This window comes from Acomys minous (assembly GCF_964271855.1).
Source record: "Acomys minous genome assembly, chromosome: 13".
Lineage (NCBI taxonomy): Eukaryota > Metazoa > Chordata > Mammalia > Rodentia > Muridae > Acomys > Acomys minous.
This window is the reverse complement of record NC_140495.1, coordinates 104041319-104154255: the sequence shown is the minus strand read 5'-3', so window position 1 is coordinate 104154255 and position 112937 is coordinate 104041319. Positions and strand designations below refer to the sequence as shown.

At 50.3% G+C, this 112937-nt stretch overlaps 4 protein-coding genes and 1 pseudogene across 6 annotated transcripts; 1 reads left to right on the top strand and 4 right to left on the bottom strand.

Annotated features, from left to right (window-relative positions):
• Positions 1–640: 640 nt before the first annotated feature.
• On the bottom strand, positions 641–25607 carry UBE2G2 (ubiquitin conjugating enzyme E2 G2). Its single transcript, XM_084754311.1, has 6 exons — positions 25454–25607; positions 16184–16219; positions 16048–16093; positions 5285–5403; positions 3140–3280; positions 641–2200 (listed from the first exon to the last, which is right to left on the bottom strand). Exons 1-6 carry the CDS (start codon positions 25494–25496, stop codon positions 2088–2090), a joined length of 498 nt encoding a protein of 165 aa, XP_084610437.1. The 5' UTR covers positions 25497–25607; the 3' UTR covers positions 641–2087.
• Positions 25608–30330: 4723 nt separating this feature from the next.
• Positions 30331–41494, bottom strand: SUMO3 (small ubiquitin like modifier 3). The gene is given in 5 exon segments (XM_084752457.1): positions 30331–31472; positions 31475–31550; positions 33861–33932; positions 38109–38237; positions 41320–41494. Coding segments are annotated over 5 exon segments (330 nt in total). The 5' UTR covers positions 41341–41494; the 3' UTR covers positions 30331–31440.
• Positions 41495–52250: 10756 nt separating this feature from the next.
• On the bottom strand, positions 52251–69193 carry PTTG1IP (PTTG1 interacting protein). Its single transcript, XM_084754310.1, has 6 exons — positions 68959–69193; positions 63959–64011; positions 60603–60711; positions 57243–57414; positions 56260–56306; positions 52251–53958 (listed from the first exon to the last, which is right to left on the bottom strand). Exons 1-6 carry the CDS (start codon positions 69062–69064, stop codon positions 53921–53923), a joined length of 525 nt encoding a protein of 174 aa, XP_084610436.1. The 5' UTR covers positions 69065–69193; the 3' UTR covers positions 52251–53920.
• Positions 69194–69337: 144 nt separating this feature from the next.
• On the top strand, positions 69338–73745 carry LOC311581765 (high mobility group protein B1-like; annotated as a pseudogene). Its single transcript has one exon. The product of its transcript is annotated as a high mobility group protein B1-like (transcript).
• A 6712-nt stretch (positions 73746–80457) lies between these two features.
• Positions 80458–112662, bottom strand: ITGB2 (integrin subunit beta 2). 2 transcript variants are annotated; one of them, XM_084754303.1, is made up of 16 exons: positions 112510–112662; positions 103148–103208; positions 102726–102814; positions 100090–100270; positions 97707–97877; positions 96363–96604; positions 95362–95517; positions 94401–94496; positions 89437–89526; positions 88076–88216; positions 87239–87426; positions 85906–86150; positions 85231–85450; positions 84369–84571; positions 81320–81486; positions 80458–80955 (listed from the first exon to the last, which is right to left on the bottom strand). In XM_084754303.1, exons 2-16 carry the CDS (start codon positions 103203–103205, stop codon positions 80893–80895), a joined length of 2310 nt encoding a protein of 769 aa, XP_084610429.1. In that variant the 5' UTR covers positions 103206–103208; positions 112510–112662; the 3' UTR covers positions 80458–80892. The 2 variants fall into 2 exon arrangements, with proteins under 2 accessions (XP_084610429.1, XP_084610430.1); XM_084754304.1 differs by lacking the exon at positions 112510–112662 and adding an exon at positions 112458–112481.
• Positions 112663–112937: the final 275 nt, after the last annotated feature.

The following is a 112937-nucleotide window of genomic DNA, read 5'->3' as shown; positions in this document are numbered from 1 at the left end:
GGGATACCCCAAACACCTAGGGCAGGAACAGGAGCACCACCTGGAGCCAAAGCCAGGCTCAATCAGTGGCTGGGAGCTACATACCCCAGGTAGAACAGGTGCCAGCATCTACCCACAGCAGCGCTGTCCCAGGAACCAGAGCGACAGAGAAGCTAAAGGCTGACCCTCACCAGTGTCTAACGGAGAGCCAGGGCTCATTAGTAGTTCGATTCTGAGGCAGTTTCAGTGGCGACCGCACTTCTGCAGTAGCGCTTCAAGAATAAGTCGCCTTCAACCCCTCAGTTCAAGAGGCAGAGGCAGCCAGGGTTCAAGTCCAGCCTGGTCTACATAGTGACCACAGTGAGAGCAAGAAGCAGCTATGTGAACTCGAAGCAAAGTACCTTCTGGTGCCTGCTGGGGACTACCTTGGACCCCTTGCTCACAAAACTGCCCCACACAGTTAAGAGGTTAGCAAACACAACAAATGCTTCTCATCCGAGTTTGCAGGCTCCCGAGTCCTGCCACAGGCCAGGAAGGACGTCCAGTCCTGGACACATGTTTCCTTCAACATAAGCCTGAAGAGAGCACTTGGCACCCTCCACGCCAGCTCTGGAAGGTGACCCAGGCTCAGGTTCCCAAAGATGAGAGAACACAGGAGAACTGTGAGGATGGGATATACAATTTTATTTAACAGCAATTAAAGTCCACCACAGAAGAGGGACACCAGAGACTTTTTCCCGTTTAATAAATACAAATGAATAAAAATACTTTGTTTTGTAAAGAAACTGCCTCTCTTCCTCCCCCACTTGCCAGGGAGGCCTGAAGGTGGCAGCATGCCCTGTGGACACCGCACAGGCTCATCTCCCAGCACAGACCACTTCTTTACAGAGAGGGCTTCATCTCAGTGGCCTACAAATACTATTTTGGTACAATTCCCTTCCCCTGCACCTCCCAACACCAGACTCTGCTGCATTTCAAATAGAAACAGACACCCCTCAGAGAAGGAAAGCAGAAAGGCCCCTCCAGGTGCCCAGCTGTAGCCCCAGAGCTGGGAACTGTTAACACCACGAAGCATGCACAGCGCTGGCCACTGACATGTGGGCAAGGGAAAAGCAGATACTGTGCAGTGAGATGGGCTGCACACCCCACGGATGAGCGGCTTTTAAAAATAGAAACTCATGTTTAAGTGTAACCTGTTTAGAAAAGGCCAAGCATCCACTTCCACTGGAGATCGGTTATTGCTTGTGGGGTCTGCTCGGGCACTGTCGCTCAGCAGCTCCTGCTGTGATAGGCCCTCTGCCCCTGGCCAGCACCACAGGCGCTTTCCAGCCGTCCAGGTCAGAAGGCGCACCTCTGCTGAGCACCTGGTGGCAGAGTCCCTTCCAACCCAGACAGTGAAGAACACTGTGACCCTAGAGCTAAGCCTGGTGCAACCACAACGTATCCACACAAGCCCCAGGTCAGACCCACACTACAGCTCCCAAGTCCCGGCCTGCGCCAGTGCGCCAGTAACTCAGATACGGGGGCCACCAGGAAAAGCAGCAGTCTTGGTGACCCACATCCTCTCTTCCCATAAACCCATTTACACAGCATCCCCTGGAGGGGGCTACAGTGACATCTGTGATGCACACAGCAAGCCTCTGTCACCACGCCAAAGGCAACCTAGGCTTGTAAGTGCAAAGTGTCAAAAGAAGCTCGAATGCTTCCTGTGACACCTGGGAACTGAGAGGCAGGGACAGCAGGCCCACACTGCTTTTTCCAAGGCCGCATGCCCTCAGAAGGAGCAGCATCGGTACCCGCCGTCCCTGGCAGATGACAGAGGCAGGCCCCCAGCACTGCCGGAAGGAGCAGAGCTGAGGACCCCACGGCTAGGAGAGGTAGTGAGGACAGCCTGGAGCCCTCCCTGAGGCGCGGCAGGAGTCTTGCGCAGCGCAGCAGCTGTCAATATTCCAGTCGTGATTTCAGAGGAGCTGCCTGTCTGGGGTGGAAAGAAAGGACCAATAGGTGCCGTGCTCTGCAGTTGCCGGTGTTGGTGTCGGCATGGCAGCACTGTTGCCAAGTGTTCGGAGGGCAGCACTGGGCTGCACAGTGTGCACACGTGTGTGGCCTCAGAGCCCTAGTGACTTCTGTACGATCTGCTTGGCTATCTTGTAGAACTGCTCCCGGTCATCCCGCCACATCTTGGAAGCATCTACGTTGGCTCCACTCTCATCATTGGGCTCTGAAAAGAAACGGAACCGTGAATAAAGGGGAAGCAGCTCCACTCACCTCCAGAATACCACGGCCCTTTCAAGGGTCATTCTGGGTTGCAAAGTGGACTTCCAACAAACCAGGCCTTCTGCCTGAGGAAGGGAGGCTGGAGACTGGCACAAACAGAGCACCGACCCCTCACGTCAGTAGCTCCTCCCCACCAGCAACCTGGGGCGCCTGTCTTAGGGGAGAGGAATCTCCTTTTCCCCCATACCCCAAACTTCTCTTGCCTGAATCCTGCTCCCTCTGTACCTCCCCAGACACTGCGCCCTGTGCTCAGGTCAGCAATACAAGTCCTCACACACCAGCTGAGGGAGTCTAGGGACCTGCATCCTCCAGCCCCTCCAAACTCTTGTGGCCGGGAACATAAAGTGTTGGAGTGCAAGGCTGAGCAGTCATATGCTCTGCTCCTATCCCAATCCCAGTGCCCACCAGCTCCACACAATGGTCTTTCCTAAAGCACAATGCAGGATGTGGCATCAATGTACTGCCCAGGGCTGCCCATAGGCTCAGTGCCAGGACCCCAGCCCTGTCCAGCTGACCCTTAGCCCCAAATGCCTTTCCCTCCCCGCTCCCTTGTCAACTCCAGTGTCCCAAATCATTCCAAAGCAGCCAAGAACAGTGTTTCTGCAGGTCGGGTTCACCACACTGACCAGTAATTGCCGCTGGGTTTGCAAGTTCCTTGAAGGTATGAGGACCTCACACTGGAGTGTCTGTTGCATGGACATTATAGCCTGTACTGTGACACTCAGTGGGGCCCCAACAAAGCAACAGATCAGAGAACAGCAGACGGTGGACAGCAGCCTGCTGGCTGTACTGGCATCTCTCCGTGCTGCATTACACGTGGACGCATGCTCACCCACAGGAAAAGTACAGACCCGGCACAACAGAAAACAACGCATGGGCTCACCTGCCAGCATGCTCACCACCGAAAGCAGGATCTTCTCTACGCTCTGCACAGGGCTCCACCGCTCAGCACTGCTCTCGTAGCCCATGGGATCATCACCTGGGGCATGCAGGATGGAGATGCAGACTCTGCCGTCAGGATAGACTGCAAAAAATGGAGGCGACCATATCAGCCCAGAGACGGTGTCACTGTGCTGGGGAAGCTCTAGTCAGAGGCCTAGCTGTGTGGACAATTCCTGTTGGCACAGATCTCAGAGGCTGGCCAGCAGCAGGCCAGACCTGACAGGGACTGATCAGGTCCTGTAGCCACTGACAAGATGATGAAGAGCCTTCAGAGGGCTCTGCAGAGCAGGTTTTAGCCATCCCTACATCAGTTGGCAGGGCCACCCCCACAACCAAATCCATGTCCACATGGCCAGAGCAGAGGCAAGGCTACTGAACTACTTAAGTGCAGAGACCAGGGGGCATATAGTAGCATACCCAGTTCAAATTTATTTTCACAAAATAAAAAGACATCCATTTGGGCTGGAGAGGTGTCTCAGTGATTAAGTGCTCTTCCAGAGGACCAGAGTTCAATTCCCAGCACCCACATGATGGCTCAGAACCAGCCTTAATCCTATTCCAGGGGGTCTGACTCAGTCTTCTGGCCTCTGTGGGCACTATGAACATGTTGCACAAAAATACATGCCAGCAAAACACCTGTACACATACGATAAAATTGAAGTAAATTTTTAAATAAGTAAATGTTTTATTTTTACAAAATAAATATCCTACTTGAATTTCTGCTCCACGGGCAGTAAGATCAGGATTACCAGTGGCAGTAAAAATAGCTTACAAGAAGGAACACTGTCCTAAATGCCATCATTCAAAATGCAACACACTGTCTCATTTCTCTTATGTTGAGCATGGGCATACATGCATAGACTTGAGCACTTGGGAGACAGAGACAGGAAAATCAGAAGTTCAAGGACATTCTGGATAATATGAACCCTTTATCAAGGGCTTTATCATTCAATTTTCTTTTGGGTATAATACCCACTTGTAAAAAGAAGAAATCATCATCATCATCATCATCATCATCATCATCCCAATGAGGGAACAGTCACTGACAGTATTATTGTGCCACCTTCCAGACACACATGCACAACTGTTCCCCAGAGATTAAACTCAGAGCACTACTGAGTGCTGGCCTACTTCCCAGTCAACACAGCACAAATACCCCATGACCATGCCACCCCTACAGATTCTTTTTTTTAAAAAAGATTTATTTATTTATTGTTATGTATACACTGTTCTGCCTCCATGTACACATGTAGGCCAGAAGAGGGCATCGGATCACATTATAGATGGTTGTGGACCACCATGTGGTTGTTGGGAATTGAACTCAGGACCTTTGGAAGAGCAGGCAGTGCTCTTAACCACTAAGCCATTTCTCCAGCCTCACCCCTATGGATTCTTAACTTGGCTGCAGTGTCTACATCGAGTCTAACTACAGCATTCCCTTAACTTCTTTTCTTTTCTTTTTTTTTTTTTTTTCTTGCTTTTTCGATACAGGTTTCTCTATGTAGCCTTGGCTGTCGTGGACTCACTCTGTAGACCAGGCTGGCCTCGAACTCACGGATCTGCCAGCCTCTGCTTCCCGAGTGCTGGGATTAAAGGCGTGCGCCACCATGCCCAGCTCCAGCTTTTTAATGCACACGAGTGCTTTGCTGTCTGTATGTCTGTGCACCACATGACAGCCTGGTTCCATAGAGGCCAACAGAGAGTATCAGATTCCCTGGAGCCTTGGTTGTGAGCAACCAAGTGCTTTGACCCACTAAACCATCTCTCTAGCCCAATTCCAATTTTCCACCATTGAAAATGATACTGTGACAAAGGCCAATGTAGGGCACAAAGCACTCAGGGCCTGAAAGTTCTAGCAAGCCCAGTAACACAGGATGGCCATTCACACATTCCCCCTACTCTACACTAAGCTGACCTTTCAAATGGAAACCCTGGTGCTCACAGCACAAATCATTTGCCACGTTTAAAGCTAACAGCCACTGCAGAAATGGCAGAGTACTGGCATGCTGCAGGCATCTGCAGGACTGCCCTGCTCCTTCTTTACGAGCAGCACTGTTGCCCGTCAGCCGCATGCACCCGCACTTACTGTTGGGATGGAACATCTCGCAGGTGAACCTCATCTTCGGAGGACTCAAGGGGTAGTCAAGTGGGAAACTCAGGATGGCAGGAAAAACACCAAACTCAAAGCAAGTGTCTTCAGGGCCCCTGCAAATGAGGAAATATAAACATCCACAATGCCGGTCACGATGCAGAGTGGGAGAAGGATGCGATCCCTGCTTAAAAGGCACATGGGAGACCTAAAGGAAGTGCTGCTTCTCTCTCACTGCAGAGGCCGCCCGTCCCTCTCAGCCGTCTTACACCTGAGGTACAGACAAGCACAGGCAGCACAGCTCTGCACAATGTTGCACCTTAGAGAAGCTCAAGCATGTTGCGGGTCCATGAGGTCCAGCTCCTATGAGGATCACGGTGTGAATTTTGGCAGACAATAATCCTAAGTCTCTGTATGCAGAGATGAGAAACCAAGGACTATATTTCAAATGATATTTTGAAATTTCAAGTATGTCAAAGATGTGGCTTTTGTTTTTGATTTTTGTTTTTTTTTAGTTTTTCGAGACAGAGTCTCTCTGTGTAGCCTTGAACTCAGTGATCCTTCTGCCTCTGCCTCCTGAGTGCTGGGATTAAAGGCGTGTGCCACCACGCCTAGCTCCAGATGTGGCTTTTATAACCTTCAAACAGATAGGGCACACATGTGATCCTTAACAAGCAGCCAAGGCCACAGCAACCCCACCTGGCCCTAAGACTGCAAGCTACACTGGCCGTCTCCTAGCATGTACACAGCAGGAGCAGAGCAAGCCGTTGCAGAGAAGTCCTGCTCAAATCCTAGAGCCTTGGTGCCGACTGAGGCTGAAGGAGGGAAGTAAGATAAGGACACAGCCAGAGGCCAACTCCTCCCTTCCATATCTTACTAATATGATGCACATCAGCAGTTCAAATGGACATGATCAGTGCCTGGCGTGGTGGCACAGCACACCTTTAATTCCAGCACTCGAGAGGCAGAGGCAGAAGGATTGTCGTGAGTTCGAGGCCAGCCTGGTCTACGAAGTGAGTCCAAGATTGTCTGAAGGAATCAGGCCCTGCACACACCAAAGCAGGCGTGGTGGCACACACTTGTCATCCCACACTCCATCCACTTTCTAGGCACAGGCAGGAGGATTTAAAGTTGGAAACCAGCCTGAACAGCATAGAAAAGACATCTACAAATTAAAATACATGTTTAAGAAAACAAACAGCCCTGCCTCCCTGTGACAGTAGGTCTCAGGCACAAAGAACACCCCACAGAAATAAGGGCCTAGGTTCCCACAGGCAGGAACCATGGTAGATCCTACAGTTCCACAGAGAGTCCAAGACACTGCACAGGAAAAACAAGAAGAGATTGATTCAAAAGCCATCTTTACTTACCTGAAAAGATTTTCTCAAAGTACAACTTATCTGGGTGTACTGGTGCCTAATGTCTAGGGCAACCGGGTCTACACAAGATCTTGTCTCAAAATAAAACAAAACAACAACAACCAAAGCAGGGCGGGGTGGAGAGGAGGGTGTCAGCTGCTAAGAACACACACTGCTCTTGCAGAGAACCAGAGTTTGATTCTCAGCACCACACATCGGGCAACTTGCAATCACCTGTAACTCCAGTCACAAAGGATCCAAGTCCTCTGGCTTCTGTGGGCCCTTGTGCATATGATGTGGACAAACACACACACACATACACTTAAAAATAATAAAAAATAAATCTGAGGGAAGCAAACATGGGCTGAGGTAAATAGCTCAGTCTACAAAGTGCTTGTTATGCATCATAAGATGCAAGACACAAGCTCCAGATGTCCTGTGAACAGGCCAGGGTGGTGGTACAGGTTTTTGAGCCAGGAACTGGGGAGGTGGAGCCAGGGGACCTCCTCTGCTCCCTGGCCCGTCAACCTCACCCAATCAGCAAGGCCCAGGCCAACGAGACCTTACCCCAAAACAACAAGCCAGACAGCTGTCCTGATGAAGGCCTGAGGTTGATCCTTGGCCTCCCCATGCATGCAGCACAGATCTGCATCTGCACACATATATGTGTGTACATACATGTATACATACACACCTCACACACAAATGAAACACCTCCACAAAAAATGGCAGTACAAATGTGTTTAAAGTTTTGATAAAGTGTATTTTAGATTAGTGATACATAGATCTGTAAACTACTACCTGCACTATTTAACTCTACAATTAAGAGAGCAAGACAGAAAAAAAGCTTTAATTTCGTTTGCAGTCACACCCAGAGCTTCGAAAGAACAATGCAGTGTCTTGTTAAGCCAAATTTTTTCAGTGACAAGCCCTGACTCTGGAAAGCGATCCTGTGCTACTTCAAAAACAACAGTGAATCGTTCTTGTGCTTGGAGGGATGACACGCTGCCTGACAGTCCCCTGAGGTCCTGGCAGAAGGCCAGGGCAGAGGATGCCCTGGGAAACAGCAGCATAGCCAGCCTCCTTCACAGGGTGTGGCCCAGCTGAGTATTCCTCTGTCATGCTGCAGAGGCCTGGATGAACCCTGAGCTTTCCCTCCTAAGTCAGATCCATCTAGCACTAAGGCTGGGTAGCTGCCACCTATCAGAGCTCCCTAGCCTTCTGAACTAAGGCGGTCAAGAGGATTGCTGCTATTTTACTATGGGGCAAAGCTTGGGGGTGGTACACAATGTAGTCCCTAAAACTACAATCAGAAGGTTGAATAAACAAAGACACCATCGTGGAAGTAACCCTGGCAGCCAGGCACGGTGCTGCACACTATTAGTCCCAGCACTTAGGCAGGGGCAGAGAGGCAGAGGCAGGGAGGCAGGGAGGCAGAGGCAGGGAGGCAGGGAGGCAGAGGCAGGCAGACCTCTGTGAGTTTGAGTCCAGCCTGGTCTATATGTAGAGTTCCAAGCCAACCAGGAGTACATAACAGAGAAACCCTGTCTCAAAAGGAGAGAGCGAGACAGACGGAGACACGGTCTGACTGACTAAGACAAAGATAGCCTGTCGGGCATCGCTATGGCTGGCACCTCTGAGTCTAGAGTGAGAAAAAATGGGTAGTGTCCTTGGAATGACTACATGGCATTTGCTCAATGCTCTGATAACAGGTCTTTGTTTCTCATAATAGGGCTTTCTTTAAAATTTTAAAAAAAAGTCTACTGGATTGTTCATAGCGTCAGAAGCATGACCCAACATTTCCTCAAGTGCGCCCACATCTTAAATAGCAAAGCTGTTTGTGAATACTCAGGCTTACTACTGGTTTAAACTGGGGTTTCCTTCTCTTTTCCAGCACGACTGCCACTTGAACAGGTATGCAGGTGGCAGACCGTGTGCAGGGACATGCCTGCCAGGGGTGGGAAATGCCACAGAGAAGCTCCCCACCCCAGGACAGGGAAACAGAACCAACAGAGCTTTTGGACAAGTGTCATTCCATGCTTCTGGAGGCAAAGATCTCACTCCAAAGAGCAAGAAAGAAAATGAAACACCCAAAGCATGCGGCAACTCTGGTGTCTACCAACAGCTTCCCCTACTCACTGCAAGCATAGCTTATACTTCCCAGCACACCATCAGAGGATTGTGTTATAACCTGCTGCCCCTGGGATGCCTAGCGGCTTCACTGCTTCTTTGTCTGTGAGAGAAACAGATGTGGAAGGCGATGATCAGTGACAGTCATTCCGGCCCCAGCGGCCTGCCTAACCCAGCCTGCTCTCCAGAGCTGCCTCAGACCACATCAGCAACACACCAGTAAACATGGAAGTGCAGCCAGAGCATGCCTTTCATTTTTTCATGCTGCAAGGTGAAGTCTGCGCTGAGAAGGCAGAGGGCCAGAGCGGCCTCCTGATGCTGTTGGAAATGTCAGAGACACTGCTTTGCTGTTCTCGTCATGACGAGACATCACCACAGACAGCAGACTGTCCAACGCCACCACAGCTGATGAGGGCCCTCTTTTTGGAACTCAGAAACAGAACCAAATTACTAAAAATTCCTAATCTGCACAGAAAGGCTGGCTGGATACACAACATATAAAAAGTGGGCAAACACAAACACCCTCCCCTACAGCCTGTGTGTCCCTCAGCAAACCCCAGCACTGTGTGTTCCACTCCACAGTTCAACAAAGGCTTCTCCCAGCTGCTTCTACCTCACCGGGGCCCAGAACATGTGATGAAGGGGCTGCACCCACCACACACATGGCCACACGCTGGGCTGATGGGAGTGGCTGGCAGGGCAGCAGGGATCATCAGAAACTTGTCTGCTCCCATAATTTAACACCTTGCTAACAACAGGACAGCACAGTAGGAGGCTGTGATTAGGAAAAGGGGCCACATGCACCTCTGCTGTCCTAGCATCTTGGACAGACAGGTACCCCCCATCCTTCCATAGTGTCTAAGACTCTTCCACTGTTAGAACCGGGGTGGTAACAAACAGAGTTTGTTCCCTATTACAATTTCAGGTCAACTCTATCCAAAGGAGTCAAAGCCACATCCTAATGCCTTTGCAATAGAGACATTGCTAAAAAACTTAAACCCACTCGCACTCTACTGAAAGGCACCGAGGCCGGGCATGGCGGTGCACTCCTGTAATCCCAGGACCTGGGGAGGCAGAGGCAGAGGCAGGCGGATCTCTGTGAATTCGAGGCCAGTCTGGTCTACAAAGTGAGTCCAGGACAGGCAAGGTTACACAGAGAAACCCTGCCTTGAAAAACAAACCAAAAAAGGCACTAAGCAAGTCTGCCAATTGTAAGAACTTCACAATGAATTCTAACAGAGGATCACCTGCCTAACATCAATGACAGCCTTACTCGTATTGGAAAAGATACAAAACCAGACAGCAAAAAAGCAAGCACCTCCTTCATCCTGGGTCATTCCCTGAGACAGTGAGCAGTGTGGCTCTGCATCGCTCCTGTGTGCAAGTGCACAGACCCTAACAACAGAAGTGGGTTGCTTCAGAGTTAAAATTGTACCGCGGTATACGAGTGATGTAATGAAGCTCTCAAGGCTGAGAGTCTGAAAAGCCTGAATAAACAAACACCCACACTTACAGACCCGAGCACAATGTTATTCAGGCGGCAACATTCTACAAACTGACTGATGATTCAACAAAGCCCCCGCAGGAGCACTGCAGGAAACGACATGTGTATGGAGACTCGCGGCACCTGGAACAGCCTGCAGTCTAACAGAAAGAACAAGGCTGCAGGGCGCACAGTTGCCAACTGTAAAACTAAAGCTACAACAGCCAGACGCTTGGCACAAGCATGAGCACAGATCAGTGAACTAGGAAGTCTACAAGTGCATTATGGCTGTATTAATTTCTGACAAAGATGCCAGGATTACTCAATGGGAAGATTCAACGAAAGCATCTGAGGCAAGTGGACAGCCACAGGCAGAGTGAAGGCTGCATCTACCCTTCGTTCCATATGTAACACTAAGTGAGCAGGGTCAGACGGAATGAGCAGGGCTCCAAGCACTCCTGTCAACCAGACAAAGCCTAGCTCCCTGGAAGGTCAGCCTGGGTCTGCCTGTGAGGGTTGATCTGGGTCAGGTTAACTGAGATGGGGAGACCTACCCTAACTGCCACATAGATGAAAGAAAGAAAGAAAGAAAGAAAGAAAGAAAGAAAGAAAGAAAGAAAGAAAGAAAGAAAGAAAGAAGGAAGGGAGGGAGGGAGGGAGGGAGGGAGGGAAAGTTAAGGGCTGGAGAGATGGCTCAGTGGTTTAGAGCCCTTGTTACGCTTCCAGGACCCAGGTTCAGTCCCCAGCACCCACACGGTGGCTCACCTTCCTAATTCCAGTCCCAAGAGAGCCAATTCCCCTGGCCTCCACTGTATCACATGTGGTACATACACATACATGTAGGCGAAACACTCATACATAAAAATAAAGCTTTAAAGGGGGAGGGAGGTTGAACAGGAGCATTTATCACTCTCTGTTTCCGGACTATGGAGGTGATGTGACCAGCTGCCTCACACTCCTGCTGCCATGACTTGCCACCATAGAGGCTATACCCTCAAACTATGAGCCAAAAATAAACTGTCTCGCTCTCTCCACTGTGGCTGGCCTCTGCCTCCCGAGTACTGGGATTAAAGGGTGTACAACCACCTCCTGGCAAACCTTTCTCTTTTAAGTTGCTTTTATCAGGGTATTTTATAGCAATGGAAAAGTAACTAATACAGTTATCAAACCTATGAAAGAAAAGAGGAAAGAAAGCATCTAACCTTTGGGTATCTGACACTAAGGCACAGTCAACCACAGCGAGAGAAGTGGACAGGTGGCTCCATGATTTAAGCACTTGCTGTTCTTGAAGAGGACTGAGTTCAGTTCCAGGAACCCACGTTGGGCAGCTCACAATCACCTCTAATACCAGCTCCGGGAACCTGAAGTGTCCCCCAAGAGCTCCTGTACTGCAAAGTCCTCAGCTGGTGGTACAAAGAAGCAATCAGGTTACCAGGGTTCTAGGTCATCACTGGGTGACCTGAGTATGGGCTCATGGCTAAACAGGGTGTTAAAGCGCTGGAGGAAACGGGCGTACTGTGAAGGGTGTGTCCTGTCCCTGACTGGCCCTCTCTTCCCTTCCTGCTTCCTGGCCACCATGAGGAAACAGCTTCCTCCTGCAGAGGCTCTCACAAACTGAAGCCTCTGGAACCACGAGCTAAGATAAATCTTTCCTCAGACACTGGTTTTCTCTGGTATTTTGTCACCATGACAAAAAACTGACAACACAACCAATGGCATATCTACATGTACTCACAAGGGCTCAGGTATCAAGGCCCCCAGTGCTTGAACCACGCACAGATATAGAGTGACAGGCCACGCAGGCAGCGTGATGGCGGCCAGCAGTACCAGGCTTCCAGTGTCCAAAACTACCAGGGACAGAGGAGGCCTGGAAAGCAGCAAGAATCTGAGGGTGGAGAGCCCCCCCCCCCAGTCACCTCTAACAAGCTGCAGGGTGAGACAAAGCCGCAGGAGGACAGTTAATTCCCTGGTAATGTTTTAAGAACATCTGTAAACGGCCTCTTGTTTGTGAAGGGTCTGGAACAGGACCAAAACCCACAAAGTCACTACATTTTGAAGCAGGGGAATTCCATACTAATGCAAAAGCCTTATTTAAACACAAACGTGCTCTCCCAAAAATCAGTTCTAATTACTTTTTAAGACAAGTTTTCAAAATATTTGTTTAAACTTATACTGTTTATATAAAATTAGTAATAGTTAACTCAACAGACTTTTCACAATGTACTTTTAAAAATCCATACCAGAGAGCTCAACTGTTCTTTAATGAGCTTCTAAGCCCATCTACTCTGGACACATCAGCCAACACCTTCCAAGTATTATAGCTCGTGGGTGCCCTGACCTCTGCAGGCCTCCTACAGCACGCGTGCTGCTGTGATGGCATGTGAGCAAGTGCAGGTGTGTCTGTGTTGACACAGGACATGGCAGATGAAACAAACAGGTCACACATCAGTTCACACACATGATCACCCGCTTCTTTAAAAGCAAACAAGGCCTGGGGGTATGGCTAGAAGCCCAAAGTCTGATCCCAGCACTGTAAAGCAAGTGAAAGAGAAGTAAACAGAACTCCACCTGACATGCCCGCAGCAGTGACTGGCCTGGGGCAGCGCTGGCCACAGCCCCGCATCATCCCACAGGAAAGCAACAGAACCATCCCCCTTGTCTGGCTTCACCAACGTCCGATCTAGTGACCAACAAGTCCAGAAATGATGCCTAAGTTTAAGTAACTCACATTATACAATACTGTCGAATTTTCTGGATATTTTGTTGTTTGTTTGAGACAGGGTCTCTCATATAGGCCTGGCTGTCCTGGAACCTACTTTGTAGTCCAGGCTGGCCTCAAACTCAGAGATCCTCCTGCCTCTGCCTCCTGAGTGCTGAGATCACAGGCCTACACTCATCCAATTTTCTATTTTACTAGCTCTTGTTATTACTGTTACAGCCCAATGTTCCCAGCATCCAGCAGAAACATGGAACAGATCCCTCAAGGACACAAGGCACAACTACACACAGACTCCAGAAAACTTAGAAAAAACATGACATAGCTCAAGAAATTAAGCTCTGCCGGGCAGTGGTGGTACACATCTTTAATCCCAGCACTTGGGAGGCAGAGGTAGGCGGATTGCTGTGAGTTCAAGGCCAGCCTGGTCTACAAAGTAAGTCCAGGATAGCCAAGGCTACACAGAGAAACTCTGTCTCGAAAAAACAAAACAAAACAAAACAAAACAAAACAAAAAAAAAAGAACTTAAGGTCTGACAAACATTAGGCCTGCTGTGCTTTCTCTAGGGAGTGGAGAAATGATTTAAAACAAAATTCCTCGCTTTCATGCATGGTCTAACCTTCACAGGGAAAAATTAGCAGTATTTTTCCTAGGCCAACCTGTAATCTTTAGGAACTAAAGTGCCAGGTCTGTATACCAGCACCTCAGGGAAATAAGGATAAACTTCAAAACCTTCCTGGGCCCCAAGAATGAGTTCAAGACCAGGCTGGTGAACTTAGCAAAACCCTGTCTCAAAATTAAAAATAAAAAAGGCTTGGGCATAAGTGATGTAGTCAGTGTTCTGACAGCACGCACATGGCTCTGGGGATGCAGGGGCAGGGGTGGGACAGCACCAATGTGCTGTAAGCACAGACATATACACAAATTCTGCCTTACTCAGCGCTCATACCTGGCTCACCAGCCAAACCTCTTTCCCTACCCAGTCCTCCAGAGAACTTCTCAAGCAACAAAATCCAACTGAATCTAACTGAAATTTTCACTCACTAATGAGAAGCTGATTACAGAGTGCAGGTCCCTCACTTTAACCTTACTTCACTTTCTTGTACATCTAAGGTAGAAAGAAGAAAGTTAAACAGGCTGAGTCTGGACCAGAGAACACTCTAGACTCAGGGTCCCTCTGTTTCTCTTTCCCAGCCACATGGCTGTAAGTTAAATATCATGGATCTAGACTGGGGCTAGGAGCCACATGCTTGCTTTGGAGTAAGCCCCACTGCACTCAGGACCGAGAGCAATGGAAGGCCTGCAACCAGAGAAATGAAACCCAGCGGAGGTGTGGGGAGGAGAGGAGGACAACAACAGAAGGCCTGGCTTTTCAAGTCTAATGCGGCTCCGTCACTACTGCTCTGAGGACCCTTCTCCTACTAGAAAAGCCACCTATACCATTTGAAGCTATCCATCGTGACCAGTGCATATTATGGGATATACTTATACACTGATAAATATGCACATATACTGTTTTGTTTAGATTCTGAGCATGGTTCCCGGTTTCTAACCCCTTCCTCAGTGTTTAGACAGACCGCCCAAGCCGGGCCATAAAGAAACACTCTGACTTAACTTTCCCCGTGACAGGTGCCAAGAGCCTGGGCTCATGACCTTGAAGAAGTAATATACAAAGAGAGGCCAAGAGAGTTGACCAGACAGGCCAGCTGGGCTTCCACACCGGCTACGAGAGTAACATACGCTGTGAATGGGCACCAGGGAACGGAGGTGGCGGCACTGAGGGCGGGGCCTCTGGAGGCAGCTCACGGGAGGGTCAGCAAGAACCCAGCACGTGCCACAATGCACCACAGGGACCCCTGCAGACCCTGCTAGGCTCTCTTCACTGACTGATGTTTGTGTGCTTCTAAAATCCCTTTATAAGGGGCTGGAGAGATGGCCAAGAGCACTCGCTACTCTTGTAGAGGAGCCAGGTTCAGTTCCCAGCACCCACATCAGGCAGCCCCAACTGTCTAAAACTCCAGCACCAGAGAATCTGCTACCCTTCACAGGCACCAGGCACACATGGTGCCTGGATACACATGCAGCACTCTCTAGAGACTGTAAACGTGAGTGGACTGTTTCAGGGAGCTGCTTCACTAACAGAGTTATAATGAACTCCAACTTCCGGGTAGTGAGGAGTTCCAGACACCCAGACTTAAGACTAGGCCTGAAGAGAGGTGTCTTGGGGACAGAAACCTCAGCCTGCGGGACCCGCCCCTCTCCAGGTAGACAGTGTCGTGACTGCACTCAATCAAAGCACACCAAAGCTGCTCTGGTGGAGAGAAACCCCACAGCTCAGGGACACACAAGCTTTCTGTGTTGTCTATGGTGTGAAAGCCAAGAGGTAAGTAAGGTACTGTTTCTTCTTAAGGGCATCGTGCATTAAGAGCCACCATCATGGCTGGGTGGTGGTGGCCCACGCCTTTAATCCCAGCACTTGGGAGACAGCGGCAGGTGGATCTGAGTTCAAGGCCAGCCTGGTCTACAGAGTGAGTTCCAGAATAGCCAGGGATACCCAGAGAAAGCCTGTCTTGGAGGAGAAAAAAACAAAACAAAACAAAAACAAAAACAATGGACTGTAGAGATGGCTCAGAGGTTAAGAGCACTGGCTGCTTTTCCAAAGGTCAATTCTCAGCAATCACATGGCAGCTTACAACCATCTATAATGAGATCTGGTGCCCTCCTTTGGCATTCAGGCATACTTGCAGAAAGAACACTGTATATATAATAAATAAATAAATCTTTAAAAACAAAAAACAAAACAAATTAAAAAGTTAAAAAGAAAAAAAAAATCTCACAATCTTGAAACTACCCAGAGCTAATATTCCCACTAAATCCTTTATTGGTTCTAAGGGAACAGTAGCATTGCCTTCAGGTCCATGTTCACCTGGCTTCTGCCCAGAGAACAGATGAAAGCTACAAGGCCCAGTTTGGCCCAGTCAACATTTCAGAGTAGACTCTCTTAGGTCTAGTTTCCAATACAGCATGAAAAAAGGGGGGGGGGGGGAAGAGTAATTCACACAAATAACTTACATGATCAATGCCTCCCATTCAAAAAAATTCTCTTCATTCATGGGGCCTGCAGGGAAAGAAAAAAATAGCACGTCTTAATTAGAAGGCAGCTTTGGCAATTGAAAGAAAGTCATAGTGAAGCCCCCAAGCCCCTTACCTGCCACGATTCCTTCTGGAGGGTTCAGGGTTAATTCTATAAAGTTAAAGAACAGAGCCATTACCAAACAGAATGTATATTACATTGTCACTTAGCAAAGCACTTCCGTGAACCGTATCAACTCTAGAAGACCGAGTACACGTCTTCCTAAAGGTGGCTCTCGGTCTGCAAGTGAGCACCCAGGCCTAAAAGCAGCATGACTCTGTCTGCTCTTCATACCAGTAAAACATGAAACCAAAGCGGGGTAGACTCCTCCCCAAAGTGCTCCCACCAGTTCCTCTGACAAATGCTCACAAGTCTAAAATGGGATGTTTTCTAACTAAATGCATTTGCTAACATTTTAAGAGTTGGCACAGACCTTTCTGAAACTGACAGAGCAGAAAGTTGAGGCCAAGCTCACGTTGCAGGAAGACTGACAACCAAGTCTACCACTCTCTAGGTCAGCTTCTGATTCTGCCACCACCCTGCCAAAGCTCAGCCACCCACCCATGCTGAGGACAACAATGGCAGGTGAGCCCACTACGGAGTCAAGCTACTGTGGCCAGAAGCTGCTGAAGACCACGTGTCCAGCACTGCTACCAGCTGACATGTCAACTCTTGGCACCGTGGTTTTTATGTGTGTCATGTTCTGGTATAGGGTCTGTTGCTGAGAGTCAAGGGTTGAAAGCAGGGTAGTAGTACTGGGGCGGGGACATGAGGTAGGTAGTGTGTGACACTGGGTGTATGACACCAGAGCAGCTGTTACAGAAGCAGCTAGCTGCTCTCTAGCTTCCTGCTTCAGGTGTGACCACAGCCTCATGTACGATGCTGCCCGGTGACTCCACACTGTGGGGCACCTATCACCCTCCCACAGGCCCTGATCGTATACTTTAAAATCCAAAAATGTGAGCTAAAAAATAAAAACTAAAACGAATTTTAAAGGCAGAGTGTCCCTGTATAAAACCTGGAAGGGCCTGGAATTCACTATGTCCAGGCTGGCTTCAAACCTGCAGCTACCCTCTGGCTGCTGCCTCACAAGTGAGAGATTTATGTGTGCACCGCTGTGTCCAAGTGAATACTTAATAAAGTCCCTCGCATTAGATGTAGCTGAGGTAATGACCAACGGATGAATACAACATGTGGGAGCAAAGGTCAAACCTGTGGACACATTTGGGAAAATGGCGAAAGAAAGAAGGCAGCACCCACAGTAGGAAAAGCCATAACACAGTAAGAAAGAAAACAGGACAGAAAGCACTCTGCCATGAGCCAGGGGAATCAAGAAGCCAGACAGCAAGTACATAAAAGACCTGCCAGAGCCAAATGGTGGTCTCTGAAAAAACAAGTTAATAAACTCTGCCAAGTAAGATGAAGGCAAAGGGCAGAGCCGGACACAAAGAAGCAGGTCATCCAAGGAATCATAAGAAGTGGGAACCGGTCCAAGTCGCTATGAGGTCAACATCCATATGGGAACTAGTTTCCATACATGCGCAGTTAAGAATGTGAGTCTTGCCCAGTGGAAACTCTGAAGAGGAAAACACGGACACAGCCGTGGACGCTCTAACAGGAGCACAGCTAGATGAGTGGAGTTGTCTTTGTTTTCATAAAACAAACCTTAATTTTACTTTGAAAGGCTTCATGGCAGGGCGCACCTCCGTTAGCTTATTCATGTCCACTGGTGTTTTGCCTGCATGTGTGAGAGAGTCAGAGTCCCTGGAACAGGAGCTGCGGACAGTTGTTCTGGAAGAGTAAGCAGTGCTCTGAACCTCTGAGCCATCCCTCCAGCGCCAGGGAGCACTTCTTACTGTGTACCCTCTGCCCCTTGCAGTATACTGGGCCTAAGAAGGTGTGGAAAGAGGATGTGGAAGGAAAAGAAAGGGGGAGAAGAGGGGAAGGAAGGGAGGGAGGAATACACAGTTTTGCAAGCACATCCTGTCATGGACACACTCAGCACACAGGGAACCATAGCTAAGCCTGCCAAACTTTCTTTTTTGGGGTTTTACACACTCCCAAAGGAGACTCAGGTCCCACAGCACGAATCGCTCAGTCCATGCGTACTTTGGTACGTCCTCAATTTTGTTCACATGAAGGCAAGCACACCATTTCCAAGGGTTGGGATGCCTCGCTTCCCAGACGCTCGCTCTACTGTAGGAAAACCTGCAAAGGTAAAACTCAATGCCAGACCATCTCGGGGGCCTCTAGCTATCACCCCAGAAAAGGAAAAGAAGGATAAGTTGAAAGACATTCAACAGAGAGCATCATTATGGAAAGGGCCATCAGGTGACAGTTCTAGGTGCCAAGCCTGAGGCCCTGAGTGTGATGCCCAGGACACACGTGATGGAAAGAAAGAACTGAGTCCCACAAGTTGTCCTCTGACCTCCACATTAATGTCATAGTATGTGCACATCCACACCCAACACACACAGTAAGTAAACATAATTAAAAATACTGATGGGGGCCGGGCGTGGGGGCACACGCCTTTAATCCCATCACTCGGGAGGCAGAGGCAGGCAGATCACTGTGAGTTCGAGGACAGACTGGTCTACAAAGCAAGTCTAGGACAGCCAGGGCTACAGAGAAATCCTGTCTCAAAAAAACAAAAACAAAAACAAAATACTGGTGGGGGAAGGTGAGTGAGGGGCTGGAGAGATGGCTCAGTGATTAAGGAGAATTCACTGCTCTCACAGGGACCCAAGTTTGGTTCCCAACGGCTAACAACTGTCTGTAACTCCAGTTTCGGGGCATTCAATACCATCTTCTAGCCTCTGTGGGCACTGTGTTCACGTGGTGCACTTTTTAATACATGTGGGCAAACACTCATAAACATAAAGTAACAATAAGATTTTTTTAAGTCTACGAAAGAGAAGGCAATATGGAGAACGCCAGGCAAGGAGAAGGAGCGCGAGTGCGGGACAGACAGACGTGTACATACTCCAGGAGGGAAGGGGGCCAACATGAAGGACCAGGAAGCTGGGAGCACACCCCGCAACACACCTCTACCATCTCCCTCTGCAGCTCTTCACAGGAATAGACTGGGATAAATGACAGAACCAGCTTGCCAAGCCTTTTCTACACTCAGCCATCTGAAATCTAGCCCAGTCACCCCTGATCATAAGAAAACACTTGACAGAGGAGGGAGGCCGATTCTGAGCTGCTAAGATGTGGGGGTGAGGAAGAGGCACAATGTTGTGGAACAAAGGGTACCTAGATCACAATGTAGGAGAGCTGTATTCTGTGTAGGAGTCGCCTCTGGAACGTCGTGTGACACTTTTCCCTTAAAGGAGGTCAAGCCTAGATCTGGAGACCAACAATTTTAGAGACCTAAGCTCTGCGAAGCCAGCGCTATCTCACCCACTTCGCTATCCAGCAGTGCCACCTGCTGGTCAGTGGTGAACTGCAGGCAACGGCAGACAGGCTTCAAAACAGTGTGTATAGGTAATCCACATACAAAACCACAGTTCCACATTTATTAATAAACACAAATTACAGAAGGGAAACAACTACCAACCATATCAGAAATTTCCAAAAGCCATTTCTTGAAAATGATAACTTGTTTTAAAAAAAAAACTATTTTTCTTAAAAGCAGCTTAAGAAATAGCCAGTGCACAAACAAAACATAAATTTGTTCTTAAATTTGGTGATTACATTTATAGAAGCCTATCACACTGATGCACTGTAAAAGCAAGAAAAGGTGGTTGCAGGTTACTCCTTCAAGAAACTGAGAAAATGCAAACACCACAAGGTCTACAATGGGAGTCCAGGGGCCACACCGCCATGTCCCGCACACGGCACAGGAAGCTCCAGGACACGCTGAATGGGGACAATCAGATGGAGAAGCAACTACAGTCCAAGTGAGGTCACTGGGCCAGGTCCTGAGCCAGCCTGCCTGTGTCCTCACCGAGGCCGCGGGAAAACAGGTCCGTGCCACACTTGGTCTACAGAGAGAGCTCAGGTAAGTCAGGGCTACAGAGAGAAACCATGTTTTGAAAAACAAAAACAAGGGGGGAGGGCAGTGCTTTACAACCTAAGGAAATAAACAACACGGTTTTAAAAATAAACTCTCTATATGTTTCACCAAAATAGACAGATGGTGAGTAAGTTCAACATGACCCAACGCTGGCAGTCACGAGAGAGCTCCAAGTTAAGGCACAGGGAGACGCAACACAGGCCGGACAGGACAGAGGAAAAGTTACAAACAGCAGAGCAGCAGAGCACTGTGCCAGCGAGAATAGACAGTGACATCACCAAACAACCGGGTGGTTCCTTTAAAAACTAAACAGCATTTATGCAAGAGAAACGAGGGCACATTTCCACAGAAAGGCAAGTACACGATGTTCACAGCAGATCCTGTTGTCACAGCCAGAAGTTGGCAACTTCCCAATGGTCGACAGGAAGCAAATGTTTAAACTGCGCAACCTGGCCGTGCTTTCACTCCACAGTAAAAAGGAACACCGCTGGGCTGGAGGGATGACGCAGCAGTTAAAAGAGAGGACCCATGTTCAGTTCCCAACACTCACATGGCAGCTAACAACTGTAACTCTAGCTCCAGGGACCCAACTCTCTCTGGCTTCTGCAGACACCAAGCACGCACATGGTATACAGTCATACACACAGGCAAAGATCATACACACAGAATCAAAATAAAACCTTTACGCCAGGCGTGGTGGTGCACGCCTTTAATCTCAGCACTCAGGAGGCAGAGGCAGGCGGATCAGTGTGAGTTTGAGGCCAGCCTGGTCTGCAAAGTGAGTCCAGGACAGCCAGGGCTACACAGAGAAACCCTGTCTCGAAAAACCAATAAATAAATAAATAAAAACAAAAAATAAAATAAAAATATATATAATAAAATAAAAATAAAACCTTTAAAAAAGAGAGGGTGTCACTGCTCCTTTATCTGTGGATATTCAGTGTCTACAGAGGTCTGAAAATATTAAAATATCAGTGGAAATTCCCAGAAATAAACAATCCATCCATTTTAAATGGCTGTTCAGAGAACTAGAGTGTAGTCTCACTCCATGCTGCCCAGCCCAGCCAGGACTTTCAGACAACAGTTGTAAGGACCTGTTCTACGTCATCACTCGATGCTATGAAGGTAAGGGAGCACTGACCAACACCGGCAGCATCAAGGACAAATCTCCACACAACGATGCTGAGTGCAGAGGAGCCTGATACAGAAGTACCAAGACTACAGCGAGTGCCAGCAGACCAGTACTGCCTGGGAGGGGGCAGCGAGAAAGGGGAGAGACAGATGGATGCCGGGGCAGGGAACTCTGAGGATGTAACACACTCGAACATTTAGAATCCTACAGTCAAGGCAGAAAAAAAAGCCAACCTGTATAAAGCCTGCTGGAGACAGACACTTCACAAAAAAGGCAGAGATGGCCTGTGAACATGACGTGGTGCTGTCACCTCCCTCACAGGCATCAATAGACCCACAGGACACTGTCTAACACCTACCACACAAGATGAAGACAAAAAGCTAACGTCTAAGTGAAAAGCCTAAGCAGCGGGTCCCTTAGCTATGGCGGGCCATGACACACAGTGAGAAATCCCCAATGGAAAACAGTAGCCTGTCTGGTACAGCTGGCTGCTCCTTCAGCTGCTCCATGGGTCTGAATTATGGTCCAAAGGCAAACCTGCACATGTCCACCAGGAGACTGTCAATAATGCGCACAGCCACAGTACTTGCAAAAAATCAAACTGCAAATAACTTCAGGGTCTACAGTAGCAGGTCAGATGGATTCTAGTTTATTTATAAAAAGAAGTCCACTCAGCAAGGAGAGTGAGCTGCGGTCACAAGCTTCCAAAGAAAGGAAATGGACACAATGCTGGGCAACAGGTTCCAGGGCAAAAACACAAAACACATACGGGTGTATCCGGGTGGCACGAGCCTTTAATCCCAGCGCTCAGGAGGCAGAGTGGGTCTTTGAGTTTGAGGTCAGCCTCGTCTAGAGGGTGAGTTTCAGGAAAGCCAGGGAAACTCTGTCTTGAAAACCCAAAATAACAACAATAATAATTTCTATTAAGTTCACAGACAGACAACAGAACACCATACACTGTGTAGCGATAAAGTGACAAATATAAAGAAAAGGACAAGAATGCTAACTTGGGGTGTTGGTCGTTCCTGGTGGTGTTGGGCAGCAGATGAAGAATCTAAGTCACCGGTCATGCTCTATTTTGTAAGGAAGTGATCATGGACAGCACACTACTCAGCTGGCCATTACTGTACCAAACCCCTGAGATAGTCACCTTACAGGGAGGAAAGTTTTGGGAATTCCAGTGTATGTCTGAATGCCTACTTATGATAAGGCAGCACATCATAGCAAGGAGGGCCAGGGATGGCCAGGAAACAGAGGGGAATAGAGGGACCTGCAGCCTTCCCGTGTGTGTGTGTGTGTGTGTGTGTGTGTGTATGTGTGTGTCCGTGTCCTCTGGGGAAACAGCTTTGCTCTGCTTCATGCACCACTATGATGCACCGCATCCCATTCAAGCCCAAGGATGACTCAGTGGTGGAGACACTTGCTGCCACGCCTGCCACCCTGAGCTCACGATTCCCAGGTTCCACACTGTAGAAGGGACAGCGACTCCTGCTGGCTGTTCTCACTTCTGCGCATGCACAGTGGCACTCGCCAGCCCCCACGCGTAACTACACAAACATAGCTGCAATTGTAAAACAATCTCCAATCTACCCTGAATTGGAAAGTGTGACACTGTCCGGAAATGGGGTCTCAGCAGACATGCGAGGTTTAAATAACGAACATACTAAGCTGAGCCCTCAACCAGTGACTGCTGAGTTTTCAAGCAGAAAAACTGAATACCAACACACCCAGGGTAAGAGGGCCACAGGAAGTGCAGGAGAAGTAGGAGTTACACTAATGCGGCTAAGGAACCCAAGGCAGCAACCAGCACTCTGGAAGCTGAGGAGCAGGAAGGACCTTCCCCAAGAGCCCACCCTGCCAAGGACCACAGCCCAGGCCACAGGTGGATCTGTGACTCTACCTCCACACTGTGAGACGGTCGCTGTTATATAAGCTATTCAGGTGGTGGCAATGTTCCAGCAGCCCTGGGCCACAGCTCCCTGTGTCTGCCAGTCAGAAGCTAGGCTGTGAGAATATATAAGACCATGAGAGCACATACTGCTCTAGCAGGGGAACCAAGCTTCATTTCCAGCACTCATATGGGGGGGAGGGAGAGAAGGTAGGCTTAGCAGGGTGCTGGTGGCGCACACCTTTACTGCCAGCACTTGGTAGGCAGAGGCAGGCAGATCTCTATGAGTTTGAGGCCAGCCTGGTCTACAGAGTGAGTTCCAGGACAGCCATAGCTATATAGAAAAACCCTTTCTTGGAAAAAAAAAAAAGGGAAAAGAGGAAGAAGAAGGAGGAGGAGGAGGAGGAGGAGGGGGAGGAGGAGGAAAGAAAGTAAGAAAGAAAGAAAAAGAGACAGGCGTGCCAGTAACCCCAGAGTTGGAGGCAAGGGTGGAAACAGGAAGCTTTCTGGGGCTAAGTGGACAGCCATCCTAGTTGAATTGATGAGCTCTGGTGTCAATGACAGACCCTGTCTCAAGGGAAGAGGGTGGGAGGTGACAGAGCAGGGCATCCACTGTCCTCCTCTGCACGCTCAGGAAAGGGACTTGGGCAAGAGTGAGTGTGAGAGCAGTCAGAGTTCTTTGCTTGAGCGCAGGCAAATGGCTTTGTGTCAGTGATTCAACTGCCTGTAAAATCAGGGAGGCTAAACAACCACAGGGCTAAAGAGATGACTCACATTGTTGCTTTGGCCTAAGACCCAGGTTCTAGACCAGCACCCACACAGAGGCTCACAACCAGCTGTTAACTCTAGTCCCAGGGGATCTGATGTCACCTTCTGACATCCGCTGGCACCAGGCACACACGTGGCACGCTTACCAACATACAATCAAAACACTCAAACACATGAAGTAATAAAATGTAAAAGTTTAAACAATAAACCACACCCAGGGTCGTATCACCTCTAAATCTACACTACAATCAGGTATGTACCAAACAACACCCCAAATCTACCCACTCGCTAGTCCCACTATGAACGTGTTGCTGCTGAGTCTGAGGCACAGACTCTGAGTCTGTTAAACACAGAGAGCACAAACCAGATGCTATGCCACGAAAGGGACGCTCAATGGGACTTTATCGAGTTGCAATGACATGGAAAAAACCATCCCTCACTCTTCATGGTTGGTAATTTTCTGTCACTGTTGCCACAGTCTTAAAACAATATCCATTGATGACCTCATAGTTTCCATGTGTCAGTGGCCGGGGCCCAGCCAGGGCAGCTGTGCTGTTTCAGGACTGCATCCCAAGTCCATTCAACTTGCTGGCACAACTCGGTTCCATATGGCTTCGCGACACTGGCTGTCAGCCCGAGGCCACCCTTAGCTCCAGGCCCCTTTTTCTCTTCCAAACAGCCACAGCAGGTGGAGCCCTCTCTTCCGTGACCAACCCCCTGACCTCCTCGGCAGCCCTCTCCTTTTAGGGTCCACTCTTTTCGGCAAGTTCTTTCCCTCTCTCAAACTTAAGATGAGCCATGACCTAAGTGCAAACTAAGTGACACCATGTTTGAAATAATGGTTGAGGCTTTTTGTGAGGGCAGTAGATGGGGAATAAAATTTTCTCTAATGTGAATTCCCTTGGGAAATAAGTTCAAGAAGCAAAGCCGGGCAGAACTTAAGACCCTGTCCCAGAGCTTAACTGCTGTTCCCTTCTTTTTTGGGGGGGGCGGGGGGGAGGTAGGTAAAAGAGATGATGTTTCTCAATCTAGAAACCGGGCTGAAAAAGTAAAACAGAGAAAAACACAGATCCGGATGAAAGGAAATGGTCCTCGCACGTCCCCCCCCCCCGCCCCCCCGAGCCTCTGTCTGAGAAACTTTGGCTTGCTCCAGCAACTCCCATCTGCAGCGCGGCCGGAGGTTTAAGTCGTTGTTTTGCTTACTTTCAACTTTCTCCCCAAACTCTTCCCTACCTCACGACCACCTTACAGTGAGCACCGCCCCACAGCATCAACTGTCGGGTGGGCAGATGCGCGACCCATAGGGGCTCAGGGATCAGGCAGAGCCATGGCCGTGTTGACCGATCCCGCGTCTGCACCCAGGGCCTGCCCCGCTGCAGCCGGCCAGGGAGCGCAGCGGCCAGCGACAGCCTGGCCTTCCGCACGCGGTGAGCCCAGCCCGGCCCCGCACGCCCGCATCGCGCCAGGCCGTCCCGGGCCGGTGGACGCCGAGGGCAGCCACGGGGAAGAGGACGGGACCGCGGACGCCGCCTGACTCACGCTTATACTCGGCCATCAGCCTCTTCAACGCCGTCCCCGCCATACCGCGGAACCTGCGTTCAGCAGCCTGGCCACATCCGCGTCGGTCCCGCCCGCCTGCTCCGACGCCCACGGCTGCTTCCGGGTCGCCGCCTCGGGCCAGAAGTGCGTCCGGGGCGCGCGCGAGTGACGTGGCGTGCCGACGTGTGCAGGCAGAAGCCGGATGAGGTTTTCCTGGCGCTCGCGGTTTCAGGACTTGGGCTGACGGAGCTCGGGTTCCAGAAGCTTCATGGCTGGCCCCCAACCCTCAGCGCCGCAGACCGGGCTGGTCCTTGGAGCCTTCCTAGGCACGGTGGCTGCGCTCAACGGCTTGCAGCTCGTCCTGTGGTCTTTCTTTAGCCTTAAAAAAAATCCTGCAAGGGCTAGGACGCGCCCCACAAATTGTTCCCGAAATGAGACTCAGTATCTTTTTTTGGTTTTTTGTTTGTTTGTTTGTTTGTTTTTCAAGACAGGGCCTCTCTGTGTAGCCTTAACTGTCCTAGACTCGCATTGTAAACCAGGCTGGCCTCGGACTCACAGGGATCCACTGGCCTCTGCCTCCCGAGTGCTGGGATTAAAGGCGTGTGCCACCACCGCCTGGAGAGACTCAGCATCTTGCACTTGGCCTGCCCCCCCCCCCAATACGTGGCTGTACAAGTTGTGAAACTTGAGGCCACCACGATCTTTTTCTCCCCCATTATGTAGCTCTGGCTGCCCTAGAACTCACTCTGTAGACCAGGCTGACCTCGAACTCAGAGGTCCCGCCTTCCTCCGCCTCCCAAGTGCTGAGATTAAAAGCCTGTGCCTCTACATCCAGTTTTTGAGACCACTGTGACTTGAGAAGATGACACTTTTAGCAAAAGAAAGAGAACCTTGGATTCACAAAGTCAGGATGAAAGCCTGATGTCACCATCCCGGGTCATATCGCGACCTCTGATTGGCCAAAAACCAGTCAGACTTCCTGTTTTTCCTCATCAGATAGATGCTCCTCATCTTGGTTGTACAACTGCTTTCTCCTGCGTGGACATGAGTGGGGTACAGCTCATGATATGGCAGAAATCCAGAACAAAGGGGCTTCCCAGGACTAGATACTTGGGGACAAAGAGAAAGTTCCTGGGGGACCCAGAGTACAAATGGATAAGCAGCTGTATCTCTTCACCCATCCAATGAACTCAAGATTTGAAGCATTGGGCTTATGTCCGTTAACATTTTAAAATACTGAAGGATTGGTATTCCACATAGCAGAAACAATTACACAACCCTTGCCAAATAACCCCCTTGCCAAACAAGCCAGCGTCCAGGACACACTGTGCCTCCTGCAGCCGGATGTGGGAAATGCACAAGCTATTCTAACACATCCAAATGACATGGCAGCCATAAGTTCCCTGGGACAGTTTGATGTGCCCTAACCAGCCCATATGTTTGAACACTGGTCACAGGTTTGGAAGTCCATGGAACCTTTAACAGATGAAGCCTAGCAGGAGCAAGTGGGTCATTTAGGGGTGGGGGTGGATCTTGAGATTTAGAACTGTTTTGTTTCTGCTTCCTATTCAGCTAAGGTGTGAGCCTTGGAGCCACCTGTCACCATGACCCCCCTCCCCATGATAAGACTGTGTCCCCTCAAACCCTGAGACAAAATAAATTTCCCTTAAGTTGCTTCTTGTCAGGTATTGATCACAGCAGCAAGAAAACAAAGGCTCTTGCTTGCACAAAACATTCTCCTGTCACTGCTGAGATTACCCAAATGGGTTTTTGTTGTTTTGGTCTTTAAAAACACCTGTGTGGCCAAGTGTGGTGGCACACACCTTTAATCCCAGCACTTGGAAGGCAGAGGCAGATGGATCACACTGAATTCGAGATCAGCCTGGTCTACAAAGTGAGTCCAGGACAGCCAAGACTACACAGAGAAACCCTGTCTTGAAAAACCAAAAAATTTTTAAAAAAAACCATCTTGCACTAAACCAGTGTTTTTTTTTTAAAAAAAAAACTTATTTTTTATGTATGCAGTGCTCTGCCTCCATGTACGCCTGCACACCAGAAGAGGGCATTAGATCACATTATAGATGGCTGTGAGCCACCATGTGGTTGCTGGGAATTGAACTCAGGACCTCTGGAAGAGCAGACAGTGCTCTTAACCTCTGAGCCATCTCTCCAGTCCAAACCAATGGTTCTTAACCTTCCGAATACTACAGTCCTTTTATACAGTTCCTCATGTTGTGGCCACCAACCATAAACTTATTTTCATTGCTCCCTCAAAACTAATTTTGCTACTAACATGCAACCCTTGGGGGTCAGGGGGGTCGAAGGACCCACAGATAGAGAACCAGTGCTCTAAATACTTGGTACTATACCTGAGCCCCAAATGCCTAAATGTAATACCAACTGGCTGGAATAAAGACTTTCTATTGGCTATAGACTGCCTGAGTGGTCTTCTCTGGTGGATAACCCATAACAATTCTGTGTGTTTTGTTTAAGATTTATTATTTATACAGTATTCTGCCTGCAGGCCAGAAGAAGGCACCAGATCTCATTATAGATGGTTGTGAGCCACCATGTGGTTGCTGGGAATTGAACTTAGGACCTTTGGAAGAACAGCCAGTGTTCTTAACCTTTGAGCCATCTCTTCACCCCTGTAGCTGCATTTTATCTGCATCCTAAGAACTTGACTGTGGCTCACAACCATCTGATGCCCTCTTCTGGCGTGCAGATGTACATGCAGACAGAACACTATACATAATAAATAAATAAATCTTAACAAAAAAACTTGGCTGTGGCTGGATTTCAAAAGGACATTTCAAGGCGGCCTAACATCCAGGCTGTGACATTCAGGCTATGGCATCCAGGCTTTGGCATCCAGGCTGTGACATGGTTTTGCACAGCACTTATCCAGATATACAGTGAGAACAGGTAGAAAGTGGGCAGAGCAATGTGGAAAATGTCGTTTAGTGAGTTGAGACTGGACCAAGTTGGGGGCAGGGCAGATTTGGGACAAACTGGCTATGGTTGTGAAAAGAGTTTAGTGCCATCAAAGAAGTGTCTGAGGAGTCAGGCGTGGTGGCACATGCCTTTAATCCCAGCACTCAGGAGGCAGAGGCAGGTGGATCGCTGTGAGTTCAAGGCCAGCCTGGTCTGCAAAGTGAGTCCAGGACAGCCAAGACTACACAGAGAAACCCTGTGTCAAAAAAAACAAAAGAAGAAAAAAAAGAAAGAAAAAAAAAGAAAACTCCAGGGTATAAAAATGCAAACTGGAAGGAAGAGTGCCCAAAGAGAGACCCTTGCACGGTTCCCTGCTGAAAAGCAGCACACAGGGAGATGTTCTCCCAGCCACAAGAACACACCGACTGCTGCAGCTGTAGTCTAAGCTTCACCTGGAGCTGGCAGCCAAATCTGGTGGTGGCATCCACATTTGCAAGCTCTAAGAGGGAAGAAATAATAGACACTTGTGCCAAGATTCCAGAGAGCCTCAGAAACAAGGCAAAGAGCGGCAGCATTGGATTTCTCCTGTGGAGGGTCTGAGGAGCCACTTGGAGAAATTGAGACGGTTGAGGTTACAATGTAATGGATCCCTGGGTATTAGAGATGCCAGCAACATAGAATGTTCATTGAGGAATGCTGCAGGCATCCACGTAGAACCACAAGTACCACAGGCAACAGAATCGGGGGTGGGACCACCCAAGGCCACGGGAGCCCAGCTGAGGCCAAGAACCGCTGAGGCCAGACATGGAGCAGCCAGATTTGGTTTCTGTCCTCTTGGGTTTCACTAATCTTGCTTTGGCCTAATCCTTCTTTGCTGTGCGCCACCTCCTCCCCTTTGAAATAGGCATGTTTACTCTGTGCTGTTGTTAGAAGTAACTTATTGTACGAGGGTCTCACTATTCAAGAGCTGTCTTGCGTCCCAGAGCAGACTTCCAACTTAGTCTTTAAACAGTGTGGGAATTAAGATGGGGTGGGGGGTGACCACTCAGAGATGGACTAAATGTGTTTTGTATCATGAGATAAACATGAGTATAAGAGCCACGTAGATTATAAAGTGATGTATTTGGGTATCTAGCTGACAAGGAGTGGATTTGTAATACTTACCTTGTCAACTTGATTCGAAATAACTAGAGCATTAATCACGTTCACCTCTCAGTATGCCGTGCTCCAGTCGCCTGTGTCTCCCCTGCCATGACAGAGCACCCTGAAAACTGTAAGCCGGAATAAGCCTCCCTCCTTTAGGTAACTTCTTGCTAAGTACTTGTGACAGCACTGAGAAAGTGACTAGTATGGCACCTGAGACGTGTCCCTTCTCTTAGAAGTTCATCTTCTGCATTTGAACCACCCTCCCCCCACACCATCCTAGTGACCTAGAAAATGGCTCTGGCTCTGTCCTGTGCTTTACAGGCTCCTGCTGCGGGATGAAGTAAGTGCCTGTCGTTTCTGCTCGGCTGATACCCTAAAACAGCTCGGGCAACGATAACCCCAGTTTTGCCTCACCTAAGTACGGAAATCCCTCACAGCAAAGTCAGCAGCAATTCGTTTCAAAGCAGATTAGTGGGTCATCCACTTCACAAAAGAAGAATCTATTCAAACAGCAAAAAGCCCGAGATACCCCACACTAGCACCCTGCCTCCAAAGGCTATCTTGTCTTCACACGCCTAGGGGAGGAAGCCAGGTGTCCTATAAGCAGATTCAGACCAGCAGGCAGGCAACATGGACCAGCTTGGGCACGTGCTGCAGAGCGAGCTATCTGGACCTATACATTGTCAGCAACTGGCTTCTCTCTCCATGTCCAAGTGGCCTCACTGGACGACAGGCTGCCAATAATGAATTGTGACATAAGACCAGTCTCCGAATACAGTGTTTAACAGAAGCCAAGAGACAGAATACCAAACTATATTTACTGTTTACAGTAGTAAAGGGCAACAAACAATGTACAAACTGGTGAATAAACGCAACAGAGCCAACAGACATCCCACCCAAGCCCACGCAGCGAAACAGGAAACAGGAACACAGTCCTTAGGATTTTAAGCAAGCGAGAGATGGTAGGTCAGTGTCAGGTGACTATAAAAGGCAGAGATGGCATCAAGCAGCAATGGGTCCTTACAGGAGGATGACAGGCAGGAACTGTGAACATTTCACCGGTATAGACCCCACAATGCAGAATTGAAGTCACCCACTGATGCGTCATTTTAATACACGTTGGGAAAGCGGCAGAGAATACTCCATGAGAATGAGGTCACCTTTCCCTGGCTCTTTTGCAGCCACACTTTAAAGCAGGTCTCTTACATAACATCATTGTAAACTTGATACTTAACCAATTACCATCTTATATAAAAACCATAATCAAGTAACTAGAGGAGATCTGAGGCCACATCCAATTTCCAGATGCGACATGACAATCACTTTCTTCTTCATTATAAAAAGGGAAGAGGGTGGGTTTCGCTCTACCAACTTTACCCATGTACTCATCACCAGATACCAAGTGGGGTGGGGAGAGGGCATGCGCAGGAGCACTTGGGACACAGTGCCGCAGGACACCTCACATCTTTAAGAAGCATTTGTCATTTCCCTTTTAACTTTACCATATGCTTGACGAAGCTCAAATTTACAGTATTTCACATTTTAGTACCCTATGCTCCTCTCCCCTTCCCCTCGCATAGGCTAATGTGACCACAAGCACTCTACTGGATTAGGACAAGTCACCAGAGGTGACCACAGTTCTTGGGGCTAGAGTCTACATCCAGCCCTCAGTTTTGGGGAAAAAATATTTTAGGGATGGGAGAAAACAGAAATGAAAACAAAAACAAACCCCAAAACCTCATATGTCATTTCCCCTACACCAAACACTCTCGCTGGCCAAGTTACGTAGGCCTCTCATCCCCGCAGCATGGGCTGTAGTTCACGCCAAGCGCATCGGAAAAGGACAATCGCTCAGTGGCTCCGGCTTCTGTTGACTCTTCTGTGATTGGCATGGCTGCGTTCACCATTCAATAGCAAATGTCAGGACAGTGGTTGGGGTGGGGGCGGTCCCTGGGGAAGCTGCTCCTCCTGTCTGCTGCTGGAATACGTCAATGGTGTCCTCGTCCTCCATCTCCAGCTGTCGACGTTGCCAAGGCGGGCCCAGGGCGAGGGGACAGGAAAGGTCAGAAGTGAGCACACCATGATACCATACTCTACATGGACACAGCCCAGGCTCTTTGGCTGGAGTGCAGCATGTGAGGGAAAAGAGGTCACCGTGCAGTCCAGGGACTACTTATCCTCCTGAGTTCTGACAAGACTCATAGAATAATCACAGCTAACAACTGAGAAAGATGGAGTCCTTCAAACCAGACTCATCAGCCACAGAACTCTATGTGCACTTATAATGTCTACTTTATGTACTGCGGCATCAGCACTTTAAAAGAATTTTAAAGATATTTTAATGAGGGGGTACTCACATGAACTCAGGTCGGCTTGTTTGGTGACAAGCATCTCATTCACTAGGCTAGCTTGCCAGCCTCAGCATTTTTAGATAAACATTTTACACACACGCGCAGTTGTGTAAGCTTATGTGCCTCACATGCAGAGCAGAAGAGCACATTGGATCCCCTGGCACTGGAGTTACAAACAGCTGTGAGCTGCCATGTGGGTGCTGGGAATTGAACCCAGGTCCTCTGGAAGAACAGCCAGTGCTCTTAACCCCTAAGCTATCTTTCCAACCCCACATGAAAAAAAGGTTTTTTTTTTTCTTCTGAGACGGGATTTCTCTGTCCTAGAACTCGCTCAGTAAGACAGCTAGCCCCGAACTCAGAGATCTGTCCGACTCTGATTCCTGAGTGCTGGGATTAAAGGTGTGTGTGTTGGGGAGGGGGGGGAGGGATGGTCTGATGTATTTTGATGCTAATTACTGCTTACTGTCTCTGTAATTTACCTTTTGCTTAATAAAAAGCCATCCCACCTGGGCAGGGCAGGAGAGAGGTGGGGCTAAGAGAGAGAGGAATTCTGGGAAGAAGAAGGATCTCCACCAGGAGAAGGAGAAAGACTTAAAGTAAAGAGAGGAAGGCCGCCCGCCATGGGTTAGCTGGGGGAGAAGCACGTGGCCCGCGGCATGGATGGAGAATCCGGCCCAGATGAAGAACATTAGCAAGTATTTAGGATTATGGGAGTTATTAGAAGCAGATGACATGGGATTGAGGCAGGGATCCCATGCCTGCCCCCACTATGGGAGGTAGTTTAAAGGATTGAGATCTGCCCTGCCCCAGGTTAACTAAGGCTATTTTAAAATATAACAAGTGTCTGTGTCTTGATTGATTGCTAGCCGGGCCTACAGGTAATACAGATAAATTTTAAAAACAATATGTGTGCCATGACCACCTAGCCAAAACCAAAATTTTTTTATTTACTTATTTTTATGTGCACATACATCTGCATCACACCTGTGCCTGATGCCCAGAGGCCAGAAGAGGGCATCAGATTCCCCAGGACTACAGTCACTTAACAGTTGTAAGCAGCCATGTGGGTACTGGGAATTGAACCCAGGTCCTTTGCAAGAATAACAAGTGCTCTTAACCACTAAGCCAACTCTCCAGCCCACACAAATATATTTTCCAGCTTTTTTGTTTTTTGTTTTTGTTTTGAGACAGGGTCTGTGTTAGCACTGGGTGTCCTAGACTCGATTTGTAGACCAGGCTGGTCTTGAGCTCACAGTGATCCGCCTGCCTCTGCCTCTCGAGTGCTAGGATTAAAGGCGTGCGCCACCAAGCCCAGCTTGTTTGTTAATACAGGGTTTCTCTGTGTAGCCTTGGCTACCCTGGACTTGCTTTGTAGACCAGCTGGCCTTGAACTCACAGAGTTCAAGCCTCTGCGTCCCCAAGTGCTGGGATTACAGGTGTGCACCACCAAGCCTGGCCAAAAAAATTTTAATTTAAACATTTTTTAAATACGACAAATATGGGGCTGGAGAGATGGCTGAGAGGTTAAGAGCCACATGGTGGCTCACAACCATCTGTAATGAGATCTCTTCTCATTACAGGGAGGCAAACATGCAGGTAGAACATTGTATACATAATAAATCAATCTTAAAAAAAAAAAAGAAAATATCTAAGGTCTGATTTCAGTTCAAAGTCCAATAAAGAGCAAATGGTTGGCACTAAGCCCTTAAGATCAGAGGAGCTGTGTGTTCTCTAGCAGCCTGCACATCTGGGTTCAGGGACAAACATCAGTGATAGCCCCGGCCCCTCAGAGTGTGGGCCCTAGACTTGGACTCTCTTCCCCAAACAGCAAAGATAGCTCTGCCTACTATTCATTTGAGAAGCTTAATTTCGAAACATCACAGCCTGAAGTCTAATCATTAAGATCATTGTGGAAACAAGTCTTTTTGTTCGCACCAATCAACTACTCTCACACATCAGTGTTCCAAACCTCATACCTGAGCTGGAGTGTCTGTTTCGTTAATTGGCTGTCCATCAAACCGGAATCGAATCTGCCTCATTGACAAGCCCTGGGGAAAGGATGGAAAAGCGTTAGATGGTCCCAGACAACACGGCTTAACCCGAAGATACTGGGAACCAGCAGCAACATTAGCAGTCAGCATACCCACACATTACCAGTGGCACAGAAAGAGCCCTGGTGGCCCACAGTCTACAGCACGTGCTGCCATGCCCCAAGCTAGCACACTCAGAAGTCTCCATCGCATTCCAACAGGGGCCTGCCCTAATTCTGCCCCTCACTTCCTCCCAGGCTCCACCCAGACCTTCTGTACTGCAGTACCATTTCTTCCTCTGGAAAGTTCCCAGAGAGGAACAGGTCAGGTGACCACGAGGGATAATCAAGAAGGCTGTGAAGAGCACAGCAGAACAGAAAGGTATTTTCCATCCGGGAAGGAGGGCCGTCTGCCTCAGCCTGGCTAGAGGGAGCAAGTGAACACCGGGCAGAAACACTCGCTAACCTGGCAGCTCTGCTGCCCCTGAACTGGGACAGATGGGACAAACTGTGATTGTTTACAGGAGCCTGAAGCCGCCCTGAGAAGACATGAGTGAAAAGGCAAGGCCTTGGGGAAGGGGCCAGGAGAGGCTTGGCTTTGCTGGATGGAGTCTGAAGCCACACGCCTAAGAACACTGGAGTCGCATGTGTGCTGGACCTAAAAATCTCAGAGTCCTGGGGATGGTCAACCAGGAACCGCTAGGCTAAGGAAGCTAGCGAACTCTTTCAGAGTTCACGTGTAGGAGCTGAAGAGACGGCTCAGAGGTTAAGAACACGTGTTCTTGCAGAGAACCAGGTTCAACCCCCAGCACGCACACGGCAGCTTACAACCTCCTGCAACTCCAGTCCCTGGGGATCCGACGTCGTCTTCTGGCCTTTGTCAACACCAGCTATGCATATGGTGCACAGATATCCACATAGGCAAAAACACCCGTACACATTCAAAAAATAAATAAACAAAAAATAAAAAGTTCACACGCAAATCTCCATGCAACCCAAAGTCCCCCACAACCCTCAGAGGCCAAGTAAGTGGCGCTCCCACGGCAATAAGCAGGACTTTTTAGAGATGTGGCCTTGGAGCTCTGTCAAGACATGTATAGCAAGTGGGTGTCCAGGAAGGCTAGTCAAAGCCAGCCTCCCCAAAGTGCCTCAGAGACCCCTCAGCTGCACCCCAGATGCATTGTTCCCCCAGGAAACAGTGCTCTCAGATAAGCATCTGAGGGCCTCCAGAGCCCCCAGGTCTAACATCCCAACCCCTGTCAGTGCTTCATTCTTCTATGTTTTATTTTTATTTTTAAAGATTTATTTATTATGTATATAGTGTTATGCCTGCATGTACACCTCCACACCAGAAGAGGGCACCAGATCTCATTATAGATGGTTGTGAGCCACCATGTGGTTGTTGGGAATTGAACTCAGGACCCTTGAGAGAACAGCCAGTGCTCTTAACCTCTGAGTCATCTCTCCAGCTCCCCAGTGCTTCATTCTTAAATACAAGCAGAAACTGGGGGTGGGGGTATTTAAAGAAAGACTCAAGGGGCTGGAGAGATGGCTCCGTAGTTAAGAGCACTGACTGCTCTTCCAGAGGTCCTGAGTTCAATTCCCAGCATCCACATGGTGGCTCACAGCCATATATACTGGGATCTGATGCCCTCTTCGGCCTGCAGGTGAACATGCAGGCAGAGCACTTATATACATAAAATACATAAATCTTAAGAAACAAAAAGCAAGCAAGCAAACAAACAAAAAGGCCCAAATATGTGAGAACAGACCAGGGGAAGAAGAAAGCACCATGTGTGTTACAGACATGGCATGATTCTTCCCAGTGAGAGATTACTCCACACACTTAGATATAAGGGAAAAGTTCTTCAATAAAAGAGCAGCTGTCCGACCCAGTGTGGTTGCCTTTAATCCCAGCACTCGGGAGGCAGAGGCAGGCGGATCACTGTGGGTTCGAGGCCAGCCTGATCTACAAAGCAAGTCCAGGACAGCCAAGGCTACACAGAGAGAGCCTGTCTCAAAAAACAAACAAAATAAAAATAAAAAATAAAATAAAATAAAATAAAACGTGTGTACATATGGGCTGGAGAGATGGCTCAAAGGTTAAGAGCACAGGCTGCCCTTCCAAAGGTCCTGAGTTCAATTCCCAGCAACCACACGGTGGCTCACAGCCATCTATAATGAGATCTGCCGCCCTCTTCTGGAGTACAGGTGTACATACTGCAAAACACTATATACATAATAGATAAATATTTTTAAAAACCCACAAAAACACGTGTACAGACACCCACACAAACACACCAAGCAAACAATATAAAGTATATACTGGCGAAAAAAAAACAAACCACAAAACAGGAAAGGACAAAAAACTTCTGGAAACTAAAAATCATAGCAAGCAAGAATGGTGCCCTCTTCTGGCGGGCAGGGGCATGTGCAGGCAGAACATTGTCTACTAAATAAATAAATGGGCTATAAAGTGGTAAGATGAAGGGAAAACTCAAAAGGGAGAGCAACAGTAAAACCCAACGCAGAGCAGGAAATGGCAGAGGCACGCACGGAGAATGGTTGAGTGCAGGAGACTGAGTCCTCCTGACGGAAGCAGCAGAGACTGTGTCTGTCTACACAGTAGCAAGGACAGTTAGAGTCAAGTCTACAGACGAGAAGGGCCCGAAAGCACCCTGCCAGAGGGAGAAGAGTGGCCTCCTGAGCCCCTGCTGAGATCTCACAGCAGAGAATCAGAGAACCGCAATGTCACTAGTGTCCCAAACCACAGCGGGTTACGGCAACTCCCACAGTAGCCCACCTCAGCCTAGAGTAGTACCACACGCACCCAGACAAGCAAGTAAGTCCCTGTCAGATGTGGGAGATGATGCTCCACACAAAAGGGGGAATTAACACAAAAAAAGATGCAGGAGGCAGACAAAGGAAGTCTCCAGAATGGCTATCATATGACTGTGGGATGGCAGATGTGCAAACAGCTTCGCTTCCAAGGCAATGGATCAGGTGGGGCTAGCGGGAGGTCCCAAAACATTGAGGTAGCAGACCTAGTATGCGCTCCAGCACCCCACCCTACCCCACCCACCCACCCCCCTGAGCATGCACATGCAGAAGACTAGAGAGCATCACAATGCAAGCTAACTGAGCCCAGGAACGGGAGGAGACACACACACACACACACACACACACACACACACACACACACACACAGTCAGTCAGAGTGCAGCTGACTCAGCTGGGAGGGCACAAGGGGACACAGTGTCATCACAAAGCTCTGTCTCACCTTTAACAGGTGAGAAGAGTCTAAGGTTAAAACCTAGAAGACAGGAGGACAAGTCCACTATCTGCAGGACTTGAGAGGCGGGAAGGGAAAAAGTACGGCACACTGCCTTGCAGAGTATTTACAACAAAGCCCAAAGGCAGGAATGTGTAAATCAGGGCAGTCAAAAAAGGACAGCAAATAGCTGTGTTTGCAAGCACTTAGGGCAACCTTGTACTACCATACTGAGATGCCACTGCCCACACAAAAGGGAGAGGCAGGTGGATCTTTGTGAGTTCGAGGCCAGCCTTGTCTACAAAATGAGTGCCAAGACAGTTGAGGCTACACAGCGAAACCCTGTCTCCAAAACAAAATAAAAGAAAGAATGAACTAGATTGAAAGACCCAAACAGCATGTGTGTGGGAGCCATGGGTTCACAATGACTCTGACAACAGCAGAAACGACCAACCCAGCTGCTCACTGTTGGGGACGAAGTTCAGTTAGCTTGCTATTTTGAAATGGGACAGGATCAAGTGTTTCCTCACGTTCCTAAATAAAATTTTAAAAAATCAAATCGCCAGTGAGAACAGCATATACAAGCATAATTGGGTGGAGACCAGAGAGAGGAATTCGAGCTAGCACCAATCCCACAAGTGGGCATACCACCAGACCCATGCGCTGGGAGACAGGAGTGTACGCCACTATGCTGGTGTCTGTCAGGAAGCAAATTGCCACTGTAGTCTGCTCAAGGCCCAAGGTCCCCCTATCCATTTGCAGGAACCCAGGGAGACACGCACTCTGAGGGACACCAGGGATCAAGATCCAAGGTACTGAAGGCAAGCCTGCACTGTGAGCAACCCTTGCAGGATTCCTTCAGGGAGGGAGGCCCAACCCTGCATGGGGTTCTGTCTCTGACTCCTTCCTCCGGCCAGCACACACCTGCCTCTCACAGTAGGCCTTCATCAGCTTGCTCAGTGGGGTGTGCCTCTTGATCTTGAACTGCACCACTGAGCCATCCTGCCCTGCCACTTTCAGGTTGATGTGGTCGTTCTCCGTCTTCACTCCTTCCTGCAAGACACAGAAAATGGGTCTCAAAAGCCAGCTCAGAATCAACAGGGTTTAAAACGTAAGTCCTTAGTTAATAGCTGTTGTCTTAAGTCATTAAAACCAACCTAATTCTTAAAATTCCCCCATCAGCCTAGAGTTGCTCTTGTGACTGCCTTATTTTTACACAGAATTTATTTTTAACCTACATTTGTTAAGCACAGTGATAGAAACTGCAATGCAAAGCCAGTGTCCTCACAGACTACTAATCAAAGACAAAAATCTGCTTATTGTGTCTAGAAAGCCAAAGAAAACCCATCTTGGTTTTAAAATTACTTATGAGGCTAGTAAAAACAAAACAAAACAAACCAACATAAAGCCAAGAATAGAGGACCAGAGGGACATTACTGGGGAACTCTAAGGGGTCCAGTGCAGTCAGCAGGGTAAAGGCTGTGGTCCTCTGGGCACTCTGGAGTCCCCCGGGCACTCCGGAGTCAGCAGGGTAAAGGCTGTGATCCCCCAGGCACTCCGGAGTCGGCGGGGTAAAGGCTGTGGTCCCCTGGGCACTCTGGTCTCAGACTGTGCTCTTTCTTCTGAGCGTGGCTCTGAAGAATACTGTGTGCTCAGCCAGCACAAGGTCCTGGGTTCTATCCCCCACACTAGAGAAAAAACTCCTATTGAACAGCAGTAGGGTTTTTTGTTTGTTTGTTTGTTTGTTTTTGTTGTTGTTGAGACAGGGTTTCTCTATGTAGCCTTGGCTGTCCTGAACTCACTTTATAGACCAGGCTGGCCTCGAAATCACAGTGATCCACCTACCTCTGCCTCCTGAGTGCTGGGATTAAAGGCATGTGTCACCACACCCAGCTGAACAGCAGTAGTTTTTATATAATCATGATATACACACAAACTGCTCAATAAAGGTAAAATGAGCTCTTCTTGTTGCCTGGAAACACATGTTGAACAAACAGTTTTATTATAGGCCACAGAGCCAAGTTTAGGGCTGCTCAGTCTGAAAAGAAACTACTTTTTGTTGTTTTGAGCATGCTCGGCTCACAGGATGTTATCATTTCAGCCACAATGGGATAAAGAAGTCCACGGGAACTTTCTAACCTTTCTTATGTTTTAACATGTATGAGTATTTTATCTGCATGTAAGTCTGCGTACCACATGTAGGTAGTGCCCATGGAGGCCAGAAGAGGGTGCCATGTCCTCTAGGACTGGATCTGGCTAGGAATTGAACCAGGTCCTCTGAAAGAGCAGTCAATGCTCTTAACTGCCGAGCCGCCTTGGGGACCATCTATTTACCTATTTGTTTGTTTGTTTACTTATTTAATATGCATTGGTGTTTTGCCTGCATGTGTGTCAGCATGAAGGTGTCAGATCCTGGGTTACAGACAGTTGTGAGCTACCATGTGGGTGCTGGGGATTGGACCAAGTCCTCTGGAGGAGCAGTCACTGCTGAGCCATCTCTTTAGCCCCCCACCGCCCCCCCTGCACTCTCCCCACTTGTTTGTTAAGGAAACAGATTCCTTACTCTACTGGTTTTTTGAGACAGTTTCTCTGTGTAGCCTTGGCCATCCTGGACTCACTTTGTAGACCAGGCTGGCCTCGAACTCACAGCGATCCGCCTGCCTCTGCCTCCCGAGTGCTGGGATTAAAGGCGTGCACCACCACCCCCGGCTGCAGCTTTTTTTTTTTTTTTTACAGTTCAACCATAAAAGCACCCGACTTCCCTTGGATGTCCCCTGCGACTTTATTCCTGGAGAAAAGGGTACAAGAGTGTCAGGAAACTTGGATGCAGGGTGCAGGACCTGCCCTTACACTGGGTCCTAAGGGCCTTGGGTAGGAAGGAGCATGGCTCTTTCTAACCTGGGAAATGGTTTCCAGGTGAGGGGCTCCTGAAGGGACACCTTGGGGCAGCATTCCCCCATTCCTTCCTGTGTGAGGCTTCCCACCACCCCCTCCCAGGACAGCAGCCCTGCTCAGGGAGCTTGGTGTGTGGGCTCTCCAACAAGACAAAAAAATGAACAAGACAGGTGAGAAATATAACACCAACAGGCCCCAAGATGCACTGACTTCTACCCCTACCCCCCCCCCCCAAAAAAAGGATGGGTGTATTCAAAAACAGGGCAGGAACCAAAACATCAAATAAAAAGAAAAGCCAGCAGCGGTGAAAAGCCTAAGGCACCCCTCCTACGGCGGGATGGCCAGTTCAGGCCAGCTCTCCAGTTAGCAAGTAAACTTAGAAATTAAGAGGGATGAGGTTTTGGCTCAGCAACTCTAAACACCTGTAGTCCCAGCACGCCTGGGTTTAGGTCAAGGCTAGCTTGAGGTACACAGGGAAACCCCGTATCAGAACAAAGCAAAACAAAGGTTGGCCAGGCTTCGTGGCACACTCCTTTAACCCCAGCATTCAGAAGGCAGAGGCGGGCGGATCACCTGTTAGTTCAAGGCCAGCCTGATGTACAAAGTGAGTCGAGGACAGCCAGGGCCTGTTACATAGAGAAACTTTGTCTCGAAAAACCTAAATAAATAAATGGAGGGGGCGGCCAGCCTTGCCCTTTCCACGCACTAACTGCACAGACTACTGCGATGGAGTGGGCAAGCACCCGGCAGGGCGAACAGTGTAAGCTCGGAGCGGCCAGCCTCGCTCCTGCGCCGATGCAGCTCTCAGAGCGCCTGCTGAGCCTCGTGCGAAGCGCCACGCGTGGACCGATGTACACGAAACAAGAAGGATGGCCACGTCGGCGAGCGAAGACGGAGACAAGAGACCAGCTAAACAAGTACCAGCACGCGCGGAACGTCCAAGTTCCGGGTTCTCGGGCCGTGGGGCGTGGCTAGAGTCGGGGCGGGACTATACCAGAGGCGGGGCTACACCGGGGGCGGAGCCCTGGCGTGGCGGGAGGCACGGCTGCGGGGGGTGGGTCTTAGGGGCGGGGCGGGGCTAGGGTGAAGCTCCGGGCGGGGTACGACGCCGGTGGGGGAGGGGCGCGGGCCCAGGTGGGGGAGGGGCGCGGAGGCCCGGGCGCGGTCCCGCGGGCCTCGTTTGCGCGCGGCCCAGCCTGCTTCCTGGCGGAATCGCCTTCGGCTTGTGTACCGGGCTTACCTTGGGCTTCTCTTCCGACATGGTTGCGCGGCGGCGGCGGCGACGGCGGCAAGCGCAGAGGGAACCGATGGCACTGGAGCGGGCGAGTCACGCTCTCTGCCCCGCCGCTCTCCCGCCGCAACAATCTCGGGGCCGCGCTTTATCCCTAAATCCTGGAGCGCCGGTTGGCCGCGCGAAGTCACGTGGTGGCGCGCGTGCACGAGGCGCGTGCCCTGTGCCTCGGGTGCGCGCTGGCCGGCCGCGATTCCGGATGGTTGTGAGTGCGTCACGGGGCGGGTCAGCCACCCGGGCGCGCGCAGATCCCGGGGACGCGCGACTCAAGGTCCTGGGCACATAGACCACCGGATAAGTCCAGGACTGCGGGGACACTCAGCGTGCAGGGCAGGAGGACTGGGAAGCGTGAGAAGACTGGGGGTCGTGTGTGCCAGGGCAGGAGCCAGAGGAACACTTTGGCCCAACCGACCCTGTGTGTCGTCCTCAGGCAGCCACTTTGCCACCCACGTCTGGCTACTTTTCTTGTATGCAAGCAGCATTTGGGGAAGAGAGGGTGAAAAAACTCAGGGCCATCAGGCTAACCCTTTCAGGTGGTCCAGGAAGACCAGTAAGAGGTTACCAGGCGTGCTTTCCGGGCTCCTGGAACAGGCCTGTGGCCTTGCATTTGAATATGACAAAGGAGCTTATGTCTGAAAAAGGCATGCTTCGAGGACACAAAGATGGCTTCTGTTGTCCCATAAAGCCAGCACATACTCTTGCTTCATCTTTTCCCATCTGACTTTCCAGGTGGGGAGGACCAACCTTCAGAAGGGCCCCAAGATGGCTCCAGGAGGCACACGGGCCTCTTCCCCTTCTCTGTATCTACCCTTCTCCCGCCTTACATACTCGCAAAGTAGCCACCAGGTGGCCGGGTAGAGGACAGTGGCAGGCACCAGAGCCATCCCTTTTGACCTACCATTTGCCCAGTTTCTGGAGTGCTATTATGGACACTAATATAACTCATTTTAAAGGGGCTGGAGAGATGGCTCAGAGGTTAAGAGCATTGGCTCACCTTCCAGAGGTCAAGAGTTCAATTCCCAGCAACCACATGGTGGCTCACAACCATATAATGAAATCTGGTGCCCTCTTCTGGCCTGCAGTTGTACCTGCAGGCAGAACACTGTACACATAATAAAGAAATACGATTAAAAAAATATAACTCATTTTACACAGGAGGACACAAAAATACCTAGAAGTTTAATACTCCAGCGAGTCAACGTGGTAAGCAAGCCAAGGGGAGGTTGAGCACCAGCAGGCAGCTTAAGCATGGTAGAACAGTCAAGGAGCACTGGCGTGGGGGGCAGGAGTCCTTTCTTGCGTCTCACTGTGGGTTTTTAGAGTGCAGTCCACCTGCCCTCTGTGTCTATACGCTAACACCCTCGAAACAGACCAGTCAGGACCAACACAGTCACCCACAGTAGTGCCTAGACAGTGTTGGTGGCCATGCTCCAGAACCACACAGCAGCCTCCAGAGAACTGGTAATCTGGATTTGACAGAAGTACGTTTCTGTTCCAAGGAAGGGCCAGCAGACAAGCATTCCCATTTCCTGGTAACACTGCAAAACCACTAAGCCAGGTGTCTGTGAGACCAACCTTTTCATCCCCTTTTCCCTTTATACATGACCTTTCTCAGGAAGTGTGTCAAGGTATTTCCATAAAGACCCATTTGGAACTCGTCCCTCAGGACAACCAGCCCAGCGTTTGGCTCCTCAGTCAAATACAGCTCGGATTGTGTGTCTGGGACCTAGGAACCCCAGAAACCCCGGCCCTGCTGATCAGAACACACCTTCCCTCCATTGATGGCTATAAGTGACTCTGGGTAGGCAGTGTTCAGACCACAGTGTGCCATCAGCTCCAAGAGGCCACGTGTTATGTAGTGTCGCATTACAGTTTGCAGGATACAAGAATTGAACGGTGGTGATGGTCTGCGGCTGAGGGCCTCTGTTGCCAAGGTTTCAGAGTATAACATGTGCACCTCGGGATGGCTGACATCAGCACCTAAGTGGGCTACAGCACGAAGCAGCCATGCACTGAGATCCGTTCACAACTTGTTGGGGGGATTGGTCTAGTGTGCCGTGTACTCAGACGCTGAAGTCTGGCTGCAGTCCAGACATGGGCGTTGTCATTTCTGTGAAGAATCTCCTGTCTCAGTGTGTGTACAAAGTGTGTGCTCGTTATCCCTGATGGGTTAATAAAGATGCTCATCAGCCTGTAGCTAGGCAGGAGAGGACAGGAGGAGGGACTTTAGTTCCCAGCCGAGGGGGGTCTCAGGTAGGGTCCAGAAGAAGGGAAGAAAAGAGGAGGTTACCATGAAGAAGGTAGCCATGAGGATAAAGATGGAGCAGAAACAGCCAAGGTGAGACTAAGATGGCAAGTAACATGGGGCACGTGGCTGGGAAGTAGCCAGGCCCGTATAGATGTGTTAGAATGGATCAACATCTGCCCAGCTGTGGTGCTTTAAAGCTTATTCATAAGTCTAATAGGTCTCTGTGTCATTATTTGGGAGCTAGAACAGGTAATAAAAACATTATTTTCATACACACTGAAAAATCTACCATTGTGAAAAGTGGACAGCCGATTACAGGAAGACTCCTGTGTGTTTTTCAAAGCCCCTTCTCAAGCTATCAAGATATAAAGACCCACTGGGGAAGTGGAGAGGTTCCTCAGCAGTTGACAGAGCACATTGTTGTTGGCTCTGTTTATTAACAATTAAACTTTATTATACAACCCAACTAGCATATACAAGAAGGAAAAAAAAGGTTAAAGGGACAGAAGAGTAAACCTCTTGGAATCCGTCGGCAGGACGGGTCCTTAGGTGTCTCTGTCCCACGAGCTGGTCCGGTCCCTTCCTCTCCCTCTCTCTCCGCGCCTTGCTCGCCTTCCCCTTCTCTACCTCTTGTTTTTCTCCTCACCACCTTCCCAGTCACATACAAAGGGCGTCTCCTTCTCCCTTCGAGGGTCAATTAGGAAAACAATAGCCACGGTGGGGTTCCTAGGTAGGCTTCCTGAATTCCAAGCCCAGGAAGACTCCATACAGTCTCTCACAAGGTATTCATGGTGTGCCCCAAGGGTAAAGCCCGCCAAGACTGCTTCCACCTGTGACAAAGCTTAATCTTTCCCACACATTGTTTTCCCAAAGGAAAAGGAGTTTGGATCTCAGCACCCATGTTAGGCAGCCGGGTATCTGTAACCCAGCTCCAGGAGATCTGGCCCCCTCTTCTGGCCCTCATAGGTATTACAGTCAAACGTGCCTATCCACACACAAGATTTAAAACATTGGCCTAAGGAGGCCCCTTGGGCATGGACAGGGCCTTACCATGACTTTGTTTACCTGAGAATAGTGGCTTGCTTGGCATGGGGCATCCCAGCCTGCCTTGACACAGCAGACTCAGATACCCCATGATACGCTGAGGTCGCAACATACCTGGCCACACCCCTCCAAGGAAACAGCTGAGGGCAAAGAGCACTGAAAAATCAATAGTAGGAGGGCCGTGGCTGAGGGACTTCAAGGGATCACAGAGGAAGGGACACAAGCACGCTGAAGCTCTGCGGATCAGGGTATGTGTTCACCTGACAGGAGTCAGAGAAAGAAAAGGGAACAAGGAGGCGGGACTCAATTGAAGGCACTTGTTTTTTAAGGTTTATTTATTTACTATGAGTGCAATGTTCTGCCTGCCGCCTGCATGTGTGCCTGCCTGCCAGAAGAGGGCGCCAGATCTCATTGTAAATGGTTATGAGCCACCACGTGGTTGCTGGGAATTGAACTTAGGACCTCTGGAAGAGCAGCCAGTGCTCTTAACTTTTGAGCCATCTCTCCAGCCCATATGTAAAGGACGGACTCCCAGGGTCCTTTGCTGTGAAGGACACCCTGCTGCCTCCAACATGGTGGTGCACATCAGTGGTCCTAGCTAGCACTTGGGGTGAAGGCAGGCAGATCACCAGTTTGGAGGCCAGCCTGCACCACAGAGTCCTTATGTAAAACTAAATACTTTTACATTTTTCCTAGAAATACCAGGCAGCCACCAACAAGGAAACTTTTCTCTGAGAGAAGAGAACTCTCAAGAAAGAGCACGCTGCCTTGACGTCCCCACAATGTCAGGCCTGGAACTGAGGACTTAAGGCACCCTCCCTCAAGTTGCTTTCGTTGGGGTATTTTTGCCACAGCAACATGAGAGGACACTAGGACATACCTGAAGGAACAGAGCTACAGGTTAGGAAAGAGGATGTGTGCTCAGCCTCCGCAGCCCCGAGACCAGCAGAGGCAGTCCAGTTACAGTCTGGGGAAAGCTTGTCTGCCCTGCTTCCCACCGGCAACCTAACACAGAAAGATAAGGACAGCAACACTTTGTAGAGATGCTGTGCAGGGACGCCACTCAACTGATGTGTTCTTGTTCACAGAGCCCAGAACTGAAGTTTACAAAGAAAGCCATATGCCCAGTCCAGGAAACATCCACCAGAAATAAGCCCACAGGAGAGGGTGTGGATTTAACCAACCAGACTGGAAAGTTGCTGTGATTAATATGTCCAGGAAATGGATTTGGAGACAGTAACATTGCATAAAGAAGTGCAACATAGCCGGGCGCATGCCTTTCATCCCAGCATTTGGGAGGCAGAGGCAGGCGGATCATTGTGTGTTCAAGGCCAGCCTGGTCTACAAAGCGAGTTCAGGGTAGCCAGGGCTACAGAGAAACCCTGTCTCAAAAAAGCAAACAAACAAACAAACAAAACAAAACAAAGCAACCAAACAAAAAAAAGTGGACTATATTTCAGAATCCAGTTGAAAATTTAAAACAGAAATTAACTAACTTTGATTTCACTAGATGAACTTAAAAACAGACTAGATCTGTGGAAGAGATGATTTGTGAACTGGGAAAGAGAGTAGAAGGAAATCTCCAGACAGCAGCAGGAAGACTGTGGAGCATATATCGAGAGGCCTGTGACGTGGCCCATGACATGGCCGTATGGCACAGGTCTAACTTTGGGGAGATAAGTCCTTGGGGGAGAGGAAGTAATGTGCAAGAAGTAGCATTTGAAGGCATAATAAAAGAGGAGTCTCAAAACCAAGCAAAGAGAAACCATGGGTTGCAGAGAGAGCATCCATCCAGTGGGAAAGCCCCAAACCCACAGCTCTTGTTAGAAGAGTAAAAACAAAGGAATTTCAGTTGACATTGTTCACAAAGCAAGGCAAGACTGCATGCAGAGAACACAAAGAAGTTCCATCTGAGTTTTATTTCTATTTTTTCTTTCTTTCTTTCCTTCTTCTTCTTCTTCTTCTTCTTCTTCTTCTTCTTCTTCTTCTTCTTCCCCCCCCCCCCCGAGACAGGGTTTCTCTGTGTAGCCTGTCCTGGACTCGCTTTGTAGACCAGGCTGGCCTCGAACTCACAGCGATCCACCTGTCTCAGCCTCCTGAGTGCTGAGATTAAAGGCGTGCGCCACCACACCCAGCTTTCCATCTGAGTTTTTAACACAAACAATGGAGGGCAACATTTCAGAATGCTGAGAGTAACTGCCGCCACGTAGAGGCTTCAACCCATGAAAGCGTTGTACGTAGCAGTGGGTGGTGCTGCTCCGTGAAGGACTTACTGCCATAAGCATATGCTAAAGGAAATTTGATGACAGGAGTTCTTCAGCCAGGGAAGCCTAGAAGTACAGAAAAGAAGGAGCCAGAACCACAGAGGGTAACGTAGTAGATAGAAACATATTTTTGTTTTGATCCCAAGTGCGGGAGGGGGAACAGACTATGGGAGAGTAGGTGATGTTTATCCACTTAGAAGTCTAATCACTTCATGGTGGAGGGGCTTGGTTTCTGCCAGCTGAAAAACATCGTAGTACAGACTCTGAGAGGATATCCCAAAACAGAAGGCTGGGCTTTTTGGGTCTTGGTATTGTTTGGCTGTTCATAGCTTCAAGATGCTCCAAGAGAAAATTGCTCCAGTGAAGCCCGGCTGAAATCCTGCCAACTACACCAGGGGAATTGCTGCCAGGAACTGAATTCAACAAGGTCTACTTCTCCTGTTCCCCTAAATCTTTCTTTCTCTCTTATCTAGGGTAGGTGGGTTAGAAAGGGGTATAAGCATTTAAAGAACCCCAAATAAAGTAGGTTTGGAAAAGTTGGAGCCACAGGGTGCTTTTGAAGGAAAGTGACAATGACAAAGACAGGAGCGCCCATGTCAGCAGGAGTCCTAAAGAGAAGCAGAGTTCCAGTCAGTGCAGTGCCTACCGGAAGCAGGGGCAACCAAGGTCTCTGCGGTGGGGGAAGTGGTGCATGGTAGGGCAGGTAAGTTCCTGGTCATTTTCAGAAAGCTGAGTAGTCACAGAGCACACCCACCCACAGACGCTAAGCAAATGGACCATCAAAAGGCCTTGAGATGACCTAGCAGGTAAAGGTGTTTGCCCCACAGCCTGAGTTTGATCTCTGAAGCCCATGATGGGCGGAGAGGACTGCTAAAAGCTGTCTTCTGATCACCATGGCATATGTACACCCATACACAACACCACACACACACACACACACACACACACACACACACCACTGACTCCTAAAAGTTGTTTTCAGATCACCATGGCATATGCATACCCACATCACACACATGCATACACACACACACACACACACACACACACACACACACACATACCATACTGATTCCTAAAAGTTATCTTCTAATCACCATGGCATATGCACACCCATATCACACACACACACACACACACACACACACACACACACACACACTTACTCCTAAAAGTTGTCTTCTGATCACCATGGTATGTGCACATCACACTCTTGTGTGCAGACCCACATCATACACACACACACACACACACACACACACACACACCACTGACTCCTAAAAGTCTTCTGATTACCATGGTATATGCACACACAAACATATCACACACACACACACACACACACACACACACACACACACACACACACATCCCAATAACAATTTACCTCCAAAAGCACAAAAAGCACGAATGGAACAGATGACTGAGAAAACCAGGCAGGACCTGTGCACTGTTGGGCAGGCTGCATACCGCAAATAATCCAAAGTCATCTCTTACCTAGAAGGACAAATTTTGTGATGTATTTCCTGACATAAACCGCAAGCAACAAAGCCAGTAAAACTTGTATTTAATGCTTAACATCTGGTGCACACTGTGGGGGGAAAAAATGCAATCACTGGGATTAACATCCCAAACACTCACAGGCAGCAGGCAGAGGAGCCGGGAGTGGGAGAGACGTAGAGGCAAGCCGCAAGCCACAGCCCTTGCCTGGCTCCAGATGTAAACACGCATCTGGGTATCAGACAGGGATGATAGGAGTTTAAATACATAAAAATGTTCAAGTTGTGAATATGCTTTGCTGTGTCGATATTCAGTTTTGATGAACAAGAGTTGGGCAAAGGAAAAAAAAAAAGATCAGCTGAAGAAAATTAGAAATAGCTTTCAAACCACTAGGGATACAATGTTACAAACAAACCCAACCCATTTAGCTAGTTTGTAGAAAGGATGTGAGGGAGGTCTGGAAGTCACAGCATATGGTGTTTCCAGTGTTGACATGTGCTGCAGGTCCCCCGCCTACACTCGTGTTCACGGTGTGGCTACTACCATTCATGCTGTTTACAGACAGGGCCATGATGCAAACACTGGGTGGTCCTGCCCGTACTGTACAAAGTAGGAGAGCACTGCCTCCCCCCTTTCAAGGAGGAAGAGCTAACGATTTGCAGAGCAGGGGCTTGTCAAACCCATCACTGAGCTGGAGCAGCAGGGTGGTTGGTCAGCTGGAGCCCAGGCACAGGACAGAGAGTGGGCCAAACAAACAAACAAACAAACAAAAAAAAAAAAACCCCAAACACATGGAAAGAAAGGTTTTCCATGAAATTGGGCTAGAAGAGTTGAGATAAAGTACAGGTGTGGACATCAGTCCACACGGAGCCCTGCGTGGGAACTGAGCACGCCATGTAGACACCACCCATATGTTGCACCCCTGCGTACCACACCGTGGGGCACTCACTGGGGAAACTGGGCAGGGCAGTGCCAGGGAAGACCATGGCTGGTAGGGAGGCCCTCCCAAGCTAGAAGGGCACAGCCCCTAGTCCATCATGGCTCCCTGACAAAGGGAGCACCGACAGATCTAGACTTCCACTCTCATGCAGTGTAACCCCAACGTCCAAACCCATGAGCACAGCTGTCGTGACTACACACACACACACACACACACACACACACACAGCTCTTAAACATCAGAGCAGATTCAGCAGTGTCTGGACATGCCCCCAGCCCATGTGGGCCACCACCACCCACACTGGGGAGGGCTATTTGCTCTGCTTAGTGCCCCAATCCCAAACCCAGCCTCGTCCAGAAAGAGGCTGAGAGGTTGGTGTTCTCTGAGGAAGCTTAGGTCTGTTGCTGAAGATCCTCCTGATGGTGGATGGAATACGGAGACAGAACCCAAACTTTCCTGACCTTAGCTTCAGCGCTAGGTCTTGACTTACCATACGTCTGGCTAAGAATGTCGCTGATCACGTTTGAGAGACCCTGGCTATTCACACTACTTCCGAGGTGGAACATGTCCTTCAGGGCAAACCCGGTCCATATTCCTGGGCCATGATCACATGTATTTGGCTCAGAGTAAACTATCCCTTACTCTCCTTGGAACAAACACCGTCCTGTGCTGACAGATGCTCAGCTATCTCTTAACCAGTTGAAGTGCTGGAAAAAAAAATCAGCCGGGCGTGGTGGCGCACGCCTTTAATCCCAGCACTCGGGAGGCAGAGGCAGGCAGATCGCTGTGAGTTCGAGGCCAGCCTGGTCTACAAAGTGAGTCTAGGACAGCCAAGGCTACACAGAGAAACCTTGTTTCGAAAAACCAAAAAAACAAAACAAAACAAAACAAAAACCAATCATCACAACCCCGACCTCATTGCAGTCTGCATAAGTTACATTCCCTAGCTCAGACACCTCCTGGGTCAAGGGGTAACTTTTTGTCGGAGTTCAAAGGAAGCAGATGCTGGGACAAGGCCTCAAAGGTACTCTTTGGGGTGGAGGGTCTCTCAAGGTTGCAGTGTGTGGAGCGGGTAGGGCAAGCAGAGCAGGAAGAAAAGCTAAGAAAGGCTGAGAGCCTGAGCTAGCATGCTCAGAGCTCCAGTGGCTTCTCCTGAGGAAGCCAGGACAGAGTACTGGGTGGGTCATGCTGGCATGGCTGGTCATTCTGGCTGTGGGCCCTACCCAGGGTGCACTGCTGACCAGTGCCAGGCAGCCCATTGCTGAGACTCTCCTCTGGTTGCACGGCTCCCATTATCTCTCCACTTTCATCATGTTCCTTCTGGTTGTGGATGGCACTGGTATCTGTGGGACACCTTTCCCAGAACTCCGAGGCGGAGCAGAAGACGGTGGCAGCCCTGGATCAAGCCTGTCCAAGCCCCAGCTGTGTCCTTGCTGTGGGACTACCCTGCCTCCCTCTGGTTGAACTCCATAGGAGGGACCAGAACTCAAAGCCCAGGCTGACTCTCCTACCAAGTGGAAGACTGCTCGCTCTGTGGGTACCACTTTGTGGGACTGAGGTCCTGACACAGAGCCAGCTGACAGCACCCATGGCTGCTTTGGGTGAGGCATGGCATTTCACCCTTAAAACTGGAGTGTTGGGATTGAAGGGTTGACATACCGGCTCCCACCCCAGCATTCTCCCCTCCGTCTGCAGACACAGGAAACTGCTGAGTAAACCTTTCCTCAACCCAACTGCATTGTGCTATTTTTCCACGAGTGAATATGAAAGCCCAAGATGAGGCTGTCCTTAGGTTTAAAGCAGTTCCCCCGGAATGCTGAGATTCAACATATCTAATATCTCACCAACCAGATCCCCAGAACTTCCCGTGGCCTTCCCACACCCACCCAGAATTCTCTCACTCGTTAACATTTAGGGTGACCACTGCTAAGCATCACTTGCCCAGAGTACCTACAGAGGCCTGTGGTCCCAGGACAAGGCTGGGTGAGTAGGCTCCCACCTGCTTAATGTGGCCTGTCCACACTTCCTGTGGTCTGCGGTCTGGGCAGGGTGCTGTCTGCAGGACCCTTCAGATGTACCTGTCCCAGGGCTTGTTTCCTGGCTGCAAGTCAGTGCAGGCACATGCCTCAAGAGGGCAGACTTTTAAAAATATTTTAAATTTAATTTTTAAATTTATGTGCATTTGTTAGTGTAGGGGTGTCAGGTCTTGGAGTTAGACAATTGTGAGCTGCCATGTGGGTGCTGGGAATTGAACCCGGGTCCTTTGGAAGAGCAGGCAGTGCTCTTAACCACTGAGCCATCACTCCAGCACCCAAGAGGGCAGACTTTTATTACAGGAGAATCACTGTTCTGGCTCCTGGATTTGCAGGCCAGTCCCTATCTAGTGTTAACCTGAAAACCAGGGAGTCAGTTTCCACCCTCAGGTCCCCATGGCTCCTTTTCCTCCACTACAATGGCAACAGGTCCAGGCAGCCAGGGCAAGCTCTGGGACTGAGAACCGTGGGCGCCAACAGCCTGTCACAAGCAGACCCGGTGACACCCACACCCCTTATCTATGCTACATTCACCTGGCTCCCCACTTCAGACACCAGGGCTCATGAAGCCAGGTGCTACATGTCGGGGGGGTGGTGCCCAGATGCCAGTGTCCGCTGGCGGCCATGCAGAGCCACTTCAATACTTCTTGGTACCAAGGCAAAAACAGAATGTTGAGCATGGTGGGGTGGGATTACACTGACAGCAGGGAGTGTTGAGCACTCCGGGGCCGGCCCAGTCAGTTTCTGTGGGGCATGGTACTCAGTTCACAGGGCAAGCCCAGGTGCATGATTTACATGGAGAGCTCACCCCCCCCCCCCTCAGTCCAAAGCACAGAGAAAGAAATCAAAGCCATATTCAACCATTTTATTGGAAAGTGGTTAAAAAGTAAGGCATCGGGCGTGATGGTCTCGGGCTTGGTTCTGTGGCTGCTCCTCATGCTGCTCAGAGGCGGACACAGACCAGTCCAGCGAGCACCTGCTGCATCTCCACGCTGGAGAATTAAAAACTCTGCATCTAGCAGTTGGTCACTCTAACATTAGCTCAGCAACCTAACAGATATGATTTACATGTGCTACATAGTGATACAAAGTCCATCAAGGCCTGTGAGGAGGGCTCCCTTTCAATAGACAGTGAAAAGACGACTCTCATTGGCTGCTACAATACTTAATGTTTGAAGATGCTTTAGATTACATCAGATGCCTAACAAGTCAGAAAAATGGTAAGACTCCAGATTGTGGTAAAGGTCATTCCTTTAGTTTGTGGAAATTGGAAGAGAGACATGTTAATCCCTGGACAGACTGACAGAGTTGAAAAGGTGACCAAGTGCTAGATGACAGTCTCAGGCATGAGGGAGCCTGCATTAAGGCCACTGCATCTGATGGTGGCTGCTTTCCCAGGATGGGTATCTTTCCTCCTTTCCCACCCATCAGACGTGTGATCTGCTTACTAGGGACACATCTGGATTTCAGAGAAATGTACACTGGACGGAATTATGGGGACCTGAATGTCCCCTGACAAGCTTCCGAGGGCCCATGCTGATGTGTCCGATACAGTGAGCTGAGACAGGGCTGGAAGCAGGGTGTGAGGTGAGGTGGGTGTGTTATGTGTGCTCAGGCAGTTTTTCTAGTAGAAGTATGGGGCGGGGTCCTCCTAGCTTCCTACATACTCAGTTTCCACAATGGGATGGCTGGTGGGCAAGCTCTTCATCCTCCATGATACATACAGGACCAGCTGGGGAGATGCCAGATTCCTACACAAAAGCCCCTCGGAGGCCATGTGACTGTGCATCACCATAGCTGGAGAGGCCTGAGGCAGAGGGTCGGCCCTCACAAAAGGATCAAACTGAATTCACATCTCAGATTTCCCATGGGTAAAAAGACTCTCAGTTTAGGACAAATGAAAAACCCTATCCAAGAGGCCTGGACTTTTCATTAAAGGTTTGGTAAGGCTGTTTCCTGAAGGAATAAAGACTTCAGGTAACTTTAGAAGCTCTTGTGCTTATTGGATACAGCTGGGTTAGAAAGCAAATCTTTACCAGACTGTGGAGATGGTGCCTCTTCCAAAAGGCTCCAAACTAAAGCAATGGCATGCCACAGAAACGGGCCTGCAGACAAGGTGCAGCCTTGGAGAAGGGAGAGTGGTGGGTCAATTCTTGCCGTAACAGAGTAAACAGGACTCTGGGTGTTGCAATGTGAATCTTGCAGCAAGGCCACTCAGTGGCTAGTCAGCCCCTAGGCTGCCAGCTTTGTAATCGGCTTGAAGACTGTGGGGACCAAGTACATTTCCTCCCCCAAAAAAGGACATCAACAAGATTAGTGTCTCAGGTGATTACATAGAGAGATAGAGGGAACAAGAGCAGGATTGTCCTCTCAAGGCCACTCCGGTGCCCATGCTAAGGCTTGAGGGGTCACCCAGGCCAAGGATGGCTGTGGTGGTGAGGTCTCCGCAGGCTCTGCTGGAGAGTGCACTCCCAGGAAAATTTGGAATTGCAAGATCTGCCACAAGTATGTGCCGGCTGCTTTAGAACTTCTCATACGGGTTTTGTTCTTTAAACAGACCTGGGGGAGAGGGAAAAAAAAACTTGGTTTACAAATTCACTCACTCAACTGGATACAAACTCACAAAAGTAATGTATGGCCTTGGGTGTTCTGGATTACACCCACAATCCTAGCCCTAGGGAAGCTAAGACAGGGGACTGTTGGGAGTTTGAGCCCAGCTTGGGTTACAGAACAAGAAACTATCTCAAAAGAAAAGCAAAACAATAGCTCAGTGGTTAAGAGTGCCACCTGCTCTTCCAAAGTTCCTGAGTTCAATTCCCAGCAACCACATGGTGGTTCACAACCATCTGTAATGTGATTTGATGCCCTCTTCTGTCCGATAGGTATACATGCAGGCAGAACACTGTATACATAGTAATACATAAATAAATCTTTAAAAACAAACAAACAAACAAAAGGCTAGGCTTGCACTAAGGAGGCAGAGACCAGTGGCTCTCTGTGAGTTAGAGGCTAACCTGGTCTACCAGTGGAGTTCTAGGCCAACCAGAGTTACATAGTGAGACCATGTCTCAAAAAACTAAAATTCCAAACCAAACAAAGAAACACAAAATGAAACAAAACCACCTACTTCACTCCATAAAACACAATACACCTCAGGCACGTTTTACATGAAAGACTTGACCACAGTTCTAAGCAAGCTCCTCCTGGGCCTTCGCTGAAGCTGAGCTACAGATAACTTTAAAACTGAAATAAATTTTGTCAGGAAAGAAATCGCCACAGTTCCCAAGAAACAAGCCACAGCTGAGATCACAGGAAGTCAGGAAAGGTCCCGCACATGCACGTGTTTCCTTCAGCCATGGCAGGATTCACACAGAAAACACACAAGCCGCTTCCCCTCAATGCCCCCAAGTGCTGTGGCTGGGCCTGGAGAACCAGGACTATGAAAGAGCACACGCCACCAAGCTGACAGTCAAGTGTCATAGTAGGCCTGGGACAAAGGAAGAATTTGCCTATAAATCTGTGGCCCGACCCATTCTTCTTTATTTCTACTCCGTCATTTATTTGCATCTCTCTTCTGCTACCCCACCACCTCATTCCTTGTCTCACACCGCCCTCATTGTCCTGACTGCCACAAACCTGTATGACAAGATGGTGTGAGACCAGTGTAGTCATCTACCTACAGGATCCTGTTAGGGCAGAGACACGAGTATCTCTATGTTTACCCACCCAGAAGAACCCATGGGCATGTAAAGATGAAGCAAGGACAAAACAGCGGGACAAAAATCAGTAGAAAGGAGATGAGGTCTAGCCAGGGTCAAGTGCAGCAGCTGACGTCACAGAAGCCCTAATCCAAGCCTAGGCCACAGCACGCAGAGCCTGCAGCAGGAGCTACAGCACTCCTCAGTTCCCCAGGACCCACATGGCAGAAGAGAATTGGCTCCCAGAAGTCATCCTTGACCTCCAGAGGGCATGTTAGCATGTTTGTATGCACACACACAAACACAAATACACACATATATGTTCACACACATACACACACACACACACACACACAGAGTAAATAAATAATTTTAATGCATATTTTGGGAAAAATGTTAGAGTTTTCTTCATCAGATTTCACCTGTTAAGGCAGTAATTCAAGGCCAAAAACTGGGTTCACAGCTGGAGCCTTCCTTCTCGCAGCTGTATGGGCCCGTATCTAGGTGTGTGAGGTGCACCAGGGTGCAGCACCCAACCCCTGGAGTTGCAAGACCAGGCAGAAGCTCGAGCACCTGTTCTGAGCTTTAAGACCAGCTCAGAACCAGCTGAGAGCAGCAGAAACAAGAGCAAAACACAGCATCGTGTGGCACACTGGAGACAGTGAGTCTCCACCATGCTGGGCCTCTTACTCCGACTGAACAAAAGAGGCTTGCACTTGGCACCCGGGATCAGGCTGGCTCCTTCAGTCACTCCCCAGCTTCTCCAAGCAAGATGATGCAGTCAGAAAGCAGGAAGGAGGGAGGGTAGGAGGGCAAGTCTTAGCCTCAGCCAATTCTCGGATAAAGAAGGATAGTCTAACCCCATAAGACAGGAAGAAGAGACACACATGAGGGAAGGACTGCACAGACAGCCCAGAACCTCACAGACACAGGCATATGCTACTTTAAGGCAAATGGACAAGCAGCCATGAACAGCCCTCCTGAAGTATCATTCTTCATGAGAACCAAAGAAGATTAAAGCCACCTGTTCTCTTGAGGCACTCGGTACAGTTAGTCTCCGGTGGTGCCCTGGTAACTGCTGTCCTCAGTGGAGGACGGTTGTCCAGAAAAGCAGTAGCTGCCCAGATCAAAACCAGTCAAGAGAAACACATCCCACTCTTACCATATTTCTTCCTGATTTCATCATGTCTCGACTTCATCTCTGCTCTCCTAAAAAAAAGAAAGAAAGAAAGAAATAGTAAGTCACATCTGTTTATGACAGACAAGCAGGGCCATCTCAAACTCCCAGCCCTTTCACTTCCTCGAGCAGAGCCTATGGCTCCTTCAGCACTTTCCTTGAGCTCCCCAAAAAGAAAGTGATGATGACTGTGGCCACGAGGCCACACCCACCACTTGACCAGCAGGGTGACTGCAAAGCCAGACTGCTGAGGCTGCTCTGATGGCCATTCTGTTCTTCTCCATAAACTAATTCTGAGTGGACATGGTGGTGACCACCTGTTGCTGCAGCACTCAAGAGACCAAGGCAGGAAGATGAAGAGTTCAAGGCCAGAGTGGGCTATGGAGTGGGATCCCTACTTGAAGAAAAAACAGTAATAATAAATTCAAATGTCTAATACCATAATCTTTTTAAAAAAGTTCTCAGAGAGAAAATGCAGACAGGTCAAAACCTTGTATCTGGTGACCAGGAAAAGTAATTACCATCTACTTAGTGGTACCCGCTTCAGAGCTGAAAGCACGCTCACCATCTGCCCCGAGGCTGCATGAGACCCCAGCACACATGAGAATTCAGTGCTCTGGGAACTAGTAAGCACAAGTCAGTGTTCACGACCGCAGTCAGGCTTCTTCATTGTTAGGGGCTGGGGCTGGAACAGCAGTACTCGAGGCCAGGCCAGAGCACCGCAGCACAGGCTCTGCAAGCCTCCTCTCCCAGTGGAAGAGGTAGACCAGCTAGCCTGAACTCTGAGACACGGCCAATGACCCCTTTGAGATTCCTGCCAGCTTCTCAGTACAGCCCAGGAGATGCTGGACAAGACACACGATACATTTTTAGAAATGGAGAAAACGTGTGACTCACAGCCCTTGTTTCCCATGGCCTCCTTGTTATAAATTCAGAGGCAAGCTCCTGAGCAAGGGGCCTAGCCTCACCTCTCCTCCTGCCGCACTCTCCTCTCCTCCTGCTCTCTGATGGCCCTCTCATCGCTCTTGTCTGGCTTCCGGCTCTTCTTCCGGCGGCAACAGCAGCAGCAGCACACAGTGATGCCCAGGAGCACAGAGCCCCCAAGCACCGACATGGTGATGATCAAGGCCTCAAAGTTCACTGGAAGTCCAGGAATAAAGTTTAAACCTCAGCAAGTATGGCCTGCCTCCGCCCCCAAAGCATACTACTTTTTGTCACAGGAGCAGTCCTAAACATGAGGCTTGGGCATGTGGGTCCTTTCAGCCAGTGGCTACAACTTAAGATATATATATATCTTATATATATATAAATAAATTAACCACAACAAACTAATGAGACAAGACAGACTTTTCCCCACTTAAGACTGGAAGAAAGAAAGACGTCAATGTGTCTGTTCCCAAGGCCTCTTAACTCCCTAGTGCTAGCAACAGATGGGGCAGTGCCCTGACCACCAATACATGCACATCCCAGCCCTAGTATCTGAATATGGCTGCCCAGTGTCACTCAGAGGCATGAAGTGCTGGTAGAGCCAACTTTAGGAACTGATACAAACTGAAAATAAATTTTAAGGCTCTTCTAAATTTCTCTTTAAGATGTTTAAATTAAAACCAGCCAGGCAGGGGGTTGGGGGACTGGAGAGATGGCTCAGAGGTTAAGAGCACTGAGTGCTCTTCCAGAGGTCCAGAGTTCAATTCCCAGCAACCACATGGTAGCTCACAAGCATCTATAATGAAATCTGGTGCCCTCTTCTGGTGTGCAGGTATATATGCAGGCAGAGCACTGTATATATAATAAATAGATCTTCAAAAAACAAAAACAAAAGATAAAAATAAACCAAGTCAAGGCTTTTCTACTACTCTATTCAGGCCAGAGCCAGTTCAAGAGCCCTGCACTGCTTTTGCCAACACGTTCCAGTCACCATCCAGCTCAACTCTGCACCCAGGCACACCACAAGCAGCTTCCCTGGCTGCAGGGCTGCAGAAGGAGAGAGGCCGAGGACTGACTCTGGGCTCCCGCAGGCAGCCTCAGCGCAGGGGCCTGTGCCCATCTCCTGGACTCCTTTCAGTCTCTGAGCATGCTAAGGCCAGAAGCAGTCACTGCAACTGCTCAGATGCCTGGGAGCTCCAACCCCCGTGTTCTGTCTAATGGTACCTAGGTGGAAAGTGTGGAGGTGCAAAAAGTAGCAACTTGTGTGGTTAGAAAGTTAGAAGGCATCAGTGGGTGGTACAGTTTTTGACTACAGAACTCTGTAACACTCAACCTAAGCACGAGAACATTAAGACAGCTGGATCTAACTAAATCCAACCTACTCCCACCGCTTCTCTGACAAGCAGTTCAAGTCAGTTACAGCTAAAAGCAGAGCTGTCACGACGGGCTCCTCTGCTAAACTCCTGCGCCTTCACAGGGCTGGAGCCACACAGGAACATCTACCCACGTGCAAACATGGCCTGACAGCAATGATTGACACCACGCTCAGAGCAAAAGGTCAACATGTAAAGACTTCATTTGTCTTCAAATGAATATAACACTTCAAGTCATTACAATTAAGACCCTGAGGTTATAATTTTCCTAGAGGAGAAAACAAATGACTCTAAAGTTAGAACCGACAGTCCACGGTGCTGAACTACAATCAGTATGACGAGCCGCCCAGAGCTATGGTGAAACCAGGAAGCTCAGTGGCCCAACCTCGAGTGCCCCACTCTGCTCAGGGGAGTATGAACCCTGGCCAACAACACCCTATCACAGGGCAGTTGCAACCATGTGTAGTCCCATGTAGTGGGTGCCAGTCCCTCAAGACCCTCAGAGGTAACCAACGGTGTGCTCACTGGGAACCAGAGGCAGACCTGCTCTCAGGCTGCCTCCCACAGGCGCCAGCCTACTCCACGGGCAGCGTGTGGTAACTACTCTTGCTGATAAGCTACAGTGCTGTGTGGCCATGCTGTAACCTGAGTGGGACCTTCATTGCACAGGACGGTTATCAAGGGCACCCAACAACTGACACGGCTCAACACCTTCAGTCGTTACAGTCAGTTCTCTATACACCACCCAATGAGTCAAAGGTAAAACAAGTGACCTCCCTCTAAGCCACTCCCTGGAGGGGTGCAAAGAGGAGAGGTGACATTGCTGTATGCAGGGCAGAACAGTCTTCGTAGAGAGGTGAAGAAATGCTCAAAGCAGGACTTCCTTCTGTGAAGGCCACCTCAGGACCTAGGGGTGGGGTACACTTCCAGACACTCTAGAACTGTCTCCCTGCTGCTCTGAGTAGTGATAACCCAGACCACAAGGTAGTCTAGAATTCACACATTGATGGCAGATGTCTGAGTGCCAGTCAGTGCTCCCAGTGCAGGAAGAAGCACCACCAGGAGGGGACACAGTGGGGGGCAGTGCTGAGGCCTCAGAGGCTTTTCTGTGCCAGGACAGAAGGACAGACACAATGGTGCTTGGACACCAAAGACAAACGAAACAGACGCAGGGTGTCAGCCCTCTTTGCTTTCTGGATTCTCTGAGCTTTAGCAATAGCCAGGTTTGTTTTGCATGAAGTCTGACAGAATTCTGAGCCTGAAGTATTTTTGTAAAGATAGCTAAACTAGATGTAAGAGGACAGAGGATCCATGGTGCAAACACATAAGGAACCATCAAGATCCCCCTGGGGCTGGAGAGGTTAAGAGCACTGTTTGCTCTTCCAGGGGTCCTGAGTTCAATTACCAGCACATGGTGGCTCACAACCATCTGTAATGAGATCTGGTGCCCTCTTCTGGATTGCTGGCATACATGCAGGCAGGATATTGTATAAGCAATAAATAAATAAATCTTAAAAAGTAAAATAAAAGGAGAACCCCCTTGCCCCGGTGCTCTGAGAAACACCTGCACCTTCACAGGGCTGGAGGAGGCCTGTGCAGCCCCAAACCTAACACACCAAAAAAAAAAAAAAAAAAAAAAAAGGGGCAGCAACACACAGCACAAACACACTTAAAATGACCACCCCAGACAGGCACCTGGGCTGACAGGGTCCTTGGTTGGGGGTCACTGGCCCATGGGACCCACACAGGTTCCCAGGCAGCAGCATCCACAGGCACATGAAAACAGGCTTTACAAAGCCCTTTCCCCACCTCCCACAATGGGGGTTGTGTGGTGCTGTGGCTACTGCTGCTCCCGGAGCCCCAGGTCCCTGGCAGCATGCCAACGGCAGCCTGTCACAGGACTGCTTGCTTCCTTCCCTTGGGAGTCACAGTACAGCAGCACTCCTAGTAACTTTCCCCTGACTGAGCACAAGCCCCAGAATCATCAGAAGCCACTGACGTTTTAAGAAGTAAATGAAGACAACTTACCCCAGCAAACGCCCCAGCGAGCAGAACTCAGTTTACAAAGAGAAGCGGGGGGCAAGATTGTCCTCACGGGGTAGTCCAAGCACGCCTTGTTCTCGTTGCACCACAGACACTGAAAGAGACCAGCATCAGGAGGCCTTTCACCAGACCAGAGCAAGACCGCCACCCCGTCTTGGGGCTCTGCACCACCCACTCCCTAGGATGGATGTGTCTAAGGCATTCACCTCTCAAATACCCCTACTCAATTCCCGACACAGTGACTGGCAGCCCTGTCCAGCCTACAGAGCCATTTGGTCCTGAGAGCTGCCCTGCTCCCAGGGCCTTTGCAGCCTGCCTGAGAATGGTTCCCTCACATCCTCAAGGAGGCTTGCGCTGCCACCAACCAGCCACCTTCCCAAGGCCCACATTCCCTGACCAATAACACTGCCTGCCTCCTCACACTATACAGTGCGCTTTCCACACTGCGCAGGAAGCCAGATAACTGTGGCCTTCACTAAGCACCCAGAGACACAGGACACGGGAACCTGAGCATCCAGCAGGTGCTTCCTAAGTGTTTGCTGGACAGATGATGAGGTCCAGGGGAGTCACTACTTTAGGAGGTCCTGTGCCTCAATCTTTACACTGTACTTTAAAGTGTCCAGTTTTGAAGGACAACGCAACCAATGATCAGAGCAGGAGAGAACCTCCAGGGGACTCTGTCTGAGGCCCTCATGTGTTAGGGTGGGAACGGAACAGCGAAGAGATGGTACTGTTGCACCAGCACATGTCAGAACTCAGAGCAGGGCCCACCATACCCACCACATAGTGATAGACAGGGCTGAAGGCAGCATAGCTGACTTAGGTAGGTGTCCCTGAGCAGACTACACACATCATAGGCCAAAGAAATTCTGCTTTCAAGAGCACTGGCCCTGCCAGAGCCAAGAGGACATCCCATCTGCAAGAGTAAGCATGCCACTCAATCTGCAGCAAGATTAAAACCCAAGTCTGGGTCTCAACTTGGAGCAACACCTATTACAAGACCCTGGAACACGTGCTGGGCTACTGTACAGTGTCCACTGTGCACTCACAGTGGTTCCTGGCATTACACGGCCCACAACAGTGGAGTCTTGCAGATTTGCGGCTGAGCACATCGTCTACTCCAGTGGTTCTGTCTGGGTTTGGGTGTTCTCTTTTGGTTTTTTCAAGACAGAGTTTCTCTGTGTAGCCCTGGCTGCCCTGGAACTTAGTTTATATACCAGGCTGGCCTCGAACTCAGAAAGATCCACATGCCTCTGCCTCCCAAGTGCTGGGATTACAAGCATGTGCCACCACACCTGGTTTCTGTCCTGAAGAAATTTTGGTTACTCATTCATTTTTTAAAAAGGCTCATGTTGGGCTAGAGAGATGGCTCAGCTTTAAGAGCACTGACTGCTTTTCCAGAGGTCCTGACTTCAACTCCCAGCAACCACATGATGGCTAATAACCATCTATAATGTGATCAGATGACCTCTTCTGGCCTGCGGTGTATTCTGTATACATAATAATAAATAAATAAAATCTTAAAAAAAAAAAAAAGGCTCAAGTCACAAGGTATCATCTTCCACTTTCATGTGACCAGGAGCTCCAAAGAGAACACAGCACTCTCAATGGCTAGCATTCTGTTCCTTTTTGTTTTCTTGAGACAGGGTTTCTCTGTGTAGCCTTGGCTGCCCTAGAGTCACTTTGTAGACCAGGCTAGCCTCGAACTCACGGAGATCCGCCTGCTTCTGCCTCCCTGAGTGCAGGGATTGAAGGTGCTTTGTCGCCACCACGCCTGGCATGTTCTGCTCTTTTTAACTACAATAAGAGGTCCCTGAACAACTCAGCAGCACCCTTAGGCCTGGAGTGGCCTTCTTCACCTTGCCTTCCTGAAGCCTTGCTGTCTGGGTTCAGAGCAGGGTCAGATGCCTGGACTAACCACTGTGACCTGGGCAGGTCCCTCTCTGGACTCTGCTCTCATCACACATAACCCATAGTAACAGGGCTACAAGGCTAGTACAACAATGAAAAAATTTTTTTTATGGCTGAAATGGTGTGCTAGAGGAAAAAATAGAACCCAGAGTCAAGAAACCCCACTGCTCAACGCTACCAATGTGAGTACTGAGGCAGGACCAGCTGTTGACCTTTAGTCAGTCTCACAAAGTAGCAAGACACGTCTCAGACCTGTACTGTCACTTTAACAATATACTGCTGCTTTTAAAGATGCTCCTAATGTGCTGTGGTGGGAGCCAAGAGGAAACACCGCCCTAACCTGTGTTGTCACTAACCCACTGTCGGGGCGGACAACACAACTATGCAGCCCTGAGATGCCATCCAGGGAGAAGCCTCTGAAGGCTTTCCTGATCATCTGCCGCTCCACTTCTGTGCCTCCCTGAGAGTTCCCAACAGGCTGCACGGCAAGCACTGGCCCATCCAAGCCCAGGCAGAACTCCTCTGTCTCAAGCGGCAGCTCAGAAGTCTCCCGGGCAGCCCAGAGAGCAGGCCACCACACTGGAGGCGCCGAGAGTCCTCACACGACATCTAAAGACATGGGCCATGGAGCTATTTCCCGACTGCTGGTCCGCTTCTCCCAGAAGGGCAAATGAATGTCCGTCCCATCAAAAAGTCCCCTCATGAGTCTTCCCGTTTCACAGAGCGGAAGATGAGGGGACTGTGCTCCAGAATTGGAGCTTCTTTCTGACTCAAGGGCATAGAAGGAAACTAAGAAGGGGACAGGAACATGCTGCCTGAGAATTCCCAGTGCACCACATGGCCCAGAGCTCTCTCACGGGCCTGCAGCTGTCTTGTTTCTGGTTCTTCCCTAATCCTGTGTGAGGAATTGAGAGAAGACCCCACTAGCCCTGGCAGCTTGGGGAAGCGCCAGCACTGGGGCACAACCATGGTGTAAGGTTCATAGAGAGCCATTTCTCTTGGCAAGGACCCTGCTAGAGGAGCTGACACTACAGCACTACACACGTGAAGGAAGAAGAGTGCACTCTTGAGTGTGCATTCAAGGCCCCCACTTGCCTGTCAAGTGCCTGCCATTGTGTAAGTTGTTATCCCAGCCCGCAACAGGTCTTGGAGGTCGAATGACCCGCTAGAGAAGACCTAGTCAGAGGCGAGCAGTTCCTGGTCATCTAATGCCAGCACACCTGCCACATGTCCCAGTCAGCTCCAGGACGGGAGCATCCCCACCCTGCCTGACTGGGTCATGGAGACTGGCTAGACCAGAGAGAACGTGCGCCTTTCATGGAAAGGTGCTGGGGTAATAGTTAACAACCACCTAACAATTTCCAAATGGCAGAGCGCTTCAAACACACACACACCTCCTTGGACTCGGGGTCGTAGGTCACACTACTTACCGAGACATTCCTGAGGCACTCTTCACAGGATTTGTTTGTGTACTGAGAACAGCCTGCCAGGAGAGACAAAGGTATCACTGAGGTGGCAGAGAAGACACTGGTGCTGTGAGCCTCAGCCGCGAATGGTCAAGACTCTGCTGGTACTGGCCTGCTTCAGGGCACCCAACCAAATCCTGCTGCAAGCAAGTCACCAGGAGAGCCGCTCCTGCAAGGGCTCTCCGGTAAAGAAAGACTCCAAACACAACACAGCCATGCTTTACAGCTCCCCTTTACAGGCGAACCATGAAACCACTAACCTGTTGGGACCTACTTCTACTGGCATGCTCTTGCGAGCAAGAGGCCACAGCCATATGGTGAAACGCCTAGAGGCAAAGCCAAGCTTATAAACTTACCTCTAGATCTCAAGATCCCGGGGCAAGCTTCTTCAGCCAGGCCTACACTCCCCAAACCCAAGAAGCCCGGTGCTGTCAGCCCACGCCAGTCATGCAGAGCACCTGGGACACTGCCAAGCACCCACAGCACTGGATCAAAGTCTATTCAGCTATCAGCCTTGGGACTCAGGGAAATCAGCTGTATAGAAGTAGCATAGAAATCAAGACTTTCTCATGCTACCCAACTGGGGCCACCCACTACTACTGCCCCCCATCCCTTAAAACAAGCACACTTGGCTCTCTGTCACTTCCTCAGCTTCCTTCCCTCTCTCTGTCCCCCTGGGGCTCCCCTTCCCCCTTCTTTCTCTCCCCTCCTCCCATCTACAATAAATCTCCTTATACCAGAAAACAAAAAAGAAGCACACTTTGGAAAGAGCACTGCACTCAAGTCATTGGCAGCCACAAAAACGCAAACTAAAACTTTAAGGGATGCATGCATAAGAAAGGCTAAACTTAAAGAGATGACCAGGGACACGCAGCAACAATTTGGAGTTGACTCAGCCATTTTTAGAAATGGCCACTCCTGTGGCTAGCAAGCCCACTAGAGGTATCTTATTCAAAACATCAGGCGACATACCCACAGAAACCCTGTGCAGGCATGCTCACCGCATTTCTATCCACAATGACTGGAAAAGGCCCAGATGTTCACTTCTAGAAGGATGGACAGACAGACTGGAATACCTACACAATGCAGCAACTTCAAGCCACAAAGAAAAGTAAAATCAATGAAACTGAGCAGCATCACACAGCTGAAAGAAGCCTTGTATCAAGGACCACCTTTCAAGTCCAACAGCTCTACACAATGTAAACTCATCCACCTAGGGCGAGAGCAAGTGCTTCTGGGGCCATACTGGAAGCAAGACAGTGACTCACTGGGTTGCTAGGTGCAGTCCGCATCTAAGGTTACACAGAGAAACTTGTCCAAGGGTACATTCAAGCTTTCTAATTTTACAGGAGGAAAAATTTATCTCAAAAGAAAAACTGGTGTGTGGCTGGAGAGATGACTCAGAGGTTAAGAGCACTGGCTGCTCTTCCAAAGGTCCTGAGTTCGATTCCCAGCAACCACACGGTGGCTCACAACCATCTATAATGAGATCTGGTTCCCTCTTCTGGCATGCAGGCAGAACACTGTATACATAATAAATAAATCTTTCTTAAAAAGTTAAAAAACAAAACAAAAAACAGCAGCAACTTTGGTAAAATTGCTGGTCTACTAAAATCCTGCTGACTATGCCAGGAACTGATATCTTTAAGGTTTAATTGTAGTGTTTTTTAATATGCTTTTCTGATTGTTTGGTTTAGTCGGGTTGTTAAGAGAGGTAGGCTCGTTTAATAAGTTCATAATAAAATATAATTGATAAAAAAAATTAAGCCTACAAAAACAATCCAGTGGTGGGGACATACACACACTGCAGAGTGGCTCCTGGGCTCCTGCTCTGCTCCTTGCCTCCCTATTGGGGCAGACCTGAGGGACAGTGAAGTGCAGTGGGGCAGTGGCACACACGCCTTTAGTCCCAGCACTTAGGAGGCAGAGGCAGGTGGATCTCTGTGAGTTCGAAGCCTGCCTAGTTCACATAGTGAGTTCCAGGGCAGCCAGAGCTACATAGTGAGACTATGTCTTAATGGGAAGGAAGAAAGGGAGGGAGGGAGGGAAGGAGGGAGGGAGGAAAGGAGGGCAACACCAAACTGGGGCTCTCTACCAACTGGCTTTCTGAAGACCAAGCTGGACTGAGGACCTTAGAGGAGACCGAGGAGATTAGAAATATAAAAGTTGAAGCAATTTGAAATGGCCCCAGGCTTCAGAGCCTGAGAGGACAGAAGGACCCATTAGGGAACTTGGTTAATCTGTGTGGACTATGTAGTAAGGCAAGCATCCGAGTCCCACTTTAACAACTATGTTCTAACTAAGCAGAGACTATCCTCATTCTTAGGAGAATTCCTGAAGAATTTAGGGGCACAAACCACCTCAACAATTTACTCCATGATTTGGGAAAATTAGGTAACAAGCTATAAGATTATAACTTGTCAATTTGCAATAAGCATTTTTAAATGGCCAGATATTTTGTGGTAAGATAAGAAAGACCCTAGCAAGCACAGAGAGGGGACGGAGTAGTGCAGCAAGCACGGAGTCACTCAGGAGAGCTGCCCCCCCCATCCGTGTGAGCTCACTGTACCGCCCCCCTCAGCTCTCCCACACCCTGCACTGAGAGCTTTCTCATTATGGTGACAGCTGAGGGTGTGCCGAACACACCCACCCACTCTCCAGCTGTTTCAAAGTCATCCACAAGAAAGGATGGTCTTGCTTACTATCAGCGGACTCAGCGGACACAGCGGCCCCAGTGACGATGAGGTCCGGATCTGTTACAGGCTCTGTGGGTGGGTAGCTGCACTTTCGGGAACGGAAAGAGCTGAGTTCCAAGAATCACATCATGAGCTCTGGCTGCCCTGGGCCTGCCCATTAGTAAGCAGTCTGACTCCCCAGGGGCCAGCCCTCCTCCCCCTCCTCCTCCTCTTCCTCCTCCTCCTCTTCCTCCTCCCCCTCCTCTTCCTCCTCCCCCACGGGCCAACTAGAGGGTAGATCTCGTGTGCCAGAGAGGATGAATGGCAGGCACCCTAGCTGAAGGAACTCCTAGACTCACACGGCTAGTAAAGAAATTTGCTGCCTCAAAGCTCACATTTCTGGAAGGCCACACGGAAATCTTTTACCCCATCTCGGGACACAACCGACCACACGCTGCAGATAAAAAAAAAAAACAAAACGTGTCTCCGCAGTTCCTCGGTGCTGACCGCGAACATCCTGACTCTGGGGCATTACGCCTTAAGAGTTCAGTTTGGATGCTATTAATAATTAAATGGGAAGACAATAAATGGTGACTCACTTCTGAGTGGGTCCCTGACGTTTCAGGTGAGTCAAGCGAGGCGCTCAGGACAAAAGGACGCACCTACACGTGGAAAGGGGTTTGACTCTGAAAACTAAGGACACAGAAGGCCTCCTGCTGCCATCTTCTGGGCCCCAAAGCAGAATCCACTTGGAAGGGCTTGGTGCCCTCTGTGGTGTCAGGACTCAGAGAGCACCTGTACTATCGGGGAGTAGAGTACACTTGCTTAGACAAAGCAGTCCTGGCCGCCTCACTGAGGAAGGGAAGGAAGGGGCAGGGCACCCCAAAAGGCATGTATGGAGGAGTATCACTAAGTTCACTAAGGCAGGCTCCTCAGGGAGAGGGGGGGAAGGGGCACTCCAGATACCTCTGCAAACTGGGTTGTTCAGTAAGGACTCACCGCCTGGGTGACCCGCACCAGCCTCCACTGCGCCTGAGTATTCCCGCGGAAGGTGCAGCAACCGCGAGGTTCTTTTAGGACTGCCTCCCCCCACAAGATGAGGCTCTGAGTGATTCCACATGCCATCAGTGAGGAAGCAAAAGCCCTGTCAAAGTGTCCTCAACTTCATGAATTTCACTCTCCGATCTATAATCCATTACTGGTTCAGTGAAGCACACAAAAATATTTCAAAAGGTGATTTTTTTTTGCCAGGCATGGCGGTGCACACCTCTTATTCCCAGCACTTGGGAGGCACAGGCAGGCAGATACCTGTGAGTTCAAGGCCAGCCTGATCTATGTGGTGAAACCCTGACTCAAACAACACCAAAAGGTGAGTTTGGGGATACCGTAATGCATTCTGTAAATGTATGTTGGTATGTTTGTAAACACGAATTGTTTTAAACGTAAGACATCTTCCTGCACAATGTCACGTAGTAGTAAATTTCACACCTAGCACATGTTCTGTGACAAGAGGTGGATGTTTGGTGCCCTCCTCCCTAGGGGCATTCTAGCAACGCAGCAGACACCCCTGAGCCACTGGGAAGGAGTCCTTTGTCTCCACAGGCTCTCCAGTATTCTGCCTATGTAAAGTCCTCACTGGGGAATCTAGCCCCCAAGTCTCCTGGGCCACGACGAGGTGCAGCTCCCTTAGTCACACTCTGCAAGACAGCAGGAGTGTGCAGCAGTCACAGACCCTAGGCACACCTGGGAGCAGATAAGAAACTTAAATACAGAGCTGCGACAGCATGCAAAAGGTCACTGAAAGAAAACACACGGTGCCAGGCTAGAGTGCAAAGACACCTTGAGAGAGCCTGAGTTACTATGGTGGAGAATGAGTTTTCCTTCTAGCTGGATCCCATCAACCCTAGCTAAGGTCAGAAGTTGACCAAGCCGACCCTCTCAGTTGGACCCAACCTGCCAGCTCCCCAATTCCCCCCCCCCCAAAAAGTTAAGAGCTCAGATCCTCAAAGTGGCGGGCCCCGGCACCTGCTAACAGGCAGTTCAGATGCTCGCCGAATGGAACCCGAATCAGCCAGCTGCTAAGCAGGTGCCAAGGCACTGGTTCCGACTAGGCCTGCCTTTCGTGCCTTAGGGCTCGACGTAATTCCCTGGAGTGGCGGCCGCGCCCGCGGCTCCAAGTGCAGAGGACGCAAAGCCTGCGGGCTGGGCTCCGCCCTGGATCAGACCCAGCCGCCCTCTTCCCCGGCCCCTAGCCCCCCCCCCCCCCCGCCCCCGATTTCCCGGACTTACTCACTCCCGGAGTCTCCTGCGCGGAGGCCATGGGCAGAAGCAGCAGCAGCACCGCGCCGAGGAGCATCACCCATCTCTGCGGCAGCCCGAGGGCAGCAGACGCCATGGTGCGTCGGCTGCGTTGACGGCCCGCACCTCGGACAACTCAACTTCGACGACGAGCTCAGTTGTTTCCACTGCTAGCGCCGTGGCTCCAGAAGCGAACCCGAGGGGCGGTGCCTGCGAGTGCGCAACCGCAGGCTCCGGCTCGCTCCGCCCCCTCGCCTTACGCCCGCCTCCGGGCGCCGCTGAGGCTTAGTGCGCCTGCGCGCTGTTGGAACTGCCCCCGAGGGAGGTATAACGGGAGCGTCAGACCAGGGCGCCTGCGCAGTAGACTAGTAGGCGAGGCTGTGGTCTTCACTGCTTTGTCTGCTACTACAACGCTTGCCTAGGAATGAAGCTGTTGGGCTCTGAGGATCAGCTGCTCTGCCACACACAAGACCAATGGGGGACAGTAGGCGACCTGGCACCGCCGAGGGACTCTAAGGATGACTGCAAAGCGGCATGGACCGGGACGGTAGCCTCAAGTGCAACCAAGCTCCTTTGATTAGGGCCGCTGGCAGCCTCGATGGTGGGTTGCGCCAGCAACCTGGCCGACCCCTCAGTAAGGATTCCCCGAGCCCCGTGGGCCTCTGCCAGTCTTCCCCGAGCCGCGTGGGTGTCCACCGGGCAGGTTTTGAGGGTTGGTCCACTTATGTACGTTAAAACAGCATCCAAGCTGTCGCGAACTTGCTATTGAAAGGCATTTAAATCCCTAGGAGCTGCCTTAGATGGTAGAATTGCTTGCCTAGCAACCGATGCACAAGCCCCCCTCCCGCCAGTTCCATCCTGAGAACCTCACAAACCAGTCAGAAGTGATGGCGCACACCTGTCACCCCAGCACTTGGGAGGTGGAGTCAAAAAAGATCAGAAGTTCAGCCAATGAGAGTGGGCTGTTGGAGGCAGGCGTGTAGGGTATTTTCTTAATTAGTGATTGATGGAGGAGTGCCCGATTGTTACAGGAATACCACCCCTGGGCTGATGGCCCTGCATTCTATAAGAAAGCAGGTTAAGTAAGCCGTGACTATGTTAGTAAGCAGCCCGCTTCCACAGCCTCTGCATCAGCTCCTGCTTCCGGGTTCCTGCCCTGCATGAGTTCCAGTCCTGAAGTAAACCCTTTGCTCCCCCAAGTTGCTTATGTTCATGGTGTTTCATCACAGCAATTGAACAGTAACTAAGAAAAAAGTTTATTAAGAGATACTAACGAGGGCTGGAGAGATGGCTCAGAGGTTAAGAGCACTGGCTGCTCTTCCAAAGGTCCTGAGTTCAATCCCCAGCAACCACATGGTGGCTCACAACCATCTATAATGAGATCTGGTGCCCTCCTCTGGAATACAGGCCTACACGCAGACAGAACCTTGTAAACATAATAAATGAATAAATCTTTTTTTAAAACGAGAGAGAGATAGATACTAATGAAGCAGGAGTGTGAGAGGGGCTCCCAAGACAAAAAAAAACAAAAACAAAAACAAAAACAAAAACACCAACAACAACAACACAGCCGGGCTTGGTGACAAACGCCTTCAAACCCAGCATTCGGGAGGCAGAGGCAGGTGGATCATTGTGAGTTCGAGACCAGCCTGGTCTACAGAGTGAGTCCAGGACAGCCAAGGCTACACAGAGAAACCCTGTCTCAAAACAAAAAGGCAAAAGCTCTTGTAAGACCTATGCTCCAGCCCCTAAGAAGGAGCCCTCATCTCCAGCCTGACCCCTCAAGCAATCAAGACTTCTAAGACCTCACCCTGAAGGACCAGAACGGAGTCAGTGAGCGACCAGACCGCAGCGTGGCCAAGATTGTTTAACCATGTGGCTCTCTTGCTGTGCTCCAATGCTCGCCTCTAGTAAACCAAAGCTAACGTCAGTGCTCCAAAGATGGGCTTGAGGGTCATGAGGCCCTTTATGTTTGCCACCGCTGGTCTCATCAGCTGGAGTAAACTGGACGAGCACTCTTATCCACTGAGCCATCTCTGCAGCCCTGTATAGCACACCTTACGGCCATAGTCTGTTTGGAACTCACTCAGTAGGCCAGGCAGGCTTGGAACTCCTAGAGATCCATCTGCCTCTGCCTCCAGAGTGCTGGGATTAAAGGCGTGTGCCGCCACGCCTGGGCTTTGTATGTTCCATTTTTGAGGCAGGGGCATATCACCTGCGCTGAGATTGTTTAGGCAAGGAGTTAGGCATGGGGTAACCAAATACGTTGGTTAGTTTTTGTCAGCCTGACACAGGCTAGAGTTCATCCAGGAGGAGGAAAGTCAAGTAAGGAATTCCCTCCATCAGACCGGTCCGTGAACATATCTGTAGCACATCTTGACTGATGACCGATGTGGGAGGGGCCACTCCGGGCGCAGGTGATGCTGGGTTATGTAAGATCAGCAAGCTGAGCTAGCGATGGGGAGGAAGGCCGCCGTAAGCGGTGTTCCTCAGAGATTTTGTCTCAGTTCCTGCCTTGAGCTCCTGTCCTGGCTTCCCTAAATTGTGATGTGGAGGTGTAAGCCAAGCAAATGTTTTTTCCTTCCTTAGTTGCTTTGGTCAGTGTCTTATCATAGCAACAGAGAAGCTAACTAATCTACCAAGGAAACTGCAGCAACCTTTAAATATGCCCCTTTTTAACAGAAGGATCATAGGGGAAATACCCTAAAAGGAAGATCTGATCTGCCTTTATTTGAGAGAGAGAGAGAGAGAGAGAGAGAGAGAGGAGAACCATCTACCTTATGAAAATGCCACCCTGCATGAATATTCATAAACCTCATGCAATAATAAACCCAAGGTCCTTTACTGCTGCCATTTCTCAGGCTAGCCAGTTCCTGCCATCTTTGAAGTATTCTATTCATCTACTTTGCTAAATAAATCTGACTTTCTATGGTCCCATCTGCATCTGTTGATGAATTCTTCTTCACTGGACCTAGAACATTCTGGACCCCTGAGTACAGTAATAACCTTATCAGAGCAGTAGTGAAAAACAAGACCAGAGGAGTATGAATTGCCTATGGTGGTAAGTGTGGAAAGACCCACAGGAGACTGGTGTGAACTAAAACTTCTCGAAAAGAAATGTATCTGTGCTGAAGAGTCTACAAGGCCACTTGATTGATCAGAACTCACAGACTTGGAGAGTGGGCTACAGATGGAGAGACAAACTACCTTGGCCTATCCTTAGTCTCCCTCACAGCCCATCTCTGACCTAATATCTTTTCTACCATCAGGCACGACTTCTGCAATGCATTCTTAGCAGACCACTACCTTCTGCCAAACCCAAGTCTAAGAATGTCATCAGATAATATCTAAGACCTGCCGCAGAGACTTGCCTGCTTCGTTGTAGCCTGCCTACCTGATGTTTCCTCTAATATGTTTGTAAAGTGCCTCGATTTATGACTCTGTTTTGTTCTGTAGCTATAAGAACTTTCTTAAACTGTTTGCACGTTTGGAGCGTGGTACTCAGGACAACCTGAGTCTGTGTCCTAAGCTGTGGTCCTTCATACTGGCCTCAACAATAGGCTGTCTCCTTCCCTTTTGAGGTCTGCACTCTGGGTCAAAGCAGAAACCATGAGGAGTTCAAGTCCCAGCTCCTCCCTTTCCCACCACCTTGACCTCTACCACAGTTTCAAAGCCCCAGTGACCTTCAGTGGCCACAGCAAAACAAACACCAGAACAGGATCAGGTGCCCGGCCACAGACTAGAGCCCAGGCTCAGTGTCTCAAACCTGAGCTAACTCAGGGCCTTGGTACAACATTCACAGGAAGTCTATGCCTGACACACTTGCACAAGAGCAAGGTCATCGGTGTGTTGTACGCTAGGGAACGTTTTTAACAAGCCAGCCCCTTCTGTGTGTAGGGAGTAAATACTCTACGTGTTCCCAGGCAAGCAGCCCTCACGGAAGCTTCTGTTACACAAACAGATGCTTGAAAACCCATTTGCAGAGGAGGCTGCATCTGGCTCCCCTCTCACAGCCATTGCAGTACATTGAGCTCCATAGAGACAGCTCTGGGGCAAGCGGGAGCCGGACGGGCACCGGGCGACCCTGAGCCTCAGGGACAAAAATCAGCTAAACATGTTCAAAGGAGATCCTAAGAAGCTGAGAGGCAACATGTCTTCATATGTATTTTTTGTGCAAACTTGCCGGGAGGGGCAGAAGAAGAAGCACCCGGATGCTTCTGTCAGCTTCTCAGAGTTCCCCAAGAAGTGCTCAGAGAGGTGGAAGACCATGTCGGCTAAAGAAAAGGGGAAATTTGAAGACGTGGCATAGGCTGACAAGGCTCGTTATGAAAATGAAATCCCCCCCCCCAGAAGGGAGACCAAAAAGAAGTTCAAGGACTCCAGTGAACCCAAGAGGCCTCCTTCGGCCTTCTTCTTGTTCTGTTCTGAGTACCACCCCAAAATCAAGGGAGAACACCCCGGCGGATGACAAGCAGCCCTGTGAGAAGAAGGCGGCCACGCTGAAGAAGAAGGTACAAAAAGCTACAGCTGCCCACAGAGCTAAAAGAAAGCCTGATGCAGCGGAAAAGGCGTGGTCAAGGCTGAACAGAGCAAGAAAAAGAAGGAAGAGGAAGACGAGGAGGAGGATGACAAGGATGAGGAAGAAGAAGATGATGATGAATAAGTTGGTTCTACCGCGGTTTGTTTTTTCTTGTCTATAAAGCATTTAACCCCCCTGTACACAACTTACTTCTTTTAAAGGAAAAAAAAAAGAAAGAAAGAAATGTAAGGCTGTGTAAGATTTGTTTTTAAATGGTACAGTGTCTTTTTTTGTATAGTTAACATAGTACTGAATGTGTCTTTGGCTAGCTCTGTCCTGGTGTTATTTTGAATGGCCACTGACCTTGCCTGGTACAGTCTGGGAGTTGTAAATTGGCATGGAAGTTTATTTATTTATTTATTTTGGCATGGAAATTTAAAGCAGGTTCTTGTTGGTGCACAACACAAAATAGTTATATATGGGGACAGTGTTTTTTTTTTCTTTTCGTTTTTTTGTTTGTTTGTTTTTGTTTTTCCATCTTCAGTTGTCTGTGATGCAGTTTATGCAAAGATAATTATTGTTCTGTTAACTGAATACCACTCTGTAACTGGAAAAAAAAATTGTGGCTCTTTTGTTGACATTCTGAATACTTCTAAGTAATTACAATTTTTTTGTTAGGAAAAAAAGAAAGAAAGAAAACCCATTTGCAGCAACAGTAGTCATGAGCCTGGTGCAGACTGCTTAGAGCAAGTGTGCGCTTGGTCTAGCACCAGTGCGCACGGTACTAATTCAATGTTTTGTTTTAATTGAAATAGTGCGTGCGTGCATGCGTGCGTGCCATCACAGCACATGCGGAAGTCAGATGACGACTTTCAGAAGTTGGTTTTCTCCTTCCACTGTGAGATGAAATTCAAGTTATCAGGTTTGCGTAGCAAATGTCTCTACTCACTGAGCCACCCCACTGGCTCCACAGTACTAATTTGTTTGTTTGTTTTTCGAGACAGAGTTTCTCTGTGTAGTCTTGGCTGTCCTGGACCAGGCTCTTTAGATGAGGATGGCCTCATACTCACAGTGGTCCACCTACCTCTGCCTCCAGAGTGCTGGGATTAAAGGTGTGTGCCACCGCACCGGCTCGCACAGTACTAATTGTACTGATTCACATTAGCCCATACTCAGGTAATGCTCCTGGTAGCAGCATTATAAAGTACAACAGAGTCTTGGGAAGTTTGGAGATGCAGAAGCTGGAGCATGGTTCCTTGCCCCCAAGTGGCAGCACAGGTGACATTGTCCTAAACCGCAGGACTCTGGCTAGGTAAACAGAAGGATCCTTATTGGGTAAACAAGCCTGGAGGTTTCTGTTTACTAGAAGAGCAGATCTCTCAAGGCAATTTTTGTTTACCAGAAACCAGCCTTCATCCTCCAGTAACCTCTGTAAATTTCCCCACAAAGGTCAGCTGCCTCTAGCAAGGGCACTTAGTTCAGCTCAGATCCTCACCCTCTGTCATGTAAAATCTGCTTGTTTTTTCCACCGTTATGCTCTTCTCTCTGCCCCTGCCCCCAAAGTGACAGTTTGATCCCAGTAAAACCTTTCTTTCTGCCTACAGAGTAGAGTGGTCTAGTTTCTCTGTGCTGTCGCTTTTAGTTAAGAGTGCTGTCTAGCTGGGCATGGTGGGTGCACGACTTTAATCCCAGCACTTGGGAGGCAGAGGCAGGCAGATTGCTATGAGTTGGAGGCCAGCCTGGTCTACAGAGTGAGTCCAGGATAGTCAAGGCTACACAGAGAAACCCTGTCTCAAAAAGCAAAAAACAAACAACAACAACAACAACAAAACAACCCAGAAAGCACAGGCACTAAGGATGGTTGAGAGAAGCAATGATACTGTGAGCCAAAGGGCGCTTGCTTTTTCAAGGAGATGGTTGAAGAATTCAACAGGCACAGACTAGCATCAGCCTGATTTGCAACCCAAGAGCCACAGAAGAGCCGCTCACAGCCCAGCCCAGCCACATAGTATAGTGCCACAGCCCAGCAGTCATGGGAATTCCAGGATCACAGGTCAGAATTTCTGGTACCTGAGTCACCTGCTGGGGATTTTCAGTTGTATGTGGTAGTATCTGTATGACTACCCTTTCATCAATGTGAGGACACGCCTTAGTTAGCCACAGGATTCCATCCAGACAGCAGCCCGAAACACATGGAGGCATCCTCCTGGGCCATAGTTCACTTTGTTTCCAGGTGCTTCACCAAAGGTGCTCCACGTGGAGAGGTCAAGTCCACTTGCTTGAGGTTAGGGACTTTAACTTCTAGAAGGAAGTCAGCAAGGGGTGGGACTTGGGGGGGCTGTCTTTGGGAAATGAGGTCAGCAGAGCTCTGGGGCAAGGGAGGAGCTGTGCCTGGAGACCAAGCCCAGTTTTCTATGGTTGGCTTAAGCAAGGATAAAGAACCTGGTTCCCTGGAATGCGGGATGGCCCTGATGGCTGTGAGAGGTGGTTTGCTCCACTGCTTTGGGACCTGGTTTATGCTCTTTGGGGGTCTTTCAGGCTCAAGAATTCAGAAATCTAGTTGCCTCTCCCTGATGAACAGACAGTCTCTCCCAGTTCTCCCTGAGAGCCAGATGTTCAGTGATTCCTGTACGTCTGTATTTTTTAATATTTAGTTTTACTTTATTATTGTGTGTGTGTGCTTGTTTTGTGACTGTATACAAAGAATATGGAAGTGATGGTGGGTGTTATAAAAAATTAAAGCAATGATGATAGAATACAAGGTAACAGGCAACAGATGTTATATTATACAGAGTTTATTAAATGAGCATGGGGGGGAGAAGGAAAGGGGGGAAGAGTATCCCAGAGAAAGAGAGACAGAGAAAGTAAGGAGGGGAGAGAGGAGAGAGAGAAGAGAGAGAGAGAGAGAGGGAGAGAGAGAGGAGAAGTAGAGAGAGGAGAGGCAGAGAGGAGGAGAGAGAGAGCCCCAAGTGGAGAATCTGTTCTTTTATAGGCCCTGGGCAGGGCCACGCCCCCATGGCAGGTAAGCAGTGACATCACAGGTAGGCAGACTGAAGCAGAATCCTAACAGTGGGGGTCAGAAGAGGGAGATACTTCCTTCCCCCACTTCAGCTGGAGCCTTCTGCTGTGGGCGCTGGTCCTCTGGAAGAGTAACAGGTGCTCTTAGCCACCGAACCATCGCTTTGTTGACAAGATGGAAGATGACACTTGTTCAAGGTGGCATTGTAAAGACTCAATACTGGACACGGACCTAGGCTTGGAGTTTTGCTTCTGTTAGTTCTAAAGGGTCGTGTGTTCCCCCTCCCTCCCACTCCTCCTCCTCTCCACTCCATGACAGCACTGATGACAGTGTCCTTGTTGGGGTAATCTTTTTGTGCACTGTGTAAAGGTTGTCTTTGTATTGTTCAGACGTTGACTTCTGTATCCACAGGGAGCTGAATACCGTCTAGACTTTGGTATTGTTGTTTTTATGGATCCATCACCTGCCTCATTTGTGAACATTCACCTCCGTCACCTTCTGATGTTTTGGGGTTTTTTTTTTGTTTTTTTTCCCGAGACAGGGTTTCTCTGTGTAGCCTTGGCTGTCCTAGACTCGCTTTGTAGTCCAGGCTGGCCTCGAACTCACAGCAATCCGCCTGCCTCTGCCTCCCGAGTGCTGGGATTAAAGGCGTGCGCCACCACACCCGGCTCTGATGGGTTTAATAAAGAGCTGATGGCCAAGAGGCAGGAGGAGAAAGGCGGGACTTCCGGGCAGAGATAGGAACTGGGGGAAGAATCAGGTGGGAAGATTTGCCAGTGTGACATGGAGGTGGAAGGACCAGGTGCCGGGACTGAGTGAGCGGTTAAGGGTCACATGGCAGACATGGACTAGAACAGTCAGGTTAACTGAAGTTAGACAAGCTGGCTGGGAGGTAGCCAGCTAAGGCCTAATCTATAATAATAAATATTAATGCATTTGTGTGGCATTACTTGGGAGCTGGCAGATCCAAGACAGTCCAGCAATAGTCCTAAACAGGATTTTGGCTGAGTAAACAGAAGCCTAAATGTGGGTTTCTGTTTACCAGAAACCACCCCTTAACCCAACCCCAAAGATTACCTACCATGGGCAAGGTCATCTAGTTCCTGGGCAGTCCTATAGCCTGTATCAGCTCACAGATCCCCACCATGTTGACATATAAAATGGGCTCGCAGAGCTGGAGAGACGGCTCAGAGGTTAAGAGCACTGGGTGTTCTTCCAAAGGTCCTGAGTTCAATTCCTAGCAACCACATGGCTCACAACCATTTATAGTGAGATCTGGTGCCCTCCTCTGGCCTGCAGGCGCACATGCTGTATAACTAATAAATCTTAAACAAACAAACAAACAAACAAAGGGCTCGCTTTTCTGCCATTTTGCGTCTCTCTGCCCCCTCTCCCAAGATACCCTTTGCAATTTGGTCCCAAATAAGCTTTTACTTCTACCCCTGGCGTGGCCCAGTTCGGTGGTTTCACTGTGCCCTTCCTTACAACTTCCTCTCCATGGCTCAGCCTACCGCCACCTAGGAACCAAACCCAGGTCTTCTGCAAGAGCAACAAGCATCCTTAACTGCTGAGCCATCTCTCCAGACCTTGTTCAAGTTTCCTTTAATGCTTCGGGTTAATAAGATAAAGTCAGGTTCTTTCCCTGATCGTAGAAGGACATGGTTTCATTACTAAGGGTAAAAATTAATCTTTGGTGACTGTTTCAAATACACTTATCTATAAGTAAAGGATGTGCCGATCTGTCGTTTCTTCTGCTCTAGCAAAATACCCGAGGCTAAGAAATATATATGTGACATAAATTCATTGCTCACAGTGCTAGAGGTTGAGAATCAAGGTACCAGTAGATTTGGTGACAGCTGAGGATTGGCTCTGCTTGCAAGACAGCTCCTTGTCTCTCACACGCTCCCTCGTGTGTAATTCCGCCCTGAGGTTTTGGTCTTCCTCTTTCTCAAAGACCTGCTCCCTGCCACTATTGCACTTTGGAATAAGTCCCAACAGGTAAAGTAGGAAGAGACATCCACGTTCACACAGCCCTATAGGGTGAGTCTCAGGCAAGAAGCGATAGTGTAGGCTGGGTGGTGATGGCGCATGTCTTTAATCCCAGCACTGGGGAGGCAGAGGGAGGTGGATCTCTGTGAGTTCGAGGCCAGTCTGGTCTACAAAGCCAGTCCAGGACAGTCAAGGCTACACAGAGAAACTCTTTCTCAAAAAAATGAAATAAATAAATAAATACAATAAAAGAAAATCAAAACAAACAAACAAACAAACAAACAAAGAAATGATAGTATGGTAGTCAAAGGTGGCCAGGGTGGTAAGGACCTCCAGGTAGAAATGGGAGGTAAAGACTGGCCGCCCCCCCCCCCCAGCCACACTCACAACATGATGGGAACAGAGGTGTCAAGCCTCGAAGAGGAGGATTGTTGCCTTGGCTGAGGTAGAACTCCCCACGAAGGAGTGGGTGTTATCCAAGAAGTATTCAAGGCCTCTGGGAGCCAGGGCTGTTCCCATGGCACTGGCAAGGCATGGCAGGATGTACTGCCATAGGACAGAAGACAGCAGCAAGCACCACCAGCAGGTGGCGCTAGACGAAGGGCCCTGCAGCTGTGTCTCCATCCTGGCTCTAAATCAACTCCCTGTGCAGGCTTCCCAAGCCGGCTGAGGTCAGCGGAGACCCACCCTGTGTGTCATCCACCGTACCTGAAATGCATCGCTTGCTTTTTGACTGAATGGGATGTTTCATCAACAGTCTTTCTGGACTTTGAACAATTATTTCTTAGGAGAGAAGAGGGCAAAGTATCCTTTGAAAATACATTTCACAGCTGAGTGTGGTGGCACACGCCTATAATCCCAGCACTTGGAAGGCAGAGACAGGCGGATCTTTCTGAGTTCAAGACCAGCCAGGTCTACAAAGTGAGCTCAGGACAGCCAGGACTATAAAAGAACCCTTGTCTTAAAAAAAAAAAAAGAAAGAAAGAAAGAAAGAAAGAAATACATTTCCCGCAGGGAAGGCACTCCAATACACACCTGGTACTCAGTCCTGCACACTTCACTCGTGTGTGTAATCACATTTAAACAAGAGTAAGGACCTCTGTCTAGAGGTGAGAAGGCGTGAGGGGTTCTCTGGCCTCACCAAATCCTTCCTGCTCTAAGGCTTGTGCATACAAGCTGGGTGGCCATTTACACAGATGGTTGATGCAGTTTGGATGTGAAGTGTCCCTCTAAAAAGCTCCTGCATTGGGGCCTTGGCACTTAGCTAGTGGCACTATTTTGGGAGGTTCTGGGAACTTTAGGAGGAAGAGTTTAGCTTAGGGGGTGGGTCCTTAGGGGGTGGGTCCTTAGGGGGTGGGTCCTTAGGGGGTGGGTCCTTAGGGGGTGGGTCCTTGGGGGGAGCTTGTCACTGGCCACCTTCTTCCTCTCTGCTTTCTGGCTGACTTGAGGTAGGCAGTTTGGAGAGTAAACCTCCACTGACAGGTCACTCTGCTAAGCAACTGAACCACCTGAGACCATGAGGCAAAACAAGTATCCCCAGAAAATCTACCCAGCACGTGGGGTCATCACGCTCAGAGACCCCGGAACACCATAATCACGGAACACAACTTGGGTTCATTCACTCGTTCAGAGCTTGTGTCAGCAGTGATTTCCTGGTCACCGCCAAAAACTTCTTATCCAGGGCCTGCTTTGTGTTCTGGCCACCACCCTACCCCCACTATGCTGAGCTTGAAGGATGCTGGGAGCTGGAGAGGGAAGGGTGCCATTTCTGTCACCTGACACCATTGTTGGCAGCCACATAAGATTTAGCACTGGGCCTGGGAGGGCTCCATATAGACAGACAGGGAAGAAGAGAACTGAATTGCCCTAGTGAGCCCTCAGGATGTGAATAAACAGTCGGCAGATGGCATAAAGCAGCCTGGAGCTCAGCCACCTTGCCGCAGGGGACTCCACAAAGCCTACGTTCTGTGGGCAGCACGGATGGAAGCTTTATTATTTTTACATACACGATTACAATATAATATGCGGGATACTGTTTTACAACCATATATAATACAACAGATGGGATGCTAACAATACAATACATGGGATGCTGCTTTATACCCTGTCAAGTTTATATATAAATAAGTTGGTGCCACCTTCACTGAGGGTGCAAGAAAACGTGTGGAACCTCTCAAGACTTGGGGACATGACGTTCTTAAGGCCGTGTGGCAAGATTGTGCAGGTCCAAAGAGGACTCTGTGGAAAACCTGGCAGCCTTGACATAAAGGCGGAAAGAAACAGAGTGGGCCTTTGGATCCTTGGCAGCGCTGTGGTGAGCTGTAAGCCACATGGTGGTTGCAGAGGGAAGGAGGCGTGGTCGGAGAGTCTCATCTGCTTGATCCTGACACCTCGTGCCCTAGCTTTCAGCAAACTTAGGGTTCATGACCGTTGTCGTAGCACTCTTGAAGAGGGGGTTGTCCTAAAGGGGAACCAAACATGTTCTTGTCAGTGCAGTGTCAAGACTCTTAAGAAGCCACCAGATCAGCAGAGGTCACTCTGAGGAGCCAAGCGGGGCAGGAAGCCTTCCCAGGGCCTGAGCCTCCTCAGGGCTAAGCCTGCACACCACTGCCCACTCTGGAGGCTAAGCTAGGGTGAGGCCTGTACCATTTTCTCTAGGAAAACCACAGTCCAGGTGTGAGAAGTGACAGAGTTGGGGAAGGTACCCTCTGTGGGTCTCCCACGCATGGGTGGGATAGAGAATGTACCACTGGCTCCCCTTGAGCCACCAAATAGAAGAGGCCGCGTTCCTGTGCTATGGGGGTCCCCCCAGCAAGGCCACTCACGTTGTTCCATTGGGATTTGAGCTTCTCCTTCTCAAAGCGTCTGTATTCCCTGAGGTCAGTCAGGTGGGTCAGGGCCTTCCAGATGACCAGGAGGAGGACACCGATCAATACGACGCCTACCACAGTGCCCCCTACGATAGCAGCCACGTTGGGGCCTTTCGCACACTCTAAGGAAGAAGCATACAACCAAAACTGTCAGTCCTTCCCTACAGTGGCCAGTGTACCATGCCTAGTCCTGCCGCAGGGGATTACCCTTTGCCATATCTCATGAGGAGATGAAAGAATCTAGGTTCCCCCCCCACCCCATCATCACCACCAGAAATAAGACCAGGCCCCATGCTTCCAAATGAAACATAAAGGCTATTTGGCCAGGTCAGTGGCAAACCCGAGGAAAGCCTGGATGAAGTGGCAGGCCTCCCTGGTCACTTCCGGCTGGTGTACTCAAACGAGGGTTGTGCCGAGGCATCCCTGCCATCTTATTGTTTAGAATGAGAATTGGTACTAATGTCTGAGTTGGCACATCCGGGCAAAGGGATTCAGTGGTGACCGATGCCAGGAACCAGAGGCCCATGCTCAGGCAGCTGAGGTAGCCAGTGCTGAGCTGGTCTCTCCTGGGTGTGGGTCCTGGGATACAGAAGGCTACATCTTCACGGAGATTAAATAATTTGGCCAAGGTTGCACAAAACCAGAGATAACCCCCAACCTGCCCATCAGAGTAAGCTGGAGCAGCCCTTGCTCAGGCAGGCTGGAGCTGGCAGGCCCCCAGCCCCGAGAGCAGGTCCTGAGCGCCAGGCACTTCACACAGTCTGCATCCTGTCTGCCTTTTATGGGCTCCTGGCTTAAAGAGGGGCTTGGGCTCAGGGGGCCCCCAGGGCTCAGTCCTGTATGAGCCCGGCATGCTGCTGGCCTGAGCTTCCGGTGGTCACCTGAGCGGCTGCCTCGGCAATTCCTTCGGCTGAGTCTGTATGCGGTTGATAGGTGAAATTCCAAGGCTGTTTGTCTCTTGGCTTAGATCTATTTGGTCATTGTCACTCAATGGACTGCCAAGCTATTCAACCTCCCAATTCCTACTTCATCTGTTGGGGACTCCGGGACCCATCACCTGTTTCTCTCAGCTTTACTCCTGTGGGTTCCATTCAAAGGGAGGCTCTGTCGATGCCCCACCCACTCCTCAGCCCAGCCTGCTCCCACTTCTCTCCTCTCTGTTAAGTCCTAGACTGAGCAACAGTTTTACGTGTGTCTTCTGCAGCCCTGACACATCTGTCCACTTGGTCAATGACAGGACGGCAGCCACCTTACACAATATCAAGACCATATCTGCCCCATCCCTTGATAAACCTGCACTTACCTGGCTCCTGACAGGGTCATGCTCTCTAGTTCCTAAAGGGACTGTGCTTACCTGGCCCCTCACAAGACCGCGCCCACCTCATTCCCTGACAGGACTGTGTCCACTTAGTTTCTGATAGGATCATGTCCACGCTATCCTCCAGCAGGGCAATACCCACCTCCTTGTACCCTGGCAAGGGAGCTGCTAGTTGCACTTTTAAAAGCACAACTTGGGGGCCAGTGAAATGGATCAGTCAGTAAAGGTGTCTGCTATGCAAACATGGAGATCTGAGTTTGATCCCATGATTAAAAAAAAAAAAAAGGTGAACCAACTCCTGAAGGTTGTCCTCTGATGTGCACACATGCACACACACATTAATAATAATAGAGAACTAACAATTACTGTAAAAAAAAAAAAAAAGGAGGACTTTATGTAAACACAGCATGGCTACTTTCTGGAAATTTCCAATGGTTTCTTGGAATATACAGGAACAGGTCTGGACCCTTCCAGGACTCATGGGGCAGCATGGAGGTGCTGACTGCTCCAGCCACAGACCCTCTGCCTCCCATTGTCCCTTCGTTTCATCTTCCTCTGTAGGAGAACTGGCCCCAGGAGCCCCTCACTGATGGCTGCTGCCTCGCACTGTGTAGGGTGTATGTCTGGAGTGTAGCCAGGTACCTCCCTTCCCTCAGAATGTGACCCTAGAGACCAGGTGAGGATCTCTAAGTCCACAGGTGTTACTGGGCCTGGCAAAGACCAGAGCCAAGTGGAGGGCCAGCAAACAGCACTGGAGGGTGAAATCACCTCCATTTCCCTGAAGCTCTCCATGAGGGCTTCTGAGGAAGCAACAGACATCCCTCAGGATCCTCCTCCCACTAGATGACAGATGCTCTGGCTGAACAATGTGGCACTGCTGCGGCATCATACCTGTGGTGATCTGAATAGCTTCGGTCCCCATTGACTCATGTGTGTGAATGCTTGGCCCATGGGGAGTGGCACTATTAGGAGGTGTGGCCTTGTTAGAGTGTGTGTGGCTCTGTTGAGGGAAGTGTGTCACTGTGGGGGCGGGCTTTGAGGTCTATTCCCAAGCTCCGCCTGGTCCAGAATCAGTCATGTTTTCCTCCACAATGATAATAGACTAAAAGCCACCAGGCGTGGTGGCACACGCTTTTAATCTCAGCACTCGGGAGGCAGAGGCAGGCGGATCTCAGTGAGTTTGAGGCCAGCCTGGTCTACAAAGCGAGTCCAGGACAGCCAAGGCTACACAGAGAAACCCTGTCTCGAAAAACAAAAACAAACAAAAAGACTAAAAACCTCTGAGACTGTAACCAGCTCCAGTGAAATATTTTCCTTTCTAAGAGCTGCCTTGCTCATGGTGTCTCTTCACAGCAATAAAACCTAAACGAAAACAATATCCATTTTGTATTGGTGCTACCACCAGGAGATCCCCCATCGGTCATCTCCTCATGCAAGGCCAGGTAAGGAGAGCAGAGCGAGAAGGCCGTGGAACGGGAAGGGGAAGTGGATGGCGGCCAGCTGCCTGGCCAGGTAGCCTGGATGGCTCCTCTTCTACTGCTGGGCCTGTCTTGCCTGCCCACAGAAGAGATGTTTCCCTCTGCAGTCCTCTTACTGTCCGCAAAGGCCTCATGGTCAAAGTTCTTGTCACCACATCCCATCTACACCAGTTCACGTTATCATGTCCCGGGTACCACTCAGCCTCACCTCGGCTGTCCTCCACATGGATGTTGTACATGTCCCATCCGTCCTTCTGCTGTAGGGTGTACGTCATCCAGCAGCCCTCGGAGTCCCTCTCCTTACAGGGCGGTTTTTTCAAAGGGGTGGACTGCAGTGTCACATTGGCACAGGCCACACTGCAGTTCTTCTCAAAAGGGCCCTTACCAAATTTCCGGCACTCGGCACAAAAGCTGCAGAGGGGAGGGGTGGAGTAGATTTTGGGGGGGGGTGCGGGGGGTGGGGGGAGTAAGGGCACGAGGCTTCAAATGGCATATTGATGCAAAAGGACGCATAAGTATGTCAGGGTGCACACGTACGCAGAGATGCATGGTGGTGTAGGGTGCGCTGGTGTGTCAAGGTTTGGGAATATAAAGACACGTGGGCGTGTCAGGATGCCCGGGTGTGTGTGGGCACACTGGCATGTGAGGATGCATGGATGGACCAGGCTATGGAGGTATGCAAGGTGGCATAGATGATTCAGGAGACGTAGGTGTGTCTGGTACATGGTATAAAAGGAGTATAGGCTTTTGCATACTGGGTGGCCCCAGGTAGAGGGCCCGGGGACTCTCAGGACTCAGTGCAATGATATCAATGACAGGGGATACAAATTGTGTTACCAAGAGGGTCTGAAAGGAGGAGCCAGTGTTAATGGAAACCGGTTCAAGGGCTGAATGAAAAGGCATAGGCCTAGACCCCCTGTGAAACCAGGACTCCTGCAGGCATGCAAGGAGGTGGGCGGCAGGGACACTGGACCTGCTGAATCCTGCTGAGAACCGCGGAGGGGTGGTATCCCTGAGGGCTCCCAGGATGCCCAGCAGTGAGGCCAGTGTGGATGATGGGGGACACTCACATGTACTTGCTGCACGGTGAGGGGCAGCCGGGACAGTCCTCACACAGCGGGGGCTGGTAGTTTCCCTCACACAGGCACCTGTTGCAACTGCACCGGCCGCGGCCACTGCACTCCACCAGCCGTGCATTCAGACACCCCTCGGTGCTCCTGCGGCACTGGCAGGCTGGTCCCTCGAAGCCATCCTTGCAACTGCATTTGCCACAGGAGCAGGAGCCCCTCACTGGAAAACAACCGAGGTCACCGTGACTCAATTCCCTGAGGGAGGCTAGGAAAAGGGAGTAATCCTCGCCACCCTGCACCCTAGCCCGATAAGTGCCTTGCAAGGAGGATGTATTTATAACCTCCTCTGCTTCCTGCCTGTACCTATCCCTCCTCACACAGCCTCCAGAGCACCATGGAAGGACAGCTGGGCAAAAGCACAGAGACACCAGGGATAACTTCTGGCCCAGCATCTCCAGAAATGCCGCCGCCATTCAGCCAGATGGGACCTCCACATTGTATCTGAAAAGCTCTTGGATCAGGACATGACTGTCACCTCCACTGCCTTCCCAGGATGATGCTGACCCTCACAGAAACAGATCGGGCAGGGAAGGCTTGCTAGTCTGTCCATCTGTCTGTCCACAATGCCCCACTTAATACCCCCCCTAAAAAGTCCCCGTGGCCTCTGACACTTACTTTCACCACCGCAGACTTGGCCATCATATCTCTCACAGTTGACATTGTCACACTCGCAGTACTGCCCAAAGATCTCTTTGTTGGGGATGTCACTGGTGTGGCACACACACTGCCCACAGATGCAATCCCCCAGCCCTGAACACACGATGGAGCTGTTGTCCTTCCGGCAGCTTCCTTCCAGCTCCTGGCCACTCCGGCCCCGCGTCTGGCACTCACAGTTTTTCCCAATGTAGCCAGACTCACACCTGGTGTGATGAGGGAGGGGTTGCGCTTAGGTCCTCCCTTGGGATGGGGACACCTGTCTTCCATAGCCCAGCATTCACCCAAACACCTGGAATGTATGGCATATCACACCTGCTCTCCAAAGATATCCTGAGCATGTGCCACGTACTAGGCAAGGCTATCCCTGGAATCATACAGGTGACGGTCTGATGAGCATGACACCTCTGACAGGCTCACCTGGGAGCTGCTTGAGAGTTGTGTTTTGAATTGTCCCCTGAAGCCATGCCTGTCGCTTGGACCTAGACCTGACCTAGGCCTGGAAGAGGGTCTGGTGGGGATCTGGGACCATGGCTTTATCACTGAGCTGGGGAGATGGAAGTATGTGGGGGAACACAATCCATAGCTTAGTAAGACAAGCACGGCAGTGCCCAGGCCTCACACATCCCGTGGAGTCAGACCTCTCACAGGCTCACCTGCAGAACGCACTGACCTGTGGCCCATTCCGCCGGGCAAGCTAGCTCAGCCCTGGAGAGAGGCTGCTCATTCAGGACCAGGGCAAGGTGCTAGTGGCCCGGGAGCAGCCACTGAAGTCACCGCTACTATAGAGTTTTTAGGAGAAGGTATATAGTCACTGTAGGCCTAACAGGTGGGCTAGTCAGTGCACCCCAAATATCAGAAACTGAGGAAGCAGTCAGGAGAAGGAGAGGATGGCTGGTACCCAGACCAGCAACCACAGCCTCTCTGTTGGGCACACGGCACCCTTGCCCCTCCTTGAGGTAGAGCGTCAGGAACAAAGGCCGGTGAATACTTGTTCACTGGGTAGCTTTAGGGCCCAGGCTCCCAGGAGTGGTCGACCGTCTTAAAGGTACTCTAGCTGCATGCTGCCAATTGGATTGATCAGGGTCTCTGAGGTCAGACAGAGCTGGGATATGGGGGTACCTGGACACCATCTACTTCCTGGGTGAGCTGGCCATACCCACTTCACCCAAAGATACCTGCCTCATGGGTAGGCGTGCCATGGGCTGTTCATGCCCACCTCATCTCATCTGCAGATGACTTTTCCACGGACTAATATGTCATGGGTCACGTGCACACACACACACACCCTCACCTGCAGATGCCACACTCCATGGTACCCTTGCCTCTACAGAGACCCTGCTCCCGACTCTGGTCCTGGCACCGGCACTCGCACAGGGGACGGACCTGCACGGTCACTGTATCAGTGAAGCCCAGCGCCCGTATGACAAAGGACTGTGGCTGGATGCACTCAGAGGCCGTGACTTTTACCTGGAAGGTGACCTATAGGAGAACGGTAGGGCTCTGCTTAGCAGGGTAACAGCCCTGCTCTTGTGTCTTTGCCCAGCCTCTCGGGTACCCCAACCTGATACCTGTCCAGTTATGCACATCCAGCAGTTGCACCCAGAGGATGCTGTCATCCCATCGCGATCAGCCTACCCAGGGCCACTGTAGAGATTTGCAGGCCTTCATGTGTTGATAGATATGAAACTGCTGCTGAGATCACATGTGGCACCTTCCCTGTACCCTTTCCCTAATGCTGCATCTGGCCTCCTCGAAGGTATTTAAAAGAAGAGCCTGGGTGCTGGTCACTAGTAGCCTCCTTCCTTGCTTTTATCTCTGTGATCCTTTTCCTCCTTTGCTGCTCCTGGAAAATCTCCACGGGCCCCTCCAACAAGCTAGTATAGGAACCCCAGGTCTGCCGGGTGTGGTGGTGCACACCTTTAATCCCGGCACTTGGGAGGCAGAGGTAGGTGGATCGCTGTGAGTTCGAGGCCAGCCTGGTCTACAAAGTGAGTCCAGGACAGCCAGGGCTACCCAGACAAACCCTCTTTCAGAAAACAAAACAAAACAAGCAAGCAAACAAACAAAAACTAAAAAAAGAACCCCAGGTCCACGGGGGAGGCGGCGGCAGGGGAGGGAGCAGACTCACCGGGACGTTGATCTGCACGCCATCACAGTCCCCTCGGAATTTGCCTATACTTGATGCCCCGTTACTGCAGAAGGAGTCATAGGTGACTTTCAGGGTGTCTGGGATGGAGTGATGGTTCAGGAAGACCCTGGAGGAAAGTTTCTGTGGAAAGACAGCAGCTACGCTCAGGAGCGACAGGCCCAGCTGTCCCTGCTCCTGGCCACCTCACTTCTCACGTCCCTCCTGCACACCAGGTGATGACACAGACACCTACCGAGAGCTCAGAGATTGTGTCCGCATGGGACAGCAGGCTGATGTCATGGGTTTACTCTGAGACAAACTAGTGGCAGGTGGCCAGCATGGACACAGGCCATAAGCTGGCTCTGTGAGGACTGCGCTCTCCCTGTTGAACCCCCGGGTTAGTAGAGGAAGAACGATAGACCATTGAAGTGATGTGAGAGGCGAGACACAGAGGGAAGGAGAAAGTGCCAAGGTGGCATCCCGTGAGCAGGCAACGATGACATCATCTGAGTCATTCCTGTAAAGATGGAGCTAGACACAACTGGGCAGTGGCCAGGCATAGGAGCCTGCTTGGGGAACCTGGAGGCTCACAAGGCTAGAGAAGGAAACAAGATTCTCCACCCTGGCCCCAGGCTTGCACCCCAGTCAGCAACAGTGGAATCCAAGGGTCTCCCACACAGCATGTGCCGCCAGCTTTCGAGATGTTTAGCAACAGGGAAACAGGGATGCGGGCAAGAACTTTGGGCACATGGGAGTAGATTTCTGTTATTGGTTTGGGGCCTGGATGGTGTCTGAGCCCTGAGCAGTGTTAGGTGCACAACGGTGTTCGCTGGGATACTGGGCCTCTGTGGCAGGCAAATCTGAGTGCATTTGGACAGATTGCCCATCACTGAGGAGGAGGATGGACTGGACGGGGTTGAGGAGGGCTCACCCAGAATAAGGTTGGGGCCTGGCATGCAGCAGATGCTCTATCTGAAGGGAGTCTTCACAAGGTCCAAGGCCACTGTGATGACTGCTGGGGTCTTCCCACCCTGAGAGGCATCATTCTGCCTTCTCCATTCCCCACTATCCCATAGCAGCTGGCAAGAGGAGAGGCTCCTCAGTAAGAAGTGACTGCTATTAGTGTTTTAGGACATGCCTAGGTAGGGTCTGGTGCAGGCCAGCCATACCACAGGAGAACACAGCTGTGGGAAGTGGCTGGTGCATCTCTCTTTACCTTCCCTTCTTTCTCCTTGTCATTCCTGTTCAGAAGCTCTGAGGATCTTAGCAGGAGACCCAACAAAACAATGCTCCTCCCCTGGCCACTCATCTCCTGACCCACAGGGTCCTTGGCAGCCCACTCGGCTTCCCTGGAGACTCACGTAATAGGCGTTCTTGATGAGCTGCACCACATTGCTGGAGTCTTCCGACAGCTCCCCCACGGCTGACTTGGGGATGATCTCTGTGAGTTTCTGTTGGAGAGAAGAATCAAGTTGGCCCTTGGTGCTACAGGCCCCTCCACAGCCGTAAGGCTTGTGATGGATGCCCAGGGCCTCCCTCATAAGATGCCTCATATGATGTTCAACAAGTCAGTGATGGCTGGCTGAATGCTGATAACTGCTTCCTAGAGCATCACCTGAGGAGCCAGGCCTGGTGTCACAGCCTGAAGAGCATCAAAGCCCTTAGGGGTGGGACCTGCAAAACAGCAGGGCCCGAGAAGCTGCCTTTAGCGTCCTAGGCCTCTCAGCCCACATGCTTGGGAGGCTGAGGCAGGGGGAATCACAAGTTCAAGGCCTTGCCTGAGTGACTCAGCCAGACTCTCTGAGAGGACAAGATGAAAGAGGCCTGAGGGTTTGGGCCAGTGGCAGAGAACTTGCCTAGCATGGATTCAGTCCCCAGTCCTAGTTAAGAAACAGAGGAAGGGCCGGGGCGGTGGTAGCACATGCTTCTGATCTTAACACGTGCAAGGCAGAGGTGGGCGGATCTCTATGAGTTCCAAGCCAGCCTGGTCTACAGAGCAAGTTCCAGGACAGCCAAGGCTACACAGAGAAACCCTGTCTCAGAAAAAACAAAACAAAACAAAACAAAACAAAACAAAACAAAAAAAAGAGGAGGAAGGGAGGCAGGGAAAGAGAGAGGAAGGAGGGAAGAAGGGAGAGAAGGCCAGCTCTGAAGGCCTGAATGGAGGCTACACTCTTGGGTCTGAGTGTCCCCAGTGGACATGTCAATCCGATGGCATCTCTGAGCTGGGAATGCATGCCTGGCTCACTGTGGGACATCAGCCTGATACACAAAAAAACAGGTAAATGTGGTAAAACCACTTTTCTCCCAAGACACGGTTTCTCTGTATAGCCTTGGCCTGGACTCTCTTTGTAGACCAAGCTGGCCTCGAACACATAGACCTCTGCCTGCCTCTGTCTCCCGAGTGCTGGGATTACAGGCGTGCACCACTGTGCCCAGCTCCACTTGGCCATTTTTTTTCTTTGTTTTTCGAGACAGGGTCTCTCTGTGTTGCCTTGGCTGTGCTGGACTCACTCTGTAGTCCACGCTGGCCTCGAACTCACAGCGATCCACCTGCCTCTGCCTCCCTAGTGCCGGGATTACAGGTGTGTGCCACTGTGCCCGGCCACCACTTGACCATTTTTTAATGGATTTCAGAGTTCTAATTTACTAGCAACTGTTACACAGGCCTATGATAAGCAGCTATAGCAGGGCAGGCCTGCTGCCCAGAGGAGGTGAGCCAGACAGAGCCCTTGAGTGACAGGCATCCTGCATTTTTCTCATACCTTGCCTAGTGTTATTCATGGATACGCCACATTTCATGAACAGGGACTGATCGTCCCCGCCCACACACCTCCACATAACTGGGCCACTCAGGCCTGGCACCCTTCCATGAGTCTCTGGGATGAAGTCTGTCTCTCCCATGAGTCCGCCATAGCCTAGCCACCAACCACACCTCCTTTGTCTGCCAGGACCAGCCCTAGCCAGGAAAGCTACACTCTTCTTTGTCCAGTTTGCAGATACGGCTCTACTAGGTCTGGAAGTGCATGTTGAGGAGGGTGTGGTGTGTACAGTCCTCACACGTTCCCTGTGGTTTTGTTTTGTTTTGTTTTTAAAAGATTTATTTATTTATTATCAGGAATGCAGTGCTCTGTCTGCATGAAACACCCACAGGCCAGAAGAGGGCACCAGATCTCATTGTGAGCCACCATGTGGTTAGCTGGGAATTGAACTCAGGACCCCTGGAGGAGCAGTCAGTGTGCTTAACCTCTAAGCCATCTCTCCAGCCCTGTTCCCTGTGTTCTTGACCATCTCCCAAAGACCAGAGGATGAGGAAGGCATGTGACCCCTGCTGTGGCTATTCTTGACTGTCAACGTGATTAAATCTGGAGCCAACTAAGACACGCCTCAGGACAAGTCTGTGAGAGTGTATCCCAGAAAGATTAACTGAAGGAGGAAGCCTCTCAAGCAGAGTGGCCAGCGCCTCACGGCTAGCACCATGTCACCTGCCTGTCTTTGCTGCTTGCTAGTGACTGCGTCAATCCCTTTGCACTGTGGCTGTCCTTCACCAACATCACAATCCAGTATGTTCTTCCATGGTGGACCAAGGAGCAGCAACTTTGCAGGAAGCCTTCAGTCACTCTGTACCCGGCTGTGCTTGCTAAAGCATCCAGTTTTGTTGACTGGGCAACTACCAAGCTCTCGGCCTCTTGAGAAAGCAGCCAGCTACTGTGGGATTACCCTGTTGTCACTGGTTGCAATGCGTTCTAACGGATCGCCTCTTACAAGATATATATTCATCTATCAGTTCAACTCCTCCAGAGAGCCCTGTCTAATTCAGCCATTGAGATGGCTGCAAGGCAAGTGGTGGGTTTGGGACTCGAGCCTCCCGTCAGCAGATTTCTCTCTCGTCACCATGCTGTGTTCTGCAATACAACTCATGGAACTAGTGTGGAAGAGATGGGGCCTGCTATATCTGTGAGGAGAGGACAATTCATAGCCCAGTTACAGACAAGAACATGGCGGGGGTAGGGCTCTGTAAATGTTTGACTATGGAGGGCTCTTCTGCTTCCAGTGGTCACTCTAGCTCTCTGTCACTCCTGTGGTGAGCATAGCCATTCAGAGCATCTCCCTAATGTCTCCTCAAGGCACTGTGCCCTGCCTGAAGCCTGAGACTCTGACAGTAGGAGGTTTAGTGTGGCTGCCACTCCGACCATCATGGCTCGTCCGAGACCTGCGATGTGACCCAATCCCTAGTTCTTATTCAGCAATGTGCATTCCACAGAAGTCAACTTCTGGCTAGCAGTTATTGTGTGACTTTCCTCCAGTCCCCACATTCCTGCTCACCCTGTACCCTGGCGATTTGGAAATAGCCTGGCTGCACAGAACCATCATACAGGAAGGTCGACCTGGGTTCACACTTGCTGGTGTCTGTGAGGACAAAGTGATGGGAAGGGCTGCTGAGGACCTGTGGCTACTCTCAGATGAGAGGTCAGGTTCTCTCTGACATCACTGGGTAACTGAGCTCAGTTTCTCCCACAGTGGCCCTCCCAGGTAGGCACTGGTGTGTCTCACTGAGGAGGGAGCTGGGTCTCTTCTTTAGATATATCTGGGGTGACTGAGGTCTGGAGTTCTCTGACTCTGAAGAATGAGCCATCAGACTTTGGAGATTGATTATGGCCAGTGTTTTCTATGCCTCAGGTCACATGACAGGTATACATATCTCATTCTGGCCCCAGGTCCTATGCTGAATAGCCTGGGAGCAGAGATTCCTCTAGTGGGAGAGAGCCATACTTTTTTTTTTTTTTTTGAGACAGAGTTTCTCTGTGTAGTCTTGGCTGCCCTGGACTCACTTTGTAGATGAAGCTAGCCTTGAACTCACAGCCTGCCTCTGCCTCTTGAGTGCTGGGATTACAGGCATGCGCCACTGTGCCTGGTGAGGAGTGGTACTTTTGCTTTTAGTGGATCTCTGATGCCCCACTGTCCAGTAAAGGTCAGTTCAGAGACTGGACTGCCTATAAACTGCCCATTCCAAAAGAAGGTGGGCCTGAGCAGTAGCTCCTGGCAGGTGTGTGTGTGTGTGTGTGTGTGTGTGTGTGTGTGTGTGTGTGTGGCAGAGGGGCAGTGGGAGTGGGCTGTCCTCTGCTTATGAAGGATCCTCTCATTCTTAGGTGGGACTGGAGGTCCCGGTCAGCCATGAGATTAGCCCCAGAGGGGAGGGGCCTCGGAGACTAGAACCCCATCTCTCTCCTATAGTTTGCCCTGTGCCTCTCATCTTGGCTGACTTTACCTCTACACTGTGGCAAATTGGCTAGGAGTCCAGTAGCTTTGCTTAATTCTATAGGCCTGTCCTACAAATCACTAAGCCAAGAAGGGGGCTTGGGAGCCTGGCAGCACCTGAGAACTTTGCTACATCGTTGGAGGATTTTTTTACCTCAGCTCCCCAGCTGCCTTTTCGAGGCAGGATGCACAGGAGACCATGACAGCAGCTTCAGAAACACAGGATGAGCCTCAAGTAGGATTTTGAGGGGCTGCAGGGAGCCACCCCGGCCATCAGAAAACACTGTCTAGCTCTGCAGCTACTTCTTGTTCTGTGACACCCTTGGATCCAATTATGCCTGTCATGAAATGAACAGGTGCAAGTGGCATTCCTGCTGTAGGGACTGAAGGGTCCAAGGGTCTCCTGACTGCAGGAGTGGGAGTTTGTCTTCCTCTAGGCCACCATAGAGGCGACCTCTCTGCATGCAGAGCCTTGGTGTCATCAGGCTTGACTCAACTTTACAGGCAAAGGCGGCTGCATCCTCCCCAGGAGGATGGCCAACTGTTTCCAAGCCAATGATGAATCCAAGACCCTGTTTGCTTTGGTTTTGGCTCCTGTTTGTTAAGGTGCTTTGGGGAGGCTTGTTCCTAACCAACACATAGAGGAAGGAGGTGTCCCTGGTGGGCAGAACTGAGGTCTCCTGAGGTGGTGGCCACACATGAGTTTGGCTCCATCTGAAAGCTGGTTATTTAACGAGAGCGAGAGAGACAGAGACAGAGACAGAGACAGAGACAGAGACAGAGACAGAGACAGAGAAGCAGTTCCAGACTGCTCTGTTCCAGAAGAAATAAAAAGAGTGAGCAGCACTAGCACAGTGGGATTTCAAGGTGTGGACACCGCATGGCCTAACAGCGGTCTCAACTTCCTCCATCTTGTTGCTCGCACACAGAAAACTGTTGTCCCTGGCCAGGCCTACCACCCACAGGACAGCGCAGGAAGCAGAACTGAGGCAATATTGGGCGGGACCTGGCTTGTCACTCCCAGCTGAGATGGTCTATTGCCCACATTGCACAAGGCTCCTCTTACCTCATAGGTTTTCACCATCTTCTTTGTCACCGCAAAAATGGGCTGGATATTGCTCTCAGACAGCTTGTGCGCCAGCTGGCCCACCGATGGGTAGTCCTGGAGAGGAGGGACATCTTGTCAGACAAGCTTTCAGGACACCTCGGGGAAGCAAAGGGTCCGTCCTGGCAGAGCATCGATGACACACTTGCTCAGGGGTGGGCCTCGCTTGGTGTGTAGACTTACGAGCACAAGACAGGATTGGCAGGAAACCAATCACTTTGAAATACTCGAAGAGAACACTGACAATTGTGATGGGCCTCTTAGTTAGTTCCAGGTAAAAGAAGCTACTGTGAGTCATCACTGTAGGTGCTAAGCCAGCTGGAGTGCAAGCAGCATCCCAAGGGGCTGGTGTACGGCTGCCAGAGAAGTACCTAGGTTTCCACTAGGGCTAGATATTTAGACTCCACCCTTCACCACCATGATGTATAATGGAAGGACATGACAGTCAACTTTAGGGGACCAAATGGACATAAGATACCCTTGCTCCAGTGTCAGGACCCCCAGATTCGATCTGCCAACAACTCCAAATCAGTGGGCTCCAGGTGGTTCCTGCAGTGTGGAGGCTCAAAAAAAAATCCTTCATGGTACCTTTGAGAAGGCAGTGAGTGGCCAGGGATGGCCTGGGGGCTCTGACAGGGTCATTACCGGCAGAGCAGGCATGCCTAGAGACAGTGTGATGGATGGGTAAGGCTGTGTCAGGGCCTCTGCTGTGAGGACCAGGGTCAGGACTGTCTTACAGGCTGGTGTGGGTCCCAGGAGTCTCTGGGAATGCCTCTGTCATTTGTTCTCTGTGTTAGGAGGCATTGGGGTGACCTGAGCATGTGACTCTGCTCTCATCTTGTCCTCTTGTCCCTCCCGAATGGCCTTTAATCAGTCTTGGTAGTGGGGTGTGCCAAGGCAGGCAGGCAGGCAGAACACTCACAAACTCATTGCTCCTCTTGTACATGTTATCCTCCAGGTGGCAGTGGCCATCATTGGGGGTCAGGATGGCACCGAGCTTCCCATCACCAGCAAAGTGGAAGCCATCATCTGTGGCAAATACCAGTAGCCTCGTGACATTGCGCCAGCCAATTTCCTCCTAGGAAGAAGGATGCTAGGGATTACCTACTTTGGTTTCCCTTCAGGGCCCTCAGAGACAGAGACAGAGGAAGATGGAGATACAGAAAGAGACAGAGAGACCAGAGGCAGGGAGCAAGAGGAAGGGCAGTGTCCAGGAAGTGCCTTAAGCCAACAACTCCCAGCATGCCCTGCAGGAGAATAAGGTGAGAATGGAAACATGTGTGAATCTAAAGAGATAAAGCTTCACAATCCTCTTCAGAGCTGGAACTAGACTCTAATGGCACAATTGGGGAAGGAGAACACTATGTGGCGGCAGTGCCCATTAAAAAATGCGAACACCTCCCAAGCACAAACGAGGGGACCGAGGGCTATCCAGAGCGGATCTGAGTATCTGGAACAACTGAAGGAGCTTACACTTGCAGCCCCCACGTTTTGTGCCTTGGTCCAACACACAAGTGGAATGTGATGCCCACAGTGTGAGCCCCACAAAGCTGGAGATCTGAGAGCCAAGCTGGGGTGGGGTTGGCGTGCTACAGTGATGACGTTCTAAACACAGTCTGGGTCTGACAGGCCGGGATGTGGGAGACCCTCTGCTGGGCAGCCCGGCTTGCAGAGGAACCATGAGGGCTATGGGTTAACACTGAAATGCGTGGGTGCTTTTCAGGGCCGTGCTGTGTCGCTCTTCCTTTGCTCTCTGGCCTCGGGGACGATGGCTGCCCTTCTAAGACCCTGGATGACAGCATGAGACCCAATGGGCTGAGTTTCTAAGTAGGCCCACCAGCCAGAACAAGTGGCCCCACAGCATTTGGTGGAGCCCCTGACTTTGAAGAAATTGCGAGATCTGAACAGGGACAGTGGCCTCACCTGGCATGCAGCAACTTGCATTATGGCATCCAAGCCACCCTCAGGGGCATCCAGGTTCCCGGAAATCAGTTGCTTGCCGACCTCTCTCTGAAACTGGTTGGAGTTGTCCGTTAACTTCAGCACATGCCGAAAAGCAAACGGGGGCTGGCAGGCTTTCTCCTTGTTGGGACATGGGTTCCTCAGCTTCTCTGGATTTGTGTTGACGAAGGGCAGCACTGTCTTGTCCACGAAGGACCCAAAGCCTGAGAGATACATGGCATGAGGCAGGGGGACAGGGCACAGAAACAGAAGGCTAGCAGGAGGACCCTAAGCAGGAGGAAGGATGGGGAGAGCCTGAAGCCTAAGGAATACATGTGAGGATGCTGGAGACATGGGGATGAGACAGCAGGCAGGGATCCAGGCAGGACCACAAGCTTCCCAGTAAGGTAATAAGTTTCCCAAACAAAGCAGAAAGCAAGATGATGGTTGTGGATAAGCACGTGGTGCAAGCATGTGAATAGCCGTGTGAAGGTGAATATATGTAAGGCCATATACAAACAGAAGTGTGTGTGTGTGTGTGACAGAGCATGTGTGTATATATATATATATATATATATATATATATATATATATATATATATATATATATGCAGTCATGTACATGTGTACTCATGAGTGCTTACATGTGAGTACATGTAATGTACATGTGGTCTTGTGTACACAGGCATATAGGCACACATCTGTGACTAGGCATGTGGACAGACATGCAAATGTGTTTTTGTATATGAGACCCTGGACATGTGTGAGCATGAGGGTGCACGAGTGTATATGCACACAACAGTATATGAGCTTGCATCCTGTGTTCAAGTGTGCATGTGGGTACCCACAAACGTAGGCATTGAGGCAAAGTGCTGTTCTGGAGTGAGTAGGGGTGTCCTGTTCCCTTGTCCCACATGTTTGGTGAGCATGCTTGTGCTGTTCAGTGCTGTGACCCTTGCCCTGTGACCCTTGCCCTGAGACTCGCCCTGTTGTTTGCTTCTACTACCCTATAAATGTTGTGATTATATAATAAAAAATAAAAAGATACACTTTTTTTTTTTTTTTTAGTAATTAGCACTGTAGGACTTTTGTCTTTTAAACATCAAAATATAAACTAAAGAAGAAAGAGAGGAGGGAGAGTAAGGTTGGAGGAGCCCACAGGTCTTAGCAGCCTGAGACCAAGTCTGGCCCCTGGTAGCAATGCAGGGCTCACTCTGGCCCCATACACGCTGCATAGCAGGTCCACAGCTTCTGCCTTTGCAGATTTGTGTGCATGGAGGTACAGGGTGGCAGGGATGCCAGGGCTGAGATGCATGTGTGTCTCACCGATGCGGCCAGACTCAGTGATCTCATTGAGGGCGCGCAGCAGGTCGTCACCCAGCTTCTTGACATTGTTGAGGTCATCTAGCATGGAGTAGGACAGGTCCATGAGGTAGTACAGATCAATGGGGTAGCCCTTGGCCCGCCGGAATGTCACATTGAATGCAGCCACCTGCCCTGTCGGAGGAGAGCAAGGGACACTGAGCCTGGCTGAAGTCTGTCAGGCCTCACCCAATCCCCAAATTCCCATTGCCTGCCCCCCCCATTTACTATGGCCTGGAAGTGGACCACCCCGAAGTCTGAACACCCAGAGTGCGTGTGCTGAAGTAGTCAGGCCAGAAGGGTGCAGCCCGATGTTTACAAAGAAGGCCCAGGGAGCCACCTCGCTCTTCTCACTAGGAGAGGCTGCCCTTCTGCCTGGCCTGGGCTTCCTGGCTCAGAACTGTCCAGTCAGCAGGGCTGGGGCCCTTGAGTCAGAGGTTAGAGAACAGAGGGGCTTGTGCCAGCTCATCGGACATCAAAGGGACAAGCTCTGTCCTTTGCCGTCAATAGGACAAAAAGTAGGACTAGCAAAGTTCTGGGGCCCTGGTCTGCTTAAGAGAATAGAAGAAGTGAGCTGAGCATGAAACACGCGGCCATTTCTTCTTGCTGCTCTTCCACGTAGCCACGATATGACCAGCTGCTTCAAGTGCTCGCTGCCTTGACTTCCCCCGGAATAATATAAACTGTGTCCTGAAACTGTGAGCTAAATTAACCCTCCCCCGCCCTACCCTCCACTAAGTCACTCTTGCTCATGCCCCTCCCCCCTAGGGAGCCACCTCTGCCCTTCACACTCAGCTGGCTGCAGGGTTGTCTGCTGCTTCCTCTTGTCACCGTGGCTACAGCTACATGGAGTCGGCCTGCTGCAGGCCTGTTGCCCCACCCATGCTCACATCACCACATCTCACACAGTAGAGCATGTCTGGGGCAAGCCCGGTACAAACAGATATGTGGCTCCTTGGGCACAGGACTCATCAGTGCCCTCACTTTGCCAAGAGCGCCTGAGTTCTTGTCTAAATGGCTTGGTTCCCCCTTGTAACCGATGCTAAGAGGGTCCAGGCTGAGAGGTGGTGGCACAGGCCTTTAATCCCAGCACTCAGGAGGCAGAGACGGACAGATCTCTGAGTTGGAGGCTAGCCTGGTCTACAGAATGAGTTCTAGGACAGCCAAGGGTACATAGAGAAGTCCTGTAAAACAAACAAACAAACAAACAAACAAACAAAACACAGGCGGGGGTGGGGGGAGGGAATACCCAGTACAGACAGTGGGGTTGAGGGAATTCACCTAGGTCAGAGCTCAGACTTTGAAGTAGCTTTTGAAAAATTACAGTTGTTTGTTTGTTGTAAGAGGATGTGTAAACATAAGGTTATTGTATTTTAAATTCTGATTTCTGTCTAAATGGTGTGTAAACTCTGTTCCCCAGCCAGGCGTGGTAGCCTTTAATCTCAGCACTCGGGAGGCATAGGCAGGTGGATTGCTGTGAGTTCGAGGCCAGCCTGGTCTACAAAGCGAGTCCAGGACAGCCAAGGCTTACATAGAGAGACCTTGTCTCGAAAAACCAAAGCAAACAAACAAACAAACAAACACCCCCAAATCCAATAACAAAACAAACAAACAAAAAACTCTGTTCCCCAATTGTCCCCAATATGTCAATAAAACAGCTTACAGACAATTGCTGAGCAGGGGAGAGAATAGGGCTGGACTTCCTGCCAGCCAGGGGAGGAGGAGTTAGAGGAGGAAGTAGGGGATTCAGGCAGGGGATTCTGTTGGCTCTGTTTCTTAGCTATGGGTAGAGAGAAGTTCAAGGAAGATCAGGAGGAAGGAGCTGGAGCAGAGGAAAGCTACAAAGTGCAGGTATCACTAGGGTGTTTGCTGGGAGTAAAACAAAATAGCATAGAGGGTTAAGAACAGACTTAAACTGCTCAGATTGTGAAGCCTTGTATTATAAAAGAGTCTCAATTATTTGTGTGATAGCTGGGTTAAGAAATAAGCTAAGAGAAACAAACACTGTTTTATATAAATGACTTCAACAAGGATGGCTTGTAGACACCACTCTGTGCACGTGGAGGTCAGATAACTACTTGCAAGTGTTAATTTTCTCTCTTCAATCTTTGGGTCCTGGGGGGTTGAACTCAGGTCTCCAGGCTTGCTGGCAAGCACTTTCACCCACTGAGCCCTTTTGCTAGTCCCAGAGCTCAGACTTTAGTGATGAGCAGGTCGTCATCCAGCTCCGTTCACTGTCCAATGCAGAGACACGCACCCTTTGTCAGCCCTGACAGGCAGCACGCAGACTGAACTCCTCCTAGATGCGCTGGATACTTGACCCATCCCAACCAACTCCCAAACCTACCTGGTCGCAAGTAAAGTGTCACTTTTTGTGGGGAGAGCTGCTTCTGTTTATCCTGTCGCTCATACTGGGGTTCAGCAAGGCTCCTTGGATCCATTATGTCATCAGCTGGGCAGCCCTTCAGCAGCAGCTGTGCCCGTGTGTCACAGCGCATGGAGTCAGGCTCCCCTGGCCCAGTGAAGTTCTAGAGGAGGAGACTTGGGTCAGGCAGATGGCCAAGTGCTGGGACAGTGGGATCCAGCCCTGTTTCCTCCTCATCTGCCCTTAAAAGCTCAGCTACCCCTGTGGGATGCAGCAGTGACCTAGGGAAGACCAGACTCCCAGACAGCCTACGTCTCCATGACAGCCCAGAGTCTCCCTGAGAGCTCCAGGTCACTAGAAACATAGACAAGAGATCTTTCTCTATCTTATGGGCACTGACTCCATCGGCAAAGACTTGGGGTCCTCAACATCCAGCCTAAAGGTTGATCAGCAGCCTTGAGCTTAAGTGCTGGCCAGGAACCTCTAGCATCTTCCTCAGCAGGACCTTTGTCCCAGGGAGCTGTTGTCTCCCAAGGGAACACAGCCAATGTGACAGCCCTTGCTGAGACCCAGGGCAGAGCTTGAGGGTCAAATGTCTCCCAGTTCATAAAGAAATGAGTTGACAAGGGGAGTGGAGAGGCCAGGGCACCTTCATCTTGACTACTGCATCCCTTCAAGAGTCCCCTGGATCTGATATGGAAGTATTTGCTTGTTCTTGATCTCAAGCTGGACCATGCTGCATCCAGAACAGGTCTGGCTCAACTGCAAAGTACTGAAAAGCACCAGGGACTTTCTGTTTGCTCACAGAAAGTAAACCTAGAAGAACAATGACCCAGAAGGGCAGCAGATACCGCCTCCTGAGTGCCTCTACTCTGTGTTGGCTTTCAGCGCCACACCTTAAGCCCTCAAGAAACACAAGCCATCAGCAAGAGTAGAGAGGAAACAAGCTAATATGTAATCCATGCAGAACAAGTGGCCTGACCATTCATTTCTGATGAGTAAAACAGCTCAAGTGGAAGAGAGAAGAGCCAGCCCACCCGAGAATGGCTTGTCCAGGCCTTGGACCTGAGCCCTCAGTCACAGGATAGAGGTTACAACCAGGCCCCTGCTCTGGACTTTGTCCTATCATGGAGTGAAGCCAAACACCTTGTGGGATGGGAAAGAGGAGGATTGTTGCGGAGAATACTGGAAGCCCATTTCTCAGGAAGGCCCAGAAGTCTTTGCTAACTCTAACATTTGGGCTAGAATAGGGGAGGCCAGAATAAAGTTAGCACAGCTGGCCAGTCCAGAGTAAGAAAGTTCTCAAGGGCCTGGAGAGATGGCTCAGAGGTTAAGAGCATTGACTGTTCTTCCAGAGGTCCTGAGTTCAATTCCCCGTACCCACATGGTGGCTCACAACCATCTATAATGTGATCTGATGCCCTCTTCTGGCCTACACATGTACAGGCAAGCAGAGCACTACATACATAATAAATAAATAAATTCTAAAGAAAGAAAGAAAGAAAGAAAGAAAGAAAGAAAGAAGGAAAGAATGAAAGTTCTCAGAACAAAGAAAAGGACACACAAAAAAAAGTCATATGAATGGCACCCAGGGCAGCTTAGAGGTGCCCAGTGGCCAGACGCAGACAGGATGAAAGTCAAATTAGAATAATAGTCATAAACTATTGACCAGAATAAATACCTTTAGATCCATCAGTGGGTGTGGGGAAGGGGGCTGGAGAGAGAGAGGGGGGACCATTTTACAGCTACTACGACAGTGGGAATAGAGCCTGCCTGGGTTGTCAGTGGACAGACTGCAAGGTCACAGTTGTAGTTTACTGGAGACAGAATCCTGGCAGCCAGAAGAAGCTTACAGATGAGCCTGTGAAAGACACACAGGAAGTGAGGAGAAACCTGGAAGGTGGCACCTTAGGAAGCATCACTAGCACAGGGATGCAGGGACCACGTGTGCCTCTTGCAGTGCACAGAGGATGCAACCACTGTCTGGTGTCCCAGTGTACACTGGCATTGAAATGTGATGAGCTGGAGGTGCCAAGGGACATTCTACCCTGATGGCTCCACTCACTCCAAAATGACAAGGATGGGAAGATGCAGAAAGCTGGGAATGTTCTGGATATAAGGAGATTAAAATGCCATCCTGTGTGACCTCAGATTTGGTAATATTTGCATATGGTTTGATAATAAATCTCCTGGGTTTGATAACAGGATCAAGTATGAACATGCAGCTGTGATGGTGGCCAGTGCTGATTATCGACTTGACTGGAGCTGAAACTGCCCAACCTCTAGGCACAGTGGTGAGGAACTGTGTTGGTTAGGGTCACTGACGTGGGAAGCCCTGCCCACCGTGGGCAGCACCATCCCGTGGGTTTAGGCCCTGGACTGAAGAGAAATGAAAAAGGAAGTTGACTGTGTACATTCATCCTTCTGCTTCCTGCGTGTGGATGGGATGTGGCCACTGTGGTACATTCATCTTCCTTCTGGCAGCTTCTCTACTGAGCCATCCCTGCTATGTCCTAAGGAGATCCTCCTGGTATCCCTGGCTTCAGAGAAGTAGAGATTCCTACCCAGGAAGGTGAGGAGGGCAGCTTAGACTGTCAGGTGACCCACGCAGCTCTTACCAGCTTCTGACACCATGCGCAGCCTGGTCCTGACTGGACACAATCCCGGCAGTTGCTGGCTTTGTACCTTGTGCACTCCTGGGACATGGCTGTGGAGATAGACAGGCTGGATGAGGGCCCTGCATCTGCCCTGGCTGCCCTCAAGAGCGAGTGGGGAGCAAAGGTATATGAGGCTTTTGGGGAGGGTGCAGGCTAGGGTCTACATCCTTATGTGGGTCTGGGAAGGGCTCTGAGTCACCCCAATGGGACTCAAAGCAGAACTCTAGAGAAAGTCAGATTCCACCTCCTGTTACATGGAGACCAAAGCCATACATCCCAGAGGCCCTCCCTCAGCCACCGGGGAACTTATACCCAAGGGGACATAGGGTAGTGAGCCTGCTATAAGGGAATGTCATGTGTAGGGACGACTCCACAGAACTCACCAGATCCCAGGGAGAGCAGTCCAGCTGCAGCAAGCAGCAGTGAGTGCGGGCCCAGCATGTCCTGTGGAGAGAAGGGGCAGGTGGCTCCAGAGTCATCACCCTAAGGAGTTTTTCCTTGTTGACCTGCTATCTTGCTGCCACAGGGTATGAGAACCGGGCAGGGTCAGCACAGATGCCACTCAAAGTCCATGGGGAAGAGGAGGCCCCCACAGGGAGAGATGTGGGGGCCTGAATACTGGCTCAGGCGGCCAGGTACCTAGAAGAACAGGTAGCCAGCCTCTGTGGGGATACCATAGGGACACACACGGGGGTGGGGTGGGGTGGGGGTGGAGGAGGGGGGAGGGAAGGGGAGGGAGGGAGAGAGAAAGAGAGGAAAAGAGAGAGGTGAGGCTGAAAGAAGGAGGAGGAGGAAGGGAGAAGAGGAGGAGGGAGGAAGGGAGGGCAGGGGATAGATGCATGCCACACAGACAGGCCCATTTCCATTCCACAAGCACAGTGATGCACCCTGCCCAGGACTTCAGCACCCTTATACTCCAAATCCACAGCGATCTTGGACCTCAGAGCTGGTTGGGCCCAGGTAGAGCCATGAACGTGGAGTACCTGTGGGGCAGGATTGAGCCGGCTCACAGAGACTACCTGTCTCTGATTGTCTCAGACACTCCTTGGAGCCTTCATTCTACTCTTGCCCTGAAGGAACTAGAGATGGGGACCCTATTGGAGTCCCTGTCCCAGGCAGGGGAGACTAGGTTTCACAAAACCTGCCCACAGAAATAATGGGACAGGCACACGGAGTTTGGGTCAGGGTGGAAGTTAGCTGGGGCTAGGTATGCTGAGAGTTCTGGCTTGTGACCAGAGTGGCCAGGATGGGCCATGGAGGTCTAGAATGTTCTGGATGGGGTGACTCTTGGGTCTGACTTCCTAAGACATGAGAGTGAGGATGGGGACAGGACTCTCGGGCCACTGCTTTGAGGATGGCTCTTAGTGCCACGTGTGGCCTCAGAGTACTGGGGACATACACCAGCTTGTGGTCCCTAACATCACCTTTGCTTCCTGAAGCCCCAGGCTCTGTGACAGGTGGGACACCACCTAAGATCACTTCACTTGGGGTTCTATGGGTACAGGCCCCATGGAGCCCTATTTTTTGACCCTTCTAGAAGTGGCCTATGACCTCAGAACAATTACCTCCAGAAGCCAGAGATGTTAAATGAAGCCTGTTCCATCGCACTTAAAGAAAAACAGGACTTCTGTCCCAGCTTTCCATGAAGGCAGGGAGGGGACGTCGGGCTACTGGGGGCCATCCTAACTCTGAGTGTTTCTGGATCTTCCTGTCCCAGGGCACCCAGCTCAATCTGAGGCAAGTGTATTTGGTCCCACTTCTGCATCCTCACCCCAGAGTTCTTTGAAACACAGCTGGGGGTGACCTCATGTGTCCATCAACTCCCATGGCTGGCCTGGGGGCCTGGCTCATGTCCCTGAGATCTGCATGCTGGCACTGTACATCCAGTCAGCCTCAGGACAATCTCCTTTCTGAGGCCCCAGCTGCTGTGGGTGGAGAGTGGGGAGAGAGTGCTTCCAGGACACAGGCATGGTGCTGCGGGGAGAGGCCTCCACAGATATCCCCCACTATACAGTCATGATAACCGGTATTCAAACTCTGTTCTCCAAATGGGGAAACTAAAGCTCCAAGCAGAGGCAGGCATGACCCCCCACCACAGAAGGGGGAAGGGAGAGGGAAGAGGGAGGGAGGGAGGAGAGAGGGAGAGGAAGAGAGAGAGAGAGAGAGAGAGAGAGAGAGAGAGAGAGAGAGAGAGAGAGAGAGAGAGAAAGAACAGAGTTCAACAAGACCAACCCACAGACCACACTACCCTGACCTTGACCACAGGAAATGGGCGGTGGCCAGTGTAGCCACCTCCTGAGCTCCCAGTTGAGAGTGTAGAGCCCTCAGAATTGAAGGCTGTTGAGAGGAGCCAGCTCCACCTGGGCTCTCTAGGCCTCATGGAGGACCCCAGACAATGACAGCGGTGTGAGCTTGGCAGGTAGATGGATGAAGGCCAAGCTCTGGGACGTCGCAGAGCTTGGGATGAGCTCCTTGGCAGCCAGCTCCCGCCTCTGTGTGAGAATCAGCACAAGGGAAGCCCTGCCTGCCTGGTTCTGGGGCCTCGAGTGAAATCAGTGTTATAGAAACCAGAGAGAGCAAAGCCTGACTAGCACTTCTGCCTCAGTTTCCTTTGTATAACTGGAGCAGATCGTGGGTGTGGAGGCCTAGGCCCATCCAAAGCTTTCCCTGAGGCCCTGATGTTTAGAGAAAGAGTATAGTTTCTTGTCTAAAACCTGGAATATGCTTGTCAAGGCAAGCAATGGCCTGGGGCCAAGGCCTTCTTCATCCTAAGAACTCAGCTCTTTTCACCAAAGGGGCTATGGTTATGAGTCCCAAGGCTGGCTGCGTGCTCAGTCTCTGATGTCCTGGACATATCCCTTGCTCCCATTCCCCTAGTACAACATTGCTTGGTTAGCTTTTCACAACTTAATCCCATTATATAATAGTATTTTTGCTGACATTGCCCCACTTTTCCCCTAAAAACTGTATATAAAGGTTGCTGTGAACTGCGGTGGTGGCAGTGGTGGCAGCAGAGGCATGTGCTGGGGAGGGGCGGGGTGGTGGTCAGGCGGGGGTGGGGTGGGGGGGTGGAGCATGAGCCCAGAAGCTAGCAGGACAGGGAGCGGGAGCATGCTGCACACAGCAGCCCGTGAGGCAGTGAGAGGCCTTTGGAGACTTGGGATAGTTTTGGTTGTTCATTGCTTCACTTCGAGATGCTCCTAGAGAGAACCACTTGAGGGAAGGCTTGGAGCTCCAGACTCCTGCTGAGGTTCCGGGTTCTGGTTGTTCCAGGTTCCAGCAGAAGAAATCCTGCTGATTACACCAGGAGAACTGTCCCTCGGAACTGATATCCTTATGGTTTTGTTATTGTGTTCTTTAATTCTCTTTTCCTACTGTTTCGGTTAGTCTGGTTATAAGTGACATACACGCAGTTAATAAGTTCATAATAAAATATATTTGTTAAGAAAATTGAGCCTACAAAAGGTTTCTCTTCTTTTTCTTCCTCTTCTTCTTCTTCCTCTTCTCCTCCTCCTCTTCCTCTTCTTTTGCTCCTCCTCCTTCTTCTTTGGTTTTTCAAGACAGGGTTTCTCTGTGTAACTTAGCTATCCTGGACTCACATTCTAGACCACGATGGCCTTGAACTCACAGAGATCCGCCTGCCTCTGCCTCCCAGGTGCTGGGATTACAGGCGTGTGCCACTGTGGCAGGCTGGGAGAACAGGTTTGAATATTGCATCTCTGTGTGTGAAACTTTTCCTGCTCAGAGCAGCTGGTCCCTCTACTTAACCTGGCAGCCAGCAAACGGGGAGGTGCCTGGTCACTGTAGCTGCCAGCTCCCTGGAACTAACCGTGCCTCCAGTTCAGGCAGCAGGACAAGGTGAGTAAGAGTGCCTGGAGGTGGAAGAGCTCCTCGTGGTTATGTTAACAGTCCTGCAGAGGCCTCCTCCAGCTCCTGGGCCTCACTGGGGTGTCTTGGCTCTTTGGGCAGGTGCCCTCACCAAGTCACGAGGTGCAACCCTATGCAGAGGCCTCCTGAGAAACCCTAACCCGGCAGCTATCAGAACCTTGCATCAGAGCCACCCTTGATCTCCGCCCTCTGCCAGGCAAGTGCTGGTGTACAACCCAGGAAGTGGTGAAGATCAGCAGGCTCCTAACCCTGTGAGGCCTGGGCTGTCCTTCCCTGAAGATTCCTTTGGGGACTATGGCATCCAGTGAAGGAGTGAATAAAGACCTCACTTCATGATGAATAAATAAAGCACCTGAGTTCTCTGGTGGGAAAGCATCTACATTCATATGCACCCTCATAAGAAGTGAAATGCACATGGCCAAAAAAGAAACAAAAGGCAATTTGGAGCCAGGCGGTGGTGGCGCATGCCTTTAATCCCAGCACTCGGAGGCAGAGGCAGGCAGATCACTGTGAGTTCGAGGCCAGCCTGATCTACAAAGTTAGTCCAGGACAGCCAAGGCTACACAGAGAAACCTTATCTCGAAAAAAAAAAAAAAAACACAAAACCAAACAAAACAAAACAAAAGGGCAATTTGGTCAGGCTGTGGGGTGACCTACAACTGTAATCCTAGCACTGGAGGTAATGAAGAAAAAAAAAAGGGAAAGAATAAAGAGTGGGTAGTGATGTAAGAAAGTCAGCAGGGATGGGGTGAGTCTAGCAAGAGGCCAGTGGTGGGTGGCTTCCTGTCCTAAGTCATAGCACATGGGGTGCCTGGCTGACAGCAACACAGGCAAAGGCTGGCAGAGCCCCAGGGTAGTTTGGAGGGAGAGTAGATAGAGTCCTAGGGCCGCCCTTGTCTCCGGAAAACAAAGCTAAAGGGATGTGATAATAGCAGGTGACCACAGCCCAGCCTTGGACTTTTTCACCAAAGCTGTGTCAAGATGGAGTCACTTCAGCCTCTACACATTCACAAAAGAACCAGGGGCTGTAGTCATGGTGGGGCACGTCTTTAATCCCAGCACTCAGGAGGCAGAGGTAGGTGGATCTCTGAGTTTAAGGCTAGCCTGGTCTACAGAGTCAATTCCAGGACAGCCAAGGCTACACAGAGTGTCTCGAAAAAACAACCAAACAACCAAAACCAACCCCCCAAACAACAACAACAACAACAACAACAACACACACACACACACACAAACCAGGGACAGATGGGCTCCAGGATGCTGGAACACTCTCTGGCATCAAGGAGCTCCGGGCAGAGGACATATAAGAGTGAGAAGAGCAGCTGGGAGGGTAGATAGTTCGTAAAGCACTTGCATTAGGACCCGAGTCTCAACCCCAGAACCCATGTTGTTTTAAGAAGAAAAGAGAAAGGAAGGAAGGAAGGAAGGAAGGAAAGAAGGAAGGAAGAAAGGAAAAAGTGCCCATAATCCCATGATGGTGGTGGAAACAGGCAGATCCCTGGATCTTGCTGCCCAGCTACTATGGGCTAGTTGGTGAGCTCCAGGCCAATGAGGGACCCTGTTTCCAAGGAGGTGGGTTGTTTTTAAAGATGACAGCTGAGGTCTTTTGGCTTCCACCCAAAGAAACACAGATATAGACACAAACAGACAGACAGACAGACAGACACAGACACAGACACACACACACACACACACACACACACGAACAGAATGAAAAGGAATGTTTACAACTCAGTTTTAGAAAATAAAGTAGAGATAGAGGCATGAGTGTCAGAAATTCAAAGCCACCATTGAGCAAATTTGAGGCCAACCTGGGCTATATTAAAAACCTCTCTCCAATAAACCCCACAAAAGATACAATGAAAAAAAATAATAATAAAGGAGTGTGTATTTCAGAGTAAGAAAATTAAAGTATAAAAACTAAAGGAAAACAACCCAGAAGACTATTAAAATAACAAATCCCATGCCTGCTACACTACATAGAGGAAACCATTAACTCTAGTGCACACAGCAAATGGTACATTTCCTCTCTAACAGACTCTGAGAAGTACCGTAAATGGTAAAAAAAAAAACAAACAAAAAAAACAAAAAAAACAACGGAACTTCTCAGAGGAGCATGCATTGCAAACACGTCATCCAAAAGGCAGTACACAGATGGCTTTACCATTTTAACGTTCATGACGCCCTCCCTGTGGAATGTGATGTGCAGGCAGCGCAGTATGGACAGCTGCCGGAGCACTTCGTTCTCACAGATGGGAACAAGGAAGAGCCGTGGCCCCACATGTTCCAGCTCTCCTGGTTAGCATCGTTACCAGTGTCCTCAGGCCTCCCCATGTTCCATCTGTATTTTCCACTTTATATAGTAATTGTGCATACAGCCATCCTAAACGCTCTGGTGGATGCTTCTTTTGTTTGTTTGTTTGTTTTTCAAGACAGTATTTCTTTTGTAGCCCTGGCTGTCCTGGACTGGCTTTGTAGACCAGGCTGGCCTCAAACTCACGAAATCTGCCTGTCTCTGCTTCCTGAGTGCTGGGATTAGAGGCGTGCGCCACCACATCTGGATGTGAAATTGCTTCTCAAGGTCCCAAAAGCTATTGGTGTTTCTGTCTCTACTGCCAAGAGTCCTGAGGAGAGTTCTGGATTGACAGTGGGAAGAGTGAAAATGGTGACCTCACTTGCTGGCTGCTCCCCTCCCTCATTTATTTAGTCTCATCCAGCAAGAGCTGGCTGGTCTCTTCTGGGACATGCACTGGGGCATCTGGGATACCCACCTAGTTTGTGAAGGTTCCAGAGCTCCCACCAACCTAAAGAGCACCATAGGGTAGAGTTGATGGCTTTCCCTGTGGCTAGCGCTGAGCATCCTTAGTCCCTGGAGCTCAGGGAGATCCCTGCCCACTGCTTAGACAAGAAGTGTCTGTCCACAGAAGCTTCCAAAAGCTGCGGCATTCAAGCCTCAAAGTCCTTGCATTTCTCACTGGCAAGATCTGAGCATCCCAGAGGCCTGGCATGCCCATGTCCACAACTCTTGCCCACAGACCATAACCTATTGCAATGAGTCACTGGTAGAGACAGGGTTGTGGGACGCCCACTGGGGTCAGGGCCAGCTCCCGGAAGTGGGCAGATGCCATCTAGAAACATTAATGGATGCTCCATTATTCACAGTATTCTTACTGACAGGTGGGTTAGCCTGTGGCTCTGTTAGCCTATGCCAGACCTCAGTCTGTGGGTTTGCTCCGAGAGGCCATACAGCCAGGTACAGCTGCAAGTGGAGTACACGTCAGCTCCACCCTAGGGCTGTTACTCTCAGATGTAGGCCCAGCTGCACAGAGGCCACAGACAGGCCACTCACTCCACTTCCTCTCTTCTTAATAAAGGCAAAGGACCCTGCATGGGTGACTCTTGTGGGTCTATGTGGCTGAACTGGAGGCCCCAACATGGGGCTGGGTGTTATGGGCAGGCATTTTTCTGAGGTTAACAGCTATGTCAGTAGACCCAACAAAGTCGACCTTCCTCTACAATGCAGTGAAGGGCCTGTCTCATGTTAGTTTATTTCTGTGGGGACTCCTGAGTCCTCTAGACCCCAAGTTAAGGCCCAGCTTCCAGGGAGCTGCTGGAGTGAGGCTGTCAAATAGTGTTGGGAGACTGAGCTATGCCTTCCTGCTTAGCCTGTGCTCCTGAGGCAGCCAAAGCATATCTGTGCTGTTCTCTTCCCCATCAGCACCGAGTGGTGGAGGGGCCCAGCCTTCTTGCTCCCACACAGACCATCTCAGGACTGGGATCCAGGGGAGGGAGACCCAGCAGGAGAAGGCCCATCAGCCTACTATTCCAGTGATGGCTGCCTTGATGCCAGGAGGGTGAGTGGCCCAGATGCTGTTTTCCAAGGAGGGTGAAGGCTGGCTGTCAGGCACATGCCCAGCATGATCCAGGACCTAATCTGACATCTGACATCACTCCTTATGGGCCAACTCCTCCTCCTCCTCCTCCTCCTCCTCCTCCTCTTTTTCTTCTTTTTCTTCTTTTTTGAGACAGGGTCTGACTGTCGTAGACTCACTTTGTAGACCAGGCTGGCCTCAAATTCACAGCGACCCACCAGCCTCTGCCTCCCGAGTGCTGGGATTAAAGGCGTGCGCCACCATGCCCGGGATGGGCCAACTCTTGACTGAGGAATCACTTGCAGGGTGATGACCCCAGCTTTACGATAAGTTCTCTGGCTGTGCCACCGGCCTGCTCTGCTCTCAGAGAAAGTCCTAAAGAAAGGACTAGAAGTCTTGGCCTGCTTAGAGCTCAGAGTCACCTTGCCTTCACCAGCTCCTCACCCAAGGCTTCAAGCAAGCCCTGTCAGACCAACTATGTGCAAGATCCACATTCAGAGGCAAGGCCTGAACCCCAGGCAGCAGAGATCCCTCACTCACGGAGGTAGCAGGTCAGCAGCCATAGGGCTCCAGCCACTTGGCACACCTGGGTCACCTGTCTCAGCTTGGCTACCACCTCCCTCATACACACACACTGTAGAAGTGTCACAGGGACCCCCTCAAACAGGGCCTGGGATTCATTCAGGCATGTGGGGTCTGGGAGTGAGCGAGCACTCTCATTTGAGGTCCCAGAAGAGAATGGAGACTGGACACAGCCAGCACTGGGTGGCTGCCTGAGGGTGTCTCCTGAACACCTCCCAAGGTTGCCCCGCATCCTGCTGGGTGTTTTCAGAGGCTTGAACTGTAAGTTCTTGAGAGCATTTGGGAACCTCGGCTGACACAGCTTCAGGCAGGCCCAAAAGGGGAGGGACATGAACGGAGGGACTGATTCAGGGTCTGCTCCTCCCAGGGGGTGGGGAGGTGTGTGTGTGTGGGTCTATGCAGCACCCTGCCCCCTCCACTCAACCCCTCCCTACAGCCCTGTCACCTGCAGAGAGCCACCTGTATCTGACTGACAAAGCTGAAGTTAGGGGGAGCCCCTGTTGTCTTTTCCACTCATTTCACTGCTGCTTTGGCAGAGGCCCCTGGGCCTGACTCGTGCTTAAGGCACACAGCAATAATTGCTTATCTATTCATTCGCTGCTGGTGACTGCCACCAACAACCTGGGCTCATGGAAATCACAACACAGAGCCAGGCAGCCCTCAGCAGCGATAACCCCCCAGGAGGCCAGTCTCATAGGACCGGACCACACAGGCTTCCATCCTGCCCCTCTCTGGTATGTGGCCCTGTGGCTGCTGGCCCCTGGCCTAGCCACTACTGTGTGTGGGATTGTTGGGCAGAGGACTTCCTCATTGGCTAGCATGCCGTGGGCTAGGCTGGCTGGGCGTTTTGTAGCCAGAGACTTGCAGGGTAGGCTGAAAAGTCCCTTCCTAAAACACAAAGCTCTCAAGTCCCTCCATTATAAGTCAAACGGGTGGCAACAGACATCTTAGCGGCGCTCTCTCCTGCTAGTTACCTTTGACCTGGTGTCCACTTCCAGACCATAGGTGTCTATTTTATTCATGGTAGCTGGGTGACAGCACATGTCCTGGGACCCCTCACAGCTTGTGCCAGTCTTCCCTATTGTCACAGCTGCCCTTTCTCAGCCCTAGGCATCTGGGCACCACAGTCCTCCACCTGCTGGCCCACAGTCAGTTACAGAAGTTCCCAGAACCCCTGGGACTCTCTGCCTGAGGGTAGCACCATGCCTCCTTTCAATAGACATCAGCCAGGAGGGTCTGGATAACCAGAAGCCTTTTCTTGGCAGATAGGCCAGTTGAGGAACACGGAAAGGCTACCAGGGCCCATTCCAGAGCTGGGGTCGTGAAGAGAGACGCCATAGGAAAAGCCCACCTCTGAGGTGTTTTCTGTAGGAGCTTCCTGAACGCAGGAGCCCTGCACTCACCTCTCTTCGTCCCAGGAAGGCTCCGCTGTGAGTCTGGATGACCGGTTGTGTCTTTGCCTGCTTCTTGCCAGCTGGTTCTGTGGTGGTGTCTAGAGAACACAGCAGCTGAGGCCCCGGCCTGATGCTTCCTGTTCTAAGTCAGCACCCAGGAGGAAGTTGAGTGACACTTGACTGGTTGGCCCACATGTGGGTCTCAGCCCAGCTCTTTTACATGTAGGAGGTTAGAGAAGAGATACTGAGAGAGGGTGGGACCTGTGGGACCTGCCGCAAGGGAAGAGGGGTTCCTGGGAGCGGCTACTGTTGGAAGCAGTGGTCACTGATGACATTGAGGGGCTCTCTAGTGTGTCAAGAAGAGGTAGGGGGTCGGGGACCAATGACCAGAGGTTGATTTTGTGGGTTCTCATTCTGGGAGAGGGACCCAGCTGCAA

Excerpts from the sequence above, each read along its gene's own strand:
- UBE2G2 (XM_084754311.1), bottom strand. The coding sequence starts at position 25,496 with ATGGCGGGGACGGCGTTGAAGAGGCTGATGGCCGAGTATAAGC. Across the intron at positions 5,404-16,047 it reads GAATGGGAGGCATTGATCAT|GGGCCCTGAAGACACTTGCT; the intron begins GTAAGTTATTTG and ends CCTCATTTGCAG. Across the intron at positions 2,201-3,139 it reads GGTGGTGAGCATGCTGGCAG|AGCCCAATGATGAGAGTGGA; the intron begins GTGAGCCCATGC and ends GTTTCTTTTCAG.
- PTTG1IP (XM_084754310.1), bottom strand. The coding sequence starts at position 69,064 with ATGGCGTCTGCTGCCCTCGGGCTGCCGCAGAGATGGGTGATGCTCCTC. Across the intron at positions 64,012-68,958 it reads GCAGGAGACTCCGGGAGTGA|GCTGTTCTCAGTACACAAAC; the intron begins GTAAGTCCGGGA and ends CTCTCCTGGCAG. Across the intron at positions 60,712-63,958 it reads AGTGCCTCAGGAATGTCTCG|TGTCTGTGGTGCAACGAGAA; the intron begins GTAAGTAGTGTG and ends GGTCTCTTTCAG.
- ITGB2 (XM_084754303.1), bottom strand. The coding sequence starts at position 103,205 with ATGCTGGGCCCGCACTCACTGCTGCTTGCTGCAGCTGGACTGCTCTCC. Across the intron at positions 102,815-103,147 it reads ACTGCTCTCCCTGGGATCTG|CCATGTCCCAGGAGTGCACA; the intron begins GTGAGTTCTGTG and ends CTATCTCCACAG. Across the intron at positions 94,497-95,361 it reads ACAAGAGGAGCAATGAGTTT|GACTACCCATCGGTGGGCCA; the intron begins GTGAGTGTTCTG and ends CCTCCTCTCCAG.